The following is a 115,199-nucleotide window of genomic DNA, read 5'->3' as shown; positions in this document are numbered from 1 at the left end:
AAGGAAAATTGTCAAAGATATTCTCATGGATCAAGGAGAGTGTGGTCGGATGGATCACAAGAAAGATTAATCCAGTGAAGCATAAGAGAATAGATCACCATGATGACTCGACATCAAGCCCTTAGTGTTCTTACTTAGTTATTTCATACCTTATTATTTTCCTTTAAACATTATTCACTTCCTTTGGTTGCTATCTTTGAAAGAACCAAAAAAAAAATGAAAGCTTTTATATCATAAACAAAACGTTCATTCATGTGAATACCCTTATGATGTACAGTGGATCAAACCACAGACATCTTAAGACACAAAATCCACGACCAAATATCCTATTGCCTCAACGGTACACAAAGAGAGGACGTGTACAATATAGAGGTCGTGTGCATTGTATTCACATTTGAGGCTATGTACACAAAGAGAGGACGTGTACAATAATCATTCTTATAAGTGAAAGACTTAAGAATTGATGAATGGATAGTTTCATAATGAATTCATGGGCAAAAGAAACAAAGTGTTTCCTTAAATAGAAACCGCTCAAAGAAGATTGTATAATGGTAAAAGCTAAGTTAACTCACGCTAAAAGTATCCAAATATGATATGTCCATGGGGGTAAGTGTTAATCATTTCATGTAACATGGACATACACAATATTGATACATCAAAGAGTTCACAAGAACAAAGATAGACTTATCCCATTCGGATTAAAACTAAGGATAAAGGAAAACATGTTACTTCAAAACGTCCAAGTGAATATAGATTAAAGTGCTCACGTCCCAAAGGGTTTGATAAAAATTATATGATCATGGAGAATGTAGAAAACATTTCATGACTCAATGTGGACACGAATATTCACAATGAAAGGACAAGAACAGAAAGAAAAATCGCCTAAAAGGCTACATATCTTTACATGATTCACATTCTAAAAGTATTTTAAGAATGAATGATATGTCCATGGGGGAAGGATAAGAATAAAACCCACATTTTATTCTACATGGACATACACACACAGAAATGAATATTGATACCCATCCCATTGATTGAAACGGGTCAAAGGCCAGCCACACCTCATCTTAGCACATAAAGAAGTGCCACTTATAAATTCTATCGCTCCACCACAGAAATATAAGATGAGAGGATGGGAATAGATGTTGGATATAACTTGATATAAGTTCCCCACGTTCATAATAACCTTGAGCCAACCACGGATGATTAAAGGCCAGGTACAAGGATAATCACCTCAGTGAATCCGAACATCCAACATCAAGGGGAGAAAAGAATAAGCTGGATAAAATGAGATTACATGGAATCATACATCCTGATATTGGCAAGATCCTCAGACTAGAGAATGAGACTTAGAAAGTCCAGAAGAGTATACAAAAGCTAGCTTAAACAATTGCCAGATTCCAATGACCCGAATAGAATGACTAAGTCATCTATACCAGCTATAAATGCACCAAATTCGTTTGATGTTCAAGAAGAACACAATCAGGTTGCTACTAAGTCTAAGACATGTTTTGAAAACATGATAGACCAATGAATTCCAAAGATAAGATCCCTCGTATAAATATAGAAAGGTGCAAATGAAACCGTGGATGAGGGACTCCTAGACATAGTCGATCCAAAGATGGACAAACCTAAAAGCCGTGGCCACGGATGAGGAAACCATAAGATATGGTTGTACCTAAGGTACCTAATGATGCTTGGGACGCCAAGCTTCAGGGTATTAAAGGCTACAATGAAACCTCAAAGAGTTAAGTCATGTCTAGGACTCAAAGGAACAAACGAGCTCGAGATTAATTATATACTATGCATGCAATGTAGCACATGAGATTATTAATGAGGATCATAAACCCACGTCCATAGATGAATGCATTCAACAAGAGATTAAGATCAAATGGATAAGGAGACGTGGAGTTAAGTTCATAAAGAAAGAGAGGTTTTGGTCCTATAGTTCGGACACCTCTAGACAGAAAACCAGTTGGACAGGAATGATTCTTTGTGAGTAAAAGAAATCAAACATGGTGAGATAGCCAAGTATAAGGCACGACCATATGCACAAGGATCTCACAAAGACCAGGAATCAATTATAAAGGAGACATACTCCTTGTGGTGGATGCAACAAACGATTAGATTCCTAGTAAGTCTGGCCATAAGAAAAGATATTAGATTTTCGGTTTAAAGGATGTAAAAACCGACTATGAATAATTCCACTGGATAATGAATAGAAATGAAAGTCTCAGAGGATATTGAGTTGCCAAATGCAACAAGTTCTCGAGAACTAAAGTGTATAAGTGTATGATAATGATCTAAAAATATCCTAGGAACCTCTATAGACACTTCCCAAAAGACTATCTAAAGAAAGCATTGAAATGAATGTTTTGGGAAAGATTAAGTTTGGGACAAACAAAGATTGTTTGGGATTACAAAGTAAGTATCTTAAATATACTTAGAGATGAAATCCTTGTGCATCAATAAGGCATATATAAAAGATGACAAAACATTAGGCATGAACCATTGTGTGAAGTCTATAAGGTTCATTGAATCTAAATGTTTACTATATAAATATGGCTAGCCCCATTGTATGGTAACATAGTCCCATAGTCCCTAGATCCGGACATAAACTCATTAGGTCATAAGAATGACAAAGAAGTTGTACCTTAGTCTGGATACAAGCCAATGTAAGACCCATGGTCGAATGGTTTTCACTCGGTCCAAGTACTGACCCACTTTGTCCTAAGGACGAACATGGTCATAAGACCATCTAAGATTGGTCACGGATCCTTTGATCCTAGATTGGACAAAGACATATGTCCTTAATCTAGAAAGACTCAAGGCACATCCAGATGTAAATATTCACAAGTGAAACCATAGTTAAGTCTAAACTTAATACTATACATCTAAATAATTTCAAAGTGCAGTATGATCATATATGTTGTTAATGATCAGACCATGAGGCATTGGAAATAAAACCATACATGTCCCTTGTCAAAGGTGCCATTGGCGCCTTGCCTTGATGTATTTGTTATACACATATGAACATGAACTTTGAACTAAGCTTAAGCTATGTCCAAATATAAAGGCAATGGGACAGGATTGAAATATCCTTTTATTATGTTTGAGATTATTTTATACTAACCAAACCCAAAGATGTGTTTGCTTGGTTTTATTTTTGATTATGATACAGGTTATAACATTGGATCCATACATGGATAGTTCTCAAACAAGCAGTATGCACACGTTGGAAAACAAATATGAAGAAGTACGAGTCCAACCAAAGACATGTCAACCTGCTTCTTCACCATGTCTACAACAGCACCACGTCCATGAGACCTTCCTATCAGTCCAGGACGTGCACATTAGAAGACCAGCTCAAAGACTTGGCGTCCATGGAGTTCCCACCAGTCTACCCATGCGCCAACCTCAAGATCATATACGGAGGTACAAATCAGGGGAAGTGATACATGTTGTACTCTTTTTCCTTCACCATGGTTTTGTCCCATTGGGTTTTCCTGGTAAGGTTTTAATGAGGCAACACCAAGTAATTGGTAAATTGGTAAAGTGTATCACGAACCCAAAAGGATTTGGTATCTGGCGAACTCAAGATGGATTCAACATCCAGGGGAAGTGTTATGAACCGACTGGTTCAGGTGGATGTTTATCCAAAAGATACTTACTAGGTTTTGGCCCATTAGTAGTCCATCTTATAATTCCCTATATAAGGAGTTCATATTCGACATTAATAAGACACACACATTCACAACACTACATTTTTTTTACATCCCTTTGGACTTTGAAAATATTTACAAATGAATGCCATTACCTATTAATTATTAAATATATTAAATAAAATCTTTATTTTATTCCACGATTTTTGCAAGTTAACCAAAACGAATTTACTAATTTTATTATCAATACAATTAGCAGACTTTTAATAACACAAATATACTACTTAATCAATCTAGTTTTATTATTTTCACCACAAACTGAACTAGCGTTTACATAATATTTTTTTTATTTTCCCCCTAAGCCCTTAGACATTTATATGATGTTCATTTTATTCTATATCACTAAATATAATTTAAATTATTTTTTACTCGACGGCATACATTATTTTTAATAGCTATAAACTAACTATCATACATTTTTAAACTTTGTTTGTATCTGGTTTATCAAAATAACATGTTTTGAACAAAATTTTATATGTAAAACTTCAATAGATTCTTTTGATATAATAACAAGATTATTAAAAATATTTGTTGTAACAAAATAGATCTCAAAAACCAAACACAATAGATTTTTGTAGTTCCATGTATCTCCAATGAAATATATCCTTAGAATATTCTTTATTATAATCAATTTTAATAGTATTGATTAATCTATTACTACTACAACGACAAGAACTATATAAGAATATAAGAGTATAATCAAATTTGTTATGGGACCAACATTAAATAAACTAAATTTAAGGCTATTTATGATTAAAAAATAATTTTATCATCATTTTTATATTTTCCAAATTAAAAACACATATATAAAAGTATTTATTTATATTTAGAATTTTAAGACATTAATCGATATTAACCAAATTAACATAAACAAACATAAAATTAAAAAAAATCTTACAACAATGGACATCTATATTATATCGACTTCTAATTTGTATAACATACCAAACTAAACTGAAACTAAACCTATAAGGCTATAACTGACAATAACCAGATCAGAGTATCTAAGCTCGAATCCATACATAATCGAACGAATTTTATATCTCTTAAATCTAAACACTGGATCTTAAACCTAAACACTAGAAAATTATAACCGAACTTGAACCGAACTGGAAAAAAGAATCCCGTGTTTTCCAAAGCACGGGTCAAAATCTAGTTATATTGTTAATATAATCAAATGACACTAAGGATTTGGGCTAAAGATCTGTGTACAGCCCGCTTTGCGGATGGTCTTAGGTATTTTAAAGAAGATAAATGTTAAAGTCTTGTGAAAAAAGTTTCAGTTATTTTAAAATCTTTTGAGAAATCCACGAATTATACAAAAAAAAAAAATCAGTCCTTTGCCTTGTTAAAAAAGAAAAAAAAAATCAGTCTTTTGTCTTTCAGAAATTGTAGTCAACCATTATTAGACTCTTTCAATCGATCTAGATCTATCAATCGAGTCGAATTAAGGGTTTCGTCGGGAGCCGAAGCATCTTGGAACCGATCACTCAGAAGATGGATACAGTGACTAGATCGCCCGCAAAGAGTGTGACCCAATACCCATCACCAAAAAGAAGAAGTCTACGAGTCAAGGGACAATGGCGTTGGAAGCGACAAGAGCCGCCCAGGTAAGAAGCTACATGACCTCCTTCCTTTAGATATGGAGGTGGAGACACTGACTAGATTGCCTGTAAAGTCGCTTATGAAGTTCCTGTGCGTGTCCAAGACTTGGTATTCCCTTATCCGAAGCCAAAGATTCGTCGCTTCTTACTACGCTAAGAAGCCATCCCTTTTTCTAGTCGCTTTCACCAAGAGCGTATCTAGACATGACAATACCCTCAGTGACCTTGAATCACGGCGGCTTCAAGTATTCTTCCGTCCATGGCTTTATGGCTTGTTGTAATGGGTTACAGTTCATTATATGTAACCCTAGCACGAGGCAAGTCATTACCTTTCACTGCAAGGCACCGGGCACATGGTTGGGATACGATCCTGTTGGTGATCAATTCAAAGCATTGACCCTGTTGACATCTAGGTATGCTCATAACCCTAGTTTCATGGTGCACGAGGTTAAAAGACTTGGAAGAGGAGGAATAGTATCTCGTAGCCAAGTTACCTCCCCGCCTTATCACCCTGTAACTAGGGGACGATGCATCAATGGTTTCATGTATTATGCTGCTTCTGTTCCTGTTCCAAATCAAACAGCTGTGTTTGTGTGTTTTGATGTTAGATATGAGACGATACTAAGTTTTATCACAACCCCTACGGAGGTCCTGGTTTTGCAGGCTTTTACATCATTGATTGAATACAAAGGGAAGCTAGCTGTCATTGTACCAGACTGTCAGGAACGTTATGCTTCTTTCGACCGTTTTAATCTTTGGATACTTGAGGATGTGACCAAACATGAGTGGTCCAAACAAACATTTCAGCTTCCCTTCACTATTGGGATGGGTAAGCGTATGATTTCCCAAGGAACCAACAAGGCTGGTGAAATCATTTTCTCCCCATCAGCTCTGCCTTGCCCTTCCCATCCCTTCTATGTTTTCTACTTCAACCCAGACACGAAAAACATGAGAAAAGTCAGGATCCACGGAGTCGCAGATACTCAAGAGTTCTGGAGCCGTTATGGACTCACAGACGGTTGCTGCGTCTCTTTCTCACCCCAACACGATGATAGTATTGCTTTTTTTATAAATGTGTGTGTTTATGTGTAAGAGCTTATTGACAAATGACAATCAAAACTCGGGGGATTTTTTTATCAAATATTTTATGCACCAAACTTGTTTTTGTTATCTTAGTGACTTGCATTTGTGGTTTTTTTTTTTCTTTATTTTTGTTTATTCTACCTCCTTATGGTACAGTCCAAGTTTCATTTACTCTTGTGTGCTCTGAACATAAACCGTTTATATATGTATATTACCAGGATGGCTTTTTCGATTGCCAATCAAATGATCTTTACTGTTTGTAAGTTCATATGGTTTCTTTCATTAGGATTACTGTGCAGTTTCAATTATTCAATCTAATATACATTTCATCATCACTAATCACACACAGTAGAATCTAGAAGACAGAACCATCTCTTGACATTTTTTTCTTTCTTTTTTTTCTCCTGAGTCTCCAAGTTAGTACAGTCCTGGTTGAATGGAAAAGGAAGACCAAAGTACTGGAGATATGATGTGATTGCTGGCATTGTATCTAGTTGTACTAACACAAGAATGAAAGAAGAAGATGAGAGAAGTATATAATTTTACCTGCAAGGGAAGGTTAGCCATTTTTCACCTCTTACTTTCTTCACTTCTTCTTTCTTAGCTTTAGCTTTTGCAGCCGCTTCTTTCGCATCTAATTTAGCTGAGGCCTTCTTAGCTGCTTCTATAGCAGCAGAGAGAACATCCGAGCTGTCAACAGCAATTAATTCTGTCGAAACCTTCTTCACTTGTTTTTGAAGCATTGATCATCAACAATAATCAACTCAAAATCAAAGACTAGAGAAGCATTCAACATAGACACAAATTCCCAAAATACAGAACACTCAACTACTCTCCATCCACAAGTTATTTGAAATTAGAACCCAATAGATACGAAATGATTCTCACATTATACTCTTAGAAGATAATTAACATTAACCATTGCCATCAGAAGATCTGTAAGTACATGAAAAACTATCGCATCCATTACCTTGATTTGGGCATGTGTTAGCTTTTTAGGTTTCATCCGAAAATCTCCATCTGAGTAGCTGCAGGTTTCGTGGCGGAGGCACCGTAAACGGTGGTCGTGGCTATCGAATTGATGGCAGCTTTCCTCATGAAATCTTCTTCTTCTTCGCTGCTGCTATCTCCTCCACTTTTCTCCCCATTAGCCGTTCCCTAACCGTCGCCGCCTAAAGTTCTTCATTTCGCTCCTTCTTACGGCGAACTTTGAACTCTCCGGCATAAAAACGTCGTCGAGGGTTTATTGCGTGTGACCTAATTTACTGGCGCAATTCAAAAAAATAGATAAACCCCTTATCCGGATCCGGCTCAGGTTTTATATGACCCGCCGTAACTTTGGAGACCAAAACCGGATTTAACCAAACCTTAAATGGAACTAGTAAACCAAATCGAATAATAATCCAATAGTTAAACAAAAAATAATAGTCTATTCACTTTTTCTTTTGGAAGATAAAAACCCAAGTTGAAATTGAAGATTCTGCAAAAAAATCAAGTACCATTCAAATGATTTACTTCATTAACCAAAAACAACTAATTAAAACTGAACTAAACCGGAACAAGGTACTCTTATCTTACAGAACTAAAAGCAATTGAAATGTGTCCTGAAACTGAACAGAACTCATACAGTCACCAAACTGATCTGATATTAACAAAGGCCTATAATCCTGTATAGTGTCTACATATATACCAGTAAACCAAAACAAAGCAGCACAACAACAACACAACCATAAGAATGCACAACAGAAAAAAAAAAAAGAAGAAGAAGAGACAAGTGAAAAAGAGTTTGAAAAGCTCTATCTATTTCCTCAAGCAATCTCCTTCTCTCCTCCCCAAGGCAACCGCCATTGTCTATGCCAATATACAGAGACCCTCGACCACACCGGAAACCCAAAACTAGACTCAAGAGGCCGATCAGCCGTTCCACCAACTATCAGCGGCAGCCACAAATACCTCGAATCTCTCAAATCCGCAGGGTTCCACCTATCCGCCATAAATATAAACCCACCAGGAACACCAGGCAACGGCACCACATACGTCCCCTGCGCCAAAAACGTCGTCGACCGAAAAATCTTGTTCCCGCCAACACAAGGGTTCCCCAACGTCTCCCACGGACCCATCATCGACTCAGCCGCATGAGCCAACGCCTCGTTCGGTGCCCAACCCGTGCAGCCAGACGTGATCATGTAGTAAGTGTTTTGGTGTTTGAAAACAGCCGGCGCTTCTCTGTGTTGTCCCACCATGATTCTCTTCATCACCGGTTTAACGCCGAGGTAATCCTCGGTTAACGGACCGACGTGGACAACGCTGTTGTCCTCCGAGGAGTAGACCAAGTAGGCGGTGTTGTCGTCGTCTTTGAAGACGGTCATGTCTCTGCTGTCGAACCCGTGCGGTGACTTGCTGTATAAGTAATCGAACGGACCGGTCGGGTTGTCGCTAATGGCTACACCTACAGAAGCTTTGGTGTAGTTCGCGTCGTCTATATGCATCCACATCACGTATTTACCGGTGTCCGAGTTGTAAATCACTTTAGGTCGCTCGAGAACGTTGAGCTTGTGTAAGTCATGTGTCTCGTCTAGTTCTTCGGCTGCTAAGACAACACCTTCGTTCTTCCACGTCCATAAGTCTCTCGACGAGTAGCATCCAACACCAATTATATCAACCTAAAAAAAAAATCCAAGAAACTGTTTTAAACACATTAGTGCTGTTCGTTTGGTTGCCGCATGTTGGCGTCTGCGTCTGCGGCAATGATTTTCGCACAAGCTTGTTGTTTTATCGATGCTGATACTTGCGTTTGTTGTTTTATCGATGCTGATACTTGCGTCTGCGTCCCAACGCTGGTGCCTCCGTCAGACGCGGAGAAAATCCCGCGCGACTAATATCCAGCATCTACTTAACCTATTTACTATTTTACCCTTAATCTAATGAATAGACGCAGTCTGCGGCAGCAGCAGCCGCCTGTGGCAACCAAACGAACAGCACTATTGTAAGAGTGAGAGAGTAACAGAGAGAAGGAACTTACACGAGCTGCTCCTTTCTTGTGAGAGTGATACGTTACTCCATCTTTATATTCACCGTACCAATAGTAACTCTTGGACCTTTCATCATATAATATACCACCACCGTGTGCTTGAATCGGATTCCCTTCAGTGTCCAACCAAATCTTCCCAGGGAAGAAGTGGTGCAGCGATGTGTCATTACCACCACCATCCTTGGTCGGACCAAAGCTGGATTTAATGTCGGGGAAGAAAAGATGGCGAATCTGAGAGTTCTCGTCGAGAAACTCTTGGACAAGAGTGGTTGTTGGTCTTTTGGGTTTTCTTTTGATAGCTCGTGGAGAACGTTTCCTAGGAGGAGGCATGTGAATGTTCTCTTGTTCAACTCGTTCCAGCTCATGTACAAGGGGATGATGGTGGAGTAGTAGTGACTGAGAAGAGACTTCGAGATTATCTACACTATAGTTTCTGCTGTATAGGATGATTAGATGAATCGCGAAAACAAATCCGGCAACTGTCGAAACTAAACGCAATAAAGTTGTTGGTTTGCTCTTCCCCATCCTCCTGTTTTTTTTTTTTATAATTTCTTTCTTCCAAGATTTATCTCCGCAGTACACAACCTAATTCAGACCCAACATATAGTCGTCAAAACAAAAGTTTACACAAGCATCCTATCTAATAAGCAAAAAGTGTTTTCTTTTTAATGGTGGGAACAGTACAAAAGGGTCTACGACAAATCAAGAAACTGTGCTAGTTAAGCAAGAATGTCCGATACCAGATCCAGAAGTTAGACTCTAGAGACCAGTACTACTTTCAACGTGAAGAACATGGGGATCTCACCTGAAAGACAAGCCGGAACCGAATTTTCCGACATGTGATATAATCCGAGAGATTCTCTCAATAGCTTAGCTTTCTCCAAACACCAAACTTTTCGATGTACAATTGGTTAAGATTCTGCGGAGCTTAAATTACAAAACACAGAACTAGATTTTTGGGGGAAATAAGAGAATTGGGTCGGTGAGGTTTTCGTTAATAAATAGCTGTCACGGGGACAAAGAGAGGTCTTTGATGATGATGATGATAAAGATGATGATGAAGACGTGCGACCAAAAGGACCAGACAGATATTTCTTTTAATTCGTCGGATGAGTTTCTGTCTTTTTGGTTTTTGACTTTTTTCTAATTCCTTTTTTTTTTTTTGGAATCTTGCGGCCCTTCTCGTTATTTGACTCATTTAAAAGTAATGCAATGATTGTCTTGTTAAAATATTGAAAAAATTACTCTCTAGTACACATCTATCTTATTAAAACAGAAACATTATGTTGCACCTAACATTTATTTTGTAAGTTTTTAAATTAAATACATCTTTATATTTTATAGTTAAACCTACATTAAATCTCTAATGTTCATTTCTTTATACTACTATCCATGTTTCCAAACAATATACTTATTTCTTTATACTACTATCAATGTTTCCAAACATTATGTTGGACCTAACATTTATTTTGTAAGTTTTTAAATTAAATACACCTTTATACTTTATAGTTAAACCTACATTAAATCCCTAATGTTCCTTTCTTTATACTACTATCCATGTTTCTAAACAATATACTTATTTCTTTATACTACTATCAATGTAGAAACGTTATAATTTCATAAATTACAAAATAATGAATTTTAAAATTTGGATTATAAGATTACAAATTATGAAAATATTACAATTTCAATCAAATTAGATTACATATCGGTCATCCATCAGTTCAATCGGTTAGTCTCGGGTTTTAATGACTTTTTAATATGAATATTTTAAAAAACTAAATTGAATTGTTAGATCTCCGGATTAACCGGTATAATCACAATCGGATTGAATTTAAAACACTGATTTAAATACAAAAATATTTTAAATACACACTCTTTAAAAGTTAACAAAATATTTGTTAAGTTATTAGTGAAATTTTTCATCGTAAAATATTCCGCGCTTCCAAAGCGCGGGTCAAGATCTAGTTTTAACTTTACAATATCACAATAAGACACATTCAACTTGCAACATACATTATGCTTGTATAATGTTCATGATACCCTCTTGACCAACATCTCACTCTCTTTACCTTTTTTTTTGTGCTTTAGTTGTTTTTTTGTTTTAATTTGGTGATTTAGAAAAAACAGAGAAAGTCACTTTCCTAAATACATTCCCAATTCACAAATCTGATCTTAATTTTTAGATTTTCTGTGGTTGCAAATTCCTTTATCATTTTCTCACCCTAATCAATTTCAGTCTCCCATCCATGAATCATAATCACTTTCATCTCCACACTAATCTGTTTCGTACGCGTCGTCTCTGAACCACCGGTCCACCGTCGAACAAAGCTCCGCAAGCCTGCTCCCGTGCCGTGAGCAACTGATTTCGACATGCAAGGTTAGTTTACTTTTTGGCTAATTTGAGAACTCTTTGTTAAAGCAATTTCAGTCAAGATTATTGGATATGAAAAAATCTTATATGAAATGTTGTTCATCAGCTAAATCTCATCTCTTATTTGATTGCAATTGGTTAAATCTGTAGTAATTACCCAAAAAATTGAAACTTTTTCAGATATTGTGGATGTGTTGGAGCTATCACAGCACCAAGATGCCTCGTGAAACCACACAAAGAAGAAAGCTATGGTGAGTTGTGCTTCTTTCAATTCAACACCAATAGAATTTGATTCTAACAAAGCTTGTGAAATTCTTGTGTATATGTGTGTTTTGTCATGTGAAAGAATGGATGATTTTAATGGGAGCAAGAAAGAGTAAAGATAATTCCATGAATCTACACGTATGATTCCCAATAAGCTCAGGAAAAGAGGTATCTCTTACTTTTCTCAGGTTTTGAGTTAGGCTTCTGTTAGCTTATGTAGTGTGTCAAAACAATTTTTTTTCAGTTTACGTTTGAAAGCTTATGTTTTTTGGAGTTGTGCATGAAAGCTTATGTTTTTGTAATTGTTAGTCGAATGTGAACCTTGTTTTTTAGTCATCTATTATTCATGTCTTAGTATCTATGTCCATAATTTATTTATAATTCTATTATCTACACTTAGATATCCATGTCCACATTTTTTCTGTATATATGTTAATACATATATATGATAATGAATGTTAAAAGATAGAGAATTTAATATAGAATTTAATGTGACAATTTTTTTTTGTTTACATATTTTAAAATTTGAGATAAAAGTAATGAAAACATCAAGTGATAAAAATAACAATAATATAAATAACCAAAAACTAACTATTATAAAACTCCAAAGCACATCTCTAGTCTTCTCTCAGTAAGGACATTTTAAGATCCATGTTCGTCTATATATTTTATATATTTTAACAATCATATAAAAATGTATATATATATATATATATATATATATATATATATATATATATATATATAAAATGTGGATGAATAAAATCTGAACAGGTAAAAATTTATATATTTCAACAATTTTAATTACCCCTAACTATATGTATCCACAATTCATTTTTCCACATTTTAGTGTTAATGTCCACAATTAATATATAACTTTATCATCCACATTTTTATGTCCATGTCCATATCTTTTTCTATATATATATATATATATATATATATATATATATATATATATATCAATATGGATGTTAAAAGATAGATAATTTTATATATAATCCAGTGTGATAATTATTTTTATTTTATGTATTATAAAATTTGAGATAAAAGTTAATTAAAACTTGACATCAATGGACCAACTTGAGATAAAACTTAGTCTCTACTGTCTTTTACACACGACACTCATCATCTCTCTCATCCAGGGACATAAATGTCACAAATAAATACAGCACATCAAATATGTGTTTGACCAGCAACAAGTATCTGATTGTGTTAAAAAAAGAGAATAATGTGTCCTATAACGTAACTAACTCTAAACTATTTCTCCATGAGCATCCATGAGTGTAGGATCCACTAATGCTAATTACATTTAAACTCTTACAGAACTGGTAAAATGACACACATCTAACTTACAATTGTTCCAAATTTTTTTTTTTTACTTTTTGGTTATATTGTATCCGTCAGAGTTTCTTCATCAATGGGTTGGTGGGAAGCTTCTCTCTCAATTGGCTACGTAAGTGAGAGAATCTCGTCCTTTTCCTGATTATTATTGTCTTGCACAGCTCAGTTGTCTTGTAAATCTTGTCTCCTTGTAATTGTGACAATGACAAATGTTTCTACTTACCATGTTCTGTGGATTTTTTACCGATTCAGTTGTTTGTATTGAATCTCGATTTGTATAGAACTCAATAATAAAAAACTCATCTTATTAATCTCTTAAGGAAACTACTCAAAACTTCAAGCTCTCAATCTCATAATCTCAAACTCACAATGCTTTAGAAAACTCTCTCAAAAACTAAAGCTCTCACAACTCTCAATCACAAAAACTCATCAGTTATGTAACAACCTTGCATCTCCTTATATAACTCACAATTTCCTAAACTCATTAGGAATCATATAAATAGATAGTTTCCTATTCCACAACTCGGTAGGAAACTAATAGCTTGCTCGTCAAGCTACTTCAAGCTTAGCCCAACATTCTTTCTCTTAAGCTTGAACTCCATTTTCAACAAATCTTTAATATCAACGAGACCTCTCATCTCTTTGATCTTCAATCTCCCAAGTGTTTTCATCAAGGTGTCAACTCTCTGTTCACTCTTGGGTTTACTCTGTACCTTGATCATGTCATATTCTACATACTCTCGTATGAGGTGATATAAGATCTGCTTCACGGCTTCAGTCTCTGCCATGTTGTCATCTTCTAGATCAACTCTATGCCCACTATCACTTTCTCCAACAATTGGTATCTTGGAAGTTGCATGTAACTTTATTACAGTTCCACGAGACTTTTTGGATCTTTGTATATCCCGACTTAACACCCGGAATATTTCAATTGCTTTTTCTGCCTTTTGACAAGCCAACAAACTTCCTAAGTTACTGTACATCACACCCACAACTCTAACCTTGGTTTGTCTTTGGATGTCACAAGGAAAAAAGAAATGGCCTCCGCTTGTATCAACTCCGCCAAGAGTAGTCGTACATATCTCTTTCTCAGAACCCCATATCCTTATACTCCCATCTGCAACTTGGCCAGCTTTCCTTTGGACTTGGTATTCCCAGAGTTTGACTTGTAAGAGTCTAAAAACGCCAGGAACAGTAGGAGTAGTAACAGTATCAGCTTTCTCGGTTTCATATCCGTTAGCAACTAAATTTCCAGCTCCGTCCTTGAATGATTTCTTCTCTTTTCTGTGAAGCCTATTCTTGGCCATCCGCTTTGCCCGGTTTAGTTTATTCTTCTCAGAGAGAACCTTCCTCTCTGTATCCTGCAAGTCTTCTTCTTTTTCACCAACTAGGTTTTTTTCACTCTTGTTCTCGAGTTCATCTTCCCTCCTTGCTAAGATTTTCTGAATAACCTCAAATTCCTTGGTGTCAATTATATCTTTAGTACCAAGCAGCTCTTGCTCTCTTTTAAGTAGTGAAGATTCTGACTTGAAAGATGTAAAACGCCAAGCTGAATCATTTACGTACACAAGTGCAATAAGAAGATTCTCTTTCTTCTCCTTTTGATATAATGAGGATTCCTTACACGCTATCCACGGCTCCTCGTTCATTACCACAAAATAACGTTCACACTCTGTTTCTGTGATATGAACACAATCGTTCATATACGCTGGCCTCACACTTACTCTCGTTGATCTCTGAGACTGTGACCATTCTTGTTCTTCATCACCATTGTCATTACTCTCTTCTTCCTCTTGATTTATCATGATCTCCCTAATAACTCTAGGGTTCTGAGAACCATCACTTCTGAAATTTCTCAAGCAAATAATAAACGTTACGGAAACTCCACAACTTTCTTCTCTAAACACCTCAACGTTTGGTTTCTTCTGTTTCATAGCACATCTCGCAGACTCTCTCCATAGATAATTGGGTGCACTCAGGTGCTTCAAGATATTCCTAGTCATCTTTGCTAGTGTCCTCTTCCACCTTTCGACCACTCCATTACGTTTATGAGAACAAAGTGCAGTCAAGTATCTCTTGATACCGTGTTTATTGCAGTAATCTTGGAACTCATGAGACACAAACTCTCCACCTCCATCCATTGGGAACCTTTCGATCGTAGCTCATGTTTCTTGTTTAGCAAGTATCTTGAATTTCTTGAACTTATCCAATGGCATACTCTTCTCCTTGAGAGTGTAAAGATCTCTTTGGGTGGTTCGGTACGAGGCTGCTTGTGGGAAGGACTGCCTTGTCTGTTTACCATGTAGCCATGACACACATGTCTCCTTTTCTACTTTGATGCTTGGTATGCCAACAACCGAGTCTTTGTTGATCATCATCTTTACTGACTTCAGGTTATCATGGTCCAAGCATGCATGCCACTTGCTTGAATCATTTGATGATGTTAGTTGCATATACTTGACATTATCAACTTCAAAAGTCACCGTGAGCAAGCGATTTCTGGTTGTCTTCACCAATAGATCATGTTCGTAGATCATAAGTAGATCACCTTTAATCCGTACTGATTTGAATTTTGACGCTTCATGCCTAGCCAGCTCTGGAGGCGCCGCATTGTTGCTCTGAACAAGCATCTGGTTCAGTTCATATAATACTTCAGTGTCATGAAGAGTCAAGAACAAAATAGCAACACTGTTTTTCCCAGCACGCCTTGTACGCCCGATACGATGTGTATACCTCTCTATATGTTTAAGCATGTCGTAGTTTATGACATAAGCCACATCTTGAACATCTATTCCACGGCCTAAAACATCTTTTGTAACATGAAAGTTGTATCTCTTTGCTCTAAATCCTTCTAAACTGATTTCTCTCTGCTCTTGTGATTTCCCACCGTGTAAAGAAACAGCATTAGGGAGTTTGACTTTTACATCTTCCACGCTCAACTTTACCTTCTTGCTGCTCTTCTTCTTTGGTTCATTCTTCTTAACATCATTGTCCTGTCCTGTAGCTAGATACTCAAAGTCACGTATCAATAATTTAACCAAAGAATCTATCCACTCAAAGATTTTATCAACTCTGATCTCTTCGTCTAAGTCAGAAGCTATTTTGTGAGATTCGTCTTCTTTGTCGTCACTTATTTTTTCTTCATACAGAAGGTAACCCCTCTTCCAAGCTTTCTCTATCCTTTTATAATACTCTTCACCGTCTCTGAGCCCAAACGGATCTCTCATAACCTCACCTTTCTTTTTAGTCTCCATAGTTATTGTGTCAACCTTTACAACAAACTCAAATTCAATGCTACTCAATGCATTTGTTGTATGCATCTTCCAGTTATAATTAAAGCTGTTGATCAAGTTCTTGACTTTCTTCAAGTTAGCCTCTGGTTCCTCTCTTTGTATCCTCTCCATATTTTTCATCTTAACTCTGTCTTGATTTAACTTTGTCACTATGATTCGTAACGAAGTTTCTGCTCCAACGTTATCCAGCTCACCAACCTGCTTGTGCTCACATATAAGTCTTGTAAGCTCATTCCTGATTCCCATCATCTTATACAGCAGCTTTGTTTTTCCCTTCCTAACTCTTTTGTGTCTCCTTATCAACTTTGTAAGCACCAGATCAGGGTTGATTTCTACCCACTCCAACTTCGTTTTACCCTTCTTCTTCTTTGTGAATATCAACCCAAACCTTTTATTTAACGCATGGAAAGTGTAAAACAGTTGATAACTCCATCCATGATCTTGGACCACATTCATGTAAACCTCCATGTAGTCTTTTCGGTGTTTAACGTCCACCTGCTGCTGTGCCTTGTATCCGGGTATAACAAAAACCCAGTTCCTGAACTTCCATCTCATCGTCACCGGCTGGATCATATTCAAGGTCAGTTCATGACTCACAATCACCTCTGACTTTCTGGCCACTTCTTTTGTTTTCTCACTCTCGAAAGACCCTCGATCCATCGTCCCAACGATTCTATCGATGCATCCCGTCGTTTCTTTTATCATCTTGCTCATGCGCTCTTCAAAGGATCCAAACCTTCGCTCTGATACTACATATTGAATCTCGATTTGTATATAACTCAATAATAAGAAACTCATCTTATTAATCTCTTGAGGAAACTACTCAAAACCTCAAGCTCTCAATCTCATAATCTCAAACTCACAATGCTTTAGAAAACTCTCTCAAAAACTAAAGCTCTCACAACTCTCAATCACAAAAACTCATCAGTTATGTAACAACCTTGCATCTTTTTATATAACTCACAATTTCTTAAACTCATTAGGAATCATATAAATAGATAGTTTCCTATTCCACAACTCGGTAGGAAACTAATAGCTTGCTAGTCAAGCTACTTCAAGCTTAGCCCAACAGTTTGTAGCATCTTCTTCAAGGAAGAAATTGAACTTTGTTTAATAGGGCTTCAAAATGCAGGAAAAACATCACTTATCAATGTTACTGAGGTAAAGCATATATATATATGCTACCTCAGAAACCCAAAGAACTCCATAAGTTGTTGAGGAGCAAGACTTTGCTTAACGGAATCCCTCTTCTCCTTCTTGGGAACAAGAAGCAAACTTAAGTGATGAAATGTATATATGGCTCTTTCTTCAACTAAACAAGCTCCAAAGCAGCACAAAAGTCAATCTGATCATGTTTTTTTCCCTTAAATATATATTCCATTGTGATTGCAGGGGGCTTCAGTCGTTCACAGATAGAGATGTCTGCTGTTTCATAATATCTTACAAGAACTAATACCAACATTGATCAGGTCTTTGTTTGGCTCCTAAAGCATTCAAAATCAAATAATTTTCTCAGTTTTCTGGTCTGGTCTCTGTATATTGGATTTTGCTTGAATTGTATGCTTGAGCATTTGAAATTTTATGGAAACACAACTAACAAAGTGGTTCAGTTTTATCATATAAACTATAAAGTTTAAATTCAAGGAAAGATAATATAAGAGCTCTAGTGATGATGATCAAAGGCTTTATTTATGTTCTCTTCAAACCAGTGAAACCTTTGAGGTTACTACAAAGAAGAGATAAACAACATAACAACAGACAAATGTTTTACATAATCTTTTTCTCAGTTAGGGACCAATGCTACAAGCTGCAGAATATACACTTTTACTAACCCCCCCAAAAATTACTGCAGCTATTCAAACTTGGCATTATCTGGCTTCACTACCTGCACAGAAACAAGAAAGATACACCCATTAACAATCGATCAATATAGTTTGCGAACAACAGACTAGCGGCTTCCTTACATTGCATCCTATACTTCAAAGCTTTGATTGCAGCTTTGGCAAAAATGTGTGCAGCTTCAGCTTCTGCTTCGGCTTCATCTGCCTCTCTAGCCGCTTCTTCAGCTTCTGATATTGCAAACTCTGCTTCCGCCACTGCTCTTGCAGCTGCTGCAGCAGCTTCTTGTGCTGTCATGCCCTTTATCATAAACAACTCCCCATCTCCTTGGGATTGAGTAAGATGTTGTTGGACACCACCATTCTCCTTGTTCCCTTCCAAAAAGAGTTGAGGTGAGCTTTGTTCTGCTCCGTTCCGACAAATCCTGTATCTGTGCTTTATCTGAAGAGACGAGAACAAAACATGTTAACTGAACCATGAGAAAAATGGTGGAGCAAAGTTGTTATTCTTCCTTACCTTGACTATAGTTCCGACATTAACCAAATGCTTAAGTCTTGAAGTGACAAGCCGTTTCATATCAGGTTGCATATTGTGTTTCTCCTTTGAAAAAAAAAGTTGATAGGGACACTAAGTTGTTGATGATTTAAATAGACTACTCAAAAGGAATAAAAAGCATAGAAAGAGTACTTACCTCTACATAGAGCAAGATGGACTTTCCATCAGGACCCAAATGTCTCTTAAAATTAGTGATAGCCTCTAATATCAATTCATCCACACTAAGAACCAAAAAAAAAACATACTTTAATTAGAGCTCAAAACTATTAACTTAAAAAGTAAAGCTTTCATGATAGTATGATACCTTGTAAAGAGTCCTTCAAAATCTGGCTGTAGTGGTGGTGGTGGTAGACAAGAAACAGGAGGAGAAGAAATGTGTTGAACTCCGTTAGCGAGAGCAACGATGGTAAGAGCAGTAGTAGCGCTATCATCATCATGAGAGGATGTAATTTTTTTAAGAGCAAGCTTAGCCTTCTTCCTAGATCCGTACATGGCTGTTACACTTATGTTCCTCCATTTGTCCTAACCAAGAAATACAACGTAATAAGTTTTTTTTTTTCAAATAAAAGCTGTTGTCTTTTTTTGTTGTATATATAGTTTAGTTAGTTAAACCTTGAGATCGACATTGGAGCGAGACTTGAGGATAGAGGTAAACTCAGGATCGGAGAGAATGGTGCGCCATTTGCCAGTGCCATGTTTGAGAACTCCAGCTTTCAGAGCTGTTTCTTCTTGCGCTGTCCACTTCTGCTTTGGTGCTCCCATTCTCCAGAACAAACAATAAAGACAAGAACTTTGAATGTCTCTACTTCTTGTCTATGTCAAACAAAGGATTTAGAACAAATTGAGATGCGGAGAGGAGGAGAAGGGTTAAAAGAGAAAGAAAAGCAAATCTCTCTACAATTGCATTTGTGAATTAGAGATCCAACAGAGATTACAATACATGGGGATCGAAATTCTGAATCTAAGATTGTTGCAGAGACAACGAAGAAGAAGAAGACGAGGAGGAGGGAGCAATAAAACGAAGAATCTTTGACCTTTGTTGTTTTCGATTCAGTTTTAAGGCGGAAGGAAGAAGAGGATGAATTCTCGATTTTTTTTGTTGTTTGTGACTGTACCCCCTTTACTTTCTTCTTTTTGCAATTTTGCCTTGAAACTTTTTTTTTTGGTTAGATTACTTTTCCACTGATTCGAAATAAAGAAAGTTTTAAGGATTATCACAAGATTATTGTTTTCATTGACCAATCTACAATCAATTTCTTATATAAACTTTTTTTTTGGTTGATAAAATATAGTTTACCTAAATATATTATAGTTGGAAGTTCTATAAGCTAGAAAAAAAATTATATCTTAATTGATTCTTAAAAATGACGAAAATAATTTTTACATTTCTTAATGAGGATGGAACAGAGAGTTTGAAGTGATTTTTATTTAAATGGAAAATTCACTGTTATTCATACATGATTTTTAAAATCTCATTTAAAACTCATTGTTATTTAACTTGATATTTCCTAAAATATTTTAAAATCTATTGTTATTGAAAAAAAAATAAGTTGTGGAATTTTAAAGTTTTCAAGTGATTTTTTAAGAATATTTGGATTAAATTTATTAATTAAAAATAAAATTACAAATCTCATGATTTTAAGTGAGATTCTAGAGTGATTTAACAAAAATGATATTTAACTCCCCACTATATAAAATCATCTAAAAGTTTATTAAAATTAAATTATACCAGACTCTAGATTGAATACACTCCTCCTAAGTGTTTGTGTTTTTTTTTGCTTAAATTTTTTTTTTAATTTAGTTTTCATATATTTTAAAAACTAGTGTAGTACATTATTTTAATTTCTTTTTCTTTTTGCTTTTTGGATAAAAGTTTCCCTATAACAACCTATTCAATTATATATAAATTTAGATCTTGTTCCATTTTTGATGATTTGGTTGGTACCTCTGAAAAGATTTTTTGTGATTCGAAAAAACTCTTGCATGGTTGCCCAAATCTTATTATCAATTGTGTTTAGCCTTTTTACAATCTTTCAAACCTATGTAACAAATATCTAGTTGCCTTGAACAATTGCCAAATGTTGTTTTTCTTTATAACATATAAGTGTTCGGATCTGAAAACCCAATTAATCCTCATGGTTGTTTTGCGTGAGAGTTAGATATACACGTTATTTAGTCATGTAGACAGATAAATCTAGGGATGGTTGCCCAAATCTTATTATCAATTGTGGTTAGCCTTTTTACAATCTTTCAAACCTATGTAACAAATATCTAGTCGCCTTGAACAATTGCCAAATGTTGTTTTTCTTTATAACATATAAGTGTTCGGATCTGAAAACCCAATTAATCCTCATGGTTGTTTTGCGTGAGAGTTAGATATACACATTATTTAGTCATGTAAACAGATAAATCTAGGGTTTGATTGTAAATTTTGCCTTGAAACTTTTTTTTGGTTAGATTACTTTTCCACTGATTCGAAATAAAGAAAGTTTTAAGGATTATCACAAGATTATTGTTTTCATTGACCAATTTACAATCAATTTCTTATATAAACTTTTTTTTTGGTTGATAAAATATAGTTTACCTAAATATATTATAGTTGGAAGTTCTATAAGTTAGAAAAAAAGTTATATCTCAATTGATTATTAAAAATGACGAAAATAATTTTTACATTTCTTAATGAGAATGTATCGAACCGAGAGTTTGAAGTGATTTTTATTTAAATGGAAAATTCACTGTTATTCAAACATGATTTTTAAAATCTCATTTAAAACTCATTGTTATTTAACTTGATATTTCCTAAAGTATTTTAAAATCTATTGTCATTGAAAAAAATAAGTAGTGAAATTTTAAAGTTTCCAAGTGATTTTTTAGAATATTTGGATTAAATTTATTAATTAAAAATACAAATTTCATGATTTTAGGTGAGATTCTAGAGTGATTTAATAAAAATGATATTTAACTCTCCACTATATAAAATCATCTAAACTTTTATTAAAATTAAATTATATCAAACTCTAGATTGAACACAGTGTTTGTGTTTTTTTTTTGCTTAGAATTTTTTTTAATTTAGTTTTCATATATTTTGAAAACTAGTGTAATACATTATTTTAATTTCTTTTTCTTTTTTGCTTTTTGGATAAAAGCTTCTCTATAACAACCTATCCAGTTATATATAAATTTAAATCTTATTCCATTTTTGATGATTTGGTTTGTAGCTGTGAAAGAATTTTTGTGATTCGAAAAAACTCTTGCATGGTTGCCCATATCTTATTATCGATTGTGTTTAACCTTTTTACAACCTTTCAAACCTATGTATAACAAATATCAAGTCGCCTTGAACAATTGCCAAATGTTGTTTTTATAACATATAAGTATTCGGATCTGAAAACCCAATTAATCCTCGGGGTTGTTTTGCGTGAGAGTTAGATATCCACGTTATTTAGTCATGTAGACAGATAAATCTAGGTTGATAGGTTTCGAACCAACAATTTCCAGATATTGATAGAACAACAAATTTATTTCACTCAATAAATTTTAAAAGTATAATATACCCATTTTAAACTTTTATGAATCATTTTTCATGTACCTTGCAAATTGGAGACCTTGAATTGTGGAAGAATGTACTAATGGGTGGTTTACTGGTTTAGATCAATGTTGAAGGCCAAAACTAAATGTTCTAAGAAATAGTAGACTGTTAGAATAAAATTAATTTTAAGTTTGATGGGGAAATTGAAAATATTTTGTGGTTTTGTCTGAAGGGGAAAATCGTGGTGAGATAAAAGGATGTCCGCTTCCGATGAATGTTGTGCATGATGGGTTTTCTTTTATTAATAGTTTGACCTAATCAGTATCACGACTTAGATTATCATTTTGGAACAACGGCATAAGACAAATTCTCAATTTTGGCCAAAAGATTCTCATCCCCACCTTCTTTAGTAATGTATATGTCTCCATATCGATATATACGCGTTGGTAAGGGGACTGAGACATGTTGGACGCCACTTCTGGGATCAAGATCATGAGTCAACTAGGTACACCCAAGGTCATAACCTTGTTTTCAATTCAGTTTTAAGGTGGAAGAGGATGAATTCTCGATTTTTTGGTACCCATTTACTTTCTTCTTTTTACAAATTTGCCTTGAAACTTTTTTTAGTACAATTATAATGCACAATTGGAGATGCCTTCAGTAATAAGCAATTAGAAATTTTACCTGAAAGTGCAATCCGGTTTAAAAAGATTTGACAGTTTTGAGAGGAGTAATACTTGTTTTCTTAGTCATGTTTTGGTTTATATATGAGAAGAAATCTAACAATACCTTAAAATTTTGATTATGAGGTGGTTTAATACATAGAATATTCATTGTTTGAATATATTTGTTGATTGATATGTTTAACAAATACGTATTTCGTATAAAGTTTTTAAAGGAAATAAAACTTCAAAGAAAATATCAATCACTAAAATTTTGATTTATGTGATAGCATATAAGAAATAAAAATTCAAGTTATTCATTTGAATTTTGAAGATTGTCTTTCTTAAGTTTGGCATCCTTTTGATTACCAATATAGAAAAAAGATAGGGGTATCATTATGCTAAGTTAGATATTGGAATGTGCTTGATTTTAGGAATATTTTGCGGAGCTAATTAAGATTGGAAATAGTACATTGAATACACTTCAAACATTCCTATGTATATATATGTCAAAATATTTTGGTTTTAGATTTTTATAATGAACTTTTATATATTATAAAATTTGAACATTAAGATTCTGATGTACTTGGTTTGACATTCTTGGTTTACTAAAAGTTGTGAACCACATTATATAGAAATTAGACACCCTTTTTTTTTTTTTTTTTTTTGGAACTGAAATTAGACACCCAAATTTACAATTGGATGTACTATATCTAAACACATAAACTAAGGGTTTGTGTGGATTTCGTGATTACATCAAAACCATTCTTTGATAGTGATGATAAAAAATTTAGAATAATAGAATATGACGTAGAATAATAATTTTATGTTCACTTGCTTTTACATTCTTGATTTTTAATTGTTATAAACCGATTTATGCAGAGAATGAAATTTAAGGTGGCTATATATCGAGTTATTGGTTTGAGAGGTATCATGTAGTTATTGGATATCTATCTTATTAAAAGAGAAGTACCCAATAAAAAATACCCCTTAATTTTCAGTTTTATTTACAATGGCATGCCACTGAGAATTAACTAACTTTCCTATTTTAATGCTTGTCTTTTTCAGTTTATTTAATGTGTTTTCCAAAATTATTGTTGTCTTTTCTGATTTAGATTCCTTAATTATTGTTGTCTTTTCTGATTAATAAATGTATTTTCCTAATTTGAATTTAAATAATAGATTTAAACATTTAATATTTTTTCTAATTTAAATAATAAATTTCCTTAATCATATATTAACCAAAATTAATTTCTCTATATATTTTGTATTAACTTATTAAATATTAAAATCACATAACATAATCAATTTATATAACATATAAATATAATATAAAATAATTTATTCATATATTATTAGTATAATGGTTTCAAAATATAAGTTCAATTAGTTATAAATATTGGATTTGTTTATATGATATACTGTGATATAATAGACAATTAAAATCATAAAACATAATTATTTAACATAATAAATAAATTTTTTTTTAAATGTAATATTAACAATAATGTTATAGAGTTTAATGTACATATATATATTATATCATTAGTACACAGAAAAAATTAAAGTGAAAAAAATATTTATACAGTTACGGGTCGAATCTATAAATAAATAACAACATCGCAAGATTATTTTCTTTAATAAATTTATTTTAACAGAAATTATAGTTCTAAATATGTTTATATATTTTATATTTTTATAAATTTATTTTATTTGTTTATAAGAGATGCTAAGATTTTAAAATTAAAAAAAATATGACCCGCTTTTATATTATTTTAGTTAGAAAATTTAAATTTTATATCTGAATATTTAATTAAATTTTTAATTTTAACTTTTTATTATTACTACCAAAATTTATTTTTAATCTAAAATTTATGTTTAAAATATCGTAAATTTATCATTTAATATAAACAAAAAAACTAAAAATATAAAATAAACACCCGTCCGGTCGGACGGGTCAAGATCTAGTATGAATTTAAATGGGATGGTTAAGCACTATTTAGTGTGAATGCTTTATAATGATTAGTAAAGGTATAAAGATAAGTTCAGTGGCAAAAAAGTAAATATTAAAATGAAACATGGGTTAATTTCTAAAAGTACTCTAGTTTTAATAGATTAGAATTGTGTTTGGCTATGTCACAGACTTTGTTTTCAAAATGAATTCTTCAGTCACTCTTCTTACATTTCATTAGAATTCAGAAACAATAAAACGAGTTGTTTATTTTCTGTTCCTTTAAAAAATGAATGCTTTTTATACAACAATGACTCGACCCCTTAATCATATAATCTTATACTATAAAATTGTCCTTTCTCTTTTTTCCTTGCGCCACATCATCATATGGAAGGAAGGGCAAACGCGGAAACATGGCGAATTAAAAAATTTCAGTTTCGAATGATTTAGTTACTTTTATGGGTTGGCTGTTGTTTTATTTTTTCTTATACTTTAGATTGCTGGCGTTTGGGCATTTCATATGCCTTTTTGTAGGCGGAAGATCGTGATTTGGAACGATTCAGTGAAGTTCATTGCGTTCTCCCTCTCAGCATTACGAAACGGATTGGAGGCGACACAGATCTTGATTCGGTTCACAAGCCATTTACTTACTTGCTTACTACTTGAATGACTTTTATGTATTGTTGTAATCATGCATAAGCATCTGTTCTTACCTAGATTTTGTTTTTTAATGAGAAGATCAATGAGCTGATCAATGAGAAGATCAATGAGCTGATCAATGAGAAGATCAATGAGCTGATCAATGAGAAGATCAATGATGCTTAGCCTCCTTCCAAGGAGAAGATCAGTGAGCTGATCGAGAATGGCACTCTCAAAAAAAGGTTAACTCTTTTCCCTTTCCTGTTTCTACTAAACTTTTTTAAAAAATTATCCTTTTATTTGTCGGTGACGACTAGATGGAGCGTGAAATACATGGTGGCGAAGTTGCTTATGCAAAGACTGGAGCCAAATCTTTAGGAAAACCATGTTCCAAAAGCAAAGTTACAATTCTCTCAGTCATTATAACCAACTGAATTTCTCTATACCAGCAATATGGTCGGAATTCAAACCAACAACGGCATCAGAGGTATCAAGACCTTGATTCATATGAATGAGAGAGCATCAGTAACGTACATCAGATGTATCAACAACGGCATCAAAGCAAGATTTTAAAATCTTTGTTTTGCGGGAGCACTTTTTAATAGCATGTGAACTTCTCAAGGTAAACTTGTATGAGTTCCAAAAGGTTGTTGGAACTCGTTTTTTGACAAAGTGGTGTGGACCACTTTCCGATGGGTTTTTCGACGGAGACGTCTGTTGGAAAGACCGGAACTTGGGCACGATGTAATCGTCACCGTGAACACTATGAGTAAGTGTATTTGTTGGTCAAAATCGGAGTTGTGTTGAATGAGAAATGGAGGTCCAAAGTGAGTGTTATGCAAAGTTTATAAAGCTTTAAATTTAGCTAAGTATAAAATATTTAGCAAATGGACCACTTTGGATATTTGAGTTTGAATTTGAATTTAAAATTGATTTTGTTAGTTGGACAATATGTCAATAACTTAATCTTTTAAATTTTATTAATGATGATCTTTTATGTTTTATTTAAACATAAAAATGCAAATTCATATAAAGTATTTTTGGCTTTGATTTGTTTGGTCAAAAACCATTTAATACTTGGTCCACTAACGTGAGTAATGGAGAATCAAATTCTCATTATCACGTTAGTTACTCCATTGATCACATAACGTACGTTTTGATATTTTGAAGTTATATATCAATACGTGAAGCTCATTCAGTTGGATTTGTTCAACAATTCCTCATATTATTTTTTCTCTTTCTTTTTGATAATTTTTCTTGAGTCTGAGAGTATACACAAAACTATTTTGTCAGGCTTCTGATAGAGTGACGCAAATTCAGAAGATTGTTTGCAGTTGTATCCTGGGACTCATCACATTATCGAACCGTCGCATTACGGGACGTATTTTGAGTTAAGGAAAGAGATAATATCTCGCCTCTGCAGTTGTATCATCCTATTTTTCTCAAATCTTTGGTATAATCTTATCAATATTTACTTACAATATTCAGTTCTCCGTAGTTTATAAAATACGGTTCTATCAGTCTTAACTCAAAATATCCGTTTATTGCTTTGCACTAACCGGACTGATTATTGTAAAAAGTATTTTTTTTTTGTAAGAACAGGTGGATTGATCTTTAGGAAAAGATGCCGGAATAAGATCTATAGGATTATTTCAAAACAATTTTTCTAGTAAATTTTTGTTTGTATTATTATACTAACGAAAACTGATTATTTTATAAAGTGTTTTGTCATGAAAACAGGAATTGGAGATTCTCGTGGCGATGGTTGAATGATTTTTGCAATTCTAATCATTTTTAGAATTTTATGTTAAACTTCAAAATCGATCTTGGTTTCAGCACTAGTGTTACTAACATTGGTTTAAGTTATATGAAACTTGTCAACAGGTGCTGATCGCGAGGCTGTTTAACAATCGAACGGGAAAAACAAATTGCAGGTTGTTGTGTTTGATTATTGGGTATTAAAAATTGCAGATTTTAATTGGTCTTAAAAAAATAACCCTGTCAGTTTTTTTTTAATATAATTTTTTGTTCTTTGAAAGAAGAAAAAAATGATTTTGATTTCTCTCTAATTTCATTATGTCTCAAGGTCAATGGGTTGCGAGGTCGGGAGGAAAGAATGTTGAGGTGGCAAAGCCAAGGTTACGCATTACGGTTCCAAGGTTTGACAACACGGAGCTTATTGCAAGCTACTCCAAAACCTTAATTGGTCGGTGTATGAATCCCCACAAGCAAGATATGAAGATCTTGCTGTTCATGCTCCCACGCATTTGGAATGTGGAGGGACGGGTAGCTGGTGTGGACCTCGGGTTGGGGAGGTTCCAGTTCGCCTTTGATCTGGAGGAAGATATTGCGGAGGTGCTCAAGATGGAGCCTTTCCATTTTGATTATTGGATGATATCCTTGGTGAGATGGAGGCCTGTGTTGGAGCCAAACTACCCGTCAAAGATCACTTTCTGGGTCAGGGTTCTTGACATCCCATTGCAGTTTCGTGCGGCAGAAACTTTCCAAAGCGTGGGAGAAGCTATTGGTGTGGTGCAGGGCCCGGTGGACCTCGCTGGAGGAAGAGTTCGCGTGGAGGTAGATGGCTTCAAACCTATGGTTTTTTCGATGGAGATTGACTTTGAAGAAGGCGTGGAGATAACGGTGGCTCTTCGGTACGAGAAGCTTTTTGGCTTTTGCAGAGAGTGTTCTAGGCTAACACATGAGCAGGCTCGTTGCCCAAGTTTGAAAAAGGAGGATACGGTAACGACGGTAGCTGGGGGAGCGGGGGATGAAGGAACAGGGGATGATGGATCCAATGCTACAAGCTTCAGAGCTGCGGTAATTCATGGTTCTAAGACACAGGGAGATAGGAGAGATGGGCAGTCAAACCGGTCTCAGATGGCTAAGGGTATGGATAAAGGTAAAGGCATTGCTCGTCAAAAGCAAGGGCATTATAGGAAGGAGGATGCGTACCACCCTTATAGAGAAAAGTTTTTAAAGGGATATGGTGAAGGATCTTCCTTCAATGGAAAACAATCAGGCTATGGGGACAGAAGGATGGGTGTACAGCTTAGGGGTCAACATGAAGGTGAGACTCTATCCAAAAACCCAACGAAGCTAATGCTTGATGCTTTTAAAGGGGTAAAACATGGTTCTGTTATGGAGGTTGCTCCGGTAGTAGCTCCGGACGAGAAGGGATCTGGCTCCAATGCACGCAAAGCTCTATTTACTGAGGATACGGTTCCTGTTGCTTCGTTGGTGGCTCAGGCGCAGGAAGACAAACTTGTGGAAGAGGCCAAGGTAATGCGGGAACAAGGTGAGATTGGTGAGGAGCTAAACGAGGTGGATGAGCAGATGTTGCACTCCCAGGCGCTAGATGAGGCAAATCTGATGGTGGAGGGTGTGGTTCTGTCTGATACCGAGTTGCTCCTGGAGGATGGTGAGGAGTTAGAGGATTGGGAACAAGGGGAGATTATGGATTTTGCTGAGGAAGAGGAGACAAAAGTTGAGAATCAAGAAGACCTCAAACAAAACGATGTAGTTCATGTCCAGAAGGAGGCGGAGGAGCAGATGGTGGAGGATACTGCTGATGAGAAAGAAATCAAGAAGAAAGGTGGTAAGCTTGAGTCAGGTGCGACAGGAGGACCGTCCAAGAAGCGTGGAGTGCCAGGGTTTGTTTCCCCTCGCAAGAAGCTCTTGGCTTTGGCTGCAGCAAAACAGGGAGATAAAGCGAAGAAGGCTCCCCCAAAGCCAAAGCACTCGGCAGCTTAAGGTGGTTAAGCCTTACTGGTTTTTTTAAGTAATTTCAATAATGTTGGATTCCCATATGAAATCTATTAGTTTTGAGTTTTGTGTTGAGGGCAGTACTTGCTCTTTTATTTTTCTTTCTGGTATTGTTTGGTTGAGGCAGAGTTCTGTCCTTCTGTTGTTGACTACTGAGGGGTCACAAGAGATTAATAAAACATATTTCATTTGGTATCAGTGTGATAAGGGTGTCCACATGGACTATTGTGTGTTGCGATTTATGATTCATTGTACTTGTGTTGAAGGTTTCTTTGGGAAACTGATTGGTCTTTTATGGGTACACTCGGGTTTTAAAGTTCAAAATGGCAGAGGTATCTTTATGGTTAAGGAACAGGGACGAGTACAGGTTAATATCTGGGAGAGGGAGCTACTGCAGTATAGCAATGGTACTACTTGGTTTTTATTAAATTCGGTATACTGGCTGGCCTCATCAATCCAGTTTCAGAAGTTTGTTTGGCCTGATTATGGGATGAGAAGGGTCGAAGAGAACGATACTGTTTTCATGTTGTGGAACAAAGGCATTACAAAACAATTTATTGGGAGACTTGTAATTTATATAGTGGGGATAGCTACGAAAAGTAGACTGCTGCTCTGCAATTGTAGAATATTGGAGCATAATGGGTCACCTTATCTTACATTTATAATGGTTGATAGAGCAGAAATTAAGTTCTACAGATATTTAGAAAGGGTCAGTGAATCTTTTTCTTTATGTTTCTGGTATGGTGCTAATATTTCTACAGATGTTTCTGGTATCTTTTTCTTTATCTGGTATGTTTCCTTTTCTCACGGACGAGGTCTGATGGTTAAGTCTTTATTATGGCTGAGAGTAAGGGGAGGGGTTCCTTTACGAGAACAAGCTCTGTTTCGATTCTATTTGGATTGTTTCGTAGGTATTTAATAATTTATATTTGATGAAGATTTTAAGTTGGAATTGTCAAGGTCTTGGGAGCAAATGGACTATTAGTTATTTGAGGGAAATATATTATAAATATAAACCAGTGTTCATGTTTTTGTCGGAAACAAAACAAAACTTTGATTTTGTACAATCCTTTCAGTTTCATTTTGGTTTTACGCATCTTCATACAGTTGATCCTCTTGGCAGGAGTGGTGGTTTAGCATTATTCTATGATTCTAGTTATAAGGTGAATATTATATCATCAAGTAATCGGATCATTGATGTGGAAACAGAACATAAAGGAAAGCGAATCTTCTTATCTTTTGTTTATGGGGAGCCTAACCAAAACATAAGGCAACCAGTCTGGGAAAGATTAACAAGGATTGGTATCTCAAGAATAGACCCGTGGTTTATTATAGGAGACCTAAATGAGATTAGAGGTAATCATGAGAAAGAAGGTGGTACTCTACGACATGCAGATACGTTTTTGGACTTTAATAACATGATTGATAATTGTGGATTGATGGAATTTCCTAGTATTGGGAATACTTTATCATGGAGTGGGAGGAGGAAAGGACATGATGTGAAGTGCCGGTTGGACCGAGCTCTTGGCAATAACGACTGGCACAATATGTTCCCATATTCCCAGGTAGAGTACTTGGGTATGGTTGGATCGGATCATAGACCGATTGTGGCTTCGATTGAGGATAAAGTTATTAAATTCAGGGGTTCGTTCCGGTTTGATAAAAGATGGATAGGAGAAGATGGGCTAATGGAGTCAATCTCGCGGGGTTGGCAATCGAAACGGGTAAACGATAAGGTCGGAATTGTGGATAGAATACATTGGTGTAGACATGAAATTTCAGTGTGGAGGAAGAACAATCCCCCATATGGGAAAGAGAAAATAAATACTCTCCAGAAAGCACTTGAGGAAATTCAAAATGACTTCACAAAGTCTAATGAAGAGGTATTGGAGGTGTCTCGGAAATTAAAAGAAGCTTATAGAGACGAGGAGGAATATTGGGAACAAAAAAGTAGAGTCAAATGGCGCACTTGCGGGGATAGAAACACGGAGTTTTATCATGCATTGACAAAACAACGGAGAGTCCAAAATAGAATAATTGGTTTACATAAGGAGGATGGAACGTGGGTTAATTCGGAGGAGGATATTGAGAGAGTGGCGGTTAACTATTTTGACGACTTATTTCGAACCTCGTCTCCATCAGGTATTGAGAGTTTTCTGGAAGAGGTTCCAGCTTCGGTTACAGAAGCTCAGAATAATAGATTGCTAGCAAAGGCCACTGAAGAAGAAGTTAAGGCAGCACTTTTCATGATGCACCCGGAAAAGGCTCCAGGACCAGATGGAATGACAGCATTGTTTTATCAACAATCCTGGTCAGTTATTAAGGAGGATATGGTTCGTACGGTTTATGAGTTTTTGAGAACTGGGGAATTTGATGGCAGATTGAATTTGACAAATATTTGTCTGATTCCAAAGACAGCGCGACCTAATAGAATGACAGAACTTAGACCCATCAGCTTGTGCAACGTCGGGTATAAGATTATCTCGAAGGTGTTATGTCAGCGACTTAAAGTAATACTACCCAATTTGATTTCGGAAACACAATCGGCATTTGTTTCTGGGAGGTTGATATCGGATAATATTCTCATTGCGCAGGAGATGTTCCACGGGTTACGAACTAATAAATCATGTCAGGGGAAATTTCTAGGCATCAAGACGGATATGAGTAAGGCTTATGATCGAGTTGAGTGGAGCTTCCTCCAACAAATACTATTGAAAATGGGGTTCTCGGCAGAATGGGTTGCGCTGACGATGAAATGTATTTCATCAGTCAGTTACAAGGTTTTAATTAATGGAAAGCCTAAGGGGCATATAATCCCAGAACGAGGATTACGCCAAGGGGATCCTTTATCACCGTACTTATTTATTTTATGTACTGAAGCTCTAATAGCGAACATAAAAAAGGAAGAGAGGGAAAAGCGGTTAACAGGTTTAAAGGTAGCCAGGGCTAGCCCAGCAATTTCCCATCTACTTTTTGCGGACGATAGTTTATTTTTTTGTAAGGCGACAGCGCAGGAGTGTGGAGTAATTCTTAAGCTACTTAAAGAGTATGAGAAGGCATCAGGTCAACAAATTAATTTTTTGAAATCATCAATCCAGTTTGGTCATAAGGTTACAGAAGAGGCCAGAGTAGTTATTCATGAATTGTTAGGAATCTCCACTTTAGGGGGTATGGGGAATTATCTGGGCATTCCCGAGAGTCTCGGCGGGTCCAAAATTCAGATATTTGGTTTTTTAAATGAAAATGTCAATAAGAAGGTTAATAGTTGGACTGTTCGGTTCCTTACACGAGGTGGTAAAGAGGTTTTAATTAAATCAGTGTCTTCGGCTATGCAAACACATGTTATGTCCTGCTTCCGACTCCCAAAGGGGGTTACAAAAAAACTAACGAGCACCACAGCACACTTCTGGTGGGGGGGAAGCGGCAACAAAAAAGGTATACATTGGTTTTCATGGGACAAAATGTGTACACATAAAGAAGAGGGTGGTTTGAGCTTCAGAGATCTACAAGATGTCAATACGGCTTTATTGGCAAAACAATTATGGCGACTAATAGATAAGCCAGATTGTTTATTTTCGAAGGTGTTTAAAGGACGGTATTTCCGCAATTCTCATCCATTGGATGAACACAGATCTTATTCTTCATCTTATGGGTGGAGAAGTATCTGTTCAGCTAGATCTCTGGTTAAAAAAGGGCTAATCAAAAGAGTTGGAACCGGGCAATCGATTTCCGTTTGGAATGACCCATGGATTCCTGCTCCTCGCCCGAGATCAGCACAACAAAAAAATCTTGTTCAATTTTTAAATCCATCCTTAACGGTGGCGGATCTCATCAATCCAGTTGACAGATCTTGGAATGAAAACCTGCTCAACGCATACATACACCCGGACGATGTTAAAATCATCAGAGGTATGGCACTTAGCCGAAATCAACGGCCTGACACATATGGATGGGCGTTTACAGAATCTGGAAAATATTCGGTGAAATCAGGATTTCGAACGGAAACTATATACCCAGATAGAGAGCCAAGGATAACACCTTTCGGACCAAATATAAAACCTTTACTGGCTTTCTCCTGGAAACTAAATTGCTCGCCAAAATTGCGGCATTTCATTTGGCAAGTACTATCCGGAACATTACCAGTGTTCAAAAATTTAAAGACACGTGGTATTGAATGTGATCTTAGATGCAACATTTGTGGAGCTGAGGAAGAAACAGTAAATCATGTACTTTTTGAGTGCCCACCAGCCTTACAAACATGGGCCTTATCAAGGATCCCGTCTCCCCTAGGAGTTTTTCCCTCAACATCAGTTTTTACAAGTCTGGATTACTTATTTTGGAGGCTACCGAAAGAAGTAGATTCAAACTATTTTCCTTGGATTATGTGGTATATTTGGAAGAACAGAAATAACAAGATCTATACAAATAGGAATGGGAATCCCCAGGAGATACTGCGGATAGCGGATCTTGAGGAAACCCTATGGACAGAGGCACAATTATTGGTACCGCCTCCTACTGGAAATGTTCAGCCTCCCACCGATTGGCAAACTTGGGGATCAACCAGGGTATGTTTTGTCGATGGATCTTGGAAGGAACAAGATGTGTTTACTGGACAGGGATGGTACTGCCGACAGATAAACTCAGAAGACAAGATGATGGGGGCAATGAATCTCCGACGTAGCCTATCTCCTTTACATGCAGAATGTGAAGCGCTGATTTGGGCAATGGAGTGCATGAAGACCCTGCAGTTCTCAGATGTGGTTTTTGCTACAGATTGTTCTCAATTGGTGACGATGGTGTCCTCACCCGAAGAATGGCCAGCATTTACTACGCACATGGAGGAAATTCGCCGAAGTAAGACTTTCTTCCCTAATTTCAAGATCAGACATATTCCAAGGGCGCAAAATACAATGGCGGACAAGCTTGCTCATGGGGCAAGGAGTTCACCTTCAGCTATGTTATATGTCGATTCGATACCTCCGGTTTGGCTTTCCGAATCGGTGGAATCACGTTAGAGTAGTTCATTGTTGTCAAAAAAAAAAAAAAAAAAAAAAAAAAAGAAGAAAAAAATGATTTTGATTTTATATCAAACGGTTTCAAATTGAAAAGGAAAAGTGTTATTGCTTTTGGTCAAAGATTTGTTTTAACTATTGGCCTTTAATTAGAAAATGTTTCAATATGTTGAATAAAACGTTTTTTCTCGTTTAGTTATTGTTCAAATTTTATTAATCATATGTTTGGTATTGAGTAGTGTATTAATCTGGTTTTGGTTCTTAATGAACAATTCAGATTTCAATATAACTAAACCAAAGTGATTTATAAAATCTCGATCTTTAAGAGATCAAGTTGTATGGATGAAAATGAATTTTGTGAGTCGATGTACAGTAGAATTTCTATAAATTAATAATGTTGGGATTTTAAAATTTTATTAATTTAAAGAGATATTAATTTACAAAAGTTTCTTTTTTAGATTTTTTCTATTTTTGTTTATAAAATAAGAAAATATTTAATTTTACCATATATAAATTATTTAAATTGTAGAAAATTGACTTTCATATTGTTTTATTATCTTATTTGGTGTATATTTTATATTTTATAGAATTGTTATGTGATTTTCGAAATAATTTAACTAAATATTATCAAAATATTAAGAAAATAGATGTATTTTCATTGTAAATATAAAACAACAATCTAATGTTTAATTTGTATTTATATAAAAGATATATATTGATAGATTATTAATTTATGATTTTAATGGGACTATATATTTACATGAGAGTTTTAAAAATATTATTATTTTATTATTTTATCGATTTGTATCTTATTTTACACCGGCCCAAGTTGGGACCGGCGAAATTTATTAATTTATAGAGATTATTAATTTATCGAGTATTAATTTATAGAGGTTCTACTGTATAAATCATTTGCCATAAGAAATAAAATGTTTGTTGATATTGATAAAAACATTTGTATTTCGTCAATGCTTAAATGCACATTTTAAAAAGGTTGACCATACAAAACAAATGAGAATTTTCATACCAATATGATTGAAACTGACAATGTGTATTGTAGTTTCTAAAGTCAATATGTTTGAGAATAACCATAGAAAATGGTGGTTTTGATGGTACAAATAATATCATATAATGATATGTATATTTGCTATAAAGCAAAAATATATTTTGAAAAAAAAATCAAAATATATACAAGTTGAATTTCTAAATCAACTTGAGAGAACTATGAAAATAGTTGTATCTAAAAAAATGATTTTTCCGAGAATGAAATACATTCTAAAGAAAATTATAACAATTTTCGAAATTGTTTTTATTATTCATTTAAATCTAAAGGAGTTGTAGATTAACCTTCTAAACTCTTCAGAGATGTTAAATGTAAATATGCATGGTTTTGAGCTATCTCAAGAAATGTGGGGGAAACTTTGCTTACCAAATAAAGTCATTGGCAAGAGACCAAATGAACTTAGTGATAGTTATCAAACTATGATTTAAAAAAAAACTAGTGTCATACACTGAGTTTTGTGTATAATGGTTAATTGTATCTTGAGAAAAAAAAATGACAAAAATCATTGGACAATTGATCTCGACTAATCTCAATAGATTATGTTCAATGTGATGACAACCTAGGATCCTGTTATTAAAGGTGTGTCATGAGATCAAATTGTAATATCATCAAGAGGAATGGGTTTAGCCTATGAACTAAGATGAGGTTTGGCGGTAACTCTACTTATCAGATTGGAGATCCCAAGAAATAGGTTCAAAGAGACAATTAAGTCAAACTAAATCTGCCCAAAGCACTGTAAGACTTCGGTCTATACCCAGTTCCTAGGATAATTAAACAGTGCTACATGTAAGGAATAGATGATAAGCATTTGCTTTTAATTATTTGTGTCCATTGTTTTGAGATATGAATGGAGTAGTACATGATACTCCTCTAAACAAAACTAATGGCAAATCACCTTGTGAGTGTGAAATGAGACCGTTTCTAGGAGAATAGTGAATGGCTATATTCTCTAAGTTCACTCATGATTGCCAGGAATGTTTACGGCCAAAATGAACACAATAGAGAAATTAGTTTTGTGAGAAAATGAAGCTGTGTTATAGCTATTGTCTAGGTTTACACCAAAGCCCGGGAGGTTCAAGACATCATGGCCACCTCCTGGCCGAGTAAATCCGATAGCTATTAACAATGACTGGTTCAAGGCTGAAAAATTGCTACCAACTCATCATGCAGTGGATTTTTCGTTCATACTCTCAAAAGTTTTTTTTTCTTTTCTTTTGAGTCATATGTATAGAGTCATTTCTATTCATGTGGGGTATTTTTGGAACTCGTTGTTTGACAAAGTGGTGTGGACCATTTTCCGATGGGTTTTTCGACGGAGACGTCTGTCGGAAAGACCGGAACTTGGGCACGATGTAATCGTCACCGTGAACACTATGAGTAAGTGTATTTGTTGGTCAAAATCGGAGTTGTGTTGAATGAGAAATGGAGATCTAAAATGAGTGTTATGCAAAGTTTATAAAGCTTTAAATTTAGTTAAGTATAAAATATTTAGCAAATGGATCACTTTGGATATTTGGGTTTGAATTTGAAAATGATTTTGTTAGTTGAACAATATGTCAATAACTTAATCTTTTAAATTTTATTAATGATGATCTTTTATGTTTTATTTAAACATAAAAATGCAAACTCATATAAAGTATTTTTGGCTTTGATTTGTTTGGTCAAAAACCATTTAATACTTGGTCCACTATCGTGAGTAATGGAGAATCAAATTCTCATTATTACGTTAGTTACTCCATTGATCACATAACGTACGTTTTGATATTTTGAAGTTATATATCAATACGTGAAGCTCATTCAGTTGGACACATTGATAGAGATCATTTGTTCAACAATTCCTCATATTATTTTTTCTCTTTCTCTTTGATAATTTTTCTTGAGTCTGAGAGCATACACAAAACTATTTCGCCAGGCTTCTGATAGAGTGACGCAAATTCAGAAGATTGTTTGCAGTTGTATCCTGAGACTCATTACGTTATCGAACCATCGCACTACAGGACGTATTTTGAATTAAGAAAAGAGATAATATCTCGCCTCTACAATTGTATCATCCTCTTTTTTCTTAAATCTTTGGTATAATCTTATCAATCTTTATTTACAATATTCAGTTCTCCTTAGTTTATAAAATACGGTTCTATCAAAGGTTAATAGAGTATCAAGTGGAGAAGTTTATTTCAGAATGCCAAGATTATAGGTTAGCCAAAGATCATTAATACTCCCAAGGTTTATGTACGTTACTGATGCTCTCTCATTCATATGAATCAAAATCTTGTGCAGTCAATTATGAAAGAATATGTTCCGATATTCTTGGAATCTCTAACTTACCCGTTTAATATCCCTTGTAAAGTGCAACAGCATTTTGTATACTTAAACTCTGTAATCATCTTGATGAATGGCAAGCAATATAGAGTTTATTTCATGGTATCAGATGCTTCAAAGCTCTTGAGACCTTCTCATTCTTCTTCTTCCTAAATCTCTTCTTTCTCTCATCTCTCATATAGTTAAACATTCTTCACTGTCTCTGTCTTTGTCTCGGCCATATACACTGGGACTTAAAACCTGAAAACATGTTTATCAAAAGCTACAGCATCTGTGAAATCAAAGACATTGAGCCAAAATACCACCTAATCAAACATGCATATGAAATTTAGTCTAAAGGTGATATTTTGTAATCTTTTTAATTTATTCACATATGATATAGATTATGAAAATAATAAATAATTTGTTATATTCATTTCAGACGAACTTTTTTAAGATAGATTTAAAATCTTATAACTTTGAAGAGACTTAATATCAAATATTAGTATGTGATATACATGTAAATGATAATGATATTTATCTTCAAGTCTATTTTTAAGTGACTTAATATCAAATATTAATATTTTAATAATTTGATATACATGTTATAACAATATTTATCATCAAGTCTACTTTTAGAAAACATAAAACTTCCATATTGAAAATTTTAAAATATTTAAATAAATTTAATTACGATTATTAATTTAAATATTTTATCTAGAAGTTATGTGGAAATTTTTTTGTTATTTAAATGTATAATTAATTTGGTGGCATTGATACCACCTACGGATGGTGCTACATTTCGGGCATGAAGTGTTTTTGCATACTGCAACGAAGCTTCTCCTCCTTCACTTGCGCTTCATGTAATGAGGAGAACACAGTTGGGGTTCTGAGGTAATGTCTTATCAACACAAAATATTTCCTCCTTCCAGCTTTGTTGATAGTAAACTCTTATAGACATTATATGTCATATTCTGAAATTGTTAATGTGACCGTCTCCGATGCATCTGACTCAGCAGAGTTTGTAGCTTTTGATACTATAATAAGTTAGTTGACAAATACTAGAGCTGCATAGGTCTCCAAAAAAATGGTAACACTTACCAACTTAGGCACATTTCTCTGTCCGTATTTTATGTAAATTGCATATTCAAGTATCTGAAATATTATCCCTTACCAGAACGCAAGGCTCAAAGAAGAAGAGAAACAATGTGATCAACAAGTTTGAAGACTGATTGACTGCGAAGATGCGCTCACATGAACATTGCATTGAAGGATTTTTTTTTGAAAAAAAATCACTTTCTATGGACGAAGACATTTTCCTTAAACCATGTCACTGTTTTTAATAAGTTAAGTTTGTCCGGCTAAGTTATCATTACTCGGTTATCAATGTCAAGAAGTATATTTTTATTACAATGAATCAGCTACATCATATAAATCAACAATTTAAATAAAAATGTATAAAATAAAAAGTAAAAACAAACATATAAAAGGTAAAATAATATAAGCTAACATAATCGACCACAATTTTTTTTAATATTATTTTATTATCATAGTCAAATTAGAAAAACATTTTAAATATTGATGAATATTCATTTTCATGAAAGACATTAATGATTGAACACGTATATAATCTCTAAAGGGAATCACAAATAGATAGTAATTTTTTGAGAAAACAAGAAACATTAAAATTTAATACTATTTTAAATTAAATAAATTTAAATTTCAAAATTTTGTTAAACTTTAAATACAATTTATATCATTTGATCATTTTTTCACCCGTCCCTAGATACTATTTGGTACTTAAGTAAAATAAAATTTCAAATGACATTCCTTCTATATACTATTCACATGGTACTTTATACTATAAGTATGTTTTATCTAAATAAAACATCAATTTTACTTTATGTTTTAAGTTTCAATTAAACTAATTTGTAATGATTATTGGTTTTTTATTATACTTTTATTGAATTGATTAGTCACAACTGTGTATGTTATTCCACCTTAAACTAAATAACTTCAAAATAAAGTAATCCGTCGATAACAACTACAAATGGGTCAGAGAAAAATATCATTCTTTTTCAACATATCTTTATTTTCATACTTTTGAACATATTCTATTTATTAAGATCATAAAATAAATTGTAAATTCATGTAAAACTAAAATATACGAGACCGGCGGGTAACTCAGGAATAGAACTGTCAATAAAATAAAACAAGACCTGAAGTAAAATTCCAATTCATGATAGCCAAAAAAATAAAGAACAGAACAAGCACAAAGCGTGAACGCACGCACGCACACACACACGTATCCATGTCTAAATGTTTAATCAAACACGTCTTTCTTATAGAATAAGTTGCATCCGAAGAAGGTCAACGGAAAATATCATCTCATCCTTCTATCAAAAGCAAGCTTCCAAGAGACAGCAACAGCAGAGCATAGCCAAACTGTAATACAAACACACACATACATATATAAGTAATGTTCACAAGCAAACATATAGACTTTTAATTGTTGCACTAGACGAGCGAACTAATCCGTTTTAGGACTGGACCGTTCTATTTCTTCATAGAAACGGTCTATGTTCATGACCAAAGTTTATGAATGGTGAACAAAGAGTGGTACCATCTAGTAACAACTAGTTATCTGCTCCATGGATTGCAACCAATCAAAGCCGTATTACACAAAGCAAAAAGAGATACAGAGATTGGGTCAACGCACCATCCTTCAACAAATCCTGAGTCCTTGTCTTTCTTCTTCTTTTGCGGAGCCTGACCATACTGTGGCGGCGGAGGACCCTGATAAGAATACTGAGGTGGAGGACCTTGAGGATACTGAGGTGGAGGATAACCTTGTGCTGGATATGCCTGACCATATCCCTGCGGTGGAGGATAACCTGCCGGAGGATATCCCTGTGGTGGATATCCTTCCTTTGGAGGATACCCTGTAACACAACCACAACGTCATTTCAAAGAAAAAGAAGGAGTGAAAAAAATAATGTAAACAATATTGGGAAGTACCTTGAGGAGGAGGAGCACCAACGGGATGCTGTTGATCTTGATACATCTTCTTCTCTGCTATGCTCTTATCTGAGGTTTTCTCCTTTCCTTATAACGAAACCTCTACTTATCTTCGCTGTGAAATGAAATAAAAATAGGATTATTGATGGTAATGATGATAATATAGGAGGTTAGGAGACAAAAGGCATGTTCTCTCATGGACTAATCTTTGATCTTATAGATTAAACTTAAATAATTTAACAGATGAGAGAGGACGGCCAACTCACAATGTGGAATCATTCGAATTAAAATGCTATAGAAATTTCACCCATTACCAAAAAGATAGACTTTTTCCATCGTTAATTATATATATATCATACATCATATTCAATTATACAAGTTGATGTTGATCTATATTGAGCTTCCCATCATTGATGACGACTAGTCGACTACACAATGGTGAAATATACTCTTTATTGGTCAGATTTTTTTTTTCAAATACGTCATGTTTTTCTAAGTGAAAATCTCCCATTATGAAAATCATAGTCGTAATACCTATACCCTACAAACCCAGCATGAGAAATGATCTGTTAAATAAAAATTGGATCTTGTTGATTTAAATATCGAGCCTTAAATGATAACTTTTTCAGTAAGTATATATGCATGTTGCTTTGTACACAAGCAACCCAAAAAAACAGATTAAAGTTGTTACAACAAGAATTGACGCTGATTCTTTTTTCTTCTAGGCATTAGCCAAAACCAGTTGAAGAACGAGTTCCACCACCGCCTTGTAGTGTCTCTGGTAAACTTTTCCAGCTCTTCCTTGCGTGAACTTCCTTTTTTTGAACTTCTCGGATGGTCCAAGAGACAAAGATTGATATGGGATTTGTCTTTTTGTCAGAAAGAAAGGTTTATCGACAGTCCAAAATCCTGACCATCTTCTTTTTCAAAAAAAAAAAAGAAAATCCTGACCATCTTCCAAACAGATACAAAGACACTCGCTAAATACTTATAGGGTACATAAACATAACAAGAGTTGCTAAGAAATGAAATCTAGATATATCAAAGCTTAGATACAGAGTTGTACAAGTCTTCATCGATTCCTATCTATATATCGGCAGACAAGTGCTGTAGAAGTAACGTCCCACACCACACCACACCAAATAGAAGTTAAGAAAAAAAGAATTACTAAGTAAAATGTTGGGTTAAAACAAAGGGGGATCGAACTTTTGCATAGTTTTTCCAATGACTATGAGAGTATATTCCAATCTGGCAATCTCACGTGAAGAAATCCTACAAATAGAAGGAGAGAATTTTTTTTCAAAAACCGGTGTTTTGAAACCCGACCCGGCCCCGCGGTTGAACCGGTAAACCTGGTCATCCGAGATAAATTTTGGTTTGAGTTTTGTGAAAATCCCAAAATTAAAAACCAGCAAAACCCCCACCAAAATCAGTGGTACCAGTTGAACCACTGGTTTAACCAATAGATAACTTTTATATTTTTTCAAAATTTTTTAATTATGTTTATAGATTTTGTTTTATATTCTAAATTTCTAATTAAAAAGTTATGTTTTTTTAGTTTTTTTGCTGTCTTCCTCTTCCTCTGCCGACCTCTAGTGATTTTTTTTTTTTGCTTTTTGATTATTTTATTTATTATAAACATGTAGTACTAGGTTTTTACGTGTTCTACGTCCTGTGTATATTTTTTGTTGATAAGTTTTAAAATTTAGATTAAACTTTCTGATTTTAATCACATATAATATCAATTACATTATTTTATTTGTGATTTTTAGATTTTGATAAAGATTTCACTATGCCACCAGAAGAAAATAAAGTGAACTATGATAGAGAAAACCATGGTTTGATGTTAGTTTATTTTTGTTGTTGATAATTTATTACAATGATGTTTTAATTTTGGTGTATTTTTGGATTTGAAATTTAATTTATTATTCACATTAGACATAAATATTTATGAATTTTATTCTTGATTTTTCAAATGTCATAACTCTTAACTAGTCACAAATTTTTTAAACATAAAATATATACATATCTATACTATTATTTTATGTTTTTTAAATAATAGAAAATATCAACTTTAGTTTCTATAATTTTATATTATTATATAATAAAATTAATTAATTTATTAGTCTACTGTTCATCCGCGGTTGACCAAATGACCCAGTGATTCGGTAACTTTAAAATTGTCCGGTCGGTTTTCAAAACATTGGAAAAAACCAATCCAGTCTTTAGATTTGACATATATGTCTGAAGGCTTTTAAAGTTCTATACAATTTTTTTGACGGATACTAGACTTGGTAGAAAATCAGAGGCTCGGTTACTGCATAAATAAATACCAGTCCATTAGATTAAAGTAGTTATTTCATTTGTTCTCTAAAGGTTTAGTCGCCTCACAATGCGTAATAGCTTCATTTTCTCTCTGCTTTTTCGTAAATCTCGTCTTTTTTCTTCTTATGATAATCTATCATCTGTCAGCTAACATGAAAATGGTTTATCTGGACTACATAACTGCAAAAACAAGTGTTTTGTGGGATTTTAGAACTGTTATATACTATAACAATTCTCAAAATCCCACAGCACACTTATTTTTGACCGTAATGTAATCTGAATAAGTCATCTATATATTTGTAAACATAATTTAACATTTTATTCAACTCGGATCTCTCTCATGAGTTTCATTCCGATTGTTAATAGAAAATATGTCGGATTTAAAATGAACCACTAGACTTGTTCCTTCCCCCATATCTGTTTAGGACATGAATCTCTACTTCTCCCTTCTAGCTTTAGAAATGATTTAGGGTTCGAACAACACACTGCAATGCTTAATTAATCAGAGTTAAAGACGAAACGTAACCAATACAATACCAACCACGGACAAGAAACGTCCTCGATGATTGTTAATCTCTTGGACTTTATTTCGTAATTAGGCCCATTTAAGATGAAGCAGGCCTGGCCCAATGGACATTTCTTTGTATTAATATGCATACCTAACATTTTTTTTTTTTGAACAACGCATACTTAACTATCTGAACTAATTCTGTCTCTTTTTATCTCGTATCCTTTTTACTTGATATTTGACAATCTAAAGCTCATATAGCGAGCAAAAGATCTCTAGAGCTGTGTTTATTAAGAGAGAACGATGATGATTGATCAAGTTTAGACAAATTATCTGATATAATAAAATGGGAGACAAGACCATATGACCAACAGAGACAAAGATTAATGTACAAGAATCATCTTCTTTCTAAACAAGTTTATTGGCAAAAAAAAAAAACACGAATCACCACCTTACCTATTATATAACAATAGGTGCAAAAATGGTGGCCATGGCACTAGCGCAGTGATGTGAATAATCTGCTAAACGTAGAAGCTAAAATCAGCAATGTACCACAGTGCAATTCTTATTGCAAAACCGGGATACTGTCAAAATTATTTAGTTCAATCAAATCAAAATTATTCTTATTACAAAGTGCAATTCCAAGAAACAAAAAAATTGCAAAAGATCTCAATTGAAAATACATACCTCATCATAATTAAAATAAAAAAAAACAATTTAATCACCTAAGGGTTTGTTATACATCATACACAGAATTTGAGATTTACTTTGGTAGATCCATATTGCAAGTTTGCTTACTTTTTTCGGTCAATGATCTTCCTCAGACTCATCATCACAAGAAACCTCTTCCTCGATTCTTCCCATCACGGTCACACATCTATAATTCCTCCGACGATCTAACGGCAACGTTTGTCTCGCCGCCGTCGTAAGCTGTCCACAACCTGTCCGACAGACTTGATCACGTACCGCAGACGACAAGGTAAAGCTTCTAGGAAGAGCGGTGCTAGGTGGATCGCAGATTTGGAAGTTCCCGGAAAGCTGACCAAAACCAGAAGATCCACCGCCAGTAAGGATTCCGGTACCAGAGCATGCCGTAATGCTGCGCATGTAGGCGTCACGTGCCATGATTAAGAAACGGAAAGGAGCCTTCACCAACCATACTAAACTGTTTTCTTTCTCTATGCTTCCTCCTTTCATTATTTGATCATTTTTCAAGAAATGAGATTCAAAGATAAAAGTATATATAAACATATAAACCTTGTATTATAAGATTATATGCACCCAAAAGAGATAAGACGAAGAAAAACTCGAAGATTTCAAGACAGTTAGACAGGATCAAAGAGAAGACAAAGTCCAGATGAATTATAATTGAATTTCAAACAACAAAAGTTACGAATGTGATATATATATCCTTAGATGTGTCTAGTTGGGTGATTAAATACATTTTATTGTAATAAGATGTTTAAATTTACTAATGTGTTGTTGGAAACTCATATCTACTATACCTCATAAAATATGAACACCAATTTTTTTTTTGGGGTCAAATGAACACCAATTATGCTGGATAAATATTTAAGAAATGTCGGTTAGTATATCATGAGTCGCTAATGGCTTCATTTTACCCTTTTTTTTTGTCAACTTTTGATTTCATTAGCCCAAAAGCAAAGTGGGTCGGTTACAATCTTTCTCTAAGCCCATTCGAAATATATGAAGTCCATAAGAGCATAAATTAGATGAAACAAAACGATACATTAGGTTATCTTCCACGTTTTATCTTCTACGTTTTTGTTTACGAAGCTTCACGATACATCATCAAGGACACGTCTCTCACATGTGTCGTTTATGCCATCACTGACTATCACAACCGTCAAGAAGCTTCGCCGCCGTGTTTCTCACCGTACTTGCTCTTCAATATCCTCCTCTCCGCCGCAGCAGAGATTAACAGCCTCACCAAAGGGTGTAGATGCTTCAATCACCGACAATATTTTAAATATTTAGACACGTACTTTTGACTATTTGTATATATTTTCAAGTATTGTAGCCATATTAAAAGTATCATGTATATTTTGGATGATTTTTAATATACATTAAATATAAAAATAAAAATAAAAGTATATTAATTATTTCGGATACATTCGGGTACCAGAAATAGTTCGGTTCGGACCGGATTCGGTTTTGGTTTTTTAAATACCAAAAATTTGAACCTGTTCGGATATTTAAACAATTTCTGTTCGGGTTTAGTACTACTTTTTCGAATCGAATTCAGTTCGGTTTTTCGGGTTCGGTTCTTTTGCCGAGTCCTACTCAACATCATTAACTTCTTTTCAAACTTTGATTCTAGGGCTGGGCATAAAAGCCGTAATCCGAAATCCGAACCGAACCTGAACTAAAAAACCCGATCCGAACCGAATCCGAAATCTAAAAATATCCGAATGGATCTTGTAGGGTGTTAGAAAACATATCCGAACCCGAAGTGTTATTAACCAAACCCGAATGGATAATCCGAAAAACCCGAAAACCCGAAAAACCCAAAAAAAATCCGAACAAACCGATCCGAATGCCGAATTAATATATAATATAAATATTTAAAACATAAATATGTACTTCAAATATTCAATTTCATATTTATTTCAACATGATATTTAATAATAAGTATCTAAATTTGTTTTAAAAAATATCTTAAATACTTCATTATATATAAATAAGTATATATTTTTTATGTTTTTCTATTGAATTTTAGATTTTACTTAGGGTATATCCGAACCGATCTGATATAATCCGAATCCGAAAGATATATGGTTATTTCGGGTATTATCAAAACCGAACCGAAACCGATGTGTTATATCCGAACCCGAACCGAACTTGTAGATTTACTAGAATGGGATCTAGAAGGTGTTACAAAATAGAATCGAAATCCAAAAAACCCGAACCGAACCCGAATGGGTACCTGAACGCCTAGGTCTATTTGATTCCATGAACATTATTTGTAAATGAATTTATTTTTATATCATCACGTATTCATTCTCAACAACAAAAAATGGCATAGCTTTTGAAAAATGTGATTTGACATCCAATCTAATTATAACTAGATCTTGACCCGTGCGACCGCACGGGTATTAATTTTCAGTTTTAGTTTTTTTTTATACTAAATAATATATTTATAATATTTAATCGTTTTATATTGACTAAGTTAGGGGTGGGTATTTGGGTATCCACTCGAATTCGGTTAAAATCTATTCAGATTTGAGTTTTTTGAGTTTAAAGATTCTAGCTCTATTCGGATATTTATAAACTTTGGTTCCGGTTTGATTCAGATCTTTGCGGATTTGATAACCCGTTTAAACTATTTTTGAATTTTCAAAATTTATATATCTTTAAATTTTCCTAAATCTAAAAATAAAAATAATATAACATGTAAATTTGAGTAATGTAAGCCAAAGTACCTAAATTAAAAATTAAAATAGGTTTAACTTGAATATTTGGATGAAGAATAAATATATATTTTAAATATTTTTGGAGTTTTGATTATTGTTTATCTACTTTAAAATGTTTACTTTTGATTATTTTTTATATTTCAAATATTTTAACCAACTTAAAATAGCTTATATCTTGGATATTAATTCGAAAAATAATTAACATATTGAAGTATATAAATATGATTTAAATACATTTGAATATCCGAAATATTTCGTTCGGATGAAGTTTGGTTATGGTTCTCTAGATACCAAAATGGTAAATCCGTTTGGATATTATCTAGTTTCGGTTCAAATATGCTAATACTTTTTTGTTCAAAATTTTTAAATGAAGAGTTGATATTATAATTTCCAGAATCGTTTGTCTAATAAAATGTATTTTTTTTTGAATTTGACATTGATTTAATGGATAAGTTAATGAAGTGTATTTAATTTAAATTTAATTTGGAAAACACATTAATTGAAGTGGAAAAGACAGCATCAAAATATGAAATATTATTTAATGTCAGTGGCATACCATTGTAAATAAAAGTGAAAACTAAGAGGTATTTTATATGGGTACTTCTCTTTTAATAATATAGATATGTACCATTATTCACTACAAACATTTATGTTTTTGACAATTTGTTTTTAAATATGATAACGAATAATAACTCTAATATCACTATTAAAATAATTTTTCTATATAAATATAGATTTTTCATTTTATAAATACTAATTCATATATCATCATTAACTTCTTTTCAAAATTTACTTCTTTTGAAAATATATCACATTAATAAAAATTAAACCAAACATAATTACAATATGAAAATATATCAACTTTATATTATATTTTGTATAAACAAATGTATCCTATCAAAATTATTTTTTAAGTATGCATTAACAAATACAAAACGAAGGGTTGTATTAAATCTAGGGTTTGAAGTGATTTAAATTTTAATAATATTTTAAATGATTTCAATGAATTGCAAAGTTTAAGGTAACTTTTGAACCACTTTACAATATCACCTTAAACCATGAGATTTGAGTTTTATTTTTTTAACTAAAAAATTCCACCTAAACATTCTAAAATCACTTAAAACATAAAACTCTGCAACTTAAAATATTTTCAATAACAATAAATTTAAAGAGTACTTTATGAAATGTCAAGTTAAATAATAGTGGATATTTAAATAGGTTTTTAAAATTCATATTTGAATAACAGTAATTTGTCATTTTAATAGAATCACCTAAAACTCTTAGTTAATCATATAATAATTTTGGTGATAGTTAAATGACTGAAAGTTTATCAGTAACTAGGTTAAATAGCAAATTTATTTATACAAATTTAATGTATTTTAACTAAAAATATATGTTTTTAGAATTTAAATATTTAACTCTATAAATATTTAAAACTAGGTAATAAGAGATATATTTGAAATAAATAATCATTAAATATAAAATAAAAAATTATTATAAAATTTTCAGAAAAAAAATATAAAATTAATTCTAATTATATTGAATTTTAAGAAATCAAATTTAAGTAGTTAAACCAAATTAAAAGAAAAAACTATATAATTATATTTTTATTGTTTTATTTTTTCCAAACTAATAAAATTAAAATATAAAATTAATAATTTCAAATATGAATAATTTTTAAAATAAAATAATATTGTATTTGAAATTGTTATTAATGCACAAGATGCACATAAAGTCTTAGTTAACGCTACAAAGAGATAACTGAAATTTTATGTTCGAGAACTTATTATAATATAATTTTTACTTGACAGGTGATAGATAATACAAAAGAGCTAAGTTTATGTCTGAGACAAGTTTATATCTAATAAATTTAAATAATTTATTAAAATAAAATGTATTTTGTCTTAGATTTTCAAAACAAGGAGAATTAAAGAATTTCCCCTAATGAAGACCCGAATTGGAGAGTTTTCTATGATTTGACATGACCAGCCCAAGCTTTACAACTGAAAATCATAATTTATCCTTATATCTTTCCGACGGAGAAGACGTTCGGCACATGTGTCAGAAAATACTAAATCTCATGCCATTCTCTTTCCTCCAATCTCACATTTTTTTCATATTCCACACCTCTTTTTTCCTACCCATCTTTTTCTTACATTTTCTACTCATCTAAAATTCTACGTATAATTCATTTTTTCATAATACAAACGAATGTAACGGAGAAATCAAATTTGTATCTTTCATTTCTGTCTTTAATCTCTTTTCTCAACCGTAATTCTTTCTCCTCTTATCTTTTTTGAGTTATCTCTTTTCATTTTTCATACTACAATTTTTTCTCATTTATATTTCTTAAGTGATTTCCATTAAATAGTAAATGATCATCACATTCATCTAAAATTCAAATCAGCTATATGAAAAATCACATCTTTTACATAAAAGAGTAAATCTATGATAGTATGCTAATGAAAAATGAAAACCCTAATAAATACTTTTCTGGGTTTATGTTGAAGTTCTGGTCAATGATTTCCACAAAAAATGGTACAATATATGTTAGCGAATTAACAAAATTTGTAACATGATATAAAATTTGTTAACATTAAATATTACTTTCTAACATGTTACAATTGATGTTATATTTTGTAATAACACATTAAACAAACCAATAACTCCATAATACATTTTATAATTCAGCATTAATAGCCAATATAAAATGAAAAAAAAAAGTAAAAGAGAAGATAAGAGACAGCTAGGAGTGAGACAACTTATCAGAGCCAACTGACACAGTGTAGTAGCTACACGTAGGTTTGTAGGGTCAAAATCGTCATAAAAATATTTCAGTAAACTCATTTGTAAATCACTAATTAAGATCCTCTATATGGGCATAGAAACCAATTATCTCTTCAAAAAATTATGTACCAAAGTCTATAATTCATCTAAACCAATAATTAAATCATGTAATATTAATTTTGGTCCCAAGATCTTGTAATATCTAGTTTTTATTTATGGTAATTTACGCCATGATTGGTAACCTCAGATGAAGGCGAAACTGCAATTAAAATATAATCATGCAAGTTTTTTGCCAATGAACAAAAATTGAAAAGTAAAAAAAATTTGTTGACAAAAAATACAGAGATAATTTTCATTAAGGGGCAGAAATGATTTTAGTAGATTATTTACGAAATCAACATTTTCATATTATTTAATTATATAAGATGATACAATTTTAAACTTTTAAATAAATACCAATAATTTTAATGATAAATAGATATGTTATAAACAAAACTATACTAGACTTTGTTTTTATAATATTAGAAAATGTCAATCTCCGTTATCAAAAACAAAAACCTTCATTTGGACCCAAACATTTTTTGTAGGATTTTAAGTGAAACACATCCATATATTATAAAGTAATTATGGAAAAAATATCATACTATTTGTGTTAAAAAACGATATTATACTACTATATGTATTTTCAACCAACACAGTAATTAATTTTATATCCAAATAATATAAGATATTAGATCTCATCTTTTATATAACTTTTATCAATTTTCTTGACTAAAACATTCAAATACTTTATGAAAAATCAAAAATAAATATAAGTTATGTTTGAAGGTTTAGATAATACAAAATAATTTCAATCAATATCAAATCAATTAAACTAATGGATTATTTTATTTATATTTTCATAAAGTTTACATTAACTCAAAATTTAAATAAAGGTTCATAATAATTTTAATACCTTATATAAATAAAGTGCAATAAATTGATATGAAATAAATTTTATAATTAAAATTTTATCAAAATATATCATACAGTTAATCAAAAAATTACAGAGATTATATTAAAAATAAATCACAAAAAGACTTGAAATAACTTAAAAACAAATAAATACTATCTTAGGCAATTTCATATTTGATATATATGAAATAATATTAGGGTAATTCTCCCAAATAGTCTTTTTTAAGTTTTTTGTTACCAAAAGTGCCTCCATGGAGGAAAATAACCGAAAGAGGTAAAAACTCATTCTACTCATTGCTTTATAGATATATAAATAATAATAAAAAATCTTTTTTATAGTTTCGAAATATAAGTTTTCAAATTTTTGTAAATTTTTATTTTGTTTGAAATTTTATTTTTGAAATTCAAAAATGATTTTTACATTTTTTATAGAACTTATTGTTTTCAAAATTTTATATTTTTCTCTAAATTTTTAAACCCTACCTCTTAACTATATTCTCTAAATCTATATTAGTTAACTCTGTGAGTATAAATGTATATTTACCCTTTAATGAAACCTCATTTGGTCATTTTTTTCTTGTGAAAATTGTTGAAAAGAAACTAAAAAACTATCATAGGGAGTTTTTAATAATATAGAGTCTTTTCTCTCTATATATACACTAAAATAAATGTTAAAATATTTAATTTTGTAAATTTTATTTTATTATCAGTTTTATGTGCTTTAAAAATCTATTAAAACAGTTTATATTTGGAAAAATATGACCTAAAATTTTAAAGTCATCTTCGGAAAAGGTATCCAGAGAAGTCAAATATTCGGAAAAAGTCATATAAACAGTTTATATGATTCGGAAAAAAATATGACCCAAAATTTTCCCATCAAACTATTGTTTATAAAAAAATTTAAATTATTTGAAAGATCTACTTTATGAGAAGATATACGTAGAAGTCTTCTTTGAGAAGACTTTTTGTAAGTATTTTCACGCGGAAGATTATAATGGTAAAATCCAATACATATTTTTTGTTTGGTCATAAGGAGGTTGTTGTAATTTTACTAGTATTTTAAGTTACTTTCACATTTGATTGAATTTGAGATACACTTTTGTATTCAAAATCAAATTTGAGTCATTTTTGGCAATTTCCCCTATAAACATTATACATTAAAAATTACTACATTGTACAATAAATAAAATAACAAAAAAAATTATGAAAATGTTGAAAACATATATTATTTGAAGATAAATTTTTAACACTAATTTAAACAACAAATTTAAACAGATTATTATGTGAACCAAATTATTAGCAAGATAAATTACACAACACAATTATAAAAATGTTAACCAATCCACATAAAATTAAAATTATACATCTAAAAATCTCTCTTAACACTAAAAACATTCAATTAATTTATAAATTTGTTTATTCAATTTAAAATAAAATCCATGTTGTTGTGCGAGAAATGATTTAGTATATTATTAAAAACTTATTGTAAAATAAGTTAAATATTTACTAAGTAGATGATGGTCCACACCTTGTGCAGAATAATATGTATATATATATCTAACAGAATTTAGTTATGATAATTTTTAAATACAAAATTTCAAATTATTAAATTAGTTATATTTTAAATTAATATTATCAATTATATAATTTAAATAGTCATATTGGTCATCAATGTATTATATATGTTTTTTGTTTCATATTAAATTTTTGGGATGTTGATTTTTGTTTTAAATCATTTTATAGTATTAATCAAGTTAGAAAACTTGGATTTGTAATCAAAAATTTATACAATTATTTGAAAAGTGATATATTAAATTAATTTAGAATTTAATAAAATTTACATTGTGTTACGGATAATTAATTCTAACTTATTTGAAGTTCTTCTTTTTGCAGTGAAATCGTTTAAAGGCTCAACATTCACAACTTCGCTAATAATGTCTAAAACATACAACATTAGAATGAACTGGTGAACAAACAGATCATAAGTAGGATACATAAAAACACACCTTTTGATATAATAATTTCACCGGCTATAGTTTCCTTTTCATATTGTCGTCCCAACATTTCTTTAAATTTCTTGAAATAATTATTTATAAACTCTTTCAAAAGAGCATCACAAGGTATGATTTTGTTCGTTTAACAAAAATTTATCTTTTTTTCAACAAAAAAATTATCTTAAAAGGCAGAGAATTCATCATTTACGGTATATCGCCAAAAGAACATTTATCAATAAAACTCCACCCATGGTAGATATAGAAGAGAATCAACAACAAGGAAATAAGTAGTCTCTGAATCCTCTGCAGCCCCAAAACTTTCAGCACCGGTGACAATGTTCTTTAGTTTTTCTTTCAGGTTTATCTATGATGGCAGAATCAACTAGATGGAGCAACTCTGGAGAAACATTTTGCATTGTATCCTTTGGTTTGGGTCTATGTGGGGACTGAACCGGCGGCAAGGTAAACTCTTACATAATTAATTTATACTTAATAAACATTATATATTATTAACAATTTAAAATTATAAAATTGGAGAAATAAACAAAAACAATAAATTGAAAAACATTACCTTTGTATTTTCTTAAATTAGACTTATATTATGTTAGTTAATATTTTATCATAGTTTTTCATACTTCCATATCTTAATATTTTAAGCTAATTTCATTTTTCTCATTTATATATTATTTACTATTTTGGTTTAGATGTATTATTTTGAATATTTGTGACTTTTTCATGTACAAATACAAATTAATTTATTTAGGAATATGAATATTTATATTTAAAATATATAAAATATTTAGCATAATTATCTAATTTATAGTCTATGACATATATTCAATGACGCTTTAATTTAAATATTAAGTTTAATATTGAAATAATATGTACTTAGATCAATACTTATAATAAGAATTAGATAACCATTAAAATAATAAATTATATTAACCTAATTATAATTTAATGTTGTAATAATCTGAATTTGGATCAATATTTCCAATTAGAATCGGAAACTTGGTTACAATATTAGCCATTAAAATTATAAGCTAAATATAAGATAAATCTAATTATCATAATATCAGTAGAATTTATTAATATCCATTGTTAGTACATATTTATTAATAACCTCAAATATCATAATAAAACATAACTCTAATATTACCCATTAAAATCATAAACTAAATATAAAAACATCATTACCGATACAATTCAACCAATAGAAAAATAGAATGAAGAATAAAGTTAATAAATTTTGCATTGAAACTCTAAAACGACACTTATTTTGCAACGAAAAAATTCTCTAAAACGACACTTAATATGAAACGGAGGGAGTATAAGATAAACCTAAGTATGATATATCAGTAAAATTCGTTAATATATATTGTTCATTTATTTATTTAATTAATAATCTCTAATATCATAATAAATAAATATACTTAAATAATATTTAAATAATAGTATATGGCCCTAGGGGTATATGGTGATCGGTATAATTTGTCAATATCTATTTATTAATTGATTATCTTATATATTATGATAAATGAATATACATTAAAATATTTTTAATAATATAAATTAATTAGACTAATAATTTATCTTAAAATCATGGAGAAGATGAATAAGCGAAATAACTTCTCAAATAATAAAATATATTAATTATCTTAAATATGATCAAGAAATATACAATAAAATAATTTTTAATAATATAAATTAATAGGACTAGTTGTTTATTCTAATATCATAGAGAAGATGATAAATAAGTGATACCATTTCTCAAATAATAGTATATATAAGAAATAAAATAGCTTAATTAATTTTAGTTATTTTCATATTTTGTAGTAATTGGTGTAATTATTGATATCTTTTTATAATAAATCAAATACTATATAGAAAATTGTAATCAGTCGAATAAGTATTTCAATATTCCGAAAATTTCATAAAATCAAGTATAACTATTCCATAGTTTTATTCATTGCATTTTGAAATCTTATACTAGCTAATTATTTTTTCCTCAATTTTGCAATAAACGATGTTTACCAACGAGAGCCTTAATATTCCAACCGAACTAATAGACAAAAGTTGTTGTACTTAGGGCTGCATATTTTATCAGTTAAATTTTTTTTAATTTGTTATTTGTTTCTGTTCGATTCGAAAAATCTGGATACATGTAAATCATCGAAGCAAAGCAAATATTAAAAGTCAATATCCGTTAAAAGCGAGTAAGCCACAAATACTAAGAATTTTGGAGTATGATATCTGATTCGCTCCGACTTTATACAAATAAATGTATATATATATAGTTTTATATGTATAATTTTATATAATTCTTATTTTTACATATAATTTTATTTAAAATATTAATTATAACAATATTTAATTAAGAAAGAAATAAAAATCTTTATTAAAACTACAACTTTTTCTAAAAAAATTGTTTTGTAAGAAAATTTGATTAATTTAAAAAAAACTAGATCTTGACCCGCGCGCCCGCGCGGGTGTATGTTTTCGGTTTAAAATGTTATGATTTATATTATTATAATTTAAGTTATATTATTGTTGTATTAAATATTTTATAATTATGGTGATACTAAAAGTGTGTATTTTTGTTAATCATATAGTTTGTCTGTGGTAGTGTATGGAAGTCCAAAATGTAATGAATTATCGAGTAAAGAAACTTTTTCCAAAAAATGTCGGTTTTTTGTTATTTTTAATAGATTAGATGGATTATTTAAATCTTTAATTGTATTCTATTATCTGCTTATTACAAAAATCTTTTTTATTTTCAACCATGTATTTCATGAAGAAGATTAAAAGAAAAACAAACCCAACATATATATGTAATTAGAAAGTTGTATACACTGAATTTTTTTTTTCCAGATATAAAATACAAATACATAAATAACTATGACTAATAACGCCATATTAAAAATTGTAAATTACGTATACATGTTTATATAAAATACACGTATATGATTTCATTTTTATATGAAAAAATTTACATATAAAAACAGGTATTTAATATATTTAAAATTGTTTATTCATAATTTAATTAATATTAACATAGAGATGGGCTTGGTTTGTAATACTTTTAATAGGATAGATATATTGAAGGCCCATATTGTAAAGTCCACTTGTGTAACCGTTTTTTTCCGGGAACTGTAACAAAAATACTGTCTTTACCGACACAAAGAACAAACTCGTTGTTGTGTTTCATACGATTGTCGGCGAAAAAAACTCTTTCTCTTCTTCGATCTTCAATTCCAAATCATGTTTGAGAATATCAAAGTTAGATCTGCTCAAAAAAATTAGAGGAATTCTGTTAGAGTTCGATGTTAATAGTTTACAGAAGGTAATATCTTTAACCCTAATTGAACTTTTCAATTTCAAATTTGTTTTTTTTTTTGTGAATCGGTAAGTTATTTCAAGTTCTTGAAGTCAATTTTCTTCTTTAAATGCAGATGTAAGCCTCGATCTGCAGATCAAGGCAGGGTTCAAGACCATACTCAGATATTCCGTCGATTATGCATGTCGAGAAGCAGAGAGAACCCCGAGCAAATTACCTCATTTGGTTCCCAATCACTCAGATACCACTACTTTTATCTTGACATTGATAGGTGAAGTGAATTGACTTGGGTCCATAGTGAGCTCCTTGTAGGAGTTGCGCTAAGGTAAAGTAAAGATCCTGTTTTTTTTTTGAGATTTTGCTATGCGAAAGTACTGATGAAAGTTCTTGTTTTTGGTGGGTATTTAGGGAGAAAATCAGCTATATAGACCAAGAAAAGATATGTTAGTGAGATCTGCAGAGCAAGATGATATAGAAGTTCAAAAGCATCAAATGGCAGAACATTGTGAGAAGAACTGTGAGAAGCAATGTGACTACGAAATCAAGTATGCTGATCTTAGCTCTTCCCTTGGTGTTCTCATCAACGATGAGTTTGATATCAATCTCCAGAACGGATCAGTTGCCGACTTGTATATATTGTTTTCAGGTAACCATTTCTCTTACTTTTAACTATGTCTGACTTTCTTACTTAATATCGTTTCATAAGTTTTGTGATTGCTACTTTAAGGTGTGGATATGATCAGCAAGGTCTACTGTTGAACACGCTGGTAAAAACAGACGGGATAATTGGTCTAAGCAGAGCTACAATTAGCTTGCCTTCTCAACTTGCAAGCCGAGGTATCATCAGCAATGTGGTTGGCCACTGCTTTCCCTCTGATTTGAACGTCAAGGCTATATCATCATTGGAAGTGATTTGATTCCCTCACACGAAATCACATGGGTTCCTATACTTCACCATTCTCAATTGTAAGTACCGACGCAATGGGAAACTTGAAATCTCTGTAATTTTTTTTTTTTCCAAAAAGTTTGAACCTTTGTCATTCACATAGTCAAACAATGTTTGCATTTTTGGGAGCTTTCAGGGAAGTTTATCAGATGCAAGTTTCAAAAGACATCTATGAAATTGAAGAAGAGCTGAAGCAATTGAAAGAGTGTGTTTGAAGATAAGTCCCTAACTGTTTGTATGTTTGGTTGTCTTAAAAATGAGTTACTATTTGTAACTAAAATATAATTTGTAAATATATTAATGTTTACAATTGCTGTGTAGGTTCTGCAGTGGGCTCTTTAGAGGATAAAGCTTTTTTACTTCAGTGAAGACATGAGAGACAGACACAACCCTTCTCAATATGTCATCAAGTAAGTCCATTTTAGTAATAGCTTGAATAAAAATTGTAGAAATTAGGCATCAAACTGAAACTGATATGCGTAGAAGATTGAATGAAGTGTGGTCTTTTATGATGGTTTTGTTGATTGAGTGTTTATTGTTCTGAAAAACAAAAGAAAATTTAAAGAATCAAAAAACAATAGAAACTGTTATGTTTATTGTTCTGAAAAAACTGCAAATTAGAAGAAAGTATGCTTAGTTGTGATTCTGACTCGGGAAACAGTAAATAAGCATGTCTTGTTTTATCAGATGCAAGTTTCAAAAGACTTCTATGTATGCGAAGAAGAGCTGAAGCAATTGAAAGAGTGTGTTTGAAGATAAGTTCCTAACTGTTTGTATGTTTGGTTGTCTTAAAAATGAGTTACTCTTTGTAACTAAAATATAATTTGTAAATATATTAATGTTTACAATTGCTGTGTAGGTTCTGCAGTGGGGTCTTTAGAGGATAAAACTTTTTTACTTTAGTGAAGACATGGGAGACAGACACAACCCTTCTCAATATGTAATCAAGTAAGTCCATTTTAGTAATAGCTTGAATAAAAATTGTAGAAATTAGGCATCGAACTGAAACTGATATGCGTAGAAGATTGAATGAAGTGTGGTCTTTTATGATGGTTTTGTTGATTGAGTGTTTATTGTTCTGAAAAACAAAAGCAAATTTTAAGAATCGAAAAACAATAGAAACTGTTTGTTTTTTGTTCTGAAAAACTGCAAATTAGAAGAAAGTGTGCTTAGTTGTGATTCTGACTCGGGAAACAGTAAATAAGCATGTCTTGTTTGTAAAGCTTTCAAACCTGCATTTGATAAAAAGTAAACAAAAAGACTTAATTACGCATATTTAAATCAAAAAATAAATATATGACAACTTAGGAGAAAAATATTACCTAGTCATTCATACTATTCAAGGTTATCAAAAATTTCTTTGAAGACAACATTGGTAGTTTTCTTTTGAGGTTTACCATTTTTGTCCACAGCTAGAATTTTCAATCCTCTTTTTGAAGTTACCCTAGAAACAGCCACGTAGAGTTGTCCGTGTGAAAACACAGGTCTTGGTAGAAAAATACCAACCTGGGATAGTGATTGTCCTTGGCTTTTGTTTATAGTAACAGCAAAAGCCACTGCTAGAGGCAATTGCCTTCTGCGCATCTTAAAAGGCAGTCGAGTATCTGATGGTGTTATCAACAATCTAGGAATATATACTGTAGTTCCAACTTTTTCTCCAGTTATAATCCTAGCTTGAACAATATGGTTCATGAGTTGAGTGATCTGTAGTCTCGTGCCGTTCATTAACCCAGCAGAAGGCTGACAGTTTCGCAGAACCATGACCGGACAACCAACCTTCAATCTAAGCCTATGATTCGGTAAACCAGAAACCTTAATTGTGTTAAGAAAATCAGGTCCTAGTGCTTCATTGTTTACCGACCCCTTGTCTCTCGGGTCTATACTATCAGCACTGTAGTAAATCTTCTCATCACCTGAAATCGAAACTCAATTATTAGTACATATCTTGTATGCATGTAGAGCAAAAAAGGTTACTGTAAATAACTCATTTACCATCCAGCCGATCCAGCATGTACTCGTTAATCATATTGACATCTTCATTAGTCGGACATAGGATAGCTCTCTCTTGGAAAAACTTGGCCTCTTTCTTTTCATGTAGAGAAGCAGTATCCCCATAAATGGATGTGCTGATTGCTTCTATAGGATCTTCGGAGTCTGTAATAAGAAATTCTGATGGAATATCGATCTCCGCTTCACCATCATTAGGCTCTGAAAGTTTTCCATCCCCAATTTTCAATATCCAATTTTCATCGGCAAAAGCTGCAAAACAGATGCAAATGTAGCTTAGCTAATGCCTTAAAGTACTGATAAAAGATAAATAAATTATTTTAAATATGAAAACACACCTCCAAAGTCTGGTTCTGAAATCAACGTAGGAGATGGCACTTCTTGATTTTCAGGACCCAAAGAAAAGTCAATGTTTGTAATGTCTTTCAAAATACTTGATGTCCCTTTCCTTCCACGCTTAAGAGGCAACTTGATCGATGAGTTCTCCTTTGTTTTTTGCAGGATTGATGCTAAAGGGGTGAAGGGCATATCAGTGATAGCTGTAAAGCTCCTAGAATAAAGAAAACAGGTAATAGTTCAAACTTACATGATTGGGTTCTCAAGTCTTTCTTCTGACTTGCTGTCCTTGAGAGTTGTTTATCTCGTGCTAAAAAAAATTCACATGTATTTAAAATTCGTGTTAGTTTTTAAATACATTTAAAATCATTTGGCATTGAAAAACAGAAATACTTACGTTTGTTGTTTTGTTTTCTCTGCTCAAATGAGAGAGCAGTTGACAATGGGTTCTGTGGGTGCAGGGCTTGAGCTGAACAAAAGAGAAAAGGTGTTATCTTTTCAATGCCTGAAACTCATGCCTCAACATTCTCTATACAAAGCAAAAGGTAATATTACTCAGCTTACATGTCAAATACGTCAAACAGCTGCTCTGTTTTGGCGAGTCTGATGTTTGGTTAGTCAAAATATCAACTCCTGTTAGGAAAATACAGAGATCCATGTTAGAGCCATACCACATATATATATTTGTACAAAGACTCAATATTGGGTTTGTCAATATGTTACCAAGTACACATCTCCTTTTATTTCTTGGTGTCTGAGGTGATAACATGCTGATTTGCTGATATAATGAATGTGTATTAGGTGCGACATTCCTTCCTTCAATAGCCTCATACAGCCTGTAATAGATTGACCTCAATGGAATGTCTTGTTTTGTTTCTACGTTTGAACAAAATTGCTTGAATGTTCTCTTATCCTTCAAGGTTTCTGGAGTGATATTGTTCTTAGCTGGAACTGCATGATGATAATCTGTTTTCTTCCTCTTCATAGTCTGACTTTTTTTTTTTTTTGTGAAAAGGTGATTGTAATCGAGAGAAAGAGTGGGAGAATTCGGAAGAAGAGTTATTGTTTTTGGTGTGAAAATCCAAAATGGGATATTCAATAACCTAAAAATAAGGAATATAGTTATTTGTTTATACTATAGATATGGAAGGGAATATATTTGTTAATATTCTGGAACATGAATTGACATAAGTGGTATTATTTTTTTTAGAGAAGTTATGGTCGTATTTTTTTTTTGTTTTAAGATTTGTTCTAAAAAGATGTGATTTTAGGTACAAATATGTTCTGAATAGTCTATATTAAGATAGATTAGTGAAACTTATTTCGCTTTGAAATCCCGAACTGTAATGTTTTTTTTTATTAGTTTTAAGATTTGTTCTTGAGTGTAATTTTAGGTACTAATATGTTCATGTTTTTAATAAACAGGTCGATGATAATCATGTTAAGGATTTTCGAGTTAAGCTTGATCTTCAATTATCAGATTTTTAAGGATCCTAAGGTATGTCAAAATCACACTATATTATGTATATAGTTAGAAACTGCTAGGACTGAAAGGCGAAATAGTTTGTTTCAGGGAGATTAAAAATAGATTAGTGACAGGTTAAATTTATTGATTTCCTATTATGTATATAGTTAGAAACTGGTAGGATATGTAAATCACAGAATTTATATAGATTAACGTGATATTATAATATGAAAAGCACAAACCAAGATAAAAAATAGAAAACACCAAAATTTATTAGAAGCATAAATAGGAAAACAAAGTACCAGAATATGAAAAAATCAAAGCAAAAACCAAGATAAAAATAGATAAAACCAAAAACAAATGAAAAACATTCTTCAGCATTGCTACTCTTCCTTCTCCTTTTCGATTTTGATGGAGCTGCAAATCTTTTTCGAAGTACAAGTTACATCTGGGGTATTATCATCTTGCTCCTTACGTTTTGCAGCAGGAGTTGCAGTCTTCTGAATCATTCTGGTTGTTTCCTTCCAGCATGAACACCTAATACACAAAAATTATAAAATCACGGCTCTATAATATACAAAATAAAATATATATTACATTGTATGTATAATGTAAATAACAAACTCACAACTTCAGAAGACATGGCAGAAGAAGATGTGCCAATCATTGAGGATGGCTCGGAAGCTGATTCAACTTTCAGAACGTGATCTCCAGACCAGACCTCAAGAACTTTAAATGTGTCTGCCCCATCCCTCACATTGTCAGAGGAAACAGCAATGCCAAAACAATAAGATTTTCCTTCTAAAGCTTTAATAGGTTCTGGTAGGAGCTCAGGATCTTCAATCTGTGTTAAAGTGTTCATTAGGGTCTGTGCATATTAAATGTAAAACTTAAGAGCAGAAACCAAAAGTACCTCATCATATGAGCCATCCCACAGATCAACAGCTTCATGTCCAACAATGGTCTGAGCAACTGTGTTCAGCAAAATCAACTTACATGTTTCTGTGTCATCCTTCACAATCAAATGAAGCTTGAACCTATTCAATTTCACGCATTAAATATTAAGTGGTGTAAAATAAAAGTGAAAAATTGAACAAATAATTAGAGACTCGAAAATGTGAGCTTACACAGGTATCACTTCAGTGATCTTAATTTTGCAGTGCTCACAAAACCAAAGTTGCTTGTCATCAAGGTTCGACCTTGAATGAACACTCTGTTTAAGTTTTATTGCACGATGTTTGCAACCTTTATGCCCAAAGTAGAACCATGCCCAATCAGTGTCAACAGCTTCAACTGAGCAAATGATCTTGCAGTTGTCAATCTGAGAAAATATGTGAATATTTAAAATTAGTGCCTCTTTTTTCACCAATATATTGAATAAATAAAATATATTTTCTATGAATATAACCTGATTTGAAACAAAGAGTTCCGAAATCTCCTTGATCTCAAGCTTGTCCCAGTCATCCTCTTTCAAAACCAGTGTTTCTTTTTTACCATTCTGCTCAATAAGAGCAAGAGGAAGCTCGTCTCCCACCAGTCTATAGATATATATAGACATTAGCAACTGTATAAGGAAATATAGATTTAAGTAAAACACAGATTAGTGAAACTTACTTCTCCTTGAACTGTAATACTTCTTCCATAGTTGGATCAAGATAAACAATGGATGCATCAAAAGCATTTGTGATTTGCACCTCACCTATTAATACTCAGATACAATTAAGCACATAAAAAGAAGACAATAAAATGAATTCGTTTTGAAAATTATACCTTGGTAAAAACTGATTTTGGCAAACCTGATCAAACAGATCAGAGTTTTCTCACGCTCAGCATAAGGCTCCAATTGCTCTGCATATTTTCCCCATAAACAACATGCAAGATCCTTGCCACTATAAAACAAAGTTGTTAGATCAATGAAATAAAAAAAATATTGTATTGCAAGCCAGAAACAATTGAAACTAAAACTTACTTGGCATCAACCAAACGAAATGCCACTTTCTTCCGGTCCTTTCCTTTAACCTGGACGACTTGAACAGGTTGAAGTTTCACGATTTTCCCCATAACATCTTGAAGATGAAAAAGTACACATTAGTATACAGAAGAACAATGAAATCCAGAAACATAAGCTAAATCTCTGAAACATTAACATATAGATATTACCAATAAGGAAGTGGGACCTTATGGTCCCATCAATGATGTCTTTGTAGTTGGCAAGAGATAGGAAGATGCTATCTTCAATAAGGTCAGAACTCATAATCGAAGTTTCATCAGTAAGTGTTATCTTGTATGGATGGTTTGTTGGACGATACTGGCCTGATGTTTGTGAAAGAGAAAACGTTGTTATGACACGCCATTTTCCCAAGGGTAGTTTCCGCTGGACACTCAAAACATGATTCCTTTTGCAAGAAGCACCAATCTTGACACCCTACAAAAGAAACAAAACATAATGTAAGCAACACATATTAACGAAGACAACATCAAAGACTGTATGTGTTTTTAAACTCACATGTGCATCGACCAGAACCATTTGAAGAGTCTCTCCACCAAAACCAGTGTTTTGCATCCACGAATGTAGCACTTTCACTTCAGACCGCCATTTAGTCTTGAATGGTTTCAAGTCTTTCACAGGCACAATACTCAAGTTCTTAGACATTTTTGTGTTGGTTTAGATCGCAAAATGAATGATGTGATTGATCGTAGAATGAGAGCTCTATATATAGTTACTTAGAGGTAGGTAAATCTAAACTAATAACTATAAAACTTGATGAGCAAGTCGTTTAAGATAAGGAATATATTTAATATTCGAATATTTTGTATAGATTTTTGTGGTTACAATTTTGTTCACGTATTTAAGGAGGTTTAGATATTTGATATCGAAAATTAATTTGTGATTAATGCAAACTATATTATCGTGATTAGCAAGTATTATGATATCGTTTGAGATAAGGAATATATTTAATATTCGAATATTTTGTATAGATTTTTGTGGTTACAATTTTGTTAACGTATTTAGGGAGGTTTAGATATTTGATATCGAAAATTAAATTGTGATTAATGCAAGTATTTTGATTATGATATCAATTATAAATCCGAGACCTTAAATATAGGAGATAATTATGTTAAGTATTTAAGATATTAAAGATTTGAAGAGTAGTTACTTGATTTGTTAACAAATTTGAAGGAATTGGTTTTAATTTCCGATTTTTTCTGTGATTAATGCAAACTATATTATCGTGATTAGCAAGTATTATGATATCGTTTGAGATAAGGAATATATTTAATATTCGAATATTTTGTATAGATTTTTGTGGTTACAATTTTGTTAACGTATTTAGGGAGGTTTAGATATTTGATATCGAAAATTAAATTGTGATTAATGCAAGTATTTTGATTATGATATCAGTTATAAATCCGAGACCTTAAATATAGGAGATAATTATGTTAAGTATTTAAGATATTAAAGATTTGAAGAGTAGTTACTTGATTTGTTAACAAATTTGAAGGAATTGGTTTTAATTTCCGATTTTTTCTGAATTGACAGGTGCAAGGAAAATCAAGGCTATATTTAAGATATTTAATAAATATATAAATAAGAAAACCGAATGATTTTCCTTCAAATTGAATTTGAAAAACCAACTGGTTTTGCTTCGAAATATATCATGTACGAAATCAAATATTGGTATATATAGTCATATAGTAATAATTCTAATCATCGTATTCATTTCTAGTCATATAATAGTCTAGATAGTCTAGATTTGTGGTCATGTAAAATTTAATTATGCGTCCAATTATATGGTTAGATATTATAGATGGTTTGAAATTACAAAAGTGAGCTGGTTAAAGATGGTTAAATAAAATACAATTAAGCCCAGATATAAGTTGAATTTAGATGTCGTAGCCCATTTAGAATTAGAACCAAAACGTGATGATGGGCTGAGAATTCGAAAATTGTCTTTAATTAAAGCAGTGGCATACAGACGTAAATAATGAGGTGAAGTCAGGGTTAATTCTTATTTGTACTTCACTTTTAATAGGATAGATATGGACCATATAATCTTTTACTTTCTATTTTTATAAGTAAAAATAGCTTTTGAAAACAAATTTGTATAGTTTCTGTTGAAAATTTACTTGTGCTGAACAAAGTGGATAAGATGTAAAAATCCGTAAATATTTGCAAATATCCAAAGAAATTTCGGATATCAATATTTCTCTGAAGCAAAAAAACAAAAAAAAATAGATATCCATATAATACAAAAAAGATCATAGATACTAAAATTATGGTATTATTTGATATGTGCTCGCCCCTAACAGTACTTACCACTCTAATTGATGTTTGGGATCTTTAACACTCCAACTACTCACATGTTTACACAAATTCTAAGGTATACTAAAATAAAATAATATCTTGATACAAAGTATGTATGAAAATAGTTTTGGTATCAGCAAAATTGGATCCGTAAGTGTATAATTTGCAAATATAGGTGCTCATGCTGCATGTGTATATTATACAGACATAGATTTAGGGGTTTGAGTGTGTCACGTGAACAATCCTAAATTACTAAATAATCAAGAATGATAAATACTGTATATAATACGCCTATAGCAATGTGAAGGCCTGAAGGGAGTATATACCTTTCTCGATTCCTTCGTGCTTCTACTTTTGCAATTTTTTCACAATTGTTTCACACTTTTCGAGGACGCGAATTTTTCCATGTAATCAGATGGATTATTTATATACAATTTTTCTTTCAGTTCTCCATATAAGAATTTCATGCCTAGATCGTTTTTACGTCCATGTTTAGATCAAAATGGTGTAGTAGCGAATCCAAATTAGCAATGAAAGAAAAGAGTACATCTTAATCAATCTCATACCTTTGATGTATATACTTTTCTACCAATAATAATATATCTTCGTCATCATACTTTTGATATATTTTTTGGTTACTAACCTCACTTTGTATTTATAATCAAATATTTATCTTGGCGCATTCTAAATTGGATAAACTCCATGATCTGATTGTTCATCTCTATGCATTTGATTATCATTTAGTTATTCAATATCATATTCTTTATTCACACTTGACTATTAAGCATCATATTTGTTGTTTACACCTGATAACTCAGGTTTATAAACTTAATCAAAATATAAATTTTCATCAATCCTGGCCTATCATAAATCCAAGTTGACATTTCATGTTGAGGTTCCATAAGAAACGAAAAATATAAACAGTAATACTAATAATGCATTTTGTTTGGACAAACGTAATATTCTTAGAGATGTATGGTCGCCGATTTTTCGGATCAAAACACCAACCTTTTTATGTACTCCCTCCGTTTCTTAAAGAGTGTCGTTGTGACATTTTTCACACAGATTAAGAAAGTTGTTGAAATATATGTAAGTTGTAATTAATTATACCTTTTTGACCAATAGTATTTTAGATAAATAAAATTATTTATAAAATCAATGCAGTTTGCAATTAATTTTCAGCTGAAAGTTAATATAATTTACATTGGAATTGTAAAGTGACACTCTTTGTGTAACAAAAAAATGAGCTCAGAGTGACACTTATTATGAAAGAGTATTTCATAGCAGATAAACAATTATTATTCATACATTCTTTGCGGAAAACGTTCATATGTTTTTTTATTAAGTTGTTTGGAAGAAAAAATGTCAGGATAATTAAATGATGATATTAATCATAGATTTAGTTGAAAATAAATATACAAAAATGTAATTTCGATTGTTTATTTTAGTTAATTGTCACCTGTTTGAAACTGTTCATTCCAATAACTAGAATGTAACCAACAGTTGTTGAAATTTTGTTAGATCGCTTTCACTGAAATTGCTACGCTTTTTCTTCGTAGGTCCCGTAGTCACCACTCACCACCATTCACCAGCAGTAGCACTCAGTGCGTATTACTCCTTACTAGAGATAATTTATTATACGTTAAATCAAGTTTTTTTTTTTGCTTAAATTAAATCAAGTTTTTTGTTATTGTTATTTAAATAATATCCTTATCAATCTCACATCCCTCCCCAATGCTAAATACTTGATTACAAAACACGTCATATCACATTTAAACACTTGCCGGTCCACTTTTGTAATGTTAGTTTGACTAGCAAAACTTCATCATAAACACAAAGAAAAAAAATATTTGAGCATTAACAACTCTGAAAAAATCATATCATTTGAATCTGTAATTTCATTTCAAAACTGGGTCCAGTAATTAATATAATTATTTATCAAAATAATAATTTCGTTGGACAGCAAACTTTGCAGTTATGGGTCAGTACCCAACTGCAACAAAACAACACATGGTCTCTCAGATCTCTTCTACATCTGTCTCTCCCGTCAATATCACTTATTATTAAAGTATCTTGATTTGGTTAGATTGTTATTAAAAATTAAGAAATATGAAAATAGTTAATACATTAATCGCGGTTTTGAGTGGGAAAGAGCAGATGTGGACACGTGGTGGGATATGATTGGTGAAAGGAACAGTCAAAGGCAACAAAGAATAGACTGAGGATAGATCGAGGCTTACAGTCAAAGCAAGACACTGTCATGGTCAAGTGTCTAGCTGGAGCTTTTGCTTGTGGTCCCCACTCTCTCTCTCCGCTTTTTCTCTTTTCTCTTTTCTATTTAAATTTCGTTTATTCTCTAAGTATAGTATTTACTATACTTTTCTATTTATACAATTTTATTTTTGTGTTCTAATAATAATCCACGAAATTAAGAAATTAAATTTTAACTTCCGTAAAGACTTGTGGATGTTAGCAAGATAATTATATATTCAAAATTTGTTTATCATTTATAACAATTTTTTGGTTATTGAAAAGATAAGAATTTGTATTTAAAGATATACTAAAAGGGCAGTATTTGTTTAGCAAAATCGAGAATTGATGGTGTTAATAACAATGTTAAAAGGTAAAATAAAATGATTAATTAAGTAAACAAAACATAGAAATTAACGTCGCACGTGTCCGACCTGTACGGGTTACTCTTCCCCGTGGGTGTTTGGAGCTTAGTGAAACTTATCTAAGCTTTTTTGACTATGTGCGCGATTTTCTCTGCTCTTGTATTTACCGTTTTACCCTCCTTTTTAAAACTTGGAAAAGTATTATCCTTAGTTAGCGTGGATACTAAGAAAAAAATAAAGCTAACAAGAGGATTTAGAATTTCACTGTTGTCTTTTGACTAATTAAAGAATATTCCAGTTTTATATCCAAAACCCTTGTCACGAAAAAATTAAACTAATTTATCTACACAATAAAGTTATGATTCTTCACTCTTTAGACCAATAGCATCTTCTCTATAGTAGTATTATTTTAGGGAACAACTTTATTAATTTTTTTATTACGATTGGTTGTTTTAAGATTTTTTTATTTAGTAATAACTCTTGTGTTATTTTTATACTCATTTATTTTTACTTTTTTTGATAAAAATATATTTTTTTTTTATTTTTATTGAGGTGTAAAGTTAATATACATAAATTAAGAAAATATAAATATTCAATATATTTTATTTCTAAAAATATGATTAAATAGAAATTATTAAATTTACAAAATTTATGTTTATTATGTATATGATCATAAATTTAAAATGGCAATAATTTTTTATTTAACAGTTGAAAGTTTAATTATTTTGAAACAAAAATAAAAAAATATGTTACACAGGGAGTATTTGGTTATTGGTTCTATTTTCACTTAAATATATAATTTAGTATTATATTAAATGAGGTAATCTTTAAAATATAAGTGAAAAAACTAAAAACCATTAGAGCTGATCTAAAAAGAACTTTATAAAGCTAGGGACAAAACTGGGAATCTAAAAGTAACCAGGTGAGTTTTTCAATGGTAAAAGGAAGTAAATAAATAAAATAAAATAGTGAAACGGAGAGGTGGGAGCATGTGGTGGAGCTTGCACGTGTGGTGCGCGAGTCGAGAGGACTAAAGTAACCGGCTATAGGCAGTATAATTCACCGGTCACCTTATCTTTATTTGTTTTCAATTTTTCAACCCGAATCTTTCAAGAAATCTTTAATCTCTCTTCTCTCTTTTTATATTTCTATTTCTATTTTATTTTTATTTTTTTTCTCAAGAAAACAAAAACAAAGACAATCACTCACTACTACAACTCCAGAAGAGAGAAGAAAACAAACAAGAGAGGGGGGTACTTGTTTCTTCTTCGTCATTCTCACGAATTCGTCATCTCATCTGGGTTCTCTCAAATTCTCTTCCTTTCTGGTTGCAAAGTGCAAACCAGATTTGTTTTGTACTCAACTCTCTCTCTCTCTCTCTCTCTCTTCTTTCTTCTTTCTCATTCTTCATGATTTCTCCTTTTGGGTGTGGTTTGGGGGCTTCAATCATGTGTTTATGATGTTGAATTATTAAATCTATAATTGAGAGAAAACCTTTCTTTTTTGACCGTTGAATAAAAGGCAAAGAGAGGAAGAAGAAGAAGAGGGAAAAGATTGTGTCTTTGTGAGATTAAGACATACGTTTATGCTCTGTCTTTTAGCTCTCCTTTTGTTTACCATCAATGTTGCACTAAAACTGTTAGTTAGAGAGAGAGAGAGAGAGAAAGAGAGAGTTTCTGTAACAAAAAATTGATTCTTTTCTTTAGATTCTTTGTTAAAAAAAAAATGCCGATGTTTCAGCCGTTGAAGAGAGATGGGTTAGTTGGATTCGAAGGGGGTGGTGACGGGCAAGTCTTAGATCTAGACACGGCGGTGAAAGACGGACTTCTCGGCGGAGTTAACGGCGGTGGCGTTCCCGACGAGAAGCTAGATCTGAAAACCATGATAAAGGAGCTGGATTTACAAGACATACCCTCTGTTTTCATCTGCCCTATCTCCCTCGAGCCGATGCAAGATCCCGTCACCTTGTGCACCGGTCAAACCTACGAGAGGTCCAACATCCACAGATGGTTCAGCCTCGGCCACTTGACTTGTCCCACCACAATGCAGGAGCTTTGGGACGACGCGGTGACTCCCAACAGGACGCTTCACCATCTGATCTACACTTGGTTCTCTCAGAAGTACGTGTTGATGAAGAAACGCTCCGAGGATGTTCAAGGGAGAGCCATTGAGGTTCTCGGGACGTTGAGGAAAGCGAAAGGGCAAGGTAGGGTTCATGCGTTGAGCGAGCTTAAGCAGATCGTTGTGGCTCATCTCATGGCGAGGAAGACTGTTGTTGAAGAAGGAGGCGTCTCTCTCATCTCTTCTCTGTTAGGTCCTTTCACTTCCCACGCTGTTGGATCCGAGGTTGTTGCGATTCTCGTGAGTCTTGATCTTGATTCCGATTCCAAGTCCGGGCTGATGCAGCCCGCTAAGGTTTCTCTGATCGTTGATATGTTGAACGATGGATCGAACGAGACTAAAGTGAACTGCGTTAGGTTGATAAGAGGGTTGGTGGAGGAGAAAGGGTTTAGGCCGGAGCTGGTTTCGAGTCATAGTCTGCTTGTTGGTTTAATGAGATTGGTTAAGGATAAAAGACATAGGTACGGTGTGTCTCCTGCGCTTGGTTTGCTCAAACCGATCTCTGCTCATAAACAAGTTCGTAGCTTGATGGTTAGAGTGGGTGCAGTGCCTCAATTAGTCGACGTGTTACCGTCTTTAGACCCGGATTGTCTGGAATCAGCTCTGTTTGTGCTTGATGCTTTGTGTTCGGACATGGAAGGAAGGGTTGCTGTCAAGGACTCTGCAAACACCATTCCTTACACTGTTAAGGTGCTGATGAGGGTTACTGAGAGTTGCACTAACTACGCGCTGTCGATTCTTTGGTCTGTCTGTAAGTTGGCTCCTGAGGAATGTTCACCTCTTGCTGTAGAGGTGGGTCTTGCCGCAAAGCTGTTGCTCGTGATTCAGAGCGGGTGTGATCCGGCGCTGAAGCAGAGGTCAGCTGAGCTACTCAAGCTTTGTAGTCTACATTATTCAGACACCATGTTTATTTCCAAATGCAGACTCACAAGGACAATCCAATAGCGTAAAGTTTATATCCTTGGCACTGATGATACCAATGAAACAGTATGTGCGAGTCTGCCCCTGGCCTGATGTATATACATAAGATGGATAGTTTGAAGATTCAGCTATTGGTATGACAATCAATAACAATTCAAAGGGGGAAAGCAAGAAATCTGAAGATTGAACACACATGGTAAAAGAAGCTGAGCCGGTTAAGGATGGGTTTGTAACGGTTTAATGATGGTTCGGTTTGCAATAAACAATGGGGGGTTAGCAAATCTGTGTAAAGTTACTGCCTTTGATTACGTTATTGTTGTTACTACCTCTCTACTTGGGTCCTTGTGAGAGGTTGTTTTGCTTTTTGACCAACTCAAAACAGAAAGAGAAAAAAAAAGAAAGAAGCAATATCTTTTGACCTGAAGCTTGTGGCCTCTTTAAGCTTTTTTGAATATCTTTTTCTTCGTTCAATGTTTTTCTATTACATTTTCTTACTTTTAGAAATTAGGAAAAAAATGTCTTTATTGCCCATTATTAGTTCATCTTTGTTCCGAGGCCTCCCTTATTGTCTTACAATGTTTAAAAAAGTACAAGAAATAGTTATTCGTGCATATCAAAACACTGTTGTTTCCCTGGAGTAACATCTCAAAGTACAGTACAATGTGAATCTGATTCTTGTCTAATAAGTAGAGTGGAAGTTGTGGTGGAGACCAGAAGTCCCCATACATTGGTCTCTTAGCTAGTCACTGTTTTCATGAACAATTGAAAAGATAGTGGGATTTGACAAGTGAAACATGCAACTATTTATTTAGCTATTCATTACCCCAAAAATCACATGCTTGGCTTAGATCGGTTGTCTGTTTCGCAAACCAGAGTGTGAGCAAATCCCTGTGTTTTAGTGTATATCACAGTTTTGATGTGAGAGCTTTTGTCTCGACTAGGCATGGGCCTCGGGTACACATTCTCGGTTTAACTATTTACTCATCTATTACTTGGCTTAGATTGGTTGTCTGTTTCACAAACGAGGCTAAGCAAATATCTGTTTTGAGTGGGTTTTGTGTATATCAGTGTTGATGTGAGAGTTTTTTTTTTGTGTGGGTGAGAGCTTTTGTATGGACTATGAGAGATGAATTCAAAGCTCCGAACCGAATCCATCCTCAAAAAATATACTAAACAAAATTCAGAAAGAATTACATATCCAAAAGGATTTTTGAGTTTTAGATGAACTGAAAATTTCAATATTGATTTTGGTTAAAAATTCTGAAATCTTATTTAAAACTATGAGATTTAGTTTTTTTTAATTATTTTATTTTAACAAAATATATCAACCAAAGGATTATACAATCATTTGAAAATTTCTAAAAATCACAATTTAAAACATTTTCAATAGAATTTTAAAATACTTTGTAAATTGACAATTTCAATAGCCTTAAATTGAAATTAAGATTTTAAAATTCATGTTTAAAATCGGGACCAGACTATGTATCCAAATGTCTTTAACTATAAGTCTATTTATTGATAAATACTTTAGGATAGTCCTAATTCTTTTTTGTCACAAATATATCATTCAAAGATCAAAATGACCAAAATATTTTACTAAAAATGTAAGTATTCATTTATACTTTTAGGGTTACCTAATATAAATTTAGACTTTATAGTTTAAAGATGGAGTTTTGGGAGTAAGGTTAAAAATTTTAAAAATAAAAAAATAAAAAATTCATTTTTTTCGTATTTTCGGAAAAATATATTTTTATAAATAGTTATAAAACATATAATTCGAAACTATATATATTTTATTTTATTTGATTTATTTATTTTTATATATTTAGGATATTAAGGTACTTTGTATTTTTAATAAAATTTATTTTGGTCAATTCTTTTGTTGACGGATTTTTGTGATAAAAACTAAAAACTCTATTTTTAGAAATTATTATTCTTTTATTTGTCACAAGTCTTTTTTTTATAACATCATTTTATCATGTTAGCTGGATTGTAAATAATCTCAATGTAACATATTATTCAGAAAGCTTGGTACAAAGTAATAGAAAAGGAAATCAGCAGCATCATCACTTTTAGCTAAACAGTCAGCAACCTTGTTTGCATTCCGAGCCACCCATTGGATCTTGATATCCTGAAACTTGTTTATCCACCATCGAATATCTCTTGTCTAATTGTAATATCCAAAATGCATTGATTTATTATACAAGATATCCACAGCCTTCATGCAGTCACTCTCAATGATCAGTTTTCGATATCCCAAACTCCAGCAATGTTCCAATGCCACAAAAATAGCTTGCATTTCACTTTCCAAAGCATCTCTCACACGTATTCCTCTTGCCAGTAGCAGCTCTGAGGGAAATCCATGGAAGTTTATGTTTCCGTCTTTTACAAATTTTAGTAAATTATCGGCAATTTATTTACAAAATCTTTAAGTAGTCTAGTGGTTAATGATGTAAATAAAAAAAGTAGGTGTGCCTGGTTCAATTATCCGCCAATGCTTATGAAATATAAATATTTTGGCTTTGCATATTATGAGACCTTGTTTTTTAAATGGATTCTGGTTTAAAATTATTGAGGACTGGCACTGTTCTTGCTTGTATAGATCTTTTGTAGGTACCAACAACATCATCTCGAATAATCCATCTTGCCTTACTCTGTCTGTGAATATAATTGAAAGAGCCATCAGTATTACACTTAACCCATCCCTCAGGAGGCCTTTTCCAAAACATCAGTATTTGTCATAAGTCTAACTATAACCAGGAGCACAGAAATAGTGAAAAGAAAAAAGATATGGGGGTGGGAACTTGAATTTAGTGGGCTTTTATGCCAAAGCCCATTTAGCTGAAGATTTGATTTAGCGTCGTCAATGAGGTTAGTTTATGGTCGCGATGAGATCATAGAGAGAGAAAGAGATCCAGAAAACATGGCGTGGTTAGCCAGATCCATAGCGAATTCCCTCAAGATCGATGAAGACGAAGATGATGATGAGAAGGAGACCATCATCAAGGAAAACCCTATCCAAGATCCCGGTTCCGATCAACAACCGTCTTCGCCGTCGTCGGCGTTGAAATCACAGTCACCACGAGGCGTGAAGGAAGACATCTCCGAACTCACGAAGACCTTCAGAAGTCAGCTATGGGGTGTCGCTTCATTCCTGGCGCCACCGCCTGCGACGGAGGAGGAGGAGGAGACTCGAAAGTCTTCGGAGGAGGAGGATGTGATCGCTGGGATCAGGAGCGATTTCGTGGAGATCGGAGGTAGGTTCAAGACCGGGATCTCGAAGCTATCGGGGAACTTGCCTGTATCGGAGATTACGAAGATGGCTTCGAGTTTCTGGCAAGGAGGGGGTGATGATGGTGTTGGAGATGTGATTGGTGTGACGGAGGAAGTAGTTGGTTTCGCCAAGGATCTTGCTCTTCATCCTGAGACGTGGCTTGACTTCCCCTTCCCCGAGGAGGATAATAACTTCGATGGTACGTTTGGAATCTAATTCAAGAATTGGAATCTTGAGTCTAGGGAAGACCTAAAGTGTTTGTTGTTATGCTGTGTATTGAAAATGTTGTTAAGATTCTTTCGTTTACAGACTTTGAGATGACTGATGCTCAATATGAGCACGCCCTGGCCGTGGAAAGGGTTGCAACGGGTCTAGCTGCTTTGAGGATCGAGCTTTGCCCTGCTTACATGAGCGAGTATTGCTTCTGGAGGATTTACTTTGTACTTATGCATCCTAAGTTCAGCAAACATGATGCCTTGCTTCTCTCTACTCCTCAGGTAAGCTTGTTTCTCTTCTTGCACTGTCTTTTCATAGCTAATCTAACGGAGCTTATGCTTCAATGGAAGGTTCTCAGGGCTGATAATGAACTTTAATAGTTAGCATTTGAGTTAGGTTTGCAGTGTTTATGGAAAAAAGTGACTTTTTCTGATGTGAATCATTTTATTTTTCCTTTTTTAATTAAAGGTACTTGAATCAAGAGCATTGTTATCTCATGAGCTGCTGCATAAGAGAAACAAAGCTGAAGTGATGGTTCCAGAGAGTAGCGGTGATATAGGAACTGCTAGTGCCAATGAGGAACCACTTACTGTGTCTTCACCAGAGCCAGTCAAGACCATCTCTGTCGAAACAATACATTCGAGTGAGACATCTGAGGTTGAGACGGAGAAGCATCCAATCGAGAGCAAGGAGATACAAGTTGTTGACAAGCCTGTGATTGAAGAAAAACCAGCACCAGCGCCTCAAGACAAGCCAGTCACTGGATCTTCACCTAGAGTTATTGACGTTCAAGTCGATGATGATGATGATGATGATGTTGATGATTGGTTGAAGGATGAAGATAATGCTGGAACTGTTAGCTCCACCGTAGCAACCAAACATGTTGTGGATGAAGATGAAGATGTAACGTTTAGTGATCTGGAAGAAGATGACGACGATGTGCCAGTGAATTACAAGAAATGATTCTCGAATCCTCAGACCTAAGAAGTTAAGTTTTATTTAAACGCTGTCTGTTGAAGAAGAATGTGCCACGGCCGTGATCAGGTAAGCGAGAAGAAGAAAAGAATGAAACGGTGGGCTTTATTGTTGCTGAAAAAAACGTTGATGCAGTATTGTGTGATCTGTGACCCTTACTATGCGTTTAATTGCAGTTATGTTTGTGGACGCTTTCTTTCGAGAAATTGCAGGGCATGTAAATAAAACAGCACCATGTGATGATAATTATTATTCCAAAATATTCGAAATTCCGTTGATTATTAACCTTTTGAAACTAGTGTCATTTCATGTTACTATAATAGAAGGGTCAATTAGGGGAATGGACAACTTTTAAATTTGAATTAGAAAAATGGGTCACTTCAAGTTTATATTAGGCAATTGGGCAACCTAATAGAGAGAGAATAAATTTATGACATTTTTAACCTTTTTGCCTATTAAACTTGGCAAACTGGAAAAATAACCTAGTAGAAAAAGTTAAAACTAAAGATTGTAAACAAAAAAGAAAATCTAAAATTTAACAAAATTTCCATCCCCTCTCGTCAAGTCCACACCATCTTCATCATGACACGCAGATGTAGCCCATTAAAACCAACAATTTTGTTGACCAAAAGTCTCTGGCCATAAGGTTAGTTGACTATGTTCTACAATTCATGTGCTGGAAGTTCTGCTCTACTAGAGTCATTGAAGGTTTCAACCAATTTACTAGCCTACCACAATGTTCGGAGTTTTGAAAATGATATGGATTTAAACTTTGTGGCTTGGGTTTGTGTGGCTACCTTGAAGATTTCTGATGGGTTCATTAGAATCTATAATTTGAGAACATTGCTATATCTCTCTTTTGTGAATTTTTTTGGTGGGTTCACCGTTTTTGTCTTTGATTTCATCATCTTCTTCTATCGAAGAAAGTACTTTGCAACCATGTATTCTATCTATGAAAGGAGTTGGATTCTGAACTTGTTACCTAGTTATCGTTTCAGTTTATTTGATGATATGTCATTTTGTATATTGGTCAGTACGGAACCAGAAATTGTAATCAAGAATATTTCAGTGTTTTTGGTTAGTGAAAATTAATTTTCAACGTTACATCATGTGACTATTATTCTAGCTGTCTGACTTAGTCATGTAGGTTTTTTTTACGCATTTAAGTTTTGATTTGATTTTGCTTTCACCTTCTGAAAAATATCAATATGATTTTATCTTATACCTAACTAGAAAATCATGTTTTATTTATTTCCTAATAATATTTTGCTATCATTGATTTGTAACTATGCGGAATGGCAGAATGGTGTGTGAAATGCGATTACGCAAAAAATTTACCAATCAACAAAATGTTGCGGAATGAAAAAAAAATGCAAAAACACAGATCTGTGTTTTTGCTGACAAAAATATAAAGAGAAATTTATTAATTGGAAAAGTAAGTTTTTGTGGATTATGATGGAATTGTTTTTCAAAATTAACACTTCTATATTATTAAATTTTATACTAATACTATCTTAAAATTTAAAATAGATAGCAATAAATTTCTAATGATAAATAATTATTTTGTAAATAAAGTTCTATTATAATTGTATATTATAAAATGTTAATCTATTGTTAAAACTTATTGAAAGATAAGTTAGATATTCATAATAAAAACTAAAATGTTTTTAATAAATCTTAGTTGTTTTCACATTATGTAATAATTAGTTAGGTTATTGTTATTTGTTATAACAAATTAAATACCATATAAAATAGTTTAAGCAATTAATATGTATTCCATCATTCCGCAAATTTTAAAATTTTTCGCAGTTTAACAAATTTTTTCCACAGTTTAACTATTATTTCCGTGATTCCACGATTAAGTGATGGTTACCAATCGGAGCCTAAATCTCTTCATCTGTTATCAACGATAATATGTTGTTAAAAAATATTATCGACTATAATATCTACTTCCCTATAAAAACGGGCGGAAGCGATTAATGTGTACTTTTAAATTTCTTGATCTGTGCATTTCAATTATCCGCAACAAATAATAAAGACAAACAATAGTTATTCATATTCTAAAAGATCTATTAGACGCAGTGCGAGACAACAATCGTCTTTTGTCATTCACATGGATGCAGAGCTACCAGTTTGGTGTACAGAGTCAGTATGAGTCTGTATGTTCGATGACAAAAAAAAAATTCCTAAAAACAGTAAGCGTTATCTAAAGTCAAATCTAACATTATAAAGAAATATAAACACATCTTATAACACTGTTTACAAAACCAGAGAATTGTTATTCAAGAGCATTTAATATCTAATTCAAAACACAAATAAAATTATATTTGGACTATTTTAAAATATAGCATAAGATGATTAATTACCCAGCAGAAAATATGTAAACGATAACAAGAGAGATTTGGACCTTAGTTTGAGCTGCAACATATGCAAATGCTGATAGTGTATGATATTTTTATTTTTATTTTTGTATCTTCTATTTATTTATAAGTAATTATATAAAATTATATTTATAAGTAATTATATAAAATTATATTTATTTGCTTAGGTCAAATAGTTAAATATCTTAATTGGTAATATTATCAATATATTTAGTTAATATATATAATTAGATAATCATTTTGGCTTTTTTTTGGTTTGGTTCGGTTTAAAAACAGACCAAACCGGACCATTTAGGCTGATAAAAACTTTAACCAAATGGTTTGGATATATATTTTTGTTTGGTTTGGGTTGGTTTGAGTTTGGTTGGATCAGTTCGGTTTGGTTTGTTTCGGTTCTTTTACCCACCATGTTATTGGTCCATTTATAAGATGTATGTTGTTTTAATAGATAAAATTTATATATTGCATGTGAACTATAAGATTGTTTGTGTTTGAAAATGTTATATTAAACAATTAGTAATATAATAAATATTACAATTAATTATGTAAAAAAATAATTATGTGTGTTAAATAAAAATAATCACCGCACGGTTGTGCGGGTCATACTAAATATGCAAAAATTACAAAGGTTTTGTTTGACAGACAGAAACATAATTCAAACTTGGCCTAATAACTCTTTTGCTCTATAGGTGTATTAAAATATTAGAGCTGGCCACATGACCAGACATAGATCTGATCAAGGTAGAACAGCTATTGCCACTACACCACTGATTGCAGCTGCAATTGCTCCGACCACAAATCCTGGTAGGTTTCCACCTCCGAACCACGAATCGAACTGTCCAGCTCCAAGCGACACCACCATTTGTGGTATCACGATTGCCAAATTTAGAACTCCCAGTGAAAGGCCTATACATAGAGTTGGTGGTACATTATATATTCGATATTTAAACATTATTATAAAAAGAAAAAAACCCATCAATAATTCAAAAAAAAAATTAAGTACCTTGACCAGCGCCGGAGTTGCTTGAGATTATGGAAGCTAGTGCAAACGGAATACTGAATGTAACCTATAGTAATTACGAACAAAATAAATTAATGTGATATGTTATAAGAGTAACACAAAAAATGTGAGAGGAGGAGACAGGATAGTTACTTACAGCAAGTGGAATACCAAGAATAGCAAAGAGAGACAATGCAGCAGCTCTAATGCCATCGGTCGGACCGGCCAATTCACCGGCGGTTTTCCTGTGAGCATCGGCATACTTTGTAACCAAAACCGTCATGGACAAACACACCGCGAGGATGAAATTCACAACTCCCCAGAGCCGTTTAGCACCACCCATTTTCTGTCCAGTCCATTCAATACCAAGCGACATGAATCCAAGAACGATGGCATTTATCATCAGTCCCAACGAACCGGCATGGACTCCTTGGTTGTAAAGCTTCTTCAAACCATCGTTCCCGCTCGAGTCTCCACCGTACACCTCACGACCCATCCAATCGGTATCGAACAGAAGAAAAGGGAACCAGGCGATCCAGTTTAGGGCAGTGACGATTATCAGCATCCACATAGGACGTTCCATCACCTTGAAGGCTCCAATGATCTCCCCGAAGAAGGGTGTCTTCACTTCGGGGTCTTCCTTTTCCGGTGACCATTGCTTGTCTTTAACGTACCAGAGCGATGATATGGTTACAAACAAGAGTAAAACAATGGAGAGGAAGAAACAACTCTTGAAATTCGCGCAGTAGATATCGCATGCTCTAGTCATCGTGAAGGGGAAAATCTTGTGTAGGTTGGTGTAAGAACCTGTTGTGTATCCCAATATGTTTCCAACCGCCATGAAGAAGGAAAAAAACGCCCGCGTTTTCCTCGCGTCTCCCGCGGCTAAATCGGCTAAAAAAGCCCGACAAGGGCCTTGGAGAGTGTTGTTCGCCACGTCCAGGATCCAGAACCCGAGAGCGAAGAACCATATGGCACGCACCTTCACCTTGTCCTCGAGTCTGTCTCCTGTCACTTGTCCGAGATCAGCGGCGTAACCGATCAGTAAACCGGCGACTATGACGAGGACGGCTCCAGAAGCGATAAAAGGATGCCGACGACCGAATCTTGACGTGCATCGGTCGCTGTAGTAACCGACGGTCGGCTGGACGAGCATGCCGGAGATGGGACTGTGAGAGAAACTGAACTTCTGTATTTTATTAACTTGACTGAATGAATTACAACGATGAGACCGAGCTCAATATAAAGAGCTAAACCAAAGGATCTAGATAAAGACTATTTACAGCTGGAAAGGTAATAGACAGACTGCCTTATCCTTAGCCACTACACGATAAGAGCGGTGTGAAGGGATTGAAGGTGGGAACCGTACATCCTTGCTCTGTTCTGCAACACGCCAAAGACAGAGGAGAAGACCGTTGTATGTGTTGAGCTTCGGGCTTATTAGTCTGGTGGACTTCTAATATCTGATGGGCCTTCGGTTGGGCCTTGTCTCTAACATCCCCCCTCAAACTTGGCGTAGGAGTTTCTTCTACACCAAGTTTGCTTCTAAGCTGTTCAAACGCCTTCCTTGGCAAAGCTTTGGTAAAGATGTCTGCAGTTTGAAGTGCCGCAGGAATATGCATGGTCTCAATCAGCCCAAGAGCAACTCGTTCTCGTATATAATGCCAGTCTTGTTCAAAGTGCTTTGACTTCTTATGAAGAGCTGGATTCATACTCAAGTAAACTGCTGACAAATTGTCACAGAGAAGAAGAGTTGCCTTGTCTTGCGGAATGTGGAGATCACGCAATAGTTGAGAGATCCAGGTTATCTCTTGAGCTGTTTATGCTAATGCCCTGTACTCTGCTTCAGTTGATGAGCGGGAGACAGTTTCCTGTCGCTTTGCAGACCAAGACACCAAGTTTGAACCAAGGATTGTGCAGAACCCAGTTGTAGACCTCCTTGTTTCAGGGCATCCCGACCAATCACTATCGCAATATGCCATCAGAGTGAGGTCTGAGCTCTTCTTAATGTACATACCAAACGTAGCAGTCCCTTTAAGATACCGTAGGATGCGCTTGAGCAAGGTAAAGTCAGTGACTGTGGGGGCGTGCATCCTTTGACACACTAGATTGACCGCAAATTGTATGTCAGGCCTAGTGGAGCTTACCTGCCAAACTCCTGAAGTAAGTAGGATCTTCAAACAGCGTAGTATCCATTTCTTCTATTCTCTGAGGTAATGGAGTTGGCATTGGATTGCAGTCAGACATAGCAGCAGCGTGAAGAATCTCTTTGACATACGCCGTTTGATGAAGGAAGACCCCGTCAGGAAGAGTCTGCATCTCAATGCCAAGAAAATACGTGGGTGTCTCCATATCTTTCATACTGAACCTTTCAGACAACGCATCAACCAACTTTTGAAGAATACCCACAGTATTACCAATAAGAAGTATGTCATCCACATACAGGAGAAGGACCATGAAGTTGTTATCTCTGCTGTACGTGAACAACGATGGATCAGATGTGCTGCAGACAAACCCAAAATCAATCAGAAAGTTACTAAAAGTGTCAAACCAAGCTCTAAGTGCTTGTTTAAGGCCATAGAGGGCTTTGGTTAGTTTGCACATGTAGTCGGGTTTGTCTTGATCCACAAATCCATCAGGCTGATACATATACACTGGTTCCTGTAAATCTCTATGAAGGAATGCACTAGACACATCCAGTTGCTTGATTGGCCAACTTTGTGAAACCGCAATGTTGAGCATCAACTTTATAGTCGCAGTGCGGACAACTGGACTAAATGTTTCCAAGTAATCAAGCCCTTCCTCCTGATAACACCCTTTAGCTACTAGCCTTGATCTGAGCTTCTTAACCGTTCCATCTGGTTAAGCTTGACCGTGTGCACCCATCCGTTGGTAAGGATGTTCATATCATCAGTCGGAGGCACCAATGTCCAAGTGTTCAACATGTGTATCACTCTCATCTCATGAGAAACCGCTTCATTCCAACCTGGATGTTGCAGGGCTTCTTTTATATTTTTAGGTAGAGCCACTGTAGACCGAGGAGCAAGCAGAGCATAACAAGAGTTTGGTTTCTGAATGCCTGCCTTTCTTCTTGTCTGCATAGGATGTGTATTCACAGGTTGAACTGGTACTGTTGGAGGGATGACCACTTCAGGAACCAGAGGATTTGGTTCTTCATAAACAACATTTTGTTGTTCTTCCACTTCTAGCTGAGGCTCCGGTTGAGGCTGTATTTGAGGTGAGGGAAAGAGTTGCATTGGAGATGTCACAGTGGGAGGCAAAGTTTCATCTTTAGTTGCCATTTGCCAAGCGTTCAGCAGCCTAGAGTCATACCGAGGAACCAGGTGCTTGTACTGATCTTTAAAGGGAAATAATTCCTCATCAAAGATGGCATGTCTAGTGATATAGACCTTGCCGGAGGGCGGATACAAGCACCGGTAGCCTTTGTACATCGTACTATAGCCAAGGCAAACACACTGCAGAGATTTTGGCTCAAACTTGTGCTCCTGCAGAGGTCTCAAACAGGGGTAACAAGCCGAACCAAAAACTCGAAGAGCAGAGTAATTAGGCTTGGCGTTGTACAACATTTCATGAGGACTCTTGTTGTGCAGAGCTGAAGACGGAAGTAGATTACTGATGTAACTGGCAGCTGAAAACGCTTCCACCCAGAGATTTAAAGGGAGATGACTCTGAAACATCATCGCCATGCCTAGCTCAGTAAAGTGTCTGTGTCTTCTTCCAGCTAAGCCATTATGTTCAGGCGTATATGGACATGAAACGCGATGCACAATCCCATGATGCTGAAGAAACTCTTTCATCTGATTGTTGATAAACTCACCACCACCATCAGACTGAAACTCTTTAATACTTGTATCAAACTGCTTCTCAACCATTGCTTTAAACATAGTAAAGACTTGAAAAAATTCTGATTTATTGCGAAGAGGATACAACCACGAGAATCTAGTACAGTCATCCACCAACACAGCATAAAAACGAAATCCTTGACTAGAGAGAATTGGAGAAGGCCCCCTTCTCAACCATTGCTTTAAACATAGTAAAGACTTGAAAAAATTCTGATTTATTGCGAAGAGGATACAACCACGAGAATCTATTACAGTCATCCACCAACACAGCATAAAAACGAAATCCTTGAGTAGAGAGAATTGGAGAAGGCCCCCACAAATCACAATGAATTCTCTCCAGCGGTTTAACTACATGAGACTGAGATTTAAAAAACTGAAGTTTACTACTCTTCCCCATCTGGCAAGGCTGACAAACGAGGGTGGTTCTGCTCTTATTGATGTTGATTTCCTTGCTTGATTGAAGCTGTTGAAGGATCTTGAAGTTGGTGTGTCCTAATCTGAGATGCCATAGATCTTCTGAAGCTGCTGTATGACGATCAGAGAAGAAAGCTGCAACTCCTTCATCCTTCAACACGTATAGCCCTTTATTTCGACTGCCCTTTGCTACCACTTTCTCTTTGAGGAGATCAATCAGATACACATTTTTAGCATCAAAAAACACACCACATGGATAATCCTCACACAACTTCGAGACTGACAGTAAGGACTTCTGTATAGATGGACAAACCAGTACTTCATTTAAAGACAGATTACCTGAGGCAGAGGAGATAGTAGCTGAGCCGACATGGGTTATGGGTAGGTACGCTCCATCTCCTACCATAATCGCATCAGTTCCCTCATAGGGATGGACTCCTTGGAGATTCGAAGCAGAGGAGGTGATGTGAGCCGAAGCTCCTGAGTCAGGGTGCCAGTCTTTGTCATCTGACACACGAAGAGCATTGAAGGCTGCAGCAGAAGGTTGATAGTTGTTATCGAACCTGTTGTAGCACTTCAATGCCGTGTGTCCCACTCTTCCCCAAATCTGACACAGAGGTCTCTTGTTCTGACTGTTTGTAGGAGCGGACTGATGTTGGGTGAACCCACGACCTCTGCTTGAATAGCCTCCACGACCACGGTAAGATCCACGACCGCGATAGTAACCCTGGTTAGAGTGACCCATTTGTTGAGCTGCAAACGCCATGTTTGGATTCACCGTGGCAGTGTTCTCATACGACTGAAGCTTAATGTCGAACCCTTGAACCTCAGATACTACATCGTTGAAAGTCGGAGCCGGGAACTTGGTGAGAGAACTTTGAATCACTGTGGTAATAGGATCAAACTCACGACCAAGACCGTTGAGGAATCCAAAAATCTTCATTGACTCGTCCACTGGCTTCCCAATAGCACTAAGCGAATCACACAGAGACTTAAACTCACGACAATACATCGACAGCGTTTTGTCTTTCTTGATCAACAGTTGGAGGCTTCGGCGCAGAGAGAACTCCCTAGCAAGAGAACTCTTGTTGAAATTATCTGCTAGAGAGATCCATATGTCTCTTGAGGTGGTGAGGGAATGAACTTACCCCAAGACTTCTTCTGAGAGAGTGCCGAAGATCCATGAACGGACAAGTTGATCTGTGCAGAACCAGGACTCGTACAGAGGGTTTGGTTCCACAGATTCGACTTCATCGGTGGTGACAACACGCGTTGCTGGAGGTGCCTCAACAGCACCTTTGACAAACCCGAGCAACTTTTGACTGGACATGAGTGACTCAAACTGGGTCTTCCATAGGAGGTAATTGGAGTCAGTGAGCTTGAGAGTGACTGAGCTCACGACATGAACTTTGCTTGGAAAAGGATAAGGGTTAACCAGATCCGCCATTAGATCACCTGTTAAGGTTATAGCGGCTCTGATACCATGTGAGAGAAACTGAACTTCTGTATTTTATTAACTTGACTGAATGAATTACAACGATGAGACCGAGCTCAATATAAAGAGCTAAACCAAAGGATCTAGATAAAGACTATTTACAGCTGGAAAGGTAACTAGACAGTCTGCCTTATCCTTAGCCACTACACGATAAGAACGGTGTGAAGGGATTGAAGGTGGGAACCGTACATCCTTGCTCTGTTCTGCAACACGCCAAAGACAGAGGAGAAGACCGTTGTATGTGTTGAGCTTCAGGCTTATTAGTCTGGTGGACTTCTAATGTCTGATGGGCCTTCGGTTGGGCCTTGTCTCTAACAGGGACCGCATAGCCAGATGAGAGAAGACCACTTGTGTGGGATGCCGAGGAGCTGCACGTAGGGAGTCATAAGAGATAGCTGTAAAGGCCATCCGAACTGTACACCGGCGGCGATTGAAGAGACGGATATCATCTTTCTCAGTGGCGATGGTTCACCAAACTCCGATGTCGACTGTGTCTCTGGAACCACCGCATCATCGTTTTCGGGGGTTTCAGTTTGGAGACGACTCATGTCGACGACTCGCAAACTTGTTTGATTATTGTTTTTTTTTTGTTTGTTTGTGATGAGGAGATTATAGAATGGAAGTTGTGTATTTAACTATATATGCAAGGTGAGATTTTGATTTGTATCTATTATTGGATTGTTTTCTATAACTGAATATTAGTTTTGAATTTGGGAAATAGCTGTTACGGGAAGTAGATATTTGTAATATATGTAATCCGTCTCAGATTTGTTTATTAATAAGGGTTTAGTCAAAACGTAAATGTCGGTTAAGAGCTGTATTAACAAAAACCAGTTTAAATAAATCCTGATCCGTTATAATCTTTTGACACGTCATAGACACTAAAGAAAGACTTTAGTTATGACTAGTATTGACTCCATGCTTCACATGGGAATATCTATCTTATTAAAACATGAACATTACAACTTCTTTTAGGTGGATTTTTAAAAGTGGACCTCATATATTTAAATTAAATGTCTCATTCTTTATATATATTACGTACCATAGTCTAACTTTGCATTGATGTATTTCCTTAAATACAATTCTTCTTTTTGTCCATATTCCATATATGATTTTTACATTTATTACATGTCGATCTAAATAAGATATATACTAAGAATACTAAAAAATATTAATCGTTCTATAATTACCCTATACAATTCATTTTAAATTGATCAGTATATTTTCATTGGCCATATTAATTTTATTAGTATGAATAACATTAGGTAGATAAGTCATAGACACATACATAAAGATATGACTATTCTTATAACTACGTTGGGCCTAATCTACTTTCTAAAACAAATCACACATAGCTTCATATATTGTATAAAATATAGTAATATTGTATAGTATTATATATATACAATAATACTAAAAACAAACCAAATGAAATATAATATATATCGAAAATGCTTTGAACCATTACACAAAAAAATATATTAGACCTCAGAGATAAAATTCGCTTTGAAATTACGTAATAATTATTTAAAAAAATAAATTTCATAATGTACAAAAAACATAAGTTTTATATTAAATTTTGTGTTACAATAAAAAGACACAACTCGTGCTTGCAAAATGTTATTTTTACATACGAAAGACAGTTTTGATATTGTTCTCTAAACACAAAATTGAATTATACAAACTCGATACTACATAAAACTAAAACAATATAGAATACATTTTAAAAATAAAACCCGTGCGGGTGTGCATATGTTTATATAATATATAAATATATTATGTTACACATATTTCATATAAATAATACCCCAATGTAAGTTTTGTATGATAAATGTTGAAAATACAAAATATATAGCACTATATATTTTAAATAATACAGAAAAAATCTACTTTACGTTATTATAAAATTTAAAAATCAAATTTAGTAATTAAACACATTGCTTACTTAAACACATTAATACACATTGGCGATCATGTATAACATTTAGTAAAAACAAAGATAAAAAAAAATGACTCACGCTCGGTCGAGCGGATCATGATCTAGTTTTTGATTAAAACACATTTCAGTTAATTAAAATTGTCATGTAGAAATTAAATTTATTCTGTAATAGCTTGTTGCATGTAAAAATAACCACGAACATATAAAATAAAATTTGATCTGCCTGTAAAATTTTATATTGAGCTGAAATAGCTTGTTGAATGTAAATATTAGTTTGAACCTTCCTATTTTACTTTTTATGTCTAGTTCTTTCAATGTTTTTCTTAATTTTGTACATGAAAAAGTTTATATTGATCTTCTTATACAAAATAAAACTTAATGTATACTTGCTACTATAACTTTTAAATATATATGATACCAATAAATAAGCCCATGTCACTCGTCAACATAACTAAGCCATGGACAGTGGATTAAATATATTATTCATTGACATATAAACATAATGATTTTTCCTTTGTTTTAGATTTTGTCAATCATTCTCTAAAGTTATAATCACAAATATATTTAAATACGGCCGGTCAGCGCTACGCAAAGAATATGATTTATATGTGATGTCAAAACTTTAGAATTGAATCTTTTTTTTTGTATTCTATGAGCTTTTGCAACATAAATGTATTATAATATTTTAGGTTTTTAAGAATGTTGGTGTGTAGATGATATATATGTTTATTTTAAAGATTTTAATAATCTTATTAAATTTAGCCAATTTTTTAAAAAGTTTGTTGTGAAGATAATATTCTAATTCTTTAACCTTTTTATTCTAAATTATATAAATAAATTTTGTGTATAATACAAGTATAGATTTATCTTATTTTATATATTTTGAAACGATCATTTATATAATTATGATCAATACTTTTAGTGTATATAATAAGTCTTGCATATCTATTTGTATATATGTTTACTAAATTGTATATTAGGCTAGAACTTGGTACGCTCTCTGCACAAAATGTTTCTTTTATAAAAAAAAATTAGGGGCATAGCTTCGTGCAAGCGCAGAGTCATTGACGTTATCTTTGTTCTATATAAAAATCTGAAGGTGATGATGTGTTATGTTGTGTTTTTGGTTTGATTAACTATATGCGGACATCGTTGAAGTTCTAAAATGTACCTGAGCTCAGTAGTTTAAAATCCCTCATCATACTAAATGAGTTTAACTTAACCATACACATGAATCATCCTCATCATGTTTGAAATCATAATAGGTTTTTAGTATTTTAAGTCCCTGGCAGATAGGTAGGCTGTTTTGCATTAGGTTCTGTATTATTATTATTGATTTTAGTATTATTAAGAAAGTTATTGATTTTCTTCGGAGCCGTCCACAAACATTATCACCGCGGTTTTTACATAGTCACCAAAAAGAAGAAGAAACCAACTTATCTTTAATCTCTTAAAATATCCTTTTTATTCAGGACGAGAGTTTATTAATTTGCAATGATGGAGCAAACCAAGAAGCTCAAAACTTCTTCTGAGTTCTCCTTATCTGATGAATCCTCATTCTTCTTTCTGTATCAGGTTTTGAGGCTTTGAAAATGTATTAGTTTCAAGTTTTTTCTTTGTTTTCAGTTGATTTTTTTTTCTTCAGGCCTGAGAAAATGATAGAAGTGAAGAAAGAATCAGTTTCTTGCCGGAATATTCAAAAGGTCATGAGAAGATGAGAAGATGCGTAGAGATAACCTCAACGAACGGTTTCTTGAGATCGGAAATGTATTTGGTATATGTTTATATTAGAAAAAGAACAGAGTTTTTTTCAGTTTTATCAACTCTTTCTCATAAACTGAGGCAATTGGCTTGTTTGAAGATCCTAACAGGCGTAAGAGTTACAAAGCTTCAATTCTCATCAACACAATACAAACCCTGAAAGGTTTAGGAGGCTTTCTGTATTAGGGGTTTCACAAAATTTCAAGTTTTGTTTAAATCCTCTCTTATTGGATATGGTGTTTATAAAGGTTCTTAAAAATTCAAGATTATTGGATTTAACATTTGTTAAACCTCCTAACAAATCCCTCCTTATTGAAAAATATGTATTTCTTTAATTATATATCAAAAGTTTTTCTGGATTATTAGAAAAAAGAAATTTGTATGTCAAACATAATAAAGAAGAATACCATCTAAACAAACAGAATTTCAAAAGAAAAAAAGAGAACAATTATTCATCCTCTAACCTAGATGAGCTCGTTGCTCTTAATAACTTTTTCTGACTTCATGCTGTTGTGGGATACTTGATTGGATGCTCTGATTTCAGAGGGAGAGTTTTTGTTTATGGAATTGTAATTGGATTCTAATATCCTTGAGAGGCTCAATGATAGGTGTACCAGCTTATTAGGCTTATCAGGGAGGGTAACAAAGTCAAAATGAGGAAGTAGTTTTATCAGTTTCTTCCTTGGTGAATTGTTCCATGAACTCGTTAAATCTGATAACATCCTACAATGAAGTATCATTTTTCACGGCCATTGTCACAAATTCTTAAATATGAGACTTGCAAATGCAGATATTCAACACATTAACAGAGTCGCTTGAAACTCACCTTGAAATCTATACTACAAATTGGTGAATTATGGCTCCGAAGACAAGCACTCTTCTAGTTTTAGTCTTGCTCCTGTCAACAATAGAAAAAAATAATATTTGAGTTGTGAGCTTATGTAAAGAACGTCTTGAAGATATATATTAATGGTATTTTACCTCTTGAGATGCTCTTGCTTTATTGCTTTTCCAACATACTCTGAATTTCTCTTGTTTCTCCAATATCAACACGCTTCAAGGAATGTGAGTATGCATCACTGATTCACTGATGAATGACTTGTTCTCAACTGAAGGGAGTTAGTTGGTTTTAGTCACCTCTTTCTGAGGAAACCAATGTGGATTCTTCATTAGCACACTCCCATGTCCAATCTCAACAGAGAACACTGATATTTCCTTCTCAAAAAGTATATCTTCCTCGGATGAAACTGAGATACAACACACGTCTTCCTCTTGTAAGGATTTTTTTAAAAAAGAATACCTCCCATCACTTTTATGCAGCTGCAGTCGCAGAAGCATCTGAAATGCAAGCAAACTTCTTGTCGAAATAAAATTCTGTGAGGCTAGAAGATTATTTAACTCCATAAATATATGAATTGACAAAATCATTCTGAAAACAGGTTTCAAGTTATCAAATACAACAAACCTCCAAATAATTTCGGATTCACAGTTGTGACCATCATGACAGACTGGGTTCTATCACTTGAGTTGATGAGGCCCCTAAACGTTGCTGCAACTTCTTCCCATAAAGGCAGGTAGACCACCACTGTCCTGTTATGCGAATTGTAATAAATTATACGATAAGGATCCCATGTGTGAAAGAGTTGATAAAATTATGGATTGTTATGTGTGGCAAATTCCACAGCAGATGATTCTTATGTGTGCATCCTCTGGTCCTGTCTCCCTGTAAGAATAAAACATGATACTGTTGGTCATCTTTTCTAGCTAATTTAAAGTAAGACATGTGAAACTTTCACTGTTACTTTGATCTAACAAAACAAGATTAGATCATCTGGCTCTTTAAAACAAAAATAAAATAAAACTATACAATTTTTCTCGATAAAATACCTTGATGATCTACGGAGTTGGTAAACGTCAAAGGCTGATTGCGCAACAGAGAATAATTTTTTGTTTCAAGGCTTGGGAAAGGAGATAAACCAGCAGTTGTTGTGAAGCCAGGTTCGTCCAACTCTCAACCATCTCCTATATATATAATCTGATGCGAAGGAAACGGAGAAGTCGGAATGTTACTGACTTAAATGTGAATAACAGTTATTGTGGAAGACATTGAACAACAGGGGAGATGAAGAGATGAGAGGAGATACATTAGTTTTGAAGATTACCAAAAACGGTGATGGCTAGTTTGAACTGTGAAAGAAGAACAACAATGAAGCCCTAATCGAATTATGTACAAAACGCAAAGTTCCACTTTTTAATTGATCTATCGAACCTCAGCCAACATTTTAGATTCAGACCAAATATATGAATCATTCGACCAAACAAAAAACGGAAAGAACGTACAAAATGCAGAGTTTTATTTATATGATCATCTATCAAATCAGAAGCGGAGAATCAGACCGAACTCCAAATTATTAGACCAAACGAAAACCGGTAAGAACATGGGGCCCACAGTCTTAATAAAATGCTGATGTGGATGCTCTTAGAAGAGAAAAACAGAGCCCCATTATCTATCTTGTTGTGAATGTGTGTGTCTTATTAATGTCGAATATGAATTCCTTATATAGGGAATTATAAGATGGACTACTAATGGGCCAAAGCCTAGTAAGTATCTTTTGGATAAACATCCACCTGAACCAGTCGGTTCATAACACTTCCCCTGGATGTTGAATCCATCTTGAGTTCGCCAGATACCAAATCCTTTTGGGTTCGTGATACACTTTACCAATTTACCAATTACTTGGTGTTGCCTCATTAAAACCTTACCAGGAAAACCCAATGGGACAAAACCATGGTGAAGGAAAAAGAGTACAACATGTATCACTTCCCCTGATTTGTACCTCCGTATATGATCTTGAGGTTGGCGCATGGGTAGACTGGTGGGAACTCCATGGACGCCAAGTCTTTGAGCTGGTCTTCTAATGTGCACGTCTTGGACTGATAGGAAGGTCTCATGGACGTGGTGCTGTTGTAGACATGGTGAAGAAGCAGGTTGACATGTCTTTGGTTGGACTCGTACTTCTTCATATTTGTTTTCCAACGTGTGCATACTGCTTGTTTGAGAACTATCCATGTATGGATCCAATGTTATAACCTGTATCATAATCAAAAATAAAACCAAGCAAACACATCTTTGGGTTTGGTTAGTATAAAATAATCTCAAACATAATAAAAGGATATTTCAATCCTGTCCCATTGCCTTTATATTTGGACATAGCTTAAGCTTAGTTCAAAGCTCATGTTCATATGTGTATAACAAATACATCAAGGCAAGGCGCCAATGGCACCTTTGACAAGGGACATGTATGGTTTTATTTCCAATGCCTCATGGTCTGATCATTAACAACATATATGATCATACTGCACTTTGAAATTATTTAGATGTATAGTATTAAGTTTAGACTTAACTATGGTTTCACTTGTGAATATTTACATCTGGATGTGCCTTGAGTCTTTCTAGATTAAGGACATATGTCTTTGTCCAATCTAGGATCAAAGGATCCGTGACCAATCTTAGATGGTCTTATGACCATGTTCGTCCTTAGGACAAAGTGGGTCAGTACTTGGACAGAGTGAAAACCATTCGACCATGTGTCTTACATTGGCTTGTATCCAGACTAAGGTACAACTTCTTTGTCCTTCTTATGACCTAATGAGTTTATGTCCGGATCTAGGGACTATGGGACTATGTTACCATACAATGGGGCTAGCCATATTTATATAGTAAACATTTAGATTCAATGAACCTTATAGACTTCACACAATGGTTCATGCCTAATGTTTTGTCATCTTTTATATATGCCTTATTGATGCACAAGGATTTAATCTCTAAGTATATTTAAGATACTTACTTTGTAATCCCAAACAATCTTTGTTTGTCCCAAACTTAATCTTTCCCAAAACATTCATTTCAATGCTTTCTTTAGATAGTCTTTTGGGAAGTGTCTATAGAGGTTCCTAGGATATTTTTAGATCATTATCATACACTTATACACTTTAGTTCTCGAGAACTTGTTGCATTTGGCAACTCAATATCCTCTGAGACTTTCATTTCTATTCATTATCCAGTGGACTTATTCATAGTCGGTTTTTACATCCTTTAAACCGAAAATCTAATATCTTTTCTTATGGCCAGACTTACTAGGAATCTAATCGTTTGTTGCATCCACCACAAGGAGTATGTCTCCTTTATAATTGATTCCTGGTCTTTGTGAGATCCTTGTGCATATGGTCGTGCCTTATACTTGGCTATCTCACCATGTTTGATTTCTTTTACTCACAAAGAATCATTCCTGTCCAACTGGTTTTCTGTCTAGAGGTGTCCGAACTATAGGACCAAAACCTCTCTTTCTTTATGAACTTAACTCCACGTCTCCTTATCCATTTGATCTTAATCTCTTGTTGAATGCATTCATCTATGGACGTGGGTTTATGATCCTCATTAATAATCTCATGTGCTACATTGCATGCATAGTATATAATTAATCTCGAGCTCGTTTGTTCCTTTGAGTCCTAGACATGACTTAACTCTTTGAGGTTTCATTGTAGCCTTTAATACCCTGAAGCTTGGCGTCCCAAGCATCATTAGGTACCTTAGGTACAACCATATCTTATGGTTTCCTCATCCGTGGCCACGGCTTTTAGGTTTGTCCATCTTTGGATCGACTATGTCTAGGAGTCCCTCATCCACGGTTTCATTTGCACCTTTCTATATTTATACGAGGGATCTTATCTTTGGAATTCATTGGTCTATCATGTTTTCAAAACATGTCTTAGACTTAGTAGCAACCTGATTGTGTTCTTCTTGAACATCAAACGAATTTGGTGCATTTATAGCTGGTATAGATGACTTAGTCATTCTATTCGGGTCATTGGAATCTGGCAATTGTTTAAGCTAGCTTTTGTATACTCTTCTGGACTTTCTAAGTCTCATTCTCTAGTCTGAGGATCTTGCCAATATCAGGATGTATGATTCCATGTAATCTCATTTTATCCAGCTTATTCTTTTCTCCCCTTGATGTTGGATGTTCGGATTCACTGAGGTGATTATCCTTGTACCTGGCCTTTAATCATCCGTGGTTGGCTCAAGGTTCTTATGAACGTGGGGAACTTATATCAAGTCATATCCAACATCTATTCCCATCCTCTCATCTTATATTTCTGTGGTGGAGCGATAGAATTTATAAGTGGCACTTCTTTATGTGCTAAGATGAGGTGTGGCTGGCCTTTGACCCGTTTCAATCAATGGGATGGGTATCAATATTCATTTCTGTGTGTGTATGTCCATGTAGAATAAAATGTGGGTTTTATTCTTATCCTTCCCCCATGGACATATCATTCATTCTTAAAATACTTTTAGAATGTGAATCATGTAAAGATATGTAGCCTTTTTAGGCGATTTTTCTTTCTGTTCTTGTCCTTTCATTGTGAATATTCGTGTCCATATTGAGTCATGAAATGTTTTCTACATTCTCCATGATCATATAATGTTTATCAAACCCTTTGGGACGTGAGCACTTTAATCTATATTCACTTGGACGTTTTGAAGTAACATGTTTTCCTTTATCCTTAGTTTTAATCCGAATGGGATAAGTCTATCTTTATTCTTGTGAACTTTTTTGATGTATCAATATTGTGTATGTCCATGTTACATGAAATGATTAACACTTACCCCCATGGACATATCATATTTGGATACTTTTAGCGTGAGTTAACTTAGCTTTTACCATTATACAATCTTCTTTGGGCGGTTTCTATTTAAGGAAACACTTTGTTTCTTTTGCCCATGGATTCATTATGAAACTGTCCATTCATCAATTCTTAAGTCTTTCACTTATAAGAATGATTATTGTACACGTCCTCTCTTTGTGTACATAGCCTCAAATGTGAATACAATGCACACGATCTCTATATTGTACACGTCCTCTCTTTGTGTACCTTTGAGGCAATTGGATATTTGGTCGTGGATTTTGTGTCTTAAGATGTCTGTGGTTTGATCCACTGTACATCATAAGGGTATTCACATGAATGAACGTTTTGTTTATGATATAAAAGCTTTCATTTATTGATTCTTTCAAAGATAGCAACCAAAGGAAGTGAATAATGTTTAAAGGAAAATAATAAGGTATGAAATAACTAAGTAAGAACACTAAGGGCTTGATGTCGAGTCATCATGGTGATCTATTCTCTTATGCTTTGTTGGATCATCCTTTCTTGTGATCCATACGATCACACTTGTCATGATCCATGGGAACATCTTTGACAATTTTCCTTCATCTTTCCGAACCATCTTAGCTTTTCTTTTAAAGCTTTGCTGATAAAGAGTAGCTAGATACTTAGGAGTTCTGCATCTCTTAGCCAAATGGTTGTCCATTCCACAATTATTGCACAACTTAGACCATCCCCCATGTCCATATCCTCTCTTGACACGGTTGGTTTCTAGATCAGCCCTTTCGGCTGGTAGTGCATAAGCTGGTGGTAATGGAGTTGGCCTCGTAAACTCTCTTTCACTACTGTTCATTAGCAATTCATGATTTTGCTCAGCTTGCAACAATCTTGCTATTAGAGATGTATAGGTAGTGAAGCCCATTTCTCTGTATTGTTGTAGTAACAATAAGTTGGTAGGGTGAAAGGTGGAATGTCTTTTCCAACATATCTTCATCAGTCACTTCCTCACCACATAGTTTCATTTCGAAAACTATTTTGAGTAGGGCAAAGTTATATTCTCCCACAGTTTTATAGTCTCGGAATCTGAGGTTGATCCATTCTCGTAAAGCTTTGGTATGTATAACCTCTTGGATACAATTTCTATTTTCTAGATCTGTCCAAAGCTTTGAGGGATCATCGGTCAGATATAGACTTTTGAGTTTTTCACAAATATGATGGCGAGTGTTCAGGAGTTCTCTTGCAATGCTATCGTCTGTGATGCATTCACTAAGTTCATCAGACTCAAGTGTGGTTTTAATATCTTGTGCCCATTGCATATATTGCAAGTAGTTTTCTCCTGAGATTATGATGGAGGAAATTCGACATCTAAAATATTTAGTGTTTCTCTAGTTAGATCTTAGTAATATGTTCTGAGGAACTGATTTCAAAAGTTTTCCGGAAAATTCTATAAAAGGAAACTTTCTAAAAATGGAAACTTTCTAAAAAAATGGAAACTTTCTAAAAATGGAAACTTTCTAAAAATGGAAACTTTCTAAAAATTGAAACTTTCTAGAAATGAAAACTTTCTATCTACCAAATTAGGGTTTATAATATCGATTGGTTTAGGGATTTATAAACTGATTTGGTTTAATGTTTTCACAATTCGGATTTGATTTTTATAAGTTTCATAAACCGGTTTAGATTAGGGTTTAATAATCGATATGGTTTAAAGGGTTTCATAATTCGATTCGGTTTAGGGTTTTATACAAGTTTTAAATTTCATGAACTTTAGGGTTTGTTTATTAAACAAATTTATTATATCAAATCTAGAAATCTAATGATTCAATCAATCAGGGTATACGAGTTCTCTAGATTTCTAATCTCAATCGATCAAGATATAAACTTAAACATTTCTTTTATGAAATCGGATCTATCAAACAACTAGGGTTTGATGACTTACTTTTAGATCTCGATTTGCTCCTTGGTTCCTTTGGAAATCTCAACCTCAATTGATCTGATTAGATTTGATCCTTTGTTTTCCTTAAACAAATTGATGAAAGGAAGTTAGTAAGATCAAATAATAAATCGGCTATAAACAAACTAGAAAGAGAAGTTAACAGCCTTAGGTTTTCTTTTGACGGCACGGCTTGTAGATGGCGGTGAGGACGCGTCTATGATCTGATCGCGGCGCGGTCTGCGGCGCTGGATTCTCCTCGTCCAGATCTTCAAATTGATATATCGCACGTCTTCTGGATCGTTACGGTTTGGGAGAACGATCGATTTGAAGTTGAATCAAAATTAGGGTTTTTGTGCAATTGACGGCGCGCACTAAAACAGAGATTGGCGGGGCGTCTGAGATCTGATTGACGCGAGGTTTCCGGCTATGGATTCTTCTCTTCAAGATCTTCAATTTGGTATATCGCACGTCGTTTGGATCGTTATGGTTTGAGAGAACGATCGATTTGAAGTTGCATCAAAATTAGGGTTCTTGAGCAATTGACGGCACGTACTAAAACAGAGCGTGTCGGCGCGTCGGAGATCGGATCCTCGCGAGGTTAGCGGCGCTGGCTTCGTTTCGTCGAGATCTTCAGATTGATAGGTGGCTCGCCGTCTAGGTCATTACGGTTAGGGAGATATGACTGTTTTAAGATGCGGCTAGTTTTTAAGATTTTTGGTGACCTACGAATTTTGCTAGGGTTTTGAGCTTAGCTCGTGCTGATAACGTGTTGTGAATGTGTGTGTCTTATTAATGTCGAATATGAATTCCTTATATAGGGAATTATAAGATGGACTACTAATGGGCCAAAGCCTAGTAAGTATCTTTTGGATAAACATCCACCTGAACCAGTCGGTTCATAACATATCTATTATTATAAAAGAGAGTTGGTTCTCTCCTACTGACACGTCAGCGTCCAGGTCAGAAATTCAACTCCTGTAATTGCGCCACGTGTCAACCTAAACAACGAAACCTCACCGACGGTTGTGCTTTTCTTCTTCCGATCTCCTATTAGCCGCTACGGAACCAGAAAGCCAAGAGTTTCAATCTCTTCATATACCTTACAATTAAATTCTCATCTTTAATAAACCGGTTGAGTTTCAAATTAATAGTAAAGACAAATGATTTCTACCGCTTTATCTTTGATGTATATGTGGGAAATTTCAGCCAAATCCGAGATATGATTCACCCCTTATTCCTGCTACAGATCCTAACGCACGTCGGACAACGGAAGGTACCAAGTTTTCGCTCAAATCCAAAGATACATGTTCTTTAGTGTTCTTCATGTTTGCATCATAAAGATTGACTTCAGATTTTTTTTTCTCCTTGATTTGAATCTAAGGGTAAGACTCTTTATTTTCTTCAAGTTTCTGTAGTGTCTAGAGATCTTTACAGTTACAAGTCTCTTCCTGTTTGTTTACTATTTTATTCTTTTTGCTTAAATTCTCTCCTGGTTGTTGTCTCTGTGATATATCAATTCTGTTTTAGTCGACCATAATGCAAGCCACCATCGCCGCTGCGTCTCCTGATTTGTCGTTGTGTCAGTCTCATGCTTCCTCACTGCATCTCCGAACTATCCCTCTCAATTATGGTTTACTTGGGGAAAACGGCTAATTCCACCATGAACTTGACGTCTCCATTGTTTTCATACACGAACTATTGGATCAAGCCAAAAGCATCATGAACTAATTTTTATTTTGAATTTCCCACGTGAACTTTTTCAATCTGGTCAATTACTACATAACCAGAATCAATTTCGATTTAGTTACTGATGTGGTGCTTACATGGACGCCATATAGAAAATTGGGTTGATTCGGTTTGACATGTTTCCAATTTCTTAAAATCGAATAGTACAAAACGACGTCGTTTTGATATTTTTAAAAATCGTTGTCAAAGAGGGTTGAACCTTAAACTTAGAGTTCTTCACGGAGTGCTCAACCACTAGACTAATTATAGTTTCAACGATTATGTTCCATTACAATAATACTTGAACTAAATATTTTCGTCAAGCAAATTCACGTCTATGAGAATAAAATAGATTTAAAAAGTTTTAATCCTATCTACTTCATCTCCTTCGATCTAAGATTGTCTCCAATGAATCTCTCACCAGTAACAAATCTCTTTGTCAAAATCACCAACTAATTATTTGCTTCTCCATCTTTCTTTGATTGAGACTTGAGTGTGACTGTATCACGGAAAAAAATGAGTTGAACGTAAATCTGGGGGGGGGGTGTTTCTTTCCTGGGTGGTTTACGTGCGATTCATTGAAGAATTGAAGGAGAAACGATGGCTAAAGTAAAGAGGGAGACGGTGGTGGCATGCATGACTTGTTCCCTCTGTGACAATCTCCTCCGTGACGCCACCACCATCTCTAAGTGCCTTCACACATGTTCGTTCTTATTAGAATATTGTGTTCGATTCTTATTATAATAGAATATAATCGTTGAAATTTTAATTAGTCTAGTGGTTGAGCACTTCTTTGAAGAACTCCAAGTTTAGGGTTCAATCCTCTTTGACAACAAATTTTGTTAAATATCAAAACGACGTCGTTTTGTACTATTCGATTTAAAAGAAAAATTTAGACAGATGTCAAACCGAATCAAACCAATTTCCTACATAGCGTTTATATAAGCACCACATCAGCAATTAAACCGAAATTGATTCATGTTATGTAGTAATTGACCAGATTGGAAAAGTTCATGTGAGAATTTTAAAATAAAAATTAGTTCATGGTGCTTTTAGCTTGATCCAATAGTTGGTGTATGAATACAATGGAGACGTTAAGTTCATGGTGGAATTGGCCGTTTTCCCGTTTACTTGACATCTGATTCAAACTGCTTCACCCTTTTGTTTCTTGACTTTGACTCAATTTGATTTAGATTGCAGATGAATCTCCTAGGCGTCACGAACAGTTAACCGAAGGCGTCAATCTTAAAACTGTTTCCTTCATGGCTCAGCTCCACAGCTCGCGGCCTGATTGTAATTTATACGCTTCTTGGGTTAGGTGCTGTCTCTGTGAGTTTTGTTTCTAACCCACATTTAGATTAGTGAAAATGATGTTTAAATGAAAATATTGTTTGGTTCTTAGTGTAACAAGAGAACCTGGAACCCTTGCTTTTATTTCATTTTGAATGGTGCTTGATTTATGATTTGACGAGTGATTAGATAAAAGGATGAATGCTTTACTCACTTTGTGTTTCCATGGTCATAGGTTTCTGTAAACGATGAAGTATTGTGTACTGCTTGATATCAAGGTGAAAACTTTGAAGAAGCTAAGCAGCAGGTGTGTTCTCGACTGTCTTTTTACAACTGTTCTAGACTCTATTTGTTAGTTTGTTTTCTATTCGTTTATATAAAATGGGTTTGTTCTAAAGCTTGCTTCTTTATGTGATCTTGACCAGGCTTTAAGTCTCAAACACGTGTAGTCAGACAGAGAATAGCTGTTGTGTGAAGTGTCTTCTCTGTGAGAGGTTTGCGTGTGTGGACCGTGACGTTCCTTGGCGTGAATCTATGAGCTGTGAAGAGTTTCATATTCTTCAGGTTCGTGAAATATATCAAGATGATATCATATTGCATCGCTTGGCGAGGTATAAGAGGTGGAGACGGTGTCAGTATTGCCGTGTAATGATTTTTAATTGCTCAAGGCTGCAACCACATGACTTGCTGGTAAGACATACACCCATATAATGTTTCATATATATGCATTGTTTGGCTTTGTGGTTTTTTCTCTTTAATCTTGGTTAGTAGAAAAAGGAGATTCTAATTCTTTTTTTTCATATAACTAATAAAATTCGTTGATTAAGTTTTATTTTCTTTATATAACTTCTTTTAGTTAAGTCTTTACTTCTTGGGTTTGTTTCAGTTTTGAAACTTGAGTCTTTAATTCTTGAGAGTGAATGATGAAAAGATCTTCATTTGGACTTCTTGAATTTCATATGAAATATGTATTAAAAAGGAGTGAATGATAAAAAGATCTTCATTTGGTCACAAGATGAAACCGGTTTAGCACCGAGTGGACAAGTAAACCAGCTGATGAAGGTTGACATCTCATTCTGGGTTTGTAAGTCTCTAACTTGCGATCTCATTGTCTTAAATAAATTGACTAGATTTGATTTTGGTTTTATTTGATATCAGGAGATGTAAAAGTATTTTCTTTAATCAATAAAAAAAGTAAAACAATTGAGCTAAACAGATACGAGTTGTACATGGAGGAATACACAGTTTGCACACATGTCTTGGTTAATTCAAAGATCCGATGCACCAAAGAAAACCATTCATTTTTCTACAGGAGATAAGTTTTGTTAGAAACAAGGTGCAACCAGAATTTACTGCTCTTTGCTCATATGTTTTGTCAGTTCTTCACTTTTTTATTTAAGAATGGATATGTTTCAGGTGAAAGCTTTGCACCACGAGGTTACTTGCAAAAAAGTTTTGCTTAAGGCTAAATGTTCTGTACAAGAGGTTTGGTTTTCTTGCCTGTTATATTTAAATCATCTTTTGAACTTATATATATATTAACCAAAATCTCTCTGCAAATATGGGGTTCCGCTACAAGTCTCTCTGCAGCCTATCATCCTAGATATTCAGTTATAGTTCTTGGCCTAACTACAGGTGAGTGAGAATAACTGGCTCGGTTACGAAACGTATTTTGAATTGGGACTCCACTGAAGAAGTCATTCAACATCTTAGTGGAAACGAAAATGCTTTCAACTTTTTATTTACCTGATAGATATCCCGCACGTACACGCTTCAATCTATAGGGTAAAGAATCGGGACCAGCATGAGATCTGGCTCCCGGTTATGATGATGAGGACAGTGAGCATCTGAAATCTACACAGTAATCAGCAGAAGCTTAGCCTCCGGAAGCAGTTACAACGGTGATGATCCCGCCATGATGACTTACTATGATGGGTGGCTTACTAGGATGCTAGAAAATATTTGGAGCAAGACGAAAGAAGCAACTATATTTCCGCCAGTCCCCTTCGAGGGACATGCCTAAAACACATACATAAGTGTTGGTTACTAATGTTACAGTACTTATCTTTCTACAGGAGTGGAAGTAGAACTGTAGAAGTAACATCATGGCTGTATCTGTAGCCGAAGCCCATTGCAGGGAGTAAGACGAGATGCTGGAGAATCCTTCCACACACACAAGACGAGGCTAGGTAGAGAAATTAATGGTAGATGTAATAGAGATGGTGACTACAATTTTGTTTATATTGAAAATTGATTTCTGTTATATTAAACAGCCTTAAATTTATATTGTTTTAATTTCTAAATGGCTCTCTTTTCATTGTTTTTGAAATATATAGGAAAAAGATATGAAATATACAAGCATATTTTATGAAGCAAAAGTTAAACAAACTAAAATTACTTTTCCCCGTCTAATGAAGAAAAAATAATGTCAAATATTTGAAGGAAGGAACAATACAAAGACAGTAAAAATTCAGCCTACATAAGGTCAACCCCATATTTTCTATAAGGCAAGAAACTTACGATACCTTCCCTGTTGAAATGTCACTTAGACGTTTCGCGTTGCGTGATTCGATTTGAAACCTTGGTCTATTAAGGGTAAGCCTAAACCCCTATGTGATTTGATTACAGAAAGTAACAACATAAATAAGAAAATCATAAATAGTTCAAAGTGAAAAGGTTTTTGTATTATAGCCAAAAATATTTTTTGGTTTTATCAAAATCTCACTTATTATATTATTTTTATACTTTTCAAAATATTGGTTGAATTGATTTAAAGATTAAATCAATAATTATTAGTTGTGTAATTTAAAGATATAAAAATTCAACATAAATAAAGAATTTTAAATCAATCAAATTTTAAAAAAATGTCTTCAAACAAAACAAATGATTTTCAATTGTTGGTTCTGTCACTAAACTAACTGTTGAATTTTGTTTACAGTACATAAATATTGAAGAAAACTATTAATAATATTGCTCCTAACCTTTTTGGTTGGATTTTAAAATATCAAAAAGTTACATGAAAAAACAATAAAATTATAAAATATTTTAAATCAATTTAGTACAACATATGTAAACTTAACAATCACTTGAACTATATGTTGCAAACATCAAACAGTAATATATAAAAACTCATTAGAGCTTTATTTCAACCTTTATCATAAATTATTATTGTATTAATTGCAAATGTCTTTTTCATTAGAGCATAGCAATTAAATCATTTTCTTTCTTTCTCAAAAAAAAATTAACTCATTTTCTCTTTTCAAGTTCAGAGATTTTGTTAATTCTTAAAGTGACTTTTCGATATGGTCCCTTTTCAAATTCATTTTTATAGTATATATAAACAGCTTTCCTCCTTATTTATATAATTCATAATAGTTGATTTCCTAACTAAAAGAATTATAATACTATTAAGAAATCATATTTTCAAAGAAACCGGCTAAATTTTTCATTATAAACTTAAAAATAAATTAGAAAGTATTATAATATATCTGTCTTCATCATCTTTATTGTTAGTTAGGTATTTTTCGGTTCCAAAAAATATAATATTATTTAAAATATAATTTAAATCAAAAGTAAATAAATATCCCGCCCGTAAGGCGGGCCGACCCTAGTATATATATACTAGACACGGAAATCACAGATGTCCATCTTAATGACGGTTTATTTAAGACTAGGTATTCATAGGCCTTGCAGATAAAATTTCATTTGTTATGAGTTGCCAAGTGATTGATGGAAAAAATTCCATTGTTTTTAAACCGGATCGAAAGCTAAACCAGAAAATATTTATGTCACAGTTTAATATGATTGGATTGGACCAAATCTTGTTTAATAATTTTATTTAATATATTTTAATACTATATAAATTTTAAAATAACATTAATAAATATAGTACACAATTACAATATAAATAAATATGAAACATTGAAATTTAAACTATATTTTTGTTTATATAGTTGGTTTATGATTTTTTTAATGATTTAATGATTTTTGTTCAGTTCAATAACTTTCAGATCCAATCCATCTATATAACTGATCCATGGTCGAACTAGTTATCAGATTTATCTCGATTATATGATCAATCGATGGTCGAACCTGGTTTAACCATAGGATCGGTCTATATATATATATACTAGGTGATCACCCGCGCCCTGCGCGGAGAGAACAGATTAAAAGTAATTATAATTTTTACTCTATAGATATCAAAAACATAAAAAGTGACATATTTATTATACATGGTATAGATTATAGCATAAATAACGTTGATATAGAGATTAATGCAAGAAAAACCAATTTGAGATTAAAAGTTTATTGAATTTTTCAATCAACAAAAAAATTTACTGAAGTATCCGGATAACGATAATTTTATTATGGTTGACAAAAAAAGTAATTTTCTTATTATCGAAGTTAAATCGTTATATTTCGTTAAAACTATAATGGTTTTGAAGTAAAAATTGTAAAAGAATATAAATAAATTGAAGTAAATAATATTAGGTTGGAAAACAAAAGAAAAAAGAAGTAACTGATATGAATTTTCAAATTTAGTGGGCTTATTAGGACTCAAAATTGTAAAAGAGACCCTTTATCGAACCTTAATATCCATTAGACTCAGATACATATGAGCCTTTTTGATTTATCTTTTATTTGTTTTTATCAAAAATTCTCGAGGGGACATGAGATTAAGGGCTATGGTTCGGATGTGTTTGATCTCTTTTCTCATCACATGATATATCTAGATGTGGCAACAATGTAAGGTTGTAAATCTCTAATTGTTCGTATATTTCCAGACAATTTTGTTCAGACTCTTATATAATTGGAAATAATGATGTATAGTACGAAAATTAAGGAAGCCCACGTTAAAAATGATGTTCTCCTTAAATTAAATCGGAAAAATTATATGAATTTCTAAATTTAATGTCTGTCACCATTTATGATAATTTCGTAATCAAAAATTTTGTTGCAAAAATTAAGAGATTGCAAGAAATTTAATAGGGAATTCCTTTTTGAATGTATGTTATAATATTTCAAGATTGCTCATAAATTTTTATATATGACATTCTGATTTTACAATATAAAACAATTTATATCATCCCAAAATAAATGTCATGTATTCCATAAAATACAAAATATATTAATAAAAATAAAAGTCACATACCAAAGTTTTATAATCAAATTTTCCAGTTCCTAGAAATGCATGTATCATTTATGAATCGTAAATAAATTGAATATTATAAAAATATGAATAGTATATATATAGTCAAAACCCTATCGGTTGTGACTATATATAAGGCTATCCTATTAGTTTCATATAGGTTTATAATTGTAGATTTCAAGATAATTATAGAAAGTATTATATACATATGGCGAAAATTAAGGAATTTCACACCAAAAATGGTTAGTTCTTTAAATTTAATTGAAAAGATATATAAAATTTTCAAATTTAATGTCTATCACCATTATGATAATTTTTTATCAAACGTATTATTGCAAAATTGAAGGGATTGCAAGAAAATTAATATGTATTTTTTTAATGTATTTTATTAATTTTCAAGAATGCTCATATTTTTTTGATGTATGACTCTGATTTTACAATATAAAACAATTTATATTTTCCAGTCCCAAAATAAATGTCATGTATCCCATAAAATAAAATAAATATTATTCAAAAATAAATGCATGTACTAAAGTTTTATAGAAGAACATAATTATGAATATTTTATATTTTCCAGTCCCTAAAAATTGTCATGTATCATTTATGAATCGTAAAGAAGTTGAATATTATAAAAATATGAATTGTATATATAGTCAAAAATCTATCAGTTGTGACTATATATATCAGATTATCCTATTATTTTTTTATTTATAATCGTAGATTTTCATATACTTATAGAAAGTGTTATATGCATAGGGCGGAAATTAAAGTAGTCCACATTAAAAATGATATTCGTCTTAAACTTAATCGGAAATAATTATATAAATTTCCAAACTTGGTGTTTGTCACCATTTATGATAATTTTGTAATCAAAAAGTAAATTTTGCAAAAAATTAGGGATTGCAAGAAATTTAATATGGAAATCATTTTTGAATGTATTTTATAATTTTCAAGATTGCTCATAAGTTTTTATATACGACATTTTGATATTAAAATATAAAAAACTTATAGTCTATCCCAAATAAATGTCACCTATCCCATAAAATACAAAAATATTCGTCAAAATAAATGTCATGTACTAAATAGAAGATTATAATTGTGAACTGTTTATATTTTCCAGTCTCTAAAAATGTCATGTATAATTTAGAATCGTAAAAAAAACTAATATTATAAAATATGAATCATATATATATAGTCCAAACCCTATCAATTGTGACTAAAGATATCAAAAAATCAGTAATTGATCGTCCCAAATTTATAATTTGGAATGAATCAAGATATTCAAGATTTTATGATATATATTTTCCATGTTTGGTTACTAACCGAATGTTAGCACGAAAAAACAACAGAATAAATAATATGTTATGGTCGTGGATAGTTATAAAATGGAATGTAGCATTCAAATCAAAAATTAATCCAATCACGTTTAATGCTAATACAATATCAATTTTTGCGTTAATTGATATAATAAACACATAACTGACATCTCATATCTTTACTTGCCTTATTTTTAAAATTGAGCAATAAATTTAGAGCTAAATTAGCGTGGAGATCAAGAGAATATTCAACTTTACCTTATTTTGTATTAATAATTGAGAACATAATTTGGAAGGTCAAAAGGATGAAATCCCCGATTACGGATTATTTGCGATAATTTCTATTATGTTCCTTATTTTGGTGGGATTATCGGTTGCAATAATATGGAATTAATACTAAGTGGCGACATTTCCCCACTGTACAACTGGAAGACGGACATCACTGAGAGACCATTGAAAATTAAAAAATTAATAATCTGTAATAGAGCAAGTGTATCAAAAGTATTTTTCTAAAATAACAACTAAGTGACGAAAATTTGAATATGATTTTTAAACAGAACTTACTCTGCATCATGTATCAGCAATGAAATCTTCGGGATCTCTTTTCCATTAACTGAAAACATCTGAATGCGACCCACTTGCACAACATGTCCGATGACATCAATGTTAACCAAAATGGATTAGTAAAAAAACTATATAAAAATACGCTGCTACTTAAACAATATTTGATACTTCATTAACAAAAAAAATTAGAATTACCAATCAGAATATGAGGATTAAGCGATCCATCGAGGACGTTTTTGAAAGGCACAAAACAAAAGACATCCATTTGTGTTGGGACTGAACGAAATGAAAAACCACGGGTGGTTCGTTACTCACCTGTCTTTCCTTTTATAACAAATGTCACAAAGAGTTTTTATAATTATGGTAACTAAAAACTAAGAATATGCCTCAAATATGAAAAAGTGTAAGAAATATCGCTAATCATATCAATTAAGCCTAACAATTAGGTGGTGATTGAGTTAATACGGAAAGATTGCGATCTGATTAGGGACTGAATCCTAAATCAATCATGCTTTGGGAGATTTCATATTCAGGATACAACCATAATTATTCCTTGACTCGCATACCAAATTTGGAGATTTTATATTCATGATTTGCGAGATTTCATATTCAATAATGATATTTTTTGGGATATGATTATGGTTGTATCATAAAAATAAAAAATATAAAAATTAAGATAAACATAAAATATAAAAATAATAAAATATAAAAATTACGATAAACAGATAAAATATAAATAAAGTAGAAAATATGACAACTACCACTATTATAAGTATGAGCATTATATTAACAATAAATATATAAATATATATGTTCTTGGAACAAAAATATATATATGTTCTTTTGTTGCAACAAAAATATATAAATATTTTATGTTAGTATGAGCATTATAACTTCAGTTGAGAAAGAATACATCACCAAAATATAAAAGAAGTATACATAATTTTATTGTCTGTATAAACATAAACTATAAAAGAGGCATATAAAAGAGTCATTTCCTGCGAGCATTATAACTTCTGTATAAACATAAAATATAAAAGAGGCATATAAGATGTAGTTTATGGTTTAGCATGAACGTAAAGCATTGGACATTAAAAATAAGCACATCAATTCGACACAAAGCATTCTAGGCAATAAGTTGTGCTGGATATTAATAACATTTATTCATTTTTCAATATAACATATGTTCATTACAATGGCATGAGAGGTAAATATTCTAGGTAAGGATGGGCTTTTGAAAAAATGGTGTGAGGTGAAATGTGGAGATGCCACATAGGAAATGGCACATATGTAATAAACACATGAGCAAAAGGTTAATTTGATTAATGGTCTTAGGCCTGCGACTTCGGTTTTCCGAAACCGAACCGAACCGAACCGTCGGTTTTCGGTTAACCGAAGTTTTAAAAAAAAATTCCGAAATAAACCGAATAAAATTTCGGTTCGGTTCGGTTCGGTTATCGGTTTTTTCGGTTTTCAATTTTAATTCCGAAAATAATCGAATTTTTAAATTTTCGGTTAATTTTGGTATGATTTTTTCAAAATAATCGGATATTTGTGGTTAAATTCGGTTAATTCGGTTTAATTCGGTTATTTTTGGCTAATGCGGTTATTTTCGGTTCGGTTTTTCGGTTATTTTCGGTTTATTTCGGTTTATTTTCGGTTTTTACAATTTTTATTTTTTTTAAAAAAAATTGAAAACCGAACCGAACCGAACCGCTAACCGAATTAATTTTCAAACCCATACCGAATTGAACCGAATTGAAAACCGACCCGAACCGAAAACCGAAAAAAACCGGTTCGGTCCGGTTCGGTCCATTCGGTTCGGACAAAAATCGCAGGCCTAAATGGTCTCCTCAAATAATAGTAAGGGGATATATATTTCCTATTTCTCATACGTATAGCCAGCTGAGATTAGGTTGGCGTGATTTGAGAGTACATATATATAATCAAGAAGAGATGATAATTTTTCTTTGGATAAGACAATATAAGATTGAAGTATTGATTAGTAAGGACAAGGACTAGATATGATATTTATACATGATTTATCAGTGCATTCGCAGCAACAAGCACCACCATAACTATAAATTCGACATTCACCTCCTCTAAGGAATCCCATAGACTTGCATTTTGCCGCGCATGCTGGTGTGAGTGTACATCCGTCCACCATACATTTGTAATATAATCCTGATTAATTGATTCATCGTAAACACAAATTAAAAATACATCAAGTACCAAGATAAATCTATTCAATATTTTAACATATTGCATATAAGAATGGAACTTTTTTGGTTAAAATATGAGAGGACTTTTGTTCTGTGTTTAGTGACTCTAGACACATTTTTTAAGGATTGAGAAAATTTGGATTAGAAAAGTTTTCTTTTGGGGCTTGAGACAGTCCATATCTAAACAAAGTAATATGTTTACCTGGAAAGGCTGAGTCAATGGGCAAAATGATGAGAGCAAACACCATCAAAGAAAGTAATAGAAGAGATGAAAATTTCTCTGTTTCCATTATTTTAGCTTTAGTAAATGATAGAAGAAAATACAGCCTACAAAATAGTTTGGTACAATATAAATGTTAGAAGAAATTCTTATATAATAAGGACTTATGTAGTAAGAGTAAGAATATAACGAATATTGAAAAGAAATATTCTTCCATACTTGTTGTTCTTCAATAAGAAAACTTTAATATAAGATTAATTTACCTTTACTCTGGTTATTTGTTGACAATTGATTGCGTTGGTCTTGTTTGTGTATGTACATGTACACACATATATAGATTTTTTTCTTTCTGAATCTTCCAATCATGGTAATGAATTTAGGAAAAATTGGAAATTTTGACCAAAACTTTAGTATGTTTATCCCTGTAGAATAATACGATACTGGATTTTAACCCGCACTTAAAAGTGCGGGATTATTTTTTTGAAAACGTTTTAATAAAAATTATAAGTCCATATATTATTTATATATTTTATGACGTTAGTATTTTTTTTGTTTTTGTTTTCAAGGTATGAAATTTTTTTATGATATTAAAAAATTATTACCCCTGCTATATACTATTTTAATTACTGTAATTAAAATTTAGATGATAAATATTTACTTAAAATTGTAAATTTAATTTATGTATAACTGAATAATTTAGAATCCGATCAAAACTTTATGAATAAAAGATGCAACATTATTTTTTGATTTATAATGTATATACCGTTTATGCTTGTGAAAAAAATAATTTAAACCTATTTATATATTTATAAATTCTAACCTGTTTATAACGTGAGACTAAACAAAATAATTTACTTTTAGAATATTATAAATTTAATATCTTTATATTAATTTATATTTATTATAAACTGAAATATGATAATATATTTTTAACTCGCTTCCCACTGGTACATCTCTATAATGATTTTATAAAAATTTATTTAATATTTTAAACAATTTGTACTTGATTAATATTTTAAAAATCTAATAGAATACCATAAAATATGCAACTGTAAAAATAGGGGTGGGAGTTCATGTAATCATTCGGATTCGGCTCTGTTCGGGTCTATTTGGATTTCTGGTTTTTGAGAATAAAATTTTTAGTTCCATTCAGGTATTAGAAATTTTTTTTTCGGATTCGGTTCAGATCTTTGCGGTTCACTTTGGGTTCGGATAACCCGTTTAATTTTTCTTTGAAATTTTCAGATTCATATATACTTTAATTTTTTCAACATCTAATAATTAAAATAATATATAACATATAGATTTAAATAATATATGCTCAAAATACTAAATTTAACATAAAAATTTGCTTGATTTGAATATTTGGACAGAGAATCAATAAATATTTTACTTCTGGTGTTTGGAATATTATTTAATTATTTTAGATATTTACTTTTGACTATTTATATATATATATATATATTCAAATATTTTGGACAAATTCAAAATATTTTATAAATTTTGGATATTTTTGGATATTATATTTAGAAATACAAAACATATTTCAAGTATATAAATCTGATTCGGAATATTTGAATACCCAAAATATTTTGGTTCAGATCAGATTCAATTCTAGTTCTTCAGATACCAAAATTTTGAACCCGTCTTAATATCTAAACAATTTCGGTTCAGATTTGATACTATTTTATCGGATCAGACTCGGTTCGGTTCTTTGGTTTCAGCTTTTTTACCCAGTTCTATGTAAAACATCGACCACAACTTGATTCACCATATAAGTAAATAATATAAGTATTAATCAATTCTTAATATTTTATTTACATAAGTACAAATTATCAACCTAAGTTAACTAAAACTAATCGGTAAAACTTAAGTATTTCAACTAAAAAAGTATATGCATGGATAGGTAACTTATTACTTTTGGCGGTTTATTCCAAAAGTTATATATTCAATCTTGGGGAAATTAATGAGTTACTAAAAATATAGAAGTTCATATTATTTTTAAAATTGCTAATATCCGTAAATCTCAAACTTTACTCATATAACATTTGTGATTTGTTTGTTAATGAAATTCCTAAAAATATGGAGATTTGATTGATATGTGAATTTAAAATAAATAGCATATATGAATTTTTTTTTGACATCACATATATGAATTATTAGTTTTAGAGTTTTCGTATGTTTAGGATAATTAATTTATGTAAATTACTATTGATTTGGTATAAACTTAAAGGTTTTTTCTGAATTATTTTAAACATATCTGTTTATGGTACATATCAATTTCATAATTTAAAAAAAAAAAGCTCACAGAGTTATATATATCGTGTACATGCATTTTAACAATTCAAGTTTTTTAATTATTATTTCATTGTTTTTAGATATATATTGATTGTGAACAGTTAACACATAACATGTTACTAGATCTTGATCCGTGCGTCCGCGCGGATGTTCGTTTTCGGTTTGAAATGTTATGATATTATTCTTTTAGGTTATGTAATTGTGATATTAAATTTCTTTATACTGTTTGGTGATATTAAAAGTGTAAATGTGAAGTACATTAGTTATTTGGTTGAAACATATTTTTGTTAATCATATAGTTTGTTTGTGGTAGTGTGTGGAATTAGAAGATCTAATAAATTTTCGGTTAAACTTACATTCTCGAAAAGTTTTGTGTTTAGTTTTTCTTTTTTGTTAATTATAAATGATGTATTTAAATAGTTGATCGTATTACAATGTCTGTTTATTATAATTTTCTTTTAATGTTAAACCATGTATTTTATGACGAAGATTAAAAAAACTAAAAAAACTCAACATATATATGTAATTAGAAAGTTCTATACAATGAAAACAATTTCTTTATAGATATAAAGTACAAATAAATAAATAGCTATGACTAAGGATGCCATTTTAAAAATTGTAAATTATGTATACATGTTCATAGAAAATACAATGATTTATAAAATTTTATATGAAAAAATTAACATATAAATTGTCATAATTTTATTATCTAACTCCATATTACAATACGAAACTTCAATACTTTCTTGCATAATAGTTCATATATTAAACTCGATTTCATGTATATAATAAGTTCTGAATGTATGTGAATGATGAGTATGACTTTAATTTGATGGTTAGATATGGTTAGATAAAAAGTAGTTAGGTCCATTTGTAAGTACAAAATAAACAAAATAAAAACCCATTAAAACGTTGTAAAAAACGTCATGGGCTCTGCATTAAATGAGGTGATGTGAAATGAGGTGATTGATCTAGATAATTTCTTGAATTAAAACCAGTGGCAGTATGTGGTAAATAAAGAAAAGAAGAGGGGTTAGTTACCATTTGTACTTCACTTTTAATAGGATAGATAATAAAAGCTACAAGAAGTTATCACCTAAGAAATAATATTTTCTTCAGTATGGTCCGATGTCATATTACTATAATAGTAGTTAGATTTTAAAATAGAACTGAAGTGGCAGCTAAAAGTATAAATTAGTTTTTAAAATATTAATTATAATATAAACTGAACATACTACACAATAAAAGATGTATACAGTATATTACCATATGTCAATATATGACGTATCCAAAATATACATTCAAATATATAGTTGAATTTTATTTCCTAAAGAAAGATATTATCATAATATTTTTTTTGAATATGCATATCTTGTTGATTGTTGCCATTAATAATAATGTAGTTGTAGTGTCCAATATATAAGGTACAAAAATTATTATGACGACAAATCTGTAAGGTCCAATATATTAGGTACATAGTAACAAACTTGAAAGAGTCCAAAATTTAAAATCAACTTTTTTAGGTAGATAAAAATAGGACTCTGTTTTAATAGATTAGATGTATCCCATTTTGCTTTTATTGCTTTTTCTATTTATCAAATTAATGAAATAAATAGTTTTACAAAATAAAAAATTATGAAAATAGGAACAATGCAAAACTCATAAGTATTAAAGAGATTAGCAAAATTCTACTTGAATTGTTTTTATGAAATTTTCAGTTTTTTGGTATTCATGGTACATGGGCATTGTTCTAATTTTTTAAAAATTGTTTTAATAAAATTTTAGACGTTGCTTAAATTAGTGGATTAACCACTATGAAATCTTTATTCTTTTGGATAATCGGAATTAATAAAAGTTTCAAACTTCTTTGAACATTATCCTATGACAGAGTACAATGCATATATTTATTAAAAATATTGTCATATTTTTTATTTTTCTCAAATTTGTAGGTTACACTACCAAAATATTGAAATTTAGGTAAATTCCTTATATACGGAGTTAATACTCTTTAGTTTTAAAAAACATTTATAACTACATTCTAAATTTTTATTATTATATCATAAATTATCTTTCATGGTACATGGTCATCATTTTAATTTCTTAATAATTTGTTTTAATAAAACTTAATATACTGCTTAAATCAGTGGATTAACATCTATGAAATCTTTATTATTTAGAGAAACGGAAATTAACAACAAAGGTTCCAACCCACCTTAACCATTATCCTATGTTAGTTTATGATGCAAATATGCATTAAAACAATATTTTCGTATTTTTAAATTTTTCTCAAAATATGTGGGTTAACCTCTACGGAATATTGAGTTTTAGGTTAAATGCTCTATGTTTTTAAGCTTATACTCATTGTTGTTGTTTAAAAATTTCTAATAAATTTATACATTTTATCAGTATATTGTAAACTCTCTTTTATGGTACATGAACATCCATTTATTTATTTTTAACAATTAAGCTAGTAAAACTTCATATGCTCCCTAAATCACTGGACTTATCACTAAAAAAAATTATTCTTGAGAGAAAAGGAGACAACAAGGGTTTCAAACCTCTTTGATCATCATCGTATGTTAATACATGATGCAACTATGTATTTAAATAAGATTATCATATTTATTGATCTTTTTCAAATTTGTGGGTTAACCCCTACGGAAATATAAATTTTCGTTAATTTCTCCATATACCGAAGTTTATACTCATTAAAGTTGTTTAAAACTTTCTAAATGCATTATAAATTTGTACTAATATATTATAAAATTCTTCCATGGTACATGGTCATCGTTCTAATTTTTTTAACAATTGTTTTAATAAAACTTTATATGTTACTTAAATTAGTGGACTAACCCCAATGAAATCTCTACTCTTTTGGATAAACGGAAAAAATAAAAGTTCTGAACCTCTTTGAACATTATCTTATGTCAGATTACAATGCATATATTTATTATAATACTATATTCATATTTTTGAATTTTTCTCAAATTTTGTAGGTCATAGTACGAAAATATTTAGTTTTTAGGTAAATTCCCTATATACTGAGTTAATACTCTTTAATTTTTTTTTAAATTAACTACATTCTAAATTTTTATTATTTTATCATAAATTATATTTAATGGTACATGGTCATCGTTTAAATTTCTTAATTTTAAAAAAATAAAACTTAATATACTGTTTAAATTAGTGGATTAACCAATATGAAATCTCTATTCCCTAGAGAAACGGAAACAACAAACGGCTAGGTTAAGCAATAAACAATGTCTATTTGCCACCATTAAAAAATAAGAGAGTCCATAAATGAGAGTAAAGGGTGAAACGAAGTGAAGGTTGTATTGAATGGTCATCGTTCAGATCGCGAAACGGAACAGAGAAAATGAAGAGCAAATGTTTCATGATCGATCTAGGAATAACAGAGAAAAGGAAGAGCAGAGGTTTCAGGAGATTAGGGATTAGGGATTGAAAAAAGGGGAAAGGGGGAGATCGCGTCTGTTATACCTGTGCGTCGTTTGTAAATTTATGGGTTTACTGGGCCATGAAAATAACACAGACAGACCCAAAAAAATAAAAGCCCAAGCGCGAACAATGCGATCTGACGTGAAAAAAAAAAATTGCACCCCATTGGACGATTTAATGATCTGACGTGGAAGCCTTGTCTGAGCAGGATATTCTGCTTTTATTACTTGTTTGATGATTTAATATACGTTTGGAAGTTTTCCATTTATTTTCAGCTGAAAGTGATATTAAATTTTATTTTATTGTCTTTGTTAGTTTTGTTAGAAAACACATGTTTGTCTAATTAATAACATTTTTTAGTTAATGTTATTATATTTTATTTTCAATTCTTATTCTTTACTTATTGTAAAGAAGAAAAAGAAAATTATTCGGAACTATATTTAAATTCATTACATAAATTATAGATAATTTTTCTTTCTTATACATTTTGTTTTGAATACATTAAATATTTTTTTGTTGTATATATTTTTCAAACCTATTGTTTTAGAATAGTCAATTGATGTAAATTTAGTTTTCCAAGATTACAGATTTTTTTCTTTTGAATCTTCTCTAGTGGGAGAATAATACTCCAAAATAAATCTTTTAACCTAAATGCAAGAGAAACATTATTACGCAAATTGCAGTTTTCTATTATATGAACAATAGAACAAAGTAACTAAATAAGCCTCCGTTTACATATATCTACACAAACACACATTGACTCTACTTTGATAAAGAAGCCTCCGTTTTTGTGCCCGAAGCTTTTCTACTGTGTTTCCCGTATTCCTCTGCTGCTTCCTTCTTGTGGAACCGAAACAGGTTGTCATTTCTGATCCTGTAAGCTAGTAGACTCTACTAAAATACACATGACTTCTCAAATATATCACTTTTGGACAAAAC

The 115,199-nt window shown here is 32.8% G+C and overlaps 9 protein-coding genes, 4 long non-coding RNA genes and 1 pseudogene across 27 annotated transcripts; 7 read left to right on the top strand and 7 right to left on the bottom strand.

Annotated features, from left to right (window-relative positions):
- The first annotated feature begins 5,256 nt into the window (after nucleotides 1-5,256).
- On the top strand, nucleotides 5,257-6,677 carry LOC108840350 (F-box protein At1g30790-like; annotated as a pseudogene).
- A 1,356-nt stretch (nucleotides 6,678-8,033) lies between these two features.
- On the bottom strand, nucleotides 8,034-10,521 carry LOC108842898 (uncharacterized). Its single transcript, XM_018615945.2, has 3 exons — nucleotides 10,246-10,521; nucleotides 9,432-10,025; nucleotides 8,034-9,072 (listed from the first exon to the last, which is right to left on the bottom strand). Exons 2-3 carry the CDS (start codon nucleotides 9,963-9,965, stop codon nucleotides 8,218-8,220), a joined length of 1,389 nt encoding a protein of 462 aa, XP_018471447.1. The 5' UTR covers nucleotides 9,966-10,025; nucleotides 10,246-10,521; the 3' UTR covers nucleotides 8,034-8,217.
- Nucleotides 10,522-11,576: 1,055 nt separating this feature from the next.
- On the top strand, nucleotides 11,577-12,418 carry LOC130500961 (uncharacterized). Its single transcript, XR_008939438.1, has 3 exons — nucleotides 11,577-11,820; nucleotides 11,995-12,065; nucleotides 12,161-12,418. It is a non-coding gene; the product is annotated as an uncharacterized LOC130500961 (long non-coding RNA).
- Nucleotides 12,419-18,385: 5,967 nt separating this feature from the next.
- On the bottom strand, nucleotides 18,386-20,175 carry LOC108842899 (telomere repeat-binding factor 3). Of its 2 annotated transcripts, none has more exons than XM_057001048.1 (6): nucleotides 19,722-20,175; nucleotides 19,414-19,631; nucleotides 19,246-19,330; nucleotides 19,071-19,151; nucleotides 18,680-18,995; nucleotides 18,386-18,600 (listed from the first exon to the last, which is right to left on the bottom strand). In XM_057001048.1, exons 1-6 carry the CDS (start codon nucleotides 19,869-19,871, stop codon nucleotides 18,584-18,586), a joined length of 867 nt encoding a protein of 288 aa, XP_056857028.1. In that variant the 5' UTR covers nucleotides 19,872-20,175; the 3' UTR covers nucleotides 18,386-18,583. The 2 variants fall into 2 exon arrangements, with proteins under 2 accessions (XP_056857028.1, XP_056857023.1); XM_057001043.1 differs by having other exon boundaries at nucleotides 19,071-19,154; nucleotides 19,722-20,173.
- Nucleotides 20,176-27,966: 7,791 nt separating this feature from the next.
- Nucleotides 27,967-29,643, top strand: LOC130508588 (uncharacterized). The gene has a single exon (XM_057004167.1). The coding sequence runs from the start codon at nucleotides 27,967-27,969 to the stop codon at nucleotides 29,641-29,643; it is 1,677 nt and encodes a 558-aa protein (XP_056860147.1).
- A 10,565-nt stretch (nucleotides 29,644-40,208) lies between these two features.
- LOC108840879 (protein CYSTEINE-RICH TRANSMEMBRANE MODULE 10-like) lies at nucleotides 40,209-41,277 on the bottom strand. Its single transcript, XM_018613688.2, has 3 exons — nucleotides 41,047-41,277; nucleotides 40,748-40,970; nucleotides 40,209-40,473 (listed from the first exon to the last, which is right to left on the bottom strand). The coding sequence occupies exons 1-3, from the start codon at nucleotides 41,090-41,092 to the stop codon at nucleotides 40,428-40,430; spliced, it is 315 nt and encodes a 104-aa protein (XP_018469190.1). The 5' UTR covers nucleotides 41,093-41,277; the 3' UTR covers nucleotides 40,209-40,427.
- Nucleotides 41,278-44,686: 3,409 nt separating this feature from the next.
- Nucleotides 44,687-45,076, bottom strand: LOC108841228 (uncharacterized). The gene has a single exon (XM_018614009.2). It carries the CDS (start codon nucleotides 45,074-45,076, stop codon nucleotides 44,687-44,689), a length of 390 nt encoding a protein of 129 aa, XP_018469511.2.
- A 7,875-nt stretch (nucleotides 45,077-52,951) lies between these two features.
- LOC108840705 (uncharacterized) lies at nucleotides 52,952-67,896 on the top strand. Of its 9 annotated transcripts, none has more exons than XR_008942012.1 (11): nucleotides 52,952-53,510; nucleotides 56,501-56,710; nucleotides 56,794-57,031; nucleotides 57,113-57,351; nucleotides 57,468-57,741; nucleotides 58,019-58,279; nucleotides 59,840-59,906; nucleotides 60,136-60,219; nucleotides 60,690-60,745; nucleotides 61,100-61,172; nucleotides 67,005-67,896. It is a non-coding gene; the product is annotated as an uncharacterized LOC108840705 (long non-coding RNA). The 9 variants fall into 9 exon arrangements; XR_008942009.1 differs by lacking the exon at nucleotides 67,005-67,896 and adding an exon at nucleotides 64,681-64,869; XR_008942010.1 differs by lacking the exons at nucleotides 60,690-60,745; nucleotides 67,005-67,896 and adding an exon at nucleotides 64,681-64,867 and having other exon boundaries at nucleotides 58,019-58,074; nucleotides 58,191-58,279.
- Nucleotides 67,897-69,215: 1,319 nt separating this feature from the next.
- LOC108843598 (U-box domain-containing protein 30) lies at nucleotides 69,216-71,526 on the top strand. The gene has a single exon (XM_018616826.2). It carries the CDS (start codon nucleotides 69,786-69,788, stop codon nucleotides 71,124-71,126), a length of 1,341 nt encoding a protein of 446 aa, XP_018472328.1. The 5' UTR covers nucleotides 69,216-69,785; the 3' UTR covers nucleotides 71,127-71,526.
- Nucleotides 71,527-73,978: 2,452 nt separating this feature from the next.
- Nucleotides 73,979-75,845, top strand: LOC108843421 (uncharacterized). Its single transcript, XM_018616612.2, has 3 exons — nucleotides 73,979-74,575; nucleotides 74,686-74,873; nucleotides 75,061-75,845. The coding sequence occupies exons 1-3, from the start codon at nucleotides 74,026-74,028 to the stop codon at nucleotides 75,553-75,555; spliced, it is 1,233 nt and encodes a 410-aa protein (XP_018472114.2). The 5' UTR covers nucleotides 73,979-74,025; the 3' UTR covers nucleotides 75,556-75,845.
- A 2,687-nt stretch (nucleotides 75,846-78,532) lies between these two features.
- LOC108840646 (putative sucrose transport protein SUC6) lies at nucleotides 78,533-80,570 on the bottom strand. Its single transcript, XM_018613474.2, has 5 exons — nucleotides 80,459-80,570; nucleotides 80,232-80,331; nucleotides 79,106-80,156; nucleotides 78,952-79,015; nucleotides 78,533-78,854 (listed from the first exon to the last, which is right to left on the bottom strand). Exons 1-5 carry the CDS (start codon nucleotides 80,568-80,570, stop codon nucleotides 78,685-78,687), a joined length of 1,497 nt encoding a protein of 498 aa, XP_018468976.2. The 3' UTR covers nucleotides 78,533-78,684.
- A 198-nt stretch (nucleotides 80,571-80,768) lies between these two features.
- Nucleotides 80,769-81,597, bottom strand: LOC108835970 (uncharacterized mitochondrial protein AtMg00810-like). Its single transcript, XM_018609184.1, has 2 exons — nucleotides 81,096-81,597; nucleotides 80,769-80,980 (listed from the first exon to the last, which is right to left on the bottom strand). Exons 1-2 carry the CDS (start codon nucleotides 81,595-81,597, stop codon nucleotides 80,769-80,771), a joined length of 714 nt encoding a protein of 237 aa, XP_018464686.1.
- A 6,425-nt stretch (nucleotides 81,598-88,022) lies between these two features.
- Nucleotides 88,023-88,478, top strand: LOC108839280 (uncharacterized). Its single transcript, XR_001947659.2, has 2 exons — nucleotides 88,023-88,234; nucleotides 88,305-88,478. It is a non-coding gene; the product is annotated as an uncharacterized LOC108839280 (long non-coding RNA).
- A 295-nt stretch (nucleotides 88,479-88,773) lies between these two features.
- On the bottom strand, nucleotides 88,774-96,786 carry LOC108839279 (uncharacterized). Of its 6 annotated transcripts, none has more exons than XR_008941989.1 (5): nucleotides 96,024-96,786; nucleotides 90,308-90,455; nucleotides 89,402-90,143; nucleotides 89,247-89,318; nucleotides 88,774-89,143 (listed from the first exon to the last, which is right to left on the bottom strand). It is a non-coding gene; the product is annotated as an uncharacterized LOC108839279 (long non-coding RNA). The 6 variants fall into 6 exon arrangements; XR_008941993.1 differs by lacking the exon at nucleotides 96,024-96,786 and having other exon boundaries at nucleotides 89,402-89,794; nucleotides 89,886-90,143; nucleotides 90,308-90,557; XR_008941987.1 differs by lacking the exon at nucleotides 96,024-96,786 and adding an exon at nucleotides 90,565-90,762 and having other exon boundaries at nucleotides 88,775-89,143.
- Nucleotides 96,787-115,199: the final 18,413 nt, after the last annotated feature.

Source organism: Raphanus sativus, chromosome 2, assembly GCF_000801105.2.
Source record: "Raphanus sativus cultivar WK10039 chromosome 2, ASM80110v3, whole genome shotgun sequence".
Taxonomy (NCBI): Eukaryota; Viridiplantae; Streptophyta; class Magnoliopsida; order Brassicales; family Brassicaceae; genus Raphanus; species Raphanus sativus.
Note: the sequence above shows the minus strand (reverse complement) of the source record. Positions and strands in the feature narration are given on the sequence as shown.

What these genes read in the sequence shown, in the direction of transcription:
- LOC108843598 (XM_018616826.2), top strand. Translation starts at nt 69,786, where the DNA reads ATGCCGATGTTTCAGCCGTTGAAGAGAGATGGGTTAGTTGGATTCGAA.
- LOC108842899 (XM_057001043.1), bottom strand. Translation starts at nt 19,871, where the DNA reads ATGGGAGCACCAAAGCAGAAGTGGACAGCGCAAGAAGAAACAGCTCTG. An exon ending in GCTCCAATGTCGATCTCAAG is followed by an intron (nt 19,632 to 19,721) that starts GTTTAACTAACT and finishes TTTCTTGGTTAG; the next exon opens with GACAAATGGAGGAACATAAG. An exon ending in ATGTCGGAACTATAGTCAAG is followed by an intron (nt 18,996 to 19,070) that starts GTAAGGAAGAAT and finishes TCGTCTCTTCAG; the next exon opens with ATAAAGCACAGATACAGGAT.
- LOC130508588 (XM_057004167.1), top strand. Translation starts at nt 27,967, where the DNA reads ATGTCTCAAGGTCAATGGGTTGCGAGGTCGGGAGGAAAGAATGTTGAG.
- LOC108842898 (XM_018615945.2), bottom strand. Translation starts at nt 9,965, where the DNA reads ATGGGGAAGAGCAAACCAACAACTTTATTGCGTTTAGTTTCGACAGTT. An exon ending in ACAAGAAAGGAGCAGCTCGT is followed by an intron (nt 9,073 to 9,431) that starts GTAAGTTCCTTC and finishes TTTTTTTTTTAG; the next exon opens with GTTGATATAATTGGTGTTGG.
- LOC108843421 (XM_018616612.2), top strand. Translation starts at nt 74,026, where the DNA reads ATGGCGTGGTTAGCCAGATCCATAGCGAATTCCCTCAAGATCGATGAA. An exon ending in GGAGGATAATAACTTCGATG is followed by an intron (nt 74,576 to 74,685) that starts GTACGTTTGGAA and finishes TTTCGTTTACAG; the next exon opens with ACTTTGAGATGACTGATGCT. An exon ending in TGCTTCTCTCTACTCCTCAG is followed by an intron (nt 74,874 to 75,060) that starts GTAAGCTTGTTT and finishes TTTTAATTAAAG; the next exon opens with GTACTTGAATCAAGAGCATT.
- LOC108840646 (XM_018613474.2), bottom strand. Translation starts at nt 80,570, where the DNA reads ATGCATATTCCTGCGGCACTTCAAACTGCAGACATCTTTACCAAAGCT. An exon ending in TGTCTATTACCTTTCCAGCT is followed by an intron (nt 80,157 to 80,231) that starts GTAAATAGTCTT and finishes TAATTCATTCAG; the next exon opens with TCAAGTTAATAAAATACAGA. An exon ending in TTCTTGGTATTCCACTTGCT is followed by an intron (nt 79,016 to 79,105) that starts GTAAGTAACTAT and finishes TAATTACTATAG; the next exon opens with GTTACATTCAGTATTCCGTT.
- LOC108840879 (XM_018613688.2), bottom strand. Translation starts at nt 41,092, where the DNA reads ATGTATCAAGATCAACAGCATCCCGTTGGTGCTCCTCCTCCTCAAG. An exon ending in TGGTGCTCCTCCTCCTCAAG is followed by an intron (nt 40,971 to 41,046) that starts GTACTTCCCAAT and finishes GTTGTGTTACAG; the next exon opens with GGTATCCTCCAAAGGAAGGA. An exon ending in TCAGGATTTGTTGAAGGATG is followed by an intron (nt 40,474 to 40,747) that starts GTGCGTTGACCC and finishes TTTGTATTACAG; the next exon opens with TTTGGCTATGCTCTGCTGTT.
- LOC108835970 (XM_018609184.1), bottom strand. Translation starts at nt 81,597, where the DNA reads ATGTATCAGCCTGATGGATTTGTGGATCAAGACAAACCCGACTACATG. An exon ending in TTACTTCAGGAGTTTGGCAG is followed by an intron (nt 80,981 to 81,095) that starts GTAAGCTCCACT and finishes GGTATCTTAAAG; the next exon opens with GGACTGCTACGTTTGGTATG.
- LOC108841228 (XM_018614009.2), bottom strand. Translation starts at nt 45,076, where the DNA reads ATGAAAGGAGGAAGCATAGAGAAAGAAAACAGTTTAGTATGGTTGGTG.